This window comes from Pteropus vampyrus, unplaced genomic scaffold, assembly GCF_000151845.1.
Source record: "Pteropus vampyrus isolate Shadow unplaced genomic scaffold, Pvam_2.0 Scaffold3, whole genome shotgun sequence".
Classification (NCBI taxonomy): Eukaryota; Metazoa; Chordata; class Mammalia; order Chiroptera; family Pteropodidae; genus Pteropus; species Pteropus vampyrus.
The window spans coordinates 17,399,884-17,511,857 of NW_011888784.1; the positions used below are offsets into that span (position 1 = coordinate 17,399,884).

Here is a 111,974-nt window from a genome sequence, read left to right on the forward strand (position 1 = left end):
CCCCCACCCTCATGACTTCATATAATCCTAATTACCTTCCATAGGCCCCATCTCTAAATATAAATACCATAACATTAAGGATTAAGGCTTCAACATATGAATTTTGTGGGGACCCAATTCCATCCATAGTATCCTTTTTCATATCTCCTTAGCCACCCCTGGCCCAGTCATTAGCAAGGAGAATAGGATTCTTGTGATTGGCTTAGATGGAATAGCTGAGGTGAAAAGAATTTGGGAGAGTAAACCACAAAGTCTGTAGTAAAGTAGGTACACTTCACAAATGTGGAAACTGAATCTGAGAGATGTTAATTGACCAGCCAAAGTCATGCATATAAGTGGGGGAGCCAAGATTTAAACACAATTGATTCTAAAGCCCTTGTTCCTGTACTACATGACTCTAGTGTCTCTTGTTTACTTTTCTAATTTGCAGTTGATCTGTCTTTCCTAGTTTTAGGCTGTATTCTCTTTTGAGAGCCAATACCTTGCCTTGGCCCTTGCAGCCTGAGTGGGCATCCCAAGATCCTGAGCTCCATGTCCCATGTTGGGCTCCTGACATGGAGGGCCAGGCCAAAACATAAGTAATTCACCACTGTTTTTTGGGCTACTAAGGCCTTTAAAAAAAAAGTCCTTACTTTTAAAGGGCCTTTTAAGTACTTCTTACTTAACTTCTTTGGTGGAATGCCACTCTTCCACTTTTCTGAAATCTCCACTCCTGTCAAATCCAGCTGCTTGCAGAACGCCAAACATACTTTCCATTATGAGATCTCCTTGCACTGTTCATACTATTCAACCTGACTGGAGGCCTCTGAATGGATTGTGTGATCCTCCCAGTGGCAAAACAGAACCTTTGAAGTAAGATACTGTGATACCATGATTTATAATAAGAAATGTACATTTGGTCTTTATTCCAGTTTCTGTTTCACAGAGCTCTTAAAACTCTTGGAATTTTTTAAGTGATAAGAGCACTGGGAACATTTTTTTTGTTATAGTGTTGGGTCTTTTATCCTTGGTTCCTGAAATAGCTTCAGAGCCATAAAGGTGAAAAGAACATCTTGTTATTCATAACAAGGCCCTTTCAACCACACCTGAGTTTATGTTACTGAGGTGACATTTAGAAAGCCCCTAAGGATGGGGACTGGTTTCCATGGCAACCAACCATAATTAGAGAGCTAGATCTTTCAGGACCCTCCCCCCTAAACCTCCAGGAAGGGGAGAGAGGCTGGAAGTTGAATCAATTACCAATGGCCAATGATTTAACCAATCATGTCTAGGTAATGAAGTCTCCATAAAACCCCAAAAGGATGGAATTTAGAGAGATTCCGGGTTGCTTAATATGTACCAGTTCTGGACAGTGGTGTTCCCAGAGAGGGCATGGAAACTTTCCCCATACTTTGCTTTATGCATTTCTTTCATCTGGCTATTCCTGAGTTATATATCCTTTTATAATAAACTGGTGATCTAGTAAGTAAACTGTTTTCCTGAGTTCTGTGACCTGCTCTGGCAAATTAGTTGAATCTGAGGAGGGAGTTGTGGGAACCTCAAATTTATAGGTGGTCAGTCAGAAGCACAGGTGACAACTGGACTTGCAATTGGCATAGGAAGTGTATGTGTGTGTATGGGGAGGGGGCAGTTTCGTGGGACTGAGTCTTAGGCACGAGATGGAGCTGCTCCTGCCTGGATGCCGATCAGTAAACTTAGATAACTTTCTGGTCCCTGTAAATGCTCCACTTGACCAGAATCACAGTACATCCATCCAGCCAATTCCCAACTGCTAAGACTCTGCAATGATTTCCTTGTTCCAAATGAGGTGAGATATGCAATCTTAGTCAATCAGGTTAAGCCAAAAACATTTTCTTTATTTCCTGGTTGACCAGCTGGCCTTATGAGGAAATCTCAACTTCTTAGCCAGTCATACTGTTTTTCTGTGTTGCCTTTTCTGACATTCTATAAAACTCGCCTGTTGCCCAAACTGCCCTTGGGAAGTGCTTCACTCTTCATGGGGCACTGTACTCCCCACTCATGGATTGTTTTCTCGTGAATAAATGACATCAAATTCATCACTAAATTGTTTTATTTTCGTTATTTGACAGCTCTTAACCTGTAGGTTCTGATGGTATCTCCACATAGAGAGTATCAGAATTGGGTAAAAGTGTAGGACACCCAGCCAGTGCCTCAGAATTGCTTGGTATGAGGAAGAACCACACATCTGGTAGGAGAAATGAGATAGTATTGTCACAGAGCACTGAGAGTAGAGGAAACACACAAGGAGGAGTGTGGTTTTTTACTTTACAGGTACGTGTGGTGGGTTCGAGCCCTCTCTGTTATTTCCTGGTGGGTTTGAGCCCTCTCTGTTATTTCCTGGTTCAAGCCCTCTCTGTTATTTCTTTGCTTAAACCCTCTGAACCCCAGTTTCCTTCTCTGTAGACTGTGCATGCTAACACCTATTTTGTTAGGGTTGTTCTGTGAACCATATGTGAAAAGGCCTGACAAGTAATAAGTACTTCCTCAGTGGAAAGTGCTTCAGGTCCCACTTCCTTCATAAATTTTTTTTTTTCACTTTTCCAACCTGAAATGGTTACTCTTTCTCTGAACTGTCATTGAAATCATTAACACAATTGGTTTGATTATTAACTAGGCACAATGTTGTGATGACTCTTCTGTTGCTTTCTTAGACTATTTAAAACACACAACTAACTTTCTAATTAAGTTGTAAGCAACTTGCACTCTGCATATGTAGCTCAGTGTCTTGCCCATATATTTGGAAAGAATATCTAGTGCAGAACTTCCTCTTCTTCAGGCATGGTTAACACTACTTTAATATGCTAAATAAATAACAGTCATTCTTAACTATGAGGCTCACAATATGAATACATGTAAAAGACTATATCTCCCCTGCATATCGAAGGACTGCAGAGGTTATTGTGAATAAGAACACAGACACTTCCTTATTGCTATTCTGATGTGTATGTGGCTAGTACTGACTCTGAGATTCCCAGTAACTGTAATGAAAGCTTGCTTAGCCCCTCCAGGTGGTCCTGGGCCTCAGTTCCCATTTTAAGCCCCTCTTGCCCCAATTTATAAAGATGGCTTCTGCCTTACTTCCTGTTGCAAAAGTTCTTTTCCTCATATCCTCCCAAGTATTCCATACCCAAAATGACATAATTTTGTTGTCCTAAGCAGGACTCTGTTGAGAATGAAAGGGAATGCTATTTATACTTATATCAAGACAACCGGGATCACACAGTATTGTTCCAGGCTAACTATTGATACTTCTCCTGGTACCAGAGCTTTGCCTTGCATTTGTCTGTCCTCTCCTTGAGGACTAAGAGCCTGTCTGTGAATCCTAGGCTGGTTGGTGAGTGGAGGTCACCACCAAGCAACAAATCTCCTGGATACTGATTCCCTTACCTGAGGACACTGTCCTTTGCCCTCCTGGCTGAACTTCTGTTGTCAGCTGAGAGAGACTGCTACCCTCTTCTGAGGGGAGTGAGTCTGGCCAAGTCCCAAGACTAGTGCCTATTTTACTCTGAGAATATAGTCCAGCTTCCTGAGGTAAGGCAAGCGCTGTTGTTATGCCAATTATCTGGTTAAAGTACAAGCAGTCCTCAAAAAAGAGAACATGGATACAGGGTGCTTTGCACTTACAGGACTTTGCCAATTTCATTTGTGTTGTAATCTATAGTACTCCCAGCCCTCAGCAAAGTAGGTCATTGGGTCAGAATGCTTTTCAGAGTTCCAGTAAACCACATTGTCACCTTGGCTGTGACCCCAAACAGCTTTCTTCTCACCTTAGCTTTTCTCTTGGGGAGTCTCTTGATCCCTCTGCCAAGTCATGGACAAGGGCTCCTCCAACTCCTAGTCCGAGGCACCACTTGATGCTAAAATACTTCCCAAGACATCTCTGTCTATCATTACAATTTCTCCTTTCATTAAAAGCACTTTCCCTACAAGGCCATGTCAAAAATGCATATTGACTTGAAGGGAAAGAATACCAATAATGACACCTAGGATGCCATTGCTTCGAGTTATCAGAATACTGGTACTCCAAAAGGCAGAACTTTTAAGGTGGGTGCGGGAGTGTGTGTGTCCATAGACATCATTTTCTAAAGGGCTATCAATATAATTTCATCTCCTTAAAGGTATTTGTGTAAAGTATGAGGACAAGATTAGACGTATCCAGTTAAAAAGCATTCCTTGAAGTGAGTTCAATTCCCTTTTCCTGGTCTGTATCTCTCTTTGGTGATCTCTCTAATTCTGGAAATCCAGGTAAATTCAGTTCGACAAGCATTTATTGAGGCCAACTCTGTAAGTGGCATTGTACTAGGCACTGATGATACTAAGAAGAATACGACATAATCCTGGCCTTCAAGAAACTCAAAACCTGGTGGGCACTCAAGAAAGAACTATGTATTCCACAGAACTTGTTATCTGCCCCCATTTAGTCAAAATTTCAGCCCCACACTTTGTTTTTATTTTATTTAAAAATTACACACACACACACACACACACACACACACACACACACACACACAGTATTAGAAAAGCGGAAGAATCACACAAAAAGTGTGACCCACCCCCCAAGTATACCTACCGTAAAAGAATAAATTATACATGTGTCTTCAAGGAAAATGTCTCAATAGCTTGTAAGTACATTCTAATTCTCTGTGTCTTTTAAAGATTATTTGGTCATTGAGTCTCTGTAATAAAGTAGCTTAAATACAACTAGATTCACAGTTGTAGTAAATCCCAATGCATAATTCCCTCTCACCTCTTTCAGGAGCCAGTGAAAAGACAAAGAGAGTAGTATAAAGTATCACCGCTGTCTTCAGAAAGCTGAAAAGCTGCCACCTTCATGAGAGATGCACTCATTCTGCTTTTCTTCAAAGGGGCACATGAGTCTGGATAAGCACCAATGGGCACATTTAGAAGAAACATAAGCAAAAGCTTTCAAATTACTAAGTTTCCTAAATATGGAATGAGCTGCCTTGACAGGTAGTGAATTCTTCACTGGCTTTAAACAAAGCCAAAGCTAGACAACCTCTTCAAAGGGGTGCTATAAAGATGGAGATACCTGTGTACTTCTTAAATGGCATAAGGTCTACATGCAATGAAGGGGAGCGCCCTGAAAGATGCTGGGACAGTCTGACCCCAACTGAATCTTTTAAAGATCTCCTTTTTTGCTGTCCTCTAACATATTGAGTATGGAATATTTATTGAATTAACTTCTTTCTCTTGGGAGTGGAGGGAACTTGATAAAACAGATTGTTACTTGTGCAGTTACCCAGGTTTGGAAACTCTCAAGGAGGTACTTAACCCTAAGACTGATAATTGGGTCTGCAAGTTTTGCCAATTTAGAAACTCACATCTGTTTGAGGAGTAACTCACTTTAGGCTGAAACGCTGTTGCTTTAAAAAAGAGACAGAATCTGGGACATTATTCAAGCATTTAGAACAAAGTTTAAACCCAAACTGGTACAACTTTGCAAATGAAAACAAAGTAAAATTGAAAACAACCTGGTGTGAGGAAGTATGGAAAAGAGCCATAGGTATATTTAGATGTTTATGAAGATGTATTTTTAATAATGTTACTTGTAATGTGCTATTGATGACAATTTAGACGCCAATTTGAAATCAATTGGACATTTTCTTCGCAAGTGCTTTAAACAGGATTGTATCATTAATTCCAAAAACTGTTTGGATACTGTGTAGCTTCTCAAGCATTTACTTGGCTCATTGTCTGGAAAACTAGTATTCTCCGACCCAGAACTCTGAGTTATAAGAAATATTTCTCATATATGAGACGTTGCAACCCATTCCTGTATCATTTAGAGTCTGTTTATCTATTTAACAACTGTTCTTGTATATATCCCAAAAAAATTTTGCAATAATAGTTTACATTTACTAAACCCATATTCTGTGTGAGGTTTTGTTCTTTACATGTATTAACTCAAGAAAATCTGCTTTAGAGGTGAAAACTTAAGAAGAACAGACCTTTTTTCTTATATAAACAATCCTGTGTCAATGATATGCATAGCAGAAATGATCTTTTGTTTTGTTTTGTCTTTATTTGTGTGTGTGTTTCTCAAGAGGATTGAGAAACACTTTACTTGAGCCTAATCCCAGAAGTTTAAGAAAAGAGAATGTATCTATTCTAAGACTCTTAAGATCCATTGTATCAGAATCTCTGGGGGCAGGGCCCAGGAGGCTAAATTTTTAAACAGCGCCACTGGTGATCTTAGGGATATTTAAGTTTGAAAACCACTGCTGCTATCCCTCTTGAATCACCGAAAGTACTGGTGGCCCATCTTTCCTTTTGCTTTCTCCTTTTGAAGCCCTGCCCCTTTGGGGTTATTCTTCTTGTTCGGTTTCTCCTTTTTTCTCTGCCACTGATTCTTCTACTCTGTTGCAGGTAAAACGGAAAATCTGCATCATGCTGAGAAATGAAAGCATATTGAAGCCCTCTTCTTGTATTTTTTTTTATAAAGCCATAGATTAAGGAAGAGGTAGAACTGAGAACACATACTTTAGGTGGAGACAATTTTGGTTAATATGGTCAAGTCCAATGAAAGAAAAAGAATGTTTAACAATCACTATGGCACATATATATATGTCTTCGAGATTTCAATCTAGAGCTTCCTGTTATGTCTTGCACATTTCATCGCTAGCCATGACTTACAAAACCAAATGTTGGAAGTCTCTTGGTTTTTCAGATTTCTCACCTCTCATAAAATATGCTTATTTATCGATCCAGTAGTATAATATTTTTGAAATAGTAATATATGTTTATGGTGAAAAAATAAAATAATATAAAAAGATACACAATGAAAACTAAGTGTCCCTCCCATAGTAGCCCCAACCAATGACACACCACAGTGGCCAATTTATCCAGAGATACTCTACGCATACCAAGCATATAAATGTATATATAATCCCCATTTTGTACACAAGTGGGAGCATACTTATACAACATTGTACACCTTCATTTATTCATTGAACAATAGATCTTATAGATTGCCACAAATTAATACTTCATTCTTGATAACAGCATAACTAATACATTAGAATATAATGTAGTTGTAGTTCCCCAATTCCACTTCATGAGTCAAAAGATGTCTTGCCAGGATACTGAGATCTCTTTGATTACTGTAATCACTCTGTTTCCAGGCTTTCTGAACTACACTTCCTTCAAGGTATGCTCCAATATAACTGCAATGAAATAGCTGAGGATTGTTTAACCCCACTCTATTATTTGAGTTCATCCTAGGTAGAACTTAGGTTCAGTCAATAATATTGAACAGTTCACAAGTAAAAGGAAGACTAAAGGGATACAGAGGAGGAGAAACTGCTAAATCATACACCAGTATTTGCTAAGCAGTGTTTTTTAACTGCAGGTTGTGACACATGGATAGATTGTGCAGTCAATTCAGTGGATTTAAAAATCTAGCATACGTTAGAAAGAAAAGAAAGTAGACTTGAAAATATGTACAGCACATATAGAAAAGATAAGCATTGTTTTATGAAACATGTATTTCAGTTTTACATTTACATGTATGTGTGTACTGATTTCTGATAAGAAATCTATCCCTAACTGAAGTCACGGCAAAAACAAGTTTAAAAGACATTGTCCCCAAGTGTATTCTTTGGAAAAATAAGTCCTTTAAATCTTAAGAAAATGTAGAAGGTTTACGGCGTTAAAAGATAATTGAAACATATTGAAATGTTGAATAGTTTACCTGAGCAGAAATCGATTGGAACAGGGAAGCACCAGAAGTGGTTAAGAATGCTCAGCAAACAGCATCCAGGGGAAAAACTTACATAGAGAAAGTGTGCAAGCAAAGAAAGGAAATTATTTAATTGGCAATAGCATAAAGCCTAGGTAGCTGTTTGTAATTGGTTTTGATTTCTTAACTTTGAGGCATTTACAACCTTAGATTTGGTTTGCTTAGTAGGCCCCCACAGCATTTGAGCCCCGTCTCATGGCTCCTTGCTTAATTAATTTAACAACGGTCAAATAAGTTCAGCAAAGTCTGAAAACCAGTTTGCCTTTTGTAGATTCAAAACTCATATTAGTATGTTAAAAGTCCTATAAAGTCTTGCAGCAAAGAAATCTGTTTAACTGAAAATTTTCCTAAGATTGGCGTTCTTGATTTTAAAGTAATGATGAAATATTTTTCCTCCAATTTTTCCTCCCTTCCTCCTTTCTCGATTTATTTTCCAAGTTTTTTGAGGGTCTGCTATTTGCCAAGCATTGTATCAACTGCTGAGGAGATGATGGTGAACAAATAAATATATATCCTGTTCCCAGCAATCACCTGCTTGGACAAAACGGTGATTCCTAACTCTGATCTCAGCCCAAGAGCATTTTGAAAAGTCAGTCTTTTACTTGATCACTATCAATAGTACCTAAAACATTTCTTCATTTCACAGAAACATCTACTGTGCTCAAAAAATAAATATGTGACTCATATTTACATTAGAAAATAGATAATGTCAGCTTCCTGTTTGGGATGCTTCCACAAATAACACCCCCCTTCTCCCTTGGAGAAGAATCATGATATCGATTAGTGCTGCCCGCCTATAACAATAGCTGGCCAAGGTCTATGCTAAATTCATGCTCTGAATAAGTCCTTTCTGGTGGAATTCTTTTCAGGCAAGAATCACTTCTGAGCTGCCGATAGACTGCTTTAAAATTGAGTTAAATGAAAGTGGTTGCTGAGGCTAATGCAATTATTCCTTAAAAGGGTGGAATACCCAAGATAAGCCTAAATATCAAATACATTGAGAATATGGATACAAAATTAAATGTCCCATAAGCCTTTAATGGTGTATTCGGCAAGTTGTCTTAAAAATACACATGTGTGGGTACACGCGTGCATGTGTGCTCACACACACATACACACACCTAAACAAACAAAACATGCTGGCTTTTCATTTAATAACATCCAGGCATACTTTTGGAGTGCCTGCTACATACATGGCAGTTGTTGTAAAACTTGTTTTTCCTTTTTTTAAAATTTCTATTTGTTAAGTGACCTTAAAAAAATATACTCTTCAGATGATGGAAGATAATAGTTGCATTGTACTTCGTACTGGTCAGATCACATCTGGAACACTGTGTTCAATTCTAAGCACTGCATTTTTAGAGGAACACAGACAAATGAAAGTATTTTCAGAGAAGTGAGGGGAAATGGAGAGGGAACTTAAAATCATATAAAACAAAAACTGCAAAAGAGGATGTATATTTTTAGACCAGAGAAGAGTAGATTATAAGGGCACACAATAGCTAGTGAGCTTCTTCAAATACGTAAAAGGAGGTATCATTCTTATTATGTATTGCTCTGGAAAGCAAAACGCAGACAAAAGGTTGAAGGTGTGAGGGGGCATGATTCAGCTCAACCCAATGTGTAGATAGATTATCTTTGCTTTGGTATCTGATCATCAAAGGTAACCAAACAGAGGCTAGGCTACCACTTGGCTAGAATATTGTAGCTTTTACTTATATTTTGCGTATTAGAGTTTAAGTCCTCTTTTGCCCTTTGGTCAATGTGAAACCCAGAACTTGATGAAAAATTAAGCCACATTGTACAATTCTACAATCCATTTAAAATCTTTAGCTAGTATAGTTTAATATAGAACCGAAGTCTTCTTTGGAATGATGTTCCTCACAGCTCTAAACTGACTGCAAAGTTGTACCTGATCTCATTCATATTTCTGATGTATATTTCCAAGCATAAGTAGTATAAAATATCCCATGTTATATTCTCAAGGACATAATTTTAGGATATGAATAGCTTGCAGAGCCAGAAAGGTAGCCTTTCAGCTTTCTGAAAATTGAAATTTTAAGTTTTCCTTAAAATAGATTGAGCTCAACTTGCCCTGCAATTTTCTGGAAGAAAACCTGTTATCAATTTTCAGAGAATCATCCCAGGAAGTGCTCTCTGACATTCAGAAGTAGGATGAAAATCATATCCTGTGTGTACATGTCATGTCCTGGATATGGGTAGGATACCTCCATAAAGGATCACTTGTGGATGCATTGCTCTGAGTGAGGGATTGGGGCATGGGTGACAGGAACAGAGCCAATGAATGCATGGAGAGGGAAGAGGGAAATATATGATAGGAGGGCTGAGTTCCCCAGAAGGAGAGAGGAGGAACTGGCAATGCCACTGCAAGCAGTGGTTACTGCAGTCAGCGGAGTGGTTGAGATCATGCACAGATGCATGCAAGGAGACTGCGAAGAATAAGAGTCTCCTTTCCTTTCTGGAAGGGCACTTTCGTAGATGAAAGGAGAATTATATACTCTCAGATTTCAATCCATTGCTGTGGAAGAATAGAGAAGTCTGTAGGTACGGATGATGATAAAAAACATTACTTTATATTTCAATACTGTATTTTTCAAAGTTCTCCACATTTTGTGGGACCAAATATAACAATGTAAAAACTTTAAAATGTTCTTGAAATTTTTGGATCTCAAACTTGGCTGTCAAATTCAAGGTATCAAATGTTTTTGTAAGGCCAGTGAATTTAGTGGTATCAGTGATGATCTCTCATTTTACTTTTGTAGTAACTAATACAAAGATCACGTCCCATAATTTACATTCTGGCCTACTGTGTAGTTTGGAAGGTTAGAGTTAGTTTCGTGGTGCATAATATTGCTCAGATGGAAATTTGATCAAGAAATTGATGTGATTGCTCAAAAATACATGAATGGTAGGCCCATGATGCATTTTATAAGTCTATTCTGGTTTATTCTAATAAGCCTTATGTTCATATCATTTTAGAACATGTGCCAGTGACTCTTCAAACTAAAGCAGAAATATTGAATAATATTTTCAAATTAATATTCTTTATACCTTGTGAGCTTTCTCAAAAAATGCCAATTCTATTGTTTCTCAAATATAATATTAAGAATTTGATTCTGACCTATTTAAAAAGTATTTATAGATGAGAAGGTCAAAATATAAGTTATAGCATTGTAAAGAGTCATGGCAAAAGAAGGCACATAGCATATAATAGAAAAAACTATGGAGTCAGAGCATGACTGTCAGAGTTTAAATTCTGATGCGACCACTTGCTACATTGGACTTTGTGGGTGAATTAATTAATTTCTCTGTGACTTGGTCTCCTCAGTTATGAAGTGGATATAATAATAGGGCACACTTCTTAGAATTCTTCTGAATTTTCAGTGAACTAATACATGTAGAATACCTTTGGTAAATATCCTGTAAGTGCCAGCTATCATTATTCAAGGATTTCTACTTGGAGTTCTAATAATTAAGCACATGTTTGTTTGTTTGTTTGTTTGTTTGTTTGTTTGTTTTAACATTAGCATGTATTTTGAAATATCAGGAAATAATTTTAGATCCTAAACCTTTTTAGAAATTATACTTCTTACTGTTTCTGAATTTCAAACCAATAGGCAAATGTAAAAATAATAATGTTTGGTTACTAAAATGAAAGAATTTCATTAAAAAAATTAGAGAATTTACTCAAATGTAGATTAAGGGACTTGATGGAGATGTGAAAGAGGAAGAGTATATCAGGGATTCTGTCTTCTGATAATATCTAAAGCATTGCTGGAACATGTAAACCATAATCTGCAAACAAAAGCAAATAAATACCCAAAGCCAACTCTAGATCACAGATACTGTTAACACTTTTGTGCCCTTCGGTGTTTTTTTTTTTTTATATAAACACAGCTTTAAATGCGACTTCAGTTAAAGTCCAGGGTGAGTTTAAATGAGTAAGATGAGTCATCTTACCTTCTGGAAAATGTATTCATTTGCTTTTCCGTGCCAGCAACCTTAAGGCAGTATCTATACATAGGCAAGGTAGAATGATTAACTGGGGAAAGCAAACCATATAATTCAAACCAAATGACCCCCTTTGGTCTGAACTACCCAAATAACTATGACTAAATTGGTTGCTCTTTTTTTTAAATTTTGTTTGCTTCCTTTTGGAAACTATGGGATCGGTAGGAAAGTGGATGGAGAAAGAACTAAATTATCCAAACAATTGTCTTAATTTTCTACCCAGGCGCTGTCAGTATTGACCCTTAAAATAGGTAATAGGAAGTGCTGTGAAAGTGTTTTTCCCGAAAATAAGAACCCTAGCTCCTGTCATTTTATTGCTATAGCATAACTTCTATTTAAATTTTATGTTTTTAAATATTGCCATTATTCATGTTTACTTTAAGTTGATCTCAGACAAAACCTATATTTGCAGTGTCAGCAGAAAGAAAGGCTAGCACATGAATTTCTAAATGCTTGTCTAGGAGGAGAAAATGGGCTCAGACATGTGATGTGAGAGAGGACCTGATTTTCTAATGTCCATGACTTGGATTTAGTCTAAAATGTAAACCAAACAATCACCAATTGATATGAAACTGATTAAGTGAGTTCTAACAATGTAGAAATGAAGTAGCTGGCACAAAATCAAATACTAGTTTCCATTATCTAAAAATATTAGAAACCTCTTAAAAGTATTTGTCACTATAGTTGATATGAACTAAACTACCTGTATCTGATATTGGCAGAGCACTACACCTAACAATTGCAGAGTTGTTCTCTTTAATTGCATCATTCAAATTTTCAAATTTCTTTTCAAGTTAATGTTGACTCAAAGATGTTGACTCATTAGAAAACATCTAATAAAAAAATACACATGTTATTTGACTACAGCAGAACTAAGGTAGAAATCACAAACAGAATATCTTCGTGTATTAGGCTACTCTGGCTGCTACAACAAAATATCACAGACTAGACGGATTAAACAACAGAAATGTATTTTCTCCAAGTTCTGGAGGCTGGAAGTTTAAGATTAAGGTGCCAGTAGCACCTTTGGTTTCTGTTGAGTATTTTATTCCTGGTTTGCAGAGAGCCATCTTTCTCCTCTGTTCTCATGTGGTCTTTCCTCACTGGGTGCATGAGGAGAGCAAGAGTGAGGGAGCAAAAAAAAGAGAGATCTCTGGTGTCTCTTCTTATAAGGACATTAATCTTATTGGATCAGGGCCTCACTCTTGGTACCTTATTTAACCTTAATTACTTCCTTAGAGCCCCCATCTTCAAATATAGTTATACTGGGGGTTAGAGCTTCAACATATGAACTTTGGGTGGACATAAACATTTAGTTCCTAATATTTGGAAAACCTCAAATGTTTACAAGTTAGACAACAAAGTTCCAAGTAATCCATGGGACAAATAAAAAAATGACAGGGGAAATTGAAAAATATTTCAAACTGAATGACAATGAAAGTACAAGATATTCATTTGGGGGCAGGAGGCAATAAGGCAGTACTCAGAATAATTTTTAGCTTTAAATTCTTATATTAAATAGGAAAAAAGTCTAAGATAGACAATGTAAGAATTCACCTTAAAAAGCTTTAAAAGAGAAGAGCAAAGTAAATCCCAAAATTGTAGAAGGCAGAACATAAAACTAAGAGCAGAAATCAATGTAATAGGAAACACTGAATAATAGAGAAAATTAATAGATGTAAAAGCTGATTTTTCATTATTCACTAATTATACTAAAAACATTAGCATTAATTAGTCAAATCTAAGAAAAAATAAATAATACAGATTACCAATAACAGGAATGATAAAAGTTATCACCACAGATCCTACAGAAATTAAAATAAGAAGATATTATTAAAACATATTCTAATAATTTGAAAAATCAGATGAAATGGAAGTTTCTAGAAAAATGTAACTTATCAAAATTGGCAAAGATGAAACAATATCTGAATAGCCCTATTAAATAAATTGATTATTAAATCAAAAACCTTTCCATAAAGAAAACCCCAGTTTCAATGCTGAATCTCCAAATATTTGAGAAAGAAATAAGACCAATCTTACATAAAGTCTTTCAGAAATAGGGAAGGAAAGAACAGTTACCAATTTGTTTTATTATATTATTTAATAATATATTATAAAATATGTTATAAAAATAAAATTGTATACTGACATCCTCATGAACAAAGATGCAAAAATTCTTAATAAAATATTAGTAAATCAAATCCAACAATATATAAAAAGGATAATATATCACAATTAAGTAACATTTTACCCTGGAATGCAAACTGGGGTAACATTTGAAAATCAATCAGTATAATTCATCATATAAACTAAACAGAAAACAATAGAAATGTTATTTCAGTAGATACAGAAAAAATATTAGGCAAATTTCAATGTCCATTCATTATTCAGTTAACATCTGAATCATGAACATAATCAGTAAATACTGAATGTTTTCCTAAAGTTTAAGACTAACCGAAGGACTCCTTTTTTGATTACTTTTATTCAATTTTGTAATGGAGGTCTTAGTCATTGCAGTAAGGAAAGGAAAATAAAGCATATAAATCAGAAAAGAGTAATGCTATCTCTATTTGCAGATGATGTGATTACTTATTTATAAAATGCTAGAAAACCATGGCTGGAAATAATAAACTTTTAAGGTACAAGGTTAATATACAAAATTCAATTATATTTTTATATGCTAGTAACAAATAATTGGACATTGGGAAAAGATTTAGTTTATAATACAAAACATAAATACCTAGAATAACTTTAACAAAAGATGTGCAATAACTCATCACTAAAAAAATAGAGAATATTGCTGAGAGAAGTTAAAGACCTAAATAAAGGATGAAATACAGTATGTTTTTGGATTACAACACTAAATATTGTTAAAATTTAAAATCTCCTCACATAGACCTATAAGTGCAACACAATCCCAATCATCATTATAGTGGGATTATTTTTGTAGAAATTGTTGAGCTGAATCTAAAGATTATTTTAAAATGTGACCTAGGGTAGCCAAAGTAATTTTTAAATGTTGTTAATTCAAGAAATATTTATTGATGGGTGCTATGGAACAAAGTAATTCTAAAACAATAAAAACCAACTTGGAGTACTTAAATGATCTGATTTTAAAACTTAATATAAAGCTATAGTAATCAAGATAGTACAGTATTGGCATAAGGATAGACATAAATCAGAATAAAGAATCTAGAAATAGACCATAAGATATATGGTAAATTGATTTTCTACAAAGGTGTTAATTATTCAAATTTATTGATATGAAATAGTTCATTTTCTCATTATGTTTTTGATGTCTCTAGCATCTTTTTGTTCTCTTTTTCATGCCTGTATTTGTACCTTCAAACTTTTTTGTTGTTTAATCTTGCTAAGGGTTAATTTTATTAAAAAAAATTTTAAAATAAACATTTTGCTTTGTTAAATTATCTCTATTGTATATTTGTTTTCTCTTTCTTTGATTTCTGATCTTATCTGCATTGTTTCTTTCCTGTTTTCTTTACATTTAATTTGCTAATTTTCTTTTAGCTTCTTTAGGTTGATGCATAAATAATTAAATTTGGCATTTTTTCCTTAAATATTAACTGAAGTCTAAAAATTTCCCTCTAAGCACTACTTAGCTGAGTCCCACAACTTTGAAATATATATTTTCGTCAGCATCCAGTTCAGAATTTTTCTAACTTCATTCTGGTTTCTTAATTGGCCAAGAGTTATTTAGAATTACGATGCTTAATTTTCATGCATTTGTGGATTTTCTAGTTATCTTTCTGTTATTTATTTCTAGTTTAAATTCTTTGTAGTCAGAGAACAATCTCCATAATTGTAATTTTTGTTGGTTAGTCTTGATGTATGAGCTAACATGTGGTTGATTTGAATATTTGTACCATGTGCATTTGAAAATAATGTGTATTCTACAGTTAAGTGTACTATATTTTATATAACAATTGGGCTAATTTTATTAATTGTGTTATTTAAATATCAAATATCCTTATTGACTATCTTTTTCTGCTTGTTTTATCAATTATTAAAAAGATTTATCCTTTTTTGTTTTAATTCTTCACTTTTAGCTTGATATATTATTAGAAAACTTTATTTTTATTTTATTTCTAAATTAAATTAATTTTGATTTCATTTTAATGAACACTCAATATAAAATTTACCCTCTTAACACATTTTTAAGTATACAATGCATTATTATTGACTATAGGTACAATGTTGTACAGAGATATCAAGAGCATATTTATCTTACTTGACTGAAACTTTGTGCCCATGGATTAACAACTCCCCATTTCTTTCTCCTCTCAGCCCCTGGCAACCACCATTCCACTTTTTGATTCTACAAATTTGACAGTTTCAGATACTTCATGTAAGTGGAATCATGCAGTATTTGTCTTTCTGTGATTGGCCTATTTCACTTAGCATAATGTCCTCAAGATTCATCCATGTTGTTGCATATTGTATAATTTCTTTCTTTTTAAAGCTGAACCACATTCCATTGTATGTACATACCACATTTTCTTTACCCACTCATCTGTTAATGGACATTTAGATTGTTTTCATTTCTTGGCTATTGTGAATAGTGCTGTAATAAAATAGTGCTGTAATAAAATTAGAGTGCTAATATTTCTTCAAGATGCTGATTTGAATTCTTTTGAATAATTTTCCAGGGTAATATGTTTGATCACATGGTAGTTCTAAATTTTTGAGGAACTTCCATATTGTTTTTTATAGTAGCTGCACCATTTTGCATTCCCACCAACAATGTACAAGGGTTCCAATTTCTCCACGTCACTGCCAACACTTGTGTTTTGTTTTCCTGATAATAACCACTTGGACAAGTGTGAGGTGTTATCTCATTGTGGTTCTAATTTGCATTTTCCTGGTGATTTATGATGTTGGGTAACTTTTCATATGCCTGTTGATCATTTGTATTTTTTTGGAGAAATGTCTATTCAAGTCCTTAGCTTATTTTATTAGTTATTTTCTATTTGATTATAGGAGTTCCTTATATACTTTTGAAATTAAGCCTTTTTCAGATAAATGGTTTGAAAATATTTTCTCACATTCTGTATGTTGCTTTTTCATTCTACTGATTGTTTCCTTTGCTGTGGAGGTTTGCAGCTGAAACTCTTTGAACATTTCAAAATAAATCTCCTTTTTCTGACTGAATCTCTGAGTGGCTATGCCTTTGTAATGATTTCTCTTCCTCTGTATTATACATTTCTCTCTTATTACCATCTCTTCCCTACTCTGCTTCACAATTCTGGGGAAAGATTACACAGGAAATATTAGTGAACTAGGCTTGTGTCTTGATGGGTTAGATGGTTCAGAACCATGGAGAGCAGCCCATATGGTTCAAATTTATAACAGTCGTGATCTGATTATGGCAGGTATTTGTTGGATCTATTTTAAATCCTATATGTTAGAGCAGAGCTTAATATATAAAAAGTAGTCAATAAATATTTGTTGAATTAAATGAAATGGCATAAATTCTTTGTAGTGGAATCAGGCCATGCAGGTCTATGAACACTTCCTCAGCTCTTGCTATGTGTCACCAAATTGCTTTTCGAAAATGGGACATTAATTTACACAGACACCAAGTAAAACTTCTTTGATTTTTATCTTTATATACTTCACTCATTTATCTTTTTTATGGTAGTTGACATATGATATTATATTAGTTTCAGGTGTACAAAATAGTGATTCAACATTAACGTTCCTTACAATATATATGATTACCACAATAATTCTAATAACTATCTGTCACCATACAGAGTTATAATAATATTGACTATTTCCCCTATGCTGTACATTACATCCAAATGACTTTTTTTTTTTTTTCATAAGAGGCAGTTTGTACCTCTTATTCTCTGCCTTCTGGCAACCATCAATTTGTTCTCTGTATCTATAAGTCTGTTTCTGTTTTTTTTTTTTTTCTACATTTAAGTGAACAAAATGACATTCAAGGGTCTTTTTCTGTCTGACTCACTTCATTTTGTATAATACCATTTAGGTTCATCCATGTTGTCACAAATAACAAAATTTCACTTTTTTGATGACTGAGTAATATTTAATTGTATATATATCATCTCTTCTTTATCCATTCATCTATCAGTGGACACCCAGGTTGCTTCCATATCTTGGTTATTGTCAATAGTGCTACAATGAACATGGGGTGCATATATCTTTTTGAATTAATGTTTTCATTTTCTTTGGATTAATATCCAGAAGTAAAATTGCTGGTTGTATGGTAGTTCTATTTTTAATTTTTTGAGAAAACTTTATACTGTTTTCCACTTCACTTGTTTATCTTATGTGGGTAATAAGATGAGTGCTTACCTATTCACTAAAACCTTAAAATTTAAGTGGGGGAACAGATGTGAAAACAATTATATTACAATGAGATTGATTCTATATTAAGTAAGGTATGCTATGAGACTTGTAGAGGAAAATCCTATAACTAGACTTGAAGGTCAGAGAATTTTATCTCATAAGAAAGTAAAATTTGAGCTGAATATTGAAATAATAAGAATTAATTAGCAAAAAAAGGATAATGCAGAAGTAGTGGTGGAATTAAAAGAAAGTTTTATATAAATTTCATTGCCTATCCTTACCATAATACTTTTTATAGTACATGACATTAGAGCAACAATGAACACTTAAAACAACTAATCCTTTTACCTTTAACAGAGAGAATAATTTATTACATCATGTAGAATTGAAGTTTGTACATCTATTAAGTATGGTGCAAAATGAGTAAAGAGAGAAGTAAGTGTGTGTGTATGTGTATGTGTATAAGAAAGAGAAGGAGAAGAAGAAGAAGGGGAAGGAGAAAGAGAAAGAAAGTCTTGGGAAAAAGACTAGACTCTGTAAGAGAAAAGAGGCTGAGATGAAAAGAACAATAAGAGTCCTGACTGAGGAAGGAACTTTGGTTTAACATTTCTATTTCTGTTTGCATCAAGCCCAGTTGTACTTTAATTTCTGCCCTTGGATTTTATGAGAAGTCTATATAGTAACATTTTGCTTTCCCCTGTATTATACCTGAGTTATTTGAGGGGGTCTCAATTTTTCTGTAACTAAAGCCTTAAGGAAAATGTGTTATAATTAAAGGGAGTTAATAGAGAGAATTAAGAAAATTTAAGTGGTTCAAATACGGTTTTCATATAAATGGAATCATATGTAGTTCTTTGTGACTAGCTTCTATCACTTAGCATGTTTTCAAAGTTCATTCATGTTGTAGCATGGATCAGTACTTCATTTTTTGTTATTGCCAAATAATATTCTATTGCATGGCTATATCGCATTTATTTATTCCTTCATCAATTGATGAACATCTGCATTGTTTCTACTTTTTTTTAACTGTTCAAGGTTTAAAGGTTTATTTGATGTTTTAGCTGGTATGACACTTGGATAGTTGGCTTTATTATTTATATGTAGACATTTCTTTTTACATTATATGCCAATGTACCCTACTCTGATACATATAGTAAACAAAATAAGATCCTTTAGAATAGTAATGCACAGGACATGCGATGTTGGATTTATACATTGGATCCCAGGATGATTTGTTTTTTTTAAATGTTGTGACAGAAAACTAATTTGATTTTTGTTTCATGCAGATAATCAACTATTAAAGCACAATTTATTGCATAATCTGTCCTTCTACATTGCTTTGTTTATGTTTCAAGTTGGTCTATCCTGCAAATCTCTGTTCTATTCCATTAGTTCCGTTTGTCTACCTCTGTCTTTTAATAACTGTATTATAACTTTAATATGTCTTGCTTGTTTGTAGATAAATCCCTGTACCTTTTAAACCATTTTCAAAATTATTTTAACTATTCTTAGAACTTTGCTCTTAAATCTGGATTTTAGGATTAGTTTATCAAATTCTGTAAAATCTCTGTGGGTATTTTAATTGGAATTGCATTGAATCTCTAGATTATGCAATTCCGATTGGAACTGAGATCTTCATGGTGCCTCTGTCACTTTCAGTTGAGGTTTTTTGCATGTCTATGTCCAGCTGATAAAATCCAAGTCAAATAATGATGACTTAGCTATAAGAGAAGTTGAAATTTTGAGTTCTACCTTCTACTTTTGGGAGGGCAATTAAAGAGAAGACAGTCACACAAATTCGATGAAGGCACACTATATATTTCTTATTGTATCATTTCTTAATAAGTATACAGTAGTCCCCTCTTACCCACGGTTTTACTTTCTATGGTTTCTGTTACCTGTGGTCAACTGTGGTCCAGAAATATTAAATAGAAAATTTTAGCAATAAACAATAAGTTTTAAGTTGTACCCGTTCTGAGTAGTTTGATAAAATCTCATGCTGTCCCACTCTGTCTTGTCTTAGAAGTGAATCATCCCTCTGTCCAGTGTTAGTCACTTAGGAGCCCGCTAGGTTATCAGAGCAACTGTGGAGGTGTTGCAGTGCTAGTTCAAGTAACCCTTGTAGTAGCCTAAATCTGTGTCACAACACCTGTCATTCACCTCACTTCATCTCATCATATAAGCATTGTATCATCTCATATCATCACAAGAAGAAGGGTGAGTACAGTACAGTATGATTTTGAGAGAGACCACATTCACATAACTTTAGTATAATGTTATAATTGTTCTATTTTATTACTAGTTACTGTTATTAATTTATTACAGTGACTAATTTATAAATTGAACTTTATGTGTACAGGAAACAAAAACATAGTATATACATAGTATATAAACAAAAATATAGCATACATATAGGGTTTGGTACTATCCATGGTTTAAGGCATCCACTGGGGGATCTTGGAACATATCCCCCACCGATAATGAGGGGCTACTATAGTTTTGTTTCTTCCTTTTGAAATTCTATAAATTTTCTTTTTTTTTTCCTATAGCTGCTTTTGGAAGAGCCAGAAAAGTATTAAATAGAAACGGTGATAATGGACATCCTCGACTCATTCTGATTTTAAAGGGAATAATACTTACATTCCACTATTAGGCATAATACTGTGGATTTTTGCTACATAATCTTTATCTGGTTAAGAGTTTCCTTTTATTTATTTTTTTGAGGTATAATTAATATAACAATATTTTTGTTTCAAATGTATAAATAATAATTCAATATTTGTATATATTGTGAAATGATCACCACAATAAATCCACTTAATATTTGAAAGTTGTTAAGAGAATAGATCTTAAAAGTTCTCATCACACACAAAAAATTGCAACTCTGTATGGTAATGATGTTAACTAGACTCTGTCTATTTTTAATTGGGTTATTTGTCCTTTTTATCATTGAGTTGTAATAGTTCTTTACATTATATTAGCTTTTTTTTTTTTCCTTGTATAACTACATTTTTGGTACCCAAATCCAGTTTTTGGCAGTATTTACATTATCAGATTTTTATGAGATTATATTAGATATGTGATTTGCAAAAATTTTCTCCAATTCTGTGGGTTGTCTTTTCACTTACTTAATGGTGCCCTTTGAAGCAGTTTCAAAAATTTGATTATGTCCACTTTATCTCTTTTTGTTGTTGTCATACCTGAGAAACCATTGCCTAATTCCAGGTCATGAAGATTTACCTTTATGTTTCCTTCTAAGAGTTTTATAGTTTTAGCTTTTACATTTAAGTTTTTGACTAATTTTGAGTTAATTTTTATATATGGTGTGAAGTAGGGGCCCAACTTTATTTTTTTACATGTAGATATCCAGTTGACCCAATATCATTTGTTGAAAAGACTATTTTTTCCTCCTCTAATTGTCTTGCTACACTTTCAAAAATCAATTGCCCTTAAATGTAAGAGTTTATTTCTGAACTTTCAATTCTATTCCATTAATCTGTATGTCTGTTATTATGCCAGTACCACTCTGTCTTGGTTATTGTAAGTTTGTAGTAAGTTTGTAGGTAGCGTGAGTCATTCAACTTTGTTCTTTTTAAAGATAGTTTTGGCCATTCTAGGTCCCTTGAATTTTGACATGTATTTTAGGATCAGCTTGTCCATTTCTACAAAGAAGCCAGCTGGGATTTTGATATCAATTTGGAAAGTATTGCCATCCTAATTACATTAAGTCTTCTTATCCACGAACATGAGATGTCATTCCATGTGTTCTTTAAGTTCTTTTAAACTGCATATATTTTTTAACTTGCATAGGAAGTTAGCTTAAAAAAAATGTATATAGCTTTTGAGGACTGCTATATATTTTAGCAGCTATTCCTTTTATTTTTATATAGAGAAATAATTTTTAATGTGTTAGAATTAAAAAGTACTCATTAAAACGTCTATTGCCTTAAATAATATCTGAAAAAGGAGAGATAAATAAATAAAAATAAATTTTAGTTAATATGTAAACTGAGGAAGTATAATGAAAAGTGCTTGAGACTGGAAGTCAAGAAACTGGGAATCTTTTACTAGCTGTGTGCCTAACTAGGCATATAACCTTTGGAAAATTATGTTACCTCTCTGTTTCCTCAGATATAAAATGATATTGTAATTTTTCCTAAATAGAAAATCATGTGTCTATGCTACCAACCTACAACATGGCATGTAACTGTGTATTTATTTTTAGACTAAATCTTGAAGATTAAAACATTTATAAAGTTGTTTGGAGTTGGGATGTTCAATATTTCCACCACTACCCCACCCCCCATATCTTTATTTTACATATTCGAATCCAGTTTTTGGAAGTAGTATATGTAATTTAAAACTAAGCAGTAATATTATCCCCAACCTTAGGAACATAAAGGAGAAAAATATTTATAAAAGATTTTTACTTGCTGCAGATTAAATTAGAAGATTTATATGGAGCTTAAATACCTTAGAATGCAAAATTATGGTTATGATTCATCCTTAAAATAATTGAGAAATGGATGCTATCTCTTGTAGTCAGAATTTTAATGTTAATAAGTTATTTTAAAACATTCAGGAGGAAGCTAAGCCAAGTTGGGCCTGGTTAGTACTTGGATGGGAGACCACCTAGGAAGACCAGGTGCTGTAGGCATAAAAAATAAAAAAATAAGAGATTGCAAGCTGACGAGGTCCTTGCAATCTGTAAGGTCAACCAAGGGTTGCCTTGCCTAAAACAAAAAAAACAAAAAAACAAAACAAAAAATTCAGTACAGTAAATAAAATTAAAAGTGCAGGGCAATACATGGATTATATGTTTAAATCTTTATATTTTTCGTGTTTTAAAGTAATGTAACATAAAATCTTTCAGCTTAAGAAACGTTTAATGTGAAAATTTTCTGAGCATTTATTGAACTCTAATGTTCTGATATATAGGTAGTTATCTCCTATATGAGAACTATGTACTCAGGAATTAGAACTGCTTTATTCGTTTTTAAAGCCAGTACTCAATAGCACCATCTACTGTTAACATAGTGAACTTTAATAATAGTAGGAAGAGTAGACTTTCAGATTGCAATGAATATAAGAAATCTTTTAGTCCCAGCTTTCTAAGCTTACAGATAAAAAATGTGAGGCTCAGAAAAGGTAAGTAACTTGTAAAAATTCACAGATTTCTTGCTAAAGTGATATATATTATTGCAAAGTAAAATTTCTGTAGGCACTTTCAAAGCAAGAAAATGTATGGAAAAGCAATTTATCCTAGTGATCAAATCTCTAGGGTTAAACACTGAGCTGGTTCTGTTTCTGGCTCCAGTGCCGTGTCTTTGGGCAAGTTATTAACTGCTCTGCGCTTCAGTTTCTACATTTGAAAATTGGCGACACATGCTTTTCAGGGTTTGCGTGAGAAGCAAAAGTAGTAGACAATCTATGTAAAGCATCATGCTTGCTCCATGGTGATCAATAATGGTGACATAATTTTTATTCACAAGTGGTGGAACTGCTTTTGAATCCAGGCCTCTCTGACTTCAGTGTTTATGTTCTTTAAATTTAACCACACCAGCCATCAGAAGAGACTGGCCATATTATACATACAAAATAAAACAATCCATGAATGTTTGATAACACAATATATCAAAATGTAAGCCCATTGACATAGCATAAGTTTTACGGGAGTCTTTGACTTGGGAGAGAAAAGGAAGCTGGGTCTCATCTTCAGTACTTGGAAAAGAGGTCCTTAGCTGCTTTTGTTATTTTGATATCTTGTCCAGCAAGCATCCTCTCTTGGATCCTATCCTATCCTCTTGGCTTTGAGGGTAGGCACATGGCTAAGGCCTGGTGGATCATAGCCCTTCATTTTTCCTGAACACCATGAATGGTTCAGAAGACATGTGATACAAAACAAAACAAAACAAAACAAAACCAGTGTCCAGAGGAGTCGTAGAAATGAGAGGTGTGATATCTTAGACTCCATGCAAATACTTTCTGCAAGGATCTCATTCTTAATAAAGTATGTTGGAGACCCTTGACTGTCATCCCATATTGACTCTCCTCCTTTTCACTTAGCAACAGAATCCAAGGACCTACATTTTCCAGTCTCATGTGGAGATAAGTGTGACCAATATACTCACTGGGGCTAGTAGGATGTGAGTAAAATTGTTGAACTCTATTTCTACCATTTGATCTTAAACCATTAGTCACATGCTTCTCAATTCTCTTTTCTCCATTCTCACAGGCTAGAAAACAAATGTGGCAATGATTCATCTTTAACCTTTAGGTGAGAACAACACCTTGGAAAATGAACGCCTTAGACTAGGATAGACTAGGAAATATATTTTTACAATGAAGTCACTCACTGGAATACACTGAGTGGATGTGGTATTAGAGTTTAAAGTAAATGCAAACTTCCATTTACTTAGAGGAAGACAAAAATTCATTTAGGATCAGCCTTAAAAAGAAATGAAGTACTGATTCATGCTATAACATAGAGGAAACTTGAACATGTTATGCTAAGCGAAAGCGTTCAGACGCAGTCACATATTGTATGATTCCATTTATATGAAATGCCCAGAATTGATAAATCTATAGAGATAGTAAAGCAGTGCCTGTCAGGGGCTGGTGGTGTTATAGGGGGAGGGAGTGACTGCTAATGGACACTAGGCTTCTTTTGGTGGAGATGAAAATGTTCAGAAATTAGATAGTAGTAATGGTTGCACGGCTAGCTGAATATACTAAAACTCACTGAATTGTATACTTTAAAGAAGTGAATTTAATAGTATGTGAATTATAGCTCAAAAAGTCCATTTAGGCTAAACTGCCCTTGAAAGTCCTTAAAGAGTCTAATAGAGCTAGTTTTACTTTTAGTGTAATAAATATATTGCATTTTTAACATTTATTTTGAGTTGAGTACTAAAGTAGTATGCTTGCATTTAGGAGCCTTGTTACAAAAAACTTCGGTCATACTCAGTTGCATGAGATTCTCAAAATACGAAGTGCAGGGATTGAAATCAGAGGTATTCAAAAGGGAATATACATACCCCTGGAAGTACCAAAAAAATTTCCAGGTGGCGCATAGGTTCAGATAATTTTAAAGAAATGAATTTCCAGGTCCTCAACTTGTAAGTATTATACTTTCTAAACTGATCCGTGGCTAAAGCTGCCATGTCATTATATCCTACTGTCATTTCCTACTTCCCATTTCTCAATTTACAAAAGGCATACCTCTCATCTGTTAAGAATTCTTAACCATGGTAAAAACTTCATGGTGCTCAACAATCCAACAATTTCACATACTGATGCTGGGAAAACCTCCTTTACATTAAGGTGCGTAAACCACGATAGAGTGTTGCATTTTTCCCTGTCTTATACTTTTGGTATATAACTCAGAAGGAATTCAAACAATTGAGTGACACTATAGTAAAATTCATTTCATTCACTTCCATGTACTTAGAGGAACAATTTATAAAAATGAAAACTAGGAATAAAAGCCAGTTCAGCACTCCATACGCATATAATTACTGGTTTCCTTTACCTCCATCACTATGAAGTGAACACCATAGCAGAGGGTAAAAAGGAAGCGGCTGCGGAGAAAACGACTCGGACGTTTGCAGGTACACCCCTTCTGTATGATCAACAAAAATGCAGTAGCGTCAGTTTCCCTTTACTCGTGTTAATTGCAGGACTCACAAGAGTCCACATTTCTGTTTACTGGTTAAGTCCACATTCTTGGCAGTCCGTTACTAAAAGCATGGTTGTGTTTAAACGAAATATATGACCTGTTTAGGCCAGCTCCAGGGAACCCTCCAAGCACCGGGACTAGAGGGTGGGGGCTGCACACTGTCACCAGTGAGCAGTGCTCCTCAGCGCTCCACCGGGAGCGTCAGAAGGGCAGGACGAGGAGAGAGGGCTGGAAGCAGCGCAACAGCCACATCATTTGCCCACTGTTTCCAGGGACAGCCTTTGGGGCTCCAGACACGCCGCTTGGCGTGGAAGGAGAGTAGGCGTCTTCGCCACTGTGACAACACGGATCTCGAGCGCCGGCCGGCCGGTAACCCTTGCGCCTCGCTTGGGCCTTGCCGAATACCTGCGTGAGAACCAGGTCTAAAGTCGCGCGACTCCCCCGCATGGCCCCGCCCAACACACTCGTAGCCACACCCCAGCCCCGCCCAGTGATGGGGCCACCCATTGCACTACTTCCGGCGCTAGCCTTCCAAACGGCCTCCGTCGCTCTTCATTTCCTTCTCCTTGGCTCTCTTCTTCCGCCCCTATCGCGTTCTTTAACACCGTCACGTGAGGGGCGAGCGCGGGTGCTGTCGGGACTGGTACTGCCGGTGGGTCAGGGTTCGGTCTCAATATGGCGGTTCCGGTCGGGCAGTGACCAAGAATTTGCCGTCCGGAGGATTATCTGCTGATTGTCGGCGTTTCCACCTATAAGGGTGGAATGTGAGGACGTCGGGGAGAGCGCCTAGGAGCGGCGGTGACGGGGAGGGGTCGGTGGTGTGTGTCCCGTGAGCCGAGGCTGCGGCGTCTGTTCCTTCTCTTGGTCTCGAGGCTTCAGTGCGGGGCCCCGCCCGGCCGGGCCAGGCCGGCGGGCGGCGGCAGTAGCTGCTGCAGCCGCTGGATCAGCCTCTGAGAGTGGGCCGGAGGGCGGGCGCCGCCGTTGCCTCTCCCGCGGCGATGGCCCAGTGTGTACAATCAGTGCAAGAGCTAATCCCGGACTCTTTCGTCCCCTGTGTGGCCGCGCTGTGCAGCGACGAAGCTGAGCGGCTCACTCGTCTAAATCACCTTAGCTTCGCCGAGTTGCTTAAGCCCTTCTCTCGCCTCACTTCCGAGGGTATGTAGACTTCTCCCTTTTTCACTGAGCTCCCGCAAAGTAAGTTGGGGGCGGGCAAGGAAGAGAAGGGCTATGTTTACATCGCGGAGCCGGTGGAGTGGCATCTGGGGCTGGGGCTCCGCGGCGTCTTCGGTGGCGGCTGGAGGAGGGGCCGTGAGTGAGGTTGTCAAGACAGTGCTGCCCTAATCTCCAGTTTCTCTAGGTACTCTCTATCCCCGAACAAGCCGGACTGTTAGGTAATTACTGTAAAGAAAAACGTGAGCCCCAGAGAAAGGCATAGAAAGTGTTCTCAACAGCATAAGAAGGACATTAGAAAGTTGCACGACAGATAACGGTAGGAAGATGCTGCTTCTTAGCCCCAAGACGAATCATCTTCCTCTGGTGTTAAACTGGGCCTTCAGAGTTGTTTTGAAGATTACATGCTTCTAGCAATCTCTCTTTCTAAGCTTCTGTTTAGTTAGTTTACTTTTTTCCTTGAAAATTTAAACATTAGGTATATAATAATTAATCTCAAGAAAATAAAAAGTATTATAAAAATAATAAAACTTGCAACATCCTTTGCCTAATGGACAAGTTGTCGTTAATTTAATCTAGCTAGAGCTGTCTAGATTAATCGGAATGGAAAAGCCCTTAAATTTGGTTTTTCAGATAAAAGATAAATGAACAGAATCGTCTTTTATGGAGAGCTATCTGTTTTCTCTAGCTTTAGATTCTTTATTAGGGAAAAATAAGTGTAATAAAACCCCAAAAATGATTTAACCGAAGTCTTTATTGGTACTTTGCAAACAGAACATAGCAAAGTATAGCTAAAGTTTTTTCAGGTCTGTATAAAATGCAGCATTTATTAAAAAGCTTTGTCAAATGAAAGACTATGTTTATTTGGTTATGATTACTTCTCCACAAAAAAAAAAGTGATGTGCCATAAATGTATGTATTTATATGCTACAGGTGTGTATTCTTCTAGAGACTAGCTCCATTATAAGTTCACTTTAGCATTTAAAGGAGAGGGAGCTGTCCAAAAAAAACACGAAGTTTGGGAAGTCTTGGATTTTCTTCAGCTTGTACCATCACCAGCTCCTCCAGTGTTGTACTGTGTCGACAAGAACAGCAAAGTGCCCTACATTCTTAAAATCTTTAAACAAAAACAAAACACATGAGAGCCAGTTTGACTTTGATGTGTGTACTGTTTTGCTTTGTTAGTAATAATGCTAATACTTGATACCAGCTTTATGTAGCTTTCTCTTTTAGTCCTTATTGAAGCCTGTGAGGTAGTTACCGTTATCACCATTTTAAATTTGAAGACGTTGAGGCAAAGAGATGTTAACTCGTCCACAGTCTTAAATGTGGGAAAGATTTAAAAACAGGCAATGCAACTCAAAACAAGGTATTTTTAACCAAGTCATCTCCTGGCAATGTTTAGAATTACTTGTTCACACTAGAGAGCAGCACTGTCCAATGGAAATATAATGTGAGTTACATATATAATTTTAAATTAGTAGTCACTGTAAAAAAAAATAAACAGGTGAAATTAGTTTCATTAATATATCTTATTTAACCCAGTATTTCCAAAATTTTACCATTTCAATATGTAATCAATATGAAAAATCTTAATGAGATATTTTACATTTTTTTGTTGCTATCTGAAATTTGGTGTGCATTTACACTTATATTACATCTCACTGTGGACTATACATATTTCATGTGCTCAAAAGCTTCATGTGGCTGGTGCCTCCTGTATTGGATGGTGCAGTGAATAGAAGCTCAAATCAGTTTTCTTCTGATTTCCTTTTGCACATTGCGAAAGATTTAGAGGAGGAGTATAATGAGTTGGTGGAAAGGAAGGAGGGTCAGTGTTTCCTGATGAGGGGGATGAGGTTAGAATATTATGGACAAGAGGTATAAATTATGAATTATGAGTAGTTGAGGAACAGTGAGGAAACTGTTCCTATCAGTACAGAAGAATAAGGGAAGATCATAGATAAGAGAGGATCTTGAATTCTAGGAAAGGGATTTTGCCTTTCATTTCGAATGGTAACTATGACAGTATTAGATTCTTGAGCAAGGGTATGAAATATTGTGAGAGATAAGAGTTGATGTAAATTTTAAAATTTAAGATGATTAGAACATGAACTATGGGTGGTGGCGTTAGAAATCTGGCAAAAAGGACTTAATTTTTCATGTGGTTTAACTTTTTGCTGGTAAGTTTGGGGCTCTTTACCATCCAAAAAAGGCTGCTTTTTTGTCTTAAACATGGGGATTCCTTGAATTATGCTGAGACTTAAAGAGTTTATATTCATTATTTTAACACAAATTTTGTGATCCTAACACTAATTGAGAAATTTACAGTGGCTGTCTATTTAAAAAAAAAAAAAAGTGGTAGTGTTACTTATTCAAACCTTACTGTTTTTGCCATTTTAGTGATAGTTCTTTGATAATTCTAAGCTGTTCTAACATACTATTTAGACATTTATGAGATTTAAGAAAATTTCAAACGCTAACTTTTGAAAGTACTTAGCTTTCATTTTTGAAAATATTTTAAAATTCATTGTAAAATAGTTTAAGGTATTAAAAAGATAAGAATAGAATATAATTTTAATTTAAATCTTGAATATTTTCTGAACCATCCTAAGTGGCAAATTAGACTAGAGAATGACTTTTGAAGGATATTTAATGCCTCTAGTTTTATGTTTCTTTAAAAAGTTAGAAGTATTTCATCAGTCTTAACTACCATGTTGGTGTAACTAGGTAACTAACCTCTATGTTTTTCAAGTACCAAACTTTGAGTAAAATCTAAGTCAGCTTTTCAGAATTAGATTGTTTTTGTCATTTTTGTACAAGTTTCAATTTATTCAGCAATAGAGGTTTTCTTTATATGGTAGAGTAAGAACATGAAAGATATTTCAATTTTCAAAATATATTCCCTAGAACACCAGATGTGTTATATGCTCCCTAAAGATGAAGTTTGTGATCAAATAAGTTTGCTTTAGTATAGCATGTGTTTGGGAGAATAACTGTCAATTAGCACATTAAAGGGAAGACCTGTTATAAAGAGACTTTAAAAACTTAATTCAGTATTTCCCAAATTTATTTGAACATGGCATCAATTTTTTAGAAACAATTCTTATCCTGAGGGAATGGTAATCCATGGAGCAGCACATATTAGGAAATATTACTGCATAATAACAGTATTCGAGAAATATAAGGTAACATAAATAAAAGTAAGATAATGTAGTGTCAAATATTACTTTGAAATTGAGATGTTATATGACATAAGGTCACCTTTTGTGCTGTTATAATCTGAACAAAGCTTTAATATAATCATTTAGTTCTGAAGCTTTTGAATTTTGTGTGTGATTTAAGAGCATTTCTCTTAATCATTCTCAGCTCTTATCTTCCTCCTTATTAGATTGGTTTTGCGATTCTCCAGTGTATAATTATTGTTGTGTAACAAATAACCCCAATGCTTAGCACCTTAAAACAAAAGCTTTTATTATCTCCGTTTTTCAGGAATCCAGGAGTGACTTAGCTAGATACTTCTGGCTCAGGGTCTCTCTTGAGGTTGCAGTGGAGCTACAGTCATCTGGGGCTGGAGGATTCTCTTCCAAGCTTACTCATATGGTTGTTGGCAAGTCTCACTTACTCACTGGAATGTTGGCTGGAGACCTGGGTTCTGTGCCATGTGGGCCTTTCTATAGGCTCCCTAAATAGCCATCCCTATGGCATAGCAGTTAGCTTCTCCCAGACTGAGTGATCACAGAGAGAACCCAGGATAGAAGCTGTACTCTTTTATAACCTTATCTCAGAAGTGATATACCATTGCTTTTGTTTTGTTCTGTTGATCACATATATTAACTCTGGGATATGGGAGGGGACTACACAAGGGTGTGTATAACAGGAAATATCAGGATCATTGGGGGCCATTTCAGAGGCTGGCTGCCACACCTATTAACTAATTTCTGGATTTATTAGTCGGATTACTTAATAACTGATAACTCCATTCTGAATATAGGGCAAAACTAGAGTATTCTTTTTGTGTTAACACTTATGAATACTAAAGATAATTAGCCAATTTAAAATCTTAAGAGGTTTAATATGTACATGGCTACTTATGTTATTCAACAAGTATGGACCAACTTTAAGAAGAATACTTGTATGTTTCTAAAAGGATCAAAAATGCACCATAGTATTCATGGTTTTGGTTTCTCTGTTTAATAGACCAGCTGGAAAGTTTAATTAGGTAGAGAGTCCTGTGTGTGTTTATTTAAATTAGAAAACATAAACAATTACAGAAGAATGCAGAGAATACATCCAGCTCCCTTCTACCCAGAACCAACAAATATGAACCTTGTCTTTTTTGCTTTGTATCTTTTCCTTTCAAACATCAAACATAGATGCATTTGAAAGCATCTATGAAAGATGAAAGACCTTTTTACCGTTCCTTAGTCTCATTTCCTTCCCTTCTTCATTATAATGGGATGTACATGTATTTTATCTGTACTTTCTGTACATATATTTGTAATGTAAGTACAAATATTCATTCCATATATAGTATTTAAAAAATATTTTTGTTTTTTGTTTTTTAATTAAAAATTTAGAAATCAACAGAACACACAGGAAGTTTAGGAAGACAGTTTTTACAGATGTAACTTTATTTAAAATATAGGCAGTCCTGAACTTAAAACTTTGGTATAAAGCATTTTCCAGTAGGAATAAGTGTCATTTCTTTTTTAAATTGTACCCAAAGTCAGTTTTCCAGAATTGACTCTATTTGTATATGATGAAATAGTGTATATTATACCTGCTGCCTCCCATCACATCCTGAGCACGTAACTGTATAGTCAGGCATGGTGGCGTTCAGTGCTTTACACTTATTATCTCATCTAACAATATCTCACCTAAATCTTTAACCCTGCGAATTAGGTATTAGTTACATGTTATGGATGAGGAAATCGAAGAACAGAAAAGTTAAGTTATTTAGGATAACCCAGTTAATAAGTGGTGACTTGGGATTTAAAATAAAGTCTAACTCCAAAAGTTGAATCCGTAATCAATATAGTGGGCTGCTTCTAATATTATTATAGAAACTAATCATTTTATCTGATTATATTTATATGAAGAAATATGCTCAAATTTCCTACTGTGCACAGCGGATACTGTCTTCTTGCTATAATCTCCTAAGAACCTATTCCTGGGACTGAAGCTCTGAACCACTGGTTATAAATCCCAGAGACAGGCAAGACCTATTGCAGGTTAGAGGCAAGAGGTATTGGGGCTGGAGAAGGGATTTGAGCATTGATTTTTTAAAACAGATTTTTGTTTTTTAGAGCAGTTTTAGGTTAACAGAAAAATTGAGTAGAAACTATGGAAAGTTTCCATACACCTTCTGTTCTAACACTCATATAGTCTCCCCCACTATCAACATCTTCACCAGAGTGGGCATTGATTTTTATGATAGTGGAATAGGGGCTGAGAATGCAAACAGCACAGTAGAGGAAGTAGAGGAATCCCAATTGTAGCATTTAATTCCCTTTTCTTCCCCTTTTACTGTTTTCAGTGTTGATACCACAGACTTCACACTGCCCTGAACCAGCCTTAGGGTGAAGTGAAAATTAGAGATCTGGTATGGATGGTGGTTGGCTGCTGGCAACTCCAAATGGGGAAAGAAAGGACCTACTGTAGCTATGTTGTGAGCAGTAACATTGAGGGAGAAGGTTACTGTCTGGCTAGCCTTTTTGGTTATAAAGGAATGTTGTAAGTCAGTTGTACTTATGGAAGATTCTTCCACTTGGAATTTCTGGTTTCTGATTTGAGCATCCTTTTTGTTTGTAAACCAGTAACCCAATTTTTTATTATTGTTGGGTTGTTATGCATTGTATGGAATTAATTTCAAGTTTTTTCTTTTTCTTTTTTAAAGTTCATATGAGAGATCCTAACAATCAGCTCCACATCATTAAAAATTTGAAGATAGCAGTAAGCAACATTATCACCCAACCACCTCAGCCTGGAGCCATTCGGAAGCTTTTGAATGATGTTGTTTCTGGCAGTCAGCCTGCAGAAGGATCAGTAGCTAATGTGATTACGGCAGGAGATTATGATCTCAACATCAGTGGTATGTAACAAGGTTTATTATTATTTTTTAAATTATTTTTTCTTTTTTAGAAAAAGTAATTCTGTGACTTGGAAATCATTCAACAAACACTTAAGTGCTTAGAGCCTGGAAATTGAATGTTTGAAATAAACAGTCTTTACCTTTAGGGAGGTGACAATCAAGTGAGTAGGCAGCCATTTAGACTATGAGTTACATGATTTTATTTTTTCATAATGAAAACATTTTTGTAGTTCTAATTGTAAAGCTAATACAAACTCGGTGAGGACAAGAACTTTATTTTATTCCCAGTACCTAAAGTAATACCTAGAACATGGGTATAATAAATATTTCCTCAGTGAAAGAACTATTCTTTTGTGACATAAATAATACTCAAATAAATAGAATCAAGTTTATTGTATTTTTTATCTTGCTTAGTGTTAAGTAGAGAGAGTGTTTATAATGTATGAATAAATCTTCCGAGTGCTTCTAAATCTGACTTGAATGGTAAATATTTTCATAATAAGATTGGAAGGTGAAATGATATAATATGTAAAATGAGTTAGCAGTGTTTGGTGTGACTTTCTGTATGAAAAAGACTTAGTAGAGGGACATGGGTTCAACTTTTAGAAGGATAAGATTGAAAGTACATAATCTAATTCAAGATATTTTAGCAATTAATAAAATCTTTTTAGGTCACTACAATTTATAATCTAATATTTTAACACCTCTAAAATGCGTACTTAGAGATTTTCCTCTAGATACAAAGAGAACTTAAGTGGTATGTTTTAGGTTATAAAGTTAATTGGTTGCAACTCGTATAGTTAGAAATATTTGGAGAATTATTTTATTTAAATGTTCATAATTTTTCTTTTTATGTTAATTCCAGCAAGATAAGTTAACTTGACAATTTTAAAGTTAGAATTTTTACAAATCAAAAGAATATGAATTCAGGGTACATAAATTGAGCAGTTTTTAAGATGAGGCAAAATTTGGATTTTTGGGAGAAAGTGGTGAAATTCGAACTGTTATTTTCCTGTCATCAATGGGAAATTAATGTTGAATTGTGAAGGATAGTGAATCAAATGCCAGAGTGTCCCTAGTTTTTATACTACTATAGCCATTAAGGATAACTCAAGTCACTTATTCACACTCAGTTTCATTCTTTGGAAACCAGAGAATTGGGCTAGATTCTTTCTCAAGGCCTCTCCTAGCCTTTAATCCCGTGATTCTATTTTATAGAGTCTTTCACATTTTTGTTATTCATGTAACAAATATTAATTGATTTCCTACCATATGCTTTGCATTGAGACATAGAGATGAATAAGACATGTTGTATGAGTTCATAATTGGTGGAGAGACAAACATGTAAATCAGTAATTATAATACATTCGAATTTACAATACCTTTTAAATCACAATACATTGTAATAGAGATATGCATGCCATATCCGATATGCCAAAGTGCTGATGGTACACAGAGAGGGATTTACTATCATATTTAAAAAATAAAAAAAATTTTATACTGCAGATATCTTTCTAACCTCCAAAGCTCATAACACCTTGTATTTTTAAAACATTAATTTAGCAAAATGATTTATACACATAGACATAATGCTAAAAAGCTTACTATAAGGAAAAAACAACAGTGATCTGCTCCCTGTACTCCAACCCACAAGTTCTTTTAGCGGTTTTTATTTTGTGTTTCTAAGTAATATTTTCATATGGCTATCTATAGTTTGATCAGTTTAAAATTAATATATTGATTTCTCATTATAATTGATGAAGATTTAGCTTAATTATTTCCCTTCCTCCTTTTCCCATCTCTCTAATGTAGTTTTCAAATTTTTGGTTAATATTCATTATTCACTATATTATGATTAAATATTATTCACTTCATTGCTGCACCAAATATTGGGATTTCATTCTATTCTTATAAAGCATTTTTTTTTAGAACTTAGTAATTGCCTTTTAAAAAGTAACTTGAGCAGAGTTCTTTGTATCTCTCACTAGTCTCTCAAACTTCAGTACGTAGCCTCTTAGTAAGATTTTCTACATGGCAGAGTACAGTGGAAAATCTCAGTCTTTCACCTTCTGTAAAAGGAAAAACCCAGCTCTTCCCTACTATATCTTTCTTTCCTGTGAGTCTCCTTTACTACTCACACAAAACATTTCCCTTCTGGTCACCAAATAATTTGAGTTTTTTTTTCCCCACACCACCAAGCAATTCTTGGACATCATCAGAGTGTTCAAGAATCCAATGCAATTCTAACACTACCTGGAGATAGTATTAGAAACCTTAGGTTATGGGTTCAGTCCTACAAGATGCTCCCTCCCGACACCCCACAAAAACTTCACTTGCTAGTCACAAGCCCAGGTTATCACTTGTGCTTCTGACCAAGTGGCTATAGATTGGAGGTTCCAACGACTGCCTTCTTGGGTCTGATTAATTTGCTAGAATGGCTCATAGAACTCAGAGAAACATTTTACTTACTAGATCACTAGTTTATTATAAAAGAATATAACTCAAGAACAGCCAGATGGAAGGGATGCGTAGGGGATATGGGCAGAGGATGCAGAGCTTCCATGCCCTCTTTGAGCATGTCACCTACTCTTAGCACCTCCACATGTTCACTAACTTGGAAGCTCACTGAACCTTACATTTCTGGGATTCTTTATTTTTTTAAATTTTATTTATTTTTAAAATTTCAAGTATACAGTATATTGGTTAGACATCTATATAGTTCATAAAACAATCCCCCCAATTGCACCCTCCTTCTCCTGACCCTCTACCTAGCCAACATATTAATGCTAACTGCATTCTCTATGCTGTATTCACCATCCCCATGACCATCCATCAGCTACTAATTTGTACTTCTTTAGCCCTTCACCCCATTCTCCCAGCCCCCCAAATTCCCCTCTCTTCTGTCCAACACCAAATTGTCCACTATATTTGTGAGGCTGTTTTTGATTAGTTTGTTCTTTTTATTCCTTAGGTTCCACATATAAGTGAAATCATATAGTGTTTATCTTTCTCTGTTTGACTTAAATACCTTCTAGGTCCATCAAAGCAATATCTTTTTCCATCCTCTTCCTTTTCTTATATAGGGGTCTTGTTTTCTTGTCCTTTGCGGCCACTTTATCTTTTGGTTGGAGCACTTCATTCTTTTCCATTTAAGGAAATATAATTGATAGGAATGTAGTTGTTAACATTCTTTATTCCTGTTTTTGATACATGTTTTTTTTCTCCTTAAAGTAGTCTCTCCAACATTTACTGTAATACTGGCTTGGTGGTGACAAATTCCTTTAGCTTATTTTTGTCTGGGAAGCTCTTTATCTGTCCTTCAACTCTAAATGATGTAGCTTTGCTGGATAAAGTGTTCTTGGTTGTAGATCCTGGGTCTTCATCCTGTCGACTATTTTGTGCTAAGCCCTTCTGTCCTGCATAGTTTCTTTTGAGAAATCAGCCGCCTTGTAGGTGATTGTTTTTCTCTTGCTGTGTTTAATCTATCTTTATATTTAAACTTTGGCATTTTAATTATGCTGTGTCTTGGTGTGGGCCTCTTTGGATCCCTGATTTTTGGAATTCTCTGAGCTTCCTGGGGTTTTATGTCCATTTCCTTCACCAGGTTAGGGAAGTTTTCCATCATTTTTTCTTCAAACAGCTGTTCAACATCTTGATTTTCTTCAGTTACGCTGATCAGACGAATATTTGGACCCTTAATACTGTCCTATGTTTCTCCTTAAATTATTTTTATAGTCTTGGCATCTTCTCTCTTGCCATTCCAATTGTGTCTTTGGCTTTCCCGTCCTCGAGATAGGGCATTTGATCCTTTATTCACTTTGTTTATTCCTTTGTTTATTCCATTTAATTCACTTCTCATCTCAGATGTATTCTTCATGTGGTTCTCTTTTATAATTTCCATTTCCATTTTTATGTTTTTTATATCTTTGTTGAAGTTTTCACTGAATTTATCTACCTTTCCCAAAAGTTCATTGGGCATCTTTATAACCAGTGTTTTGAACTCCGCATTTGTTAGATTACTTGACTCCATTATATCTGGATTTCTGTTCTATTTTCTTATATGGTTTCTGCTTCTTTGTCTTCCCATTTTGGCTGCCTTTCTGTGTCTGTTTCTATGTACTAAGCAAAGCTCCTAAGTCTCCCAGTCTTATTAGTGTGGATTTGTGTAGTAGGTGTCCAGTGGCACAGTCCTGAGAGGAGTTTAGCCCAAGCCTGTTCCCCCTGGGATCACCTGTTAAGATTCAGCAAGTAATCCGCAGGTGTTGTGCTTATAGTTGCCTCAAAAGGCTGCACCAGAAACCGAGGCCAGCTGCCTCTGGTGTCAGTCTAGGCACTGCTCAGCAGTGGGTACCTGACTTGCTGAGGATACACCTGGATGTGGCTTGGGCGGGGCCGCAAGTTTGGGGAGGCGGGGTTTCAGGGAATCCTCTGGGTGGAGTGACCTCTGTTATCGTACAACTATGGTAGTGCTGTGTCTACGTACTGGGAAGGGGGAAGGCTCAATGGGGAACAGGATACAGCTGGCATTTCTGTACAGAGAGAGTCTGGCCTCGGCCCTCACTCCGACAATGTCTCCCTGGAAGTCCCTGGTGTCCCCTGTGCACAGCCAAATCGGCACTGGTGCTAAGAGTGAGCAGGTCCGTCACCATGAAAATCTGCACGCGGTCGCGGCCCCTTGAAGAGGCTTCTGCCGCTGCTGCAGCCTCCATCTCACTCAGCTGCTTGAGACCGGACAGCCCCACATCCTCTCCCCATCCTACCTTCTGCCATTGCAAGGTGATTTCCTGGACTTCTTCTCCCTAGTTGTATGGCTTGTTCATCTAGATCCCAGGTGATTTTTCCTTAATACCATCCCAACTTTGATTTGGTCGCCAGAGGGATGAACAGAGCTTCTATCATCTACACTATTTTTTTCCTCTCTCCACATTTTTGGGATTTTATGGAGGCTTCGTCACGTAGGCATGATCAATCACTAACTCCATTTTTAACCCTTCTCCTTTCTCAAAAGAATCAGGGCCGGGGCTGAAAATTATGTGTCTAATGAACTTGATTTGGTCTTTCTGGTGACCACACCTCATCCAGGAGCCATCTAGGAGCCCACCCAGAGTCACCTCATTGAAACAAAAGACACTCTTATTACCAAAGGAATTACAAGGGTTTCAGGAGCTCTATGCCAGGAACTAGGGTGCAAAGACCAGTATATATTTTTTATTCTCTCACACAGACTTAATTTATCAGATAAGCCATTTATCAAGATCTCCTTGAAGTCTTCTCTTTCTACTCCATGTATTTTTAATGGGGAATGATATCCTTCAGTGCGGGGAGGATATGATTCTTGGGGGCAAAAAAACCATAACTATTACAATGGTTTGTGGCTCTCTAAAGGACTATGGTACATAAATAGATACACAATTGTATCTATTGGTATTATTTAAAAGTTTTATAATACCAATTGTATCAATTGGTATTATTTTAAAGTTTTTTTTTTTTGGCGGGGGAAGGACCAAATAGGAAAGAAAAAGGCTCATGGGGGAGATAATGAAATAAAAGTTGCAAAACACTGTTCTATTCCATCTTGGACTGATTACTCTCCAAGGAGTGCTATACAGAGGTCTGGGGATTTCCTTTCCTTCACTTCTGTAGTCTCTGATTCATATCTTTTTTGTATATTTTCTTGATTTGGTGGAGGACATCTCCAGTAGCTTCCTTAGAAAGGTTGCTTAGAAGGTGAAATTTTTGACAATATGAATGTCTGAAAATATTCTTATATATTTGATTGGTAGCTTGACTGTATGTATCATTAGAAATAATATCTCAGAATTGTTTGACTTTCTTGTAGTTTCTAGTATTGTTGTAACACTATGATATATATCCCACTTATTCCCTCCAGCCTTTGGAAGTTTTTAGATTTTTATCCCTGTTATTTTTAAATTTCATGTTGGGCCGCATTTATCTCACTTTTCATTCAGTGTATTGAGTAGCACCTTTTAGTCATGCATACTCTTTTGTTCTGAGAAATTTTTTGTATTTTTTTCTTTGTTAACGTCTTCCCTATCTTTTCTGCCTTTTTTTTTTTTCCTGGAACTACTGTTAGTTGGATGTGGAACTTACTGAGTTGCTCTGTTAATGTTATCTTCTAATATTGTCCATTTCCGTCTCTTGTGTCTTTTGTTTTACTTTCTAGGAGATATCCTTGAGTTTTTTCTACCCTTCTGTTTGAAATGTTAATGTTCAGTGTCCTGTTTGTTTTTTTTAACTTTCCTTGTTCTCTTGATTTTCTTTTTTGTATCATATAGTTCTTATTTCATGTTGTGGTATCTTTGCTCCGAGGATATTAATTGTTGTCTTTAAGTTTTTGTCTATCTTGTGATTTTTTGCTCATTTGTATTATTTTTTAGTTTATTTTGGTTCCTTTTTCAAATTGGAATTTACTTTAAATGCCTGATGAGCCTTTGGTATTATTTTCTACTTCAAACTGAGGCATTAAAGCCCTGACTGGGCATTACAGAACTTTTCAGCTAATGGACTTCTTTATTGGGTAGTGAGGCTGTGAATAGTCTTGAAGGTTGCCCAGCTTTTATGACTTACAGTTCTTTTATATGGGGCCATTTAGTTTCTCCAGAGAAAGTTTCTCAAATCTGGTATCTGGCTGTTTATATACTGGGGGTGGTCTTATTATTTTTTAAAACAGTCTGTTAAAGTGCTTTGGTAGATAGTTTGTAGGAACAATGTGGTCATGATTTGGTTGTGAGAAGTTATTATATCTAGTCTAGGTACATTACTTATATTCTCAGATCCCTGCCAACATCTTCACATAAGGAAGGATTGAGTACTATTTGTCTTTAAAAGCAGGTGGAGGCACTACTATAACTGAATTCTTTAGGCAGATTTTAAAAATCTCAAGTGATTCGGATAAACTGCATACCAGAAGAAAACAGTTTCTTCAGCTTCTTTCTCTGCTTCTTTAAGGCATTTTCCTTTAGCTCTATTGTTATGTTGTTCTTGAAGACTGGGAATGTGGTATGCTGAAGCATTGAATTCATTTTAATAAAATTCTCTTATAATACTCTGGAGATTTAAGAGTGATTTTGTCCATTTTAAATAAGATATTCTTTATATGTCTAGAAATATGCCTCTAATTTTTGCCATTAATGTGAGTCAGCATACTTTTTACCCATTCTATTTAAGAAATAGGTGTTAGATATTTACCTCATAAGCCTAGCTTAACAGTGTCATGTTTTCATTAGATCGGTCAATTAAAGCTAGTGTTTCTTGGTACAGTAATTGTAAAAACACTTTGATGGAATTAAAAGAATCCTCATTATACACAGGTATTTTCTATGGTAGTCTCAGTTTTCCAGATTGTGCTCACTCTACTCCTTGGCTATTATTTTTTTTTTCTACTTAGCTACTACTGTTTTGTATTTGTCCCAATTAGTATGTCTGTCTAATTTTTCTAAAACAGACGTTATCTGTCCTATTATCTATTTATTATACTTACTCTTGACTTACAATATTATCTGCTAAATTGAGGCATTGTTTTTGAATAGTATAATTTGGGTTGCATCGGTTTTTATAAGAAAGAAGAACATGTTTTTCCCCTTTTAAGTGTGTAGTACACTTTTTCTGGTTGCTTTCATACTAATTGCTGTTACTCTCTAAAATACCATGATACTTTGGAGAGTAGTCATGTGTAAATATTTTTTAGAGGATTGTTTAAATCTTTAATATTTTTTCCTAAATTTTTACTTAAGAGCTTTAAAAAAGTGACAATTATTTAAAATATGGCTAGTGCAGGATATAGGAACTTAGTGTTATTTTTCCAATATCTTGAAATATTTTGCTATTTTTCATCATCATCTGAGTTACCCTTTTACCAATTATCAGTTACTCTGAACTATAAGAAAGTGGAAGAATGATGAAATTGCCTAGAAAGATGATACAGTAGTAAAATAAGTCATCACTATTATATAATTCTTGTTTTAAATTTTGTGTTACCCAAAATGTATTGCATCTTGTTTCAGAATGGTATAAAACAAGTCTGGAGACCCTATCATTGTGTCGTCTTTGTTTTCATTTTTTTTTCTTTCACTGAATACAGTTGTAAATTGAGAACTTTTTATTTTTAGTCTGTTTTGGCAAAGAAAAGAAAATTTGACAATGGAAGATAAAAATTTTTCACAATTATTAGACAAATCAGGAGATGAATGTTGTAAGACAGCAGCATTCTAGACTAGCACTGTTCAGTAGAAATATGTGAGCCACTGATATAATTCTCAGTGTTCTGTAGCTACAATAAAAATGTAAAAAAAGGTGAAATTAATTTTAATAATACATATTATTTAATCTAGTGTATATGAAAGAGGGTGGCAGATGGAGCATTATGTCCTTTTCTAGCTCTTAGCTTCCTTCCTTACCCTTCCTTACCAAGTCAAGTACATTCTGCATAGAGAAACTGGTAGGATATGTGGTTGCTCTTTCAATTCCAAAGAAAGATGGAAAGGGGTATGGGCAAAATACTGACTTTATCCTGAAATAAGTATGAGAATTTCTGAAGAGAATTGTCACTAAATGTTCATGTCTTTTGTTAATATAAAACATTTAAAAACTATTATTTTTTTCCACTTGGTGCAAAAATGTCATTTGAATAAATAAAAAACAGAAAGATACCCTTGATTTATCAATATGGAAGATAATGAAGGAGGACTTGTTAGCTCCTTAAGGAAACACGAGGCCGAAGGAAAAACTTACCTTATCAACCTGAATATGACCTACCTGAAGGATAAAATCCACTTCTGCCATACATATTTAAAAATTTTTCCTTTGTTTCCCGGTGTCTTCTTGCACCAGTATTTAGAAAGATTTATTTCAATTTAAGCACTTGTATGCGTTTTTTTTTTCTATTTATTTAATTTTTAATTATACAGACATTTGTGTAGTCCCAAAGTCAAAATAAAACAAGGTGAATTCGGTGAGGCCTGGCTTTTATCCATGCCCTGTCCTCTTTCTCATTTCTTCTCTTGTCTTCCTTAGATGTAATAGAACTTACTAGACTTGTCCTTCTATTATTTCCTTGACAATATGAACAGATACATGATGTATGGCTCTTTATATTTTCTTACACAAAAATGCCTTTCTACTGTGTTGCCTTTTTTTCACTTAATATATGCCAGAGAGCACTTTATAGTAATATATAGAGATTTTCTCTTTTCTCTTACAGCTGCGTAGTACATCCACTTAATGGATATCCCCTCTTGATGGACTTGTGGGTTTTCTAGTCTTTTATTACAGATAGTGTTGTAATGGATAGCTATTTTAGAAGATCTCATTTGTTTATTTGTAACTCCCCAGCTCACCGTGAAGCAAAACCCTTTTCATATGTCTACAGTTTATCTGTTATTTGTTAAATTTAAGCAACAAATAGAAAAATAATCAAAATAAAGTCATTTCCTCATATCTGTGATGATTCCTTCATATTTAACTGAAATTTTCATTATCTGTTATTTTTCTTATCATTAGTACTAAATGAAAATGTACATTAATTTTCTAGACAGAGACTAATTTTGACTGATTTTGGGGGAAGATATATTTATTGGTTTGTGAGAAAATTCTTTTCATATGATAGGTAACAGACTAGTCTGTGTCTTTCATTCTCTAATTTTTTCCACTTTTCATATAGATTATAATATTTATGGGAGTATTTTTTCTCTTCTATAGCAATGAACATGGAATTGTTACAGTAATAGCCTCCTAAACAAATATGGGTTATTCTCATAAAGCATTTGTTGGAATTTTTTTTGTGTCTATGGCACCAGGTTAAATATGCTATTTAGTCAAGATGTATAGCTTTTTTCTTCAACTTTCCAAGTCCTTTAATATAAAGTAAACAGAAAATATACTTGCTGTGTTTTCAGTGACTAAGATGAAAACAAAAAGTATATAAAATTTGGTAATCAGTATAAGTAGCTAGGAATAGAGTATTCTTTTAGTAAAACTATAATTTAGATAATCTGCTTAAACCTAGTGAAATGACTAAATTTAAGTTCAGATTTTAAAGATAGAATTGTGATGTAAAATGCTTAGCATGGAGCAAGAGAGATTTGACATTTTAAGAATCACATATGCATGTATACGAAAAGTAAAAATACACATCTTTGTATTTGATTATAAGGTAAGTATGCTTTGAAATTCCAATTAAAGAGTTTTTTTTTTACTGTCATACTCAAGTAATCAAATTGTAAAGTAGAGTTTGTCATTCTCACCACTATTGACATTATGCGGAATAACTCTTTGTGGTGGGGAACTCTGGCGTGTTCTTTTCATTGTAGGATATTTTGTATCATTCCTAACTTCTTTCCGTAGATGCCAGTAGCATCCCCCTTTTTATCCCTAGTTGTAACAGCCTTAAGTATCTCCAGACATTGCCGAATGTTTCCTAGGGTCAAAATCACTCTCAGTTCAGAACCAGTGTTCTGAAATGATATTTATGAAAAGGAGCGCCTTATGACAACATGACTAGTGGCAGGGGCACAAAACTTTAGTTCTAAAATCTTTTTACTCACATAGATAGTATTTATAGTTAAGTAAGCATTAATAGTTAAGTAAGTTGTGGGATTATTGTGTAGGTTTGAGAATAAGTCAGTTTCATCTTTGCAAATATATATACTCCCATGTACATTGAATATATTTGTGTATATGGCTTAATATACACATATCATACATATATGTTAAAGCACAGGTGAAAATGCTTGTTATATATCTTTAAGCATAAGTGAGAAATGTTTGCTTATTGCTAGATATTGCTATATTTTATGCTTTTTAGGAGTATGGCCTTGAAATTTTGTCTGTTATAAACTGTATTGTGGGATTTTAACTCTTTTATATGTGGTTAATTTTAGCTACTACTCCATGGTTTGAATCTTATAGAGAGACCTTTCTCCAGTCGATGCCAGCATCTGATCATGAATTTCTGAACCACTATTTAGCATGTATCCTTTGACTTTTGTGTTCTCTTAAAATTAAATGTTTTGGAAGTCGTTAATTTCAGAAATAGTTGTATGAAGGCAAAATTGTTGCAGGGATATAGAGAATGGAGAAACTTTATTGATGATGCTTTAAGTTTTCGTTATTGTTTCGTTAAATGGCATCCTAGATACAGGACTGGTATAATAAATTAATTTTTGATTACAAAATAAGAATATTGAGGGCTTGCTTATTGTTTTCCTTTATCCCCCAACTCTAATATTAATTTCATGCTTAGTAAGTTTTTAAGCCATTTTAGAAAGAGAAAGGTATACTGTCAGTGTTAACTGCTTTTGATGATTGCCTCAAAATCAATTACTTTTGCAAAAGCTGATGTTTAAAAACAGTTTACCATGTTTCTTAGTAACCTGTTTTATAGCTGTTAACCTCTTTTTTAGTTTTTTTAATGAGATTGAAGAGAAAAGTTAAGAGATAGGATAGATTATGAAACTGCAGTGAAATGGAATGGAGAGAAGATGCAGCATTAATGTTTGTTATGTTGATAGTTGTACAGTTTTGGTATTGTCTATTTTCGTGGATTTCCTTATTGATATATAAATTGCCTAAAAACAACAGTGCAAAGTATTTTAAGATTTAGAACCTTGAATTACTTAGAAATGTTGGAGAAATTATTTTGTGCTTGCTGTGAAAACCTCTGAAATCAGATTTTTTTTTTTTTTAGCTCAGAATATCTTTCTAAAGTTTATTTTATTAGCATAATATTTATCACTGAGCGATAAGTGATAATTACCTTAATAATACGGTTTACAAGGTATGTTGGTAGCATCGTCTGGTGAAGCTGAACCTGTGGAACAGTTTTCAAAGTTGTCACAAGAACAACATCGAATTCAGCACAACAATGACTATTCCTACCCCAAGTGGTTTATACCAAATACACTTAAATATTATGTACTTTTACATGATGTAAGTGCAGGAGATGAACAGAGGTAAGCTTTATATTTTTAATTAACAATTTTTTTCTGTTAAATGATTTAACTTTAATTTGGACATGGTTTATTTAAATTTTAGATATGCTTTTCATCTAAGAAAGTAAAAATATATTAATAAAACATTTAACTATATCTTTTAATCCAGAATTATATTTAACAGCTAAGTCTCTTTGTGTTAGATTTCATTTGCTTACCTAAACTTTTCTTTCAACATATATCTCCGTTAGTACAATCTTTGTACAGAAATGCTTGTCATTTTACACCTATAGGTCTAAGGTGTTAATTCTTACTTTATATAAAATTATTTCTTAGTTTTTCTCTTTTCTATCCCAGTTTTCCTCTAACATTTCACTTCCTGGCTGTTGCTTATAGGCGCTTCATTTTTCACTCTTCACTCTCTTGTCACTTTATATTTTTAGGCTCGATGTTTTTCACAGTCTCAGAAACATCTAAACATTTCTTTCTTATGTTCCCTTTAATATTCATTATTAGCGATTTGCTGTAGTCCTTTTACCTTTGGGATAAGTGAATAACTTATCTTTAAAAATAAATTCTTAAAAAATTAGAACATTAAAAGCAATTTTACTTATGGCTTTGGAGTTTATTTTGACTTTTGGTTCAAGATGTGGTTCAGATTAATCTCTTGTTTCAAAGAATTATTTAGGATATGCAGTTAAATAATTATTTCTCACCCTTGTTCTGAGCACCACAAACCATCATCTTTTTAATAAATTTCCTCTATAAAACCAAATAATTATTCTGAGAATTACTAATATTTAGAATTTTTTGAAATCATAAACAGTCTGTAGCCTGAAATCATAAACAGTCTATAGTAAAGTATACTATATAAATAGAAATAGTTTGAACTAGCTATTAAAATTAGTTTCTATCAGTTGAATATGGTATATGTCTTTCATATTGAATGATTGTAACTAAGATGTTTAAGAAGTAATTCACATATTAGATCAGTGGCTTTTATGTTTAGCAGTATCATTGGTAAAGCGAACAGAAGTTTAGTTTATTGTACTTGAGTGTGTATACATACACATATATTTGTACTTATACAAATTTATAACTATATCACTTATCTAGCCTTAATTTTATAGTGAGTAATATGATTTAATTGTTTGCTTGGATTGTTATTTATATAGTATTAGCATCTGCATTTGAATATGAGATTTTTCAGCGTTTTATTTGCACCAGATAGCTGATTGATTTTTTAAAAATACCTTTTCAAACTAGATTAGCTCTAAGTACCAAAATTTTACTTTACATCAGAGTGTACTGTTTGCTTCTTAGGCTGTTTTATCATTTGCATTATCTCCCGCCAGCTATCAAGTTTAGTTAACTTAAAATATAGAAATCAAAATACTTTTTGTTAATCTGAAATATAGCTCATAGATATAGCTATCCATGAATATCTATAAATTTTGCAAGAAAAAAGGATGGATTTTACGTAATAAATACCTTGGTTGCTCTTATTTATTGAGTTTTCTTTCTTCTTTTCTTCCTCTGTACTGGGTTCCTATGGAGACAGCCAGGGGAAGGGTAAACTGTGGTAGTAGAGGATGTTTTGTAAGTTTTTTGGCGCTATACTTTTCTGTGTTAGCGCATGTTTTTCAGTAAATGTCTTAGAGAAAACAGAATTTCCTAAAATTAGTTCTCATAGTTGAAAGAATTACTGATCTATAAGTTTGCAGCTGTTCTTTGGAAATTCATAATACACATTAGCACATGGAAAGCTGAGAAGTGATTTACTGTAAATAAACTGTTTGGCTTTGTTTACTGTAATTCCCCAAACTAGTTTGACCACCAGAATTCTCTCTTTGAAAAAGAGAGCAGGATTAGCTTGCAGAATTTTCCCATGAAACACAATTTAAGTAACTCTGCTTTATAATGATATCTTAGCTAGCTAACTTTCAGTTAAGATCATGGTCTTAATTTTCATTTTTAAATATATTCTATTTCTAATTTTCTACTCTGCCTTGGGAGATTATTTTTGCATTTTTTGATATTTTAATATCCTTTATCGCCTAAGACGTGCTACCCATTTACTACAAACTTTTTTCCCCTTATTTTAGAGCTGAATCCATTTATGAAGAAATGAAGCAGAAATATGGAACTCAGGGTTGCTATTTACTTAAAATTAATTCTCGAACATCTAATCGAGCATCAGATGAACAGATACCAGATCCTTGGAGTCAGTATCTCCAGAAAAATAGTATTCAAAACCAGGTATATGTAAAAAACAATGAAGCAAATCACAGAAGCTATAATTCAGTTTTATGGCATAATGGTATCACTGTAGAATTTTTTATGTCTTGGTTTACCTAGTAGAATTATTAATATTAATTTTGGAATCTGGCTAGTTTTTGTCTGTCACCATGGGAGCTCTTGAATCAGTGGTTCAGAAATTCTTTTTAACTAATAATAATCTCTTATGTGTACTCATTTCCGGAATATAATATCTGTGTTAATTGATCTTTTTCTTAAAAAATGAAAAGTGAATTATACATTAAGAATTGATTGTCTAGACATGTAGAGAATGGAATTTTTGACTTGTACATTTAATTCATTATGAATGCTTACAGTCAGTTCTTTATTATCCACATGCTCTAGGGTTGCCTTCCTTCATTTTCAACATGCTGTTCTTATGGCCACCTTTTGGAACTCATACTTTTTAGGTGGATGGGCTTTTTTCTCTAACTTTACTCTGATTTCCTTTTTTTCTGAATTTGCAGGAAGTGTTGGGTCTTCCTAATCTCCTTTCTTAACCTAGAGTTCTAGACTAATGTTAACTGTTATCTGTTGGCTGAAGCATAAGTGGGTGTATGGTTTCACACTATCAAACTTATATGCCACTTGGTAGTACTCAAATGACAAGTTTTATGATTAGTTCAGATAATCAAGAGTTGACTGTTTTTTGTTTAGAAGTAGGATTTCTTAAGTAAATGGAAAATATATTTTGTATAATTAAACTATATACTTTTTATGTGATTTTAAAAAAATATCAATTTTAAATTTTATGTAACTTTTCTCATATAACTATGATTTAATCATCTGTTTATTTGCCTTATTTTTCTTATATATGTAATTTTTGATCCAGATATAGTGCTATACTGATACTTTACTCACTTAAATATTGAGGTGATTGCTGACCTTCTTTAAGATAATGCTGGGAAATTGAGAAAAAAATAACCAGTTGAATGTGAAGGGGCTGTATTTTTTGAAATGGTTTTTTCAGGGCCACACTCAGGATAGGAACAGTATCGAAATATTCAGTAGAGCCAAGCATATAAGGTTGGGAAAGGCAACATAAGTCAGATTGTTCAGTTTGAGAACTTTTAACAGATAACCAGAGATATCAGCAGTTCTGTAGCTTAGAACCCTAGAAGTCCAGAATTGGAGGATAGTTTAAAGGTTATAAAATCTAACCTTGTTCTAATGCTTTAATTTCCTTTAAACCTACGATTGCTGTCATCTAGTGACAGTACACACTATCTTCTCAGGTGACCTTTCCCATGTCTGAACAGTTTGAAGTTCAACCAAAATTTTCTCCTTTTGCTTTTACTCAATCCTGCAAGAACCATATCAGTTTTCTGTTAAGATAACTTTCAAAATATAGGGAGATGACTCTTATGTCCCATTTTATGTGTTTCAGGCTAAATATACCCAGTTTTTAAAAATCTTTTTTAAATGATAGTTTCAGAATGGTGGTTTCAGACTGTTTCTTGTCTAGAGCACTTTCCTCTTCCTAAGTTCTAGTTTATATATTTCCCTCAAAGTGTGGCACTTACAATAATACCTAATATTTAGTGGTCTCCTGGAGTAGTCTGGGTATTTTTAGTTTGTTTTCTTTGTTGACTGAGGAACTGGCACCTTTGTATAAAATAAATATTTTGATATATTCAGAATGCACTTCAACCTAGTTAACACCAGGTTCATGACCAGGAGATTTCATACTATTTACCCCTGGCTTGACTCTAGTAGTTTCACTCTCTTGTCATTATTCTTTATGTAGACACATATAGAGGAATTCGTATAGACATATACTTACCACCTATAAACAGGTAAACTGAGATAGAGATAACTGTAATTCAGAATAATTAGGATACTAGATCGAATGTGACAGGGAATTTAAGAATATAGTATGTGTAGACTAGAGTGCTAGGAAAAGATAACATGGGAAAAGTTAAGAATTTGGAGGATTGGAAGAAAAGAGTCTTGTGGTAGCAAATAAATGAGACAATTAGCAGAGCAATCGTAGTTATTAATGGATTTAGTGGTATCAAACATGATTAACTATAACTGCTAATGCTTTTTATTTTGTTTTGATAGGAATCATATGAAGATGGCCCTTGTACTATAACTTCAAATAAGAATTATGACAGTAACTTGCTTTCATTGGATGGATTAGATAACGAAGTCAAAGGTCTTGATATACTTTCTCTAAGTTTCTCTTTTGATTGAAAATATGCACTGTTGTCAAAGCATGCTAATCTTTATAGATAAAAGATGGGGGAAATTTTCATAAAAAAGGATAATAGGCAAGTTAGCTTTTCAATTCTGAAGATTTTATTGAATTGAGGTTTTTTTGACATTTAAAATTTGTTTTATATATCAGATTTATTTTAGAAAATTTTGTAGAAAGCAGAAGATATGTATAGCATGAACTATTTCTAAAATTCACATGATTTTAAGAGTCTTATTTTTGTATTTTAAATTTTAGTTTTGATGGTAGCTTTAACTTTTTTTGTTGTAATTTTTTTTATTGCTTAGTTGTACTATTTGAAAGTAGTTCTATATATTATTTAAAAATTATATTTTTCTTCATTTATTTAAATGAATTTAGAATTTCTGTTATGTTTAACAAGTATTAATCCAAGTCCTGTAATTTAAAGGGGAAAAGATTAATGTTACTGTATCTTAGACTTCTAAGAAATATAGAAAAATGATTCCAACATCCTTTTTTTTTTTTTTTTAGCAATATGTTAGTAATATTACAATTTTCTGTTGCATTCCGAGAGTAAAAGATAGATCTATTTTTCAGTAGATGGCCTACCAAATAACTTTAGAGCTCACCCACTTCAATTGGACCCATCCAGTGACACTTCTAACAGCATTGATGGCCCAGATCATGTAAAATCTACTTCATCATTACACGAAACAAAGAAAGCAAATATTGGAATTATTCATGGTGCATGTTTAACCCTTACTGATCATGATAGAATTCGACAGTTTATACAAGAGTTCACGTTTCGGGGCCTTTTGCCACATATAGAGAAAACAATTCGGCAATTAAATGATCAGGTAATATTTTATTTTTTGGATTAGTATTTCTAAAATTTTAGTAAGTAGTGAACTTGAGAGTATAGTAGTATAAGTTGTTTAAAAATATTTAAAGTATTTGAAGTTCTTTTTTTTATAGATAGACCAATATCAGGATTTACTAACATTACCGTCAGTAATGAATTCTGTTAAATCTTATTCATTTCACTAGGGATTTTGCCATCATTGGACAATTTTCTTTAAATCAGTGTTGTTAAAATGAACATTTTCTCACTCTTCAAGCTTTTTACTTATTTATAATATTTTCTTCTGTGTGTAAAATAAAAATATTAAATTCTCATATTCGTCCATATATTTTATCTTTTCTCTTAGCTAATATCAAGAAAAGGTTTGAGTCGATCTCTATTTTCTGCAACTAAAAAATGGTTTAGTGGCAGTAAAGTTCCAGAAAAGAGCATAAATGAGCTGAAAAATACATCTGGATTGCTGTGAGTGAAATATTATTGTTTTTGTTTTTTCTGTCTTTAACTCTGACTAGTGTCCTCCAAAAAAATGACTGTTTCTTCACTTTCTGAGTTTAATATTGGTCAAAACTCAGGTAGATAAGAACAGTGATGAAGGTAAATTTTATTAATCGAAAAAATTTTTAAGTAATTGGATATCTAAAAATTAAGATAACTGGGAAAAGTTACTTTACTGTGGATCTGTTTCCTTATTTGTAAAGAAATGGAATTAAAGTCGGTATTCATTAATAACTTTATTGAATTATCGAGGTCTTGTGATTCTAAGGCATAGCCTATATTTAGAAAATTTTTAATATAAAATCCTGTTTTAAGGGAAAATGAAATTAACCCATTTTGGATTTTAATTTTTTCCCCGGTTGTATATAAAAGTGGAATTAACGTGGAATTAACCATTTATTTCATAATTTGACCATGGAGAAAGTGCTTGCCTGTGTTAAGTTCTCATTATAGAGCTATAAATTATATAAATGTAGATATGACCATCTGTTTCCAGATATCTTTGAGACTTGACATTCTCTCCTTGGAGGTAGAATTCTTATAAAACAAGATTAGTTTTCCTCATGTTCTGGACAGTTGAGCAGCTGTTAACACATTTTTATAATGTTTAATGGTTTAGGGGTCATAAGTTATAAATTACTTTCTTAACTTATTTTGTATTTATAGATATCCACCAGAAGCACCAGAGCTTCAAATCAGGAAAATGGCTGACTTATGTTTTTTGGTGCAGCATTATGATCTGGCTTACAGTTGCTATCATACTGCAAAGAAGGATTTTCTTAATGATCAAGCAATGCTATATGCAGCTGGTGCCTTGGTTGGTATTCTATAGTATTATAATTTCTTATTTTTGCTATCATAAATAATGATTTCTCTTTATGAAATGGCAAACAAAATATGTAGGGATAAAGAGCATACAATGCTTTATAATTTTTGAAATAATTTATTCTGAATTGATGGATTTTCCACAAAATGGTCCATTTAAACATGGTAATTAATACATGAGGAGTGATTTTTTAGTTTTGATTAGTACCTTAACCTTAATTTCAGTTATATTCAAAGTATAGTTTTTTTTTAGAAAATGCTGTTAGACTTCTTGAAAAAAGTCTTTAAATTGCTTGAAATGTTTTTTTTCTGATGTAGGACTATATACTGGTTAAGACCATGTACTTTGGTGTAAGACAGACTGTAATGGAAGTTATTGAATGTTTCTAAGCCTCACTTTTCTTGTCTGAACATGTGAATCCTAATGGCATAGGATTAGATGAGGTATAAGGTTAGCACACTGCCTTGTACACAATAAGCTGTCAGTAATCACTGGCTGCTAGTTTTTATAAATATATATAAATCTAGGGGTTTCAGAAAGAATTTTTTATACTTGTTGCCTTATAGTATAACCTTATAGTATTTTTGAAAAGTTGTCATAAATAAATGTATTATCTGCTTTCCCTGCTTAATAAAAGAGTAAAACTATCACTGGTATTTTCTCCTTAATCTTCTTAAAAATATGTAAACTCATAAACAAAAGTGTGAAGAACAAAAATGTGTAAGAACTCTAATACTTCATTGGGTAATTATGTAGACACTTGTTTAATTGCCTCATTTTGCATTTTTTTCAATCCTATGTATGTGTAAAACTAAAACCGATAACTTAAAAATGTAAAGCTAAAATAGCTGTTCAAGTGTTTGAAAAATTATATGACTTGTTCTTGTCTAGATGTTCTCTGGTCTTTTATTATAGTCATCTAGTATAAGTTAATGTGATCTCACAATACCTAGTGTTATTTCAATAATACCTTCTAACATAGGTATAAATATAAAATTATTAAATTTTACATAATATACCTGCAAAGTGAATGTTTGTATATAGGTAAAATTTTATAATAAAAGTATGGCGAAAAATTTAATGATTTTTATGGTGCTTAAGCTATTTTATTTTCATCTATAGTATGATAAATACTGCATTTCAACCATTTAGGTGACGATATTAGTAGCAGTTATATGAGAAAGTAGTTTAGCATTGGCAAATAAGGGCATATCTGCTATAACATGTATGTACTTGAAAATCTTTGTAGTCTGTAAAAGTTGCCCTAAAAATAATAGGGCTTAGAGAAAAGTAGAGTTGGAACAGCCCTTTTAAAACCTGTGTATCTTTGTAACCACAGCATGTACACGTGCGCATAGACACACACACACACACACACACACACACACACACACACACTCACTCACTCACTCACTCACTCACTCACTCACTCACTCTACCTTGGGAGGTAACCTATATAATCTAATTAGGCTGAGGTCACCCCATCAGGGCTAGAGGTTACCTTAGGGAATAAAAAACCCCTCAAAACCAATATGTAAATCTTGGCTGAGAGTAGGAATGGGGAGGAGGAACTCCTACTCTGGAACATGGAAGGGAGTTCAGCCTGCCTTGAGCCAAGAGTTGTGCAGGGCTGGCACTATACTTCTCTGTAGAGAGAGCCCGTGAGCACCAAAGTGTAGGCATTTTTCATCTGTATTTCCTTAAAATACAGATGAAAAAAGTTTTGCCTGGGCAACAGCTTGAGCTCAAGGCTTTATCCTTTGCTGTTGAAGGTTATAATTTTGTATTTGCTATTTTCGATCTGCTGCCTAAGAAACATTGTTTATGTATGAATATAAATTTTATTTGTACGATACTACTCCCTATTTACCATTAACATATTAGCTAATCGATAAGGTCATAATGTGTTGTAGTAGAACAGACTGTACTGCCTGCCTTTTTTAGATAAAGATTATAGGAAATATTTGGTTATGGTAACTACAAAGTTCAAATGTATACATCATGGCAAAAAGCAATAATAGGAATTCTTGAGGAAATATAGGTTTTTTATAGTTTAATTTGTCATAACTAAGTGATGGTTGAGGTGATCGTGCCATTTCTTGATGAATAGATTTCTTTATAAAATATATTAATCCACTATTATAGAATATAAGAAATGATTTAATGGTTGATTATTGAAGATTGTGCAGTAACTTGGGTTGATCATTCTGAATGTTTTTACTGTATTTGTAAAAATGATGTCAATTTTGTTTAAATGTATATTGACAATATTTCTTATAGAAATAAAATGGAAAATAACTTAGAATTTGGGACATTTTTTCTACAGGATTTTTTCTTAGTACACTTATTTATATATACAAGTTAATATATAGTTCATATATGGTAAATGTATTTTTATATAGTATTGTATACAATATATTTAATATATATTTGACATTTGGAAGAGAAAGGTCCATTTTCTAGCAATGACTCACAATGTTGTTTACTTTTAAATTGTTATAATATATATTTGACATTTTTTAACAATATAGAACTGTGTATACATTGTGTGTGTTAAAATATAAATTGGTTAAGAAAACATGTTTCAGAGCTGTAGAATATTTCATCACATGGATATGACATATTTCCATTAGGTTTATTCATTAAATTTTGGAGCAGACACTGCTGGCTGCTGGGAATACAGAGATATTCTGTAACAGATATGGTTCATATTGTCTTGGAACTCATATTCTGTCAGGTTAAAGGCTTTCATCATGTCCTAGTTTTTAGATAATTATTTCTATATATTTGTTTAAAAAAATGTTGCAGAGAAATACATTTATTCATTCTAAAAGTTTTTTCCTCTGAATTTCTGAAGATTCCATTTATTTCTAGTTAATTTTTTATTAAAACTTGGTCTATATGAGAGCATAAGCGTGAACATAGTAGGACATTTTACCAAGAAAGCCAAAACTTATAATTTAATTTCTAAATCTTTTAGCACCATTGTATATTATTTGAATTATTAGCTAAAGTCATAGATACTGACAAGAGAATGAGTTTTGAAAATGAAATAAAATACCTAGAAAATTGACAGTAATATAGGTCTGAGGAATGGTTTTTGTGCCTTCTGTAGGATGCCGGATATAAACGAGAATGTGAAAATTCTCGTATAGGGCAAGCTGTTGTGAGCTCTGTTTTCATATTTTGATGCCAGCAGTTGGAAAGAGATGTATTTTATTTTGTCTCTCTCTGTGGTCCTATCATTGATCTGTTTTCTACTTACTGAGGAATAGAGAAGAACAGGGAGGGAGTAGTAGCAGAAATCTTAAGCTTGGCTCGCTTGGTAGTTGTATATATACTAACTCAGAGTGTTTACTACTAGGTCTTCTTGAAAAGTTCATTTAAATACTAAATGACAGACTTTGGAATTTGACTAGAGAATTTAAAAACTGAAAGCATGTAAATATATTTTTCAAGTCTGCATTAGGCTATGAAATTTATACATGTGCATGTATTAAAAACAAATTTTATTCCAATTTTTAGGCTTCCTGAATGCTAAACTACAAGAGTATTTCCTCTTTTGAAATAGTATAAATAATGTCTTTTCCTTTAGGAAATGGCAGCAGTATCAGCTTTTCTTCAGCCAGGAGCACCTAGGCCATACCCTGCACATTACATGGATACAGCAATCCAGACATACAGGGATATCTGCAAGTAGGTGACTAGAATATTTGTGTTTTATCCACTTAGAGGTAAATTTGGCATTTATATTGTTATTGGATATAAATGTGTTTTTGTTTTTTTTTACATTGAACTTAACTCCTAAATCAAATAATAAAACACGTGTTTTATTACATTCTTTCCTATTTTGTTTGGATTTGTGGTTAGGAATTTGTTATATGTAATGTTGAGGTCACATGTTATATTGAGGGTGATTCGTATTGTGTTAACATCTGACCTTAACCACTGTTTAGCCAGGTATTAGCTATTTTGAACATTCCTTGTTAAATGCGCATAACACAAACAATTAAATAATCATCCAGGGAAGAAAATGAGACCTTTTTTTTACACACAGTGAGTTCTCTTGGAACTCTATAGAAGTTAGAACTCATTACCTGTAATGAGACTATGAATGATCCAGAAGTAGTCAGAGGAAGTTTCATGGGATGTTTGAGGAATAGGCCTTGAAAGAAAGGTGTTTGGGGTTTGAGAGCCATGAAGACATTTCAGAAATTGTGATTGGCAGGAATAATGTTTCGATGCATTATTACTAAAGAAAGGGAATAATAGAACCCTGGCTTGGTTAGGGTGATTGTGAAATGCATTGGGTGGTCAGTTTGGAAAGGTGGTTTGAGCCTTAATCAATGTGGGGAGCCTTAACTCTCATTATTACTGTTTTTAAGCTGTAGTTAAGAGTCATGTAGCAGTAAATGGGGAGTTACTGAATACTTGAGTAGAGCCTTGACATAATAAAAGTGATTTTTCAGAAATATTAATCTGACTTTTCTATGTATCATGGGTAGGTTGGAGGATGGGTTGCAATTGTCTTTTATAATGTTGAAGTATAAGTAGTATTAGTCATAGTGATATGTTTCCAACACAACACTAATAATAATAATTAACATTTATTGAGGGCTCAGCATTTGCCAATATGCCAAAGTAATTTACATGCTCATTTACTCTTAAGCCTGTGAAATGGTGGGCACTATTATTCTTATTTTACAGACGAGGAGACTGAAACTTAGAGTTTAACTTGTCCAAGGGCATGCAGCTAGTAAATGGTAGAGCCTGTATCAAATCCTACCTATTATGTCTTATGTAATCTGAGAATATATTTGGAGATTCTGGCAGGTGATACAGTCTCCTGTGAAAGGGGAACCATTGAAGAGTCTGAAAAGGAGAGATTCAAAAGGTAGAGGATCTAGGAGAGAGATATCAAGGAAGCCAGAGAAGTAAAAGAGTTTTAAGAAGTTGGAACATTCTTTCTGGACAAGATTTTTCTTGTCTGCATGAAACACAGAGCTTTTGGAGAGATGCACATGGAATAATGCAAAAAAAAAAAAAAAAAAAAAAGGGATAATGTCTAGTAACCTGGATAGCCAAAAAAGCCTTGGCAATTCAGTGTAGTCCTTTTGTCCACAGCAGAGTATATGCTTTTTCTAAATACACTTAACTGTCATGCATTTTACTTTATAATCTTCATTCTAAGTTACCATAATTGGTAAGATTTATCATCAATTTAATGGATATTTTAGGATAATTAGAAATACTACATTAATTATACATATCAATTTTAAACAGCTCGTGTCTCAGAAATATTAAAATGTAAATAAATTTTCTTAAAATATAGAAGATACAATATTACTTTTGCAAATGCCCTCTTCTTCGAATGCCAAGCTCCACTTTTTAACTGATGAGATTCTATTTATCTTTAAAATATTTTCTTAAATTTCTTTTCTTTTATGAAACTATCTCTTCCCTCCTTTGTCTCCCCAGATCATAATAAAAATCAATCATAACCTGTTTATTAACTTTTTATATCAGTTTCATCTTTTAGATAGGGATTTTCATAGAAATATTTGAGTCCTCAGCATTTCCATTGGCTGACACAGATGATTTTTTAAAATGTTGCTTAAATTAACAACAAATTAATAAAGTCCTGGACTTGGTAGGTTTGTGCCTTAATTACTGACCACCTAGGGAAATAGGTGAAGAATCAAACATAAATAAATAAAACAATGATGTTAAGATTTAAGGAAATTTATAGTTTACTTAAGGAAACTCTTTAAGGACTGAGCATATTTGTGCATGTGTGAGTAGGAGTTAGTCTTTTATCTTCATTAAATCATTCTTAGATAGTCATAAATACTAACCCTCTAAGAAAAACCATGATTTTATAGGAAGTATGTGGCAGATCTGTAATTCTTTTTGTAATTTTTAAAAGTGGTAAATTGTAACTTAAAAATATCTCTGTTTAGAATTACCTTCAAGTTAGTATTTTTTGGTTGTAATTTTAAGGTCAAGTGGTAGTTTGATAAAAGAGTTAGAAAGCAAAAAGAGAAAGATATTGCTGCTGTTTCCCAACAAAAGGGTTCACTCTTATAATTTTACAGTAAGAGATTGTTTTCATTTAATTTTCTTATTTTTAAGAATGAATAAAAATAAGAATTAGATTACTGATGGTAGCAATCCCCCAAGAAAAATCAACCTATTGTGTTCTCGCAAAGAATTTTTACTTAGGAATTAGGTAACATTGGTCCCATGCTCTCTCTAATTGAAACTTCTCAATGGTAATACAAGAAAGAAAATGCTTAAATATTCCTAAAAATAGCCAGTGGAATGAAACACAGATAACCAGAGTTTGCAATGAGGAAGGAGAAAGAAATACAAGTAAAATGTTTATATTCTTTTCTATTCAGAATTTTATTTAAATAGCTGCTGGTTCAGAGATACTTGTTAGGTTCTAGCATTTTGCATACAGAAAATGTGATTTTGCATTGTATTCTTACTACAAAATAATATGTTAAAAAGTTTTGATGGGTAATGAGAATTTTTAGGGTTTTTTTTAACCTTTTTGGTAAGTAGAAAACAAGGACATAGATTTCTTTTTTCTCAGAAATTAGACTTGGAAACTTTTATTGAACTATGATGTATTAAGATATTATTGTGGTGCTAATTACATTTTTCATCTTTTTTTTTTTTTTAAAGGAATATGGTATTGGCTGAAAGATGTGTATTGCTTAGTGCTGAAATCTTAAAAAGCCAAAGCAAATATTCAGAGGCTGCAGCTCTCCTAATACGGTTGACCAGTGAGGTACTGAAACTGTGTAGTATTTAATCAGTATTATTTCATAATTTTTAAAAAGTGTTTCTTTTTTCTTGAGAGGGTGTGCAAAACATGAAATTCAAGGGGAATCTTTCTTTGGGAATTTATAACATGACTACTTTAGTTATTGAATTAATTTTAAATGCAATATTTTATAAACTGATTTTACTTAAGAGTTTAGGTCCACATTATTATTAACCATAAACATGTATTGTACATCTTCTATGAATTAGCTTCTGACCTATGCATAACAATATTTAAAGTAACATGAGCGTGCATCATTCCTAATAGAAAATTGATGCTTAAAAAGAGTAATCACTCAGGATTTTTAAATCTTATTTCACTAGTATGAACTTAAAAAAAATCATCTTAATTATTATAATATAGATATTATGATTATTTCGAAGGGAGAAAAAGGAATCCATTTATAGTTGCTGTTTAAGGTTTATGACACATTAAGTTGCTTTGACTCCAGGCTTCGAAAGAATGGTAGTAATTCTTTTATAAGTATGGTTAAAGATGCATTTTTTTGGATGAATGCTTAAGAACAAAAGAATAAAATCAAACACCTTTGTTTTGCCCTTTAAATGTTAATGTACACTACAGGTTTAGTCCTTGGACTGATTGCTGTACTTTTTACTCTACATGTTTTTTGGGTGATCTGTTTACATGATTTTCTCAAATCTGTGTCCAGCTCTGACTCTTTGAGCTTTAGATTTGTACAGCCAACTGCCTTTTAGACTTACCTACTTGGGTGTTTCCAGTGCACCTTTAAGTTGACATTTCAATAACTAGATTCATAAACTTTCTTACCTTATAGATTATGATCTTAAATTATGTCACAATTAGCTAGCTCCTTATTTGCTCCAGGCAGAAATTGCTTTAGATGCTCCTATATTTTCTTGTCAGTAACATAATTTGGCGGGGTGTTGGTCCGGGTGGTTTACGTCTTAAACATGTTTTCTCTTTATATCTCCAAATATTATACTTGTCTCTCTCTTTTTCTTTAATCCCTCTTCCTACTGTTTTGGTTCATGTGCTTAATGTCCTTTTCCTGGACTGTGTGAGGCCCTTTTTCTTCATCTAATTCACTAGTCTTGGTATCGTTCATATTCTTCAGATAGTTGTTAGCAATACCACAAGTTTTCCTAAGTGTCTCTGTCCTGCCCTCTCATATAATGCTTTACGACCTGACTTATTATATTATATTGGAAGTTATATTTAAGTTGTTAGCTTTCAAGGTTAGGGGACTGTGTTGCCTTTTATATTTTTATCCCTAGTGCCTAACACTGGGCTTGGCACATGGTATATGATTTACAAATGTTTCTTGCACTGAACCATTAAATATTCTAAAAAGATTTCTGTAAGATAAAACTAACGAGGTTAAGAGATAATATTAAAAATGTTTAATAATTGATATTGCAGGAACACTTACCAATACGAACAGTTGCTGGACATAAACTATTTGGTAGAGCTGAATATAGGCTCTTGAGTGTGTTGATGTTCTGCATTATAATAAATAATCTTAACTTGGGTTTGAATATGTTGCTCTGTTTTTCTACCTAGGGTTTATCAGTGAATGTTAAAGGAATTCATGGCCTAGAGCGTGAATAAAATTTCTTTAGAGCAAATTCTTCTATCTGTATTGTAACCTTGTTATTTTGTCATTGTTCTCTTTTCCTTTCCAACTCTTTGTTTTCACCTTTTTCAAACCTGGATATTTTATTTTGTCATGAAAGTCTAGGAAATTTATCCTTGTCATTTACTGCTTTGGGGTGATGTGTGGAGGGAAGTGGTGATATGTTTCCCCAGAAATTGTGATTCTCAGTGGCCTTTCTGCTATATCTTTCAGATATTTCTTTGAGCTAACTTGAAAATAAAGACTGCTAGGTATACTATATATATTTATGTTAAATTTGGACTAATTTGCACTTATCGTATATGGATAGTGAACTGAGTTACACACTTTTGATATTCATGAATTGTATTTCTTAGATTTTTGCTGATACCATTATAGCAAAAGACAGCTGTGAGGCTTGAGTGAAAAGAGTTGTGCTTTGACTTTATTTTTTGGACTGCAGATTTATGGGCAAGTGAATCTTATACTTGTTTTATTATGCCCTGGCATTCTCAGCATGGAAGAGCAAACCATGATAAATGATAAAACATGCCACATTCACCAGCATGTAGGATAGTATATCTGAATTTGGTGCTTAAGACATGATGCTTTTCCTCTACTTGTGTTTGTGTTTCTGTGTTGAATGTTTAGTCTGTGCTTATAGCCCTTTTTCTTTGTTACTGCATTTCAGTACAATAAATCTGCTTCTCAGGGATAGTAATAACAATTTTGAAAAGTTTCTCCAGCTTAGGACGGACTGTTCCTGTGGTAAATTGATCAGCTTTATAGCACCTTTTCTGTTAACCTTACAGTTATGCAAAGAAAAAAATCTTAGAGCCATCCTTGAGATTTGATTTGGTTAAGTTTGTGCAGCTGGTGCCTTTATCAATTGTGTTTTTATGGAAGGGTTTATTGAAGCCTTAGCTTAGACTGTTTTTTCTCTCTATATTTATCCTCATATTTTACGCTTTTGTTAAAATTATCTCTTGGTTGTGGGCAAAGTTAATAGGCTAGAGTTCCTGTTAAAGTGGTATCACATGTTATTTTCTTAGTTCCTTATGGCATCTACCTGTATAGATGTGTATATATGTTCATATCAGAGATATGAACTGCTAGTAAAATAAAATTTTATTCTTCACCTCATTCTGAGTCTCTGCTTTCTAAATAAAACTATCACTGTGAAATTCTTTCATTTTTCTTCCATCAACCCTGATGGCAGTTATTCTTTTCGGGGCTATTTTTTTGTTGCAAAACAATGTTTTTTCCTACTTTAGATGTGGCTATAAGAGACAGGGACTAACAAAGAACAAAACTGCAGTGAGATAAAAATGTAGGGTATTCAGATCTGCAAATTGATTCTTTCTGCAAATTGACAGCTTTACTGTATGCAAGAATAAATTTTGCTTCAGCTAAATTAATATATGCCATGGACTTCCAGGTCTTCTGAATTGGTCAGCCCTTGAGTGTTAAATTTGAGAATGCTGAGGATTTACTGTGCTGGTTCTTAACTAGATTGTATATTAGAATCATTTACATACCATCAAAGATATGTAGGGCATATTTCTTATCTTGATCAGAATGTCCAGGGTGGCTGCCCATCCAAGTCTTACAATTTCATGAAGCGTCATTGGCAGTTAAATACATATATATATATGTATTTATGCTGTGTGTGTGTGTGTGTGTGTGTGTGTGTGTGTGTGTGTGTGTGTGTGCGTGTGTGCGTGCGTGCGCGCGCATGGGCATGGGCATGCTAGGATAAACTTAAAAATTTATAGGAGTTAAAGAAAATGCGAAACTATTGAGAAGCCTAAATAAAATAACAAAATAGAAGAAATAATTAGAGAAAATTACCTGTTCCGTATATTAAAATGTATTATAAGGCTATAGAGATTAAAACTGTTTACATTGATAAGAATAGACAATAATGGAATAAATGAGAATTTAAATACTACATATGATTAGGTGTCATTTAGTGGGAGTATTATGTTATTCAGTGAATGGTATTGTGACATCTAACTAGCAGTTTGGATTCCTTTCCTATTCATTACATGATATCATTACAGCTGAATTGAGTTATATTGCGAAAAATACCCCCCACCCCCCCAAAAAAACTGGGAGAAAGTACAGGAGAGCATTTAAAAAAATCTAGGAATAACATCGTTTCTTAGCTTGATGCAGTATCTTGAAGCCATAAAGGCGAAGGTAGTATGTTTGACTACTAAAGAATGGACCCTTTCATGTCAAAACTGGGAAATACTATTTGCAAATGTATGACAAAGGCCTGATATTAAGTGTACAAAGGGCTCTTACAAAGCAGATAATCACAAAAATCCATTCACAAAAGAGTATAAACAGGCAATTCAGAGAAAAAGTACAAAGACCTTTAAATGTATGAAAAGATTAACAGCCTTACTATTAAAGAAATATATGTTGAGAAACAAAGTGTTGTCTTTATTTTATTAAAGGGGTAAACATTTAAAAAATGACTTTTCACTAAGTAGAGTGGAAAATACACACTATGTTGATGAGAATATATATTGATCCTACTTTTTTTTGTAGCAGTTTGGCTATCTTAGAATTTGAAGTATGTGCATAGCTTTCATTAACTCAGTTCTACTTCCAGAAATTTGTCTAATAAAAATATTTGTATAATTACTCAAATGTTTTTAGAAAGATGTTTGTCAAAGCATTTTTTGTAGTTACTGAAATGCGAAGCAATGTTAAATCAATCAGTTGGACACTTAGTAAAATATAGTACATTTATATAATGGAATACAATATAGCTTCAAAAGAAATGAAAGATGTAGATGTCTTGGAAAGATGTCTATGATATTAAATTTAAAAAGTTAGATAAAGAATACTCTGTATAATACCACTTATGCATAAAAAAGTATGTGTAGTTTTAACAACCTATGTGTTTAACATATAAGCCTATATATGATATATGAGAGAAATGACACACTAACACCAAGTGAGTAATAATAGTTACCCCTGTCAAATCTGATGAGGGATGGGATGGGAAAGATGTTCACTTTTTTCCTTCAAACATTTATTCTTTAAGAAAAAAAGAGTCTGTTAATTTTTTTTAAAAGAAAGTGTATTCCTAAATCAGAAATAAGCTCTCTAGCTTCTTTTAGAGAAATAATTCTATTCTGATGCAAATCCTTGGTTAAGAACTGCTTGTTAATTGTATATTCCTGATTTTTGCACTTACTAGCTTTTGGATTTTATTTACTAGAAAAATTATCTGATTAGTTTTTGAGGGGGTTGAAACAGATATCTATTTACTGAATGCTTTTAGAGTGTTTCCTCAGGTTTGTTTCAGCTCTAATATAATTTTATGATTGTTAAAGAGATAGTTATAATGATCTATGAACACTTTTTGCTATAATTATAATTTGTTGAAATTATTGCATTTAAAGTCAATGTTTTCTGTTTTCAACTTTCCTTGGGGAAAATAATGGCAGCAGAACACATGGAAGGGCATGGTAAGTTCAGCTTGAGAATAGCTGAAAACCTAGAGAAAGTTTGATGAAAATGTTGTTGATACTTGATCAGCAACCTTCAGTACTTTCTCAGTTATTTTTAAAGTAATGATGACTCTTTCAGTTGAAAAAGTTGTCCTAATAGGTGAAGATATGAATGCATTATGTATTTTTCATAGACACTATTGTAAGATTCAGTTGAAGTGGAAACTAATTCAAGTTGTACCATTTACTAATGTACTAAGAGCAGGTGATAATCTTTGAAGGGGAAGCCTTCTGAACTTGTTAATAAAACGTATTTTGGCCTTCTTGAATTATAGCAAAAATTGAGAATTCATTTTTAATACAGTAAAAATTGATAGAGGATAAAGTATTAGATTAGATTATTCCTTAATCTACACACATTCTGTTTTTCCTTTTTTCTTCAATGGATAGAAATATGCTCTTGGATGGATGGAAATACGGACATCTAATTTCCAGAAGAAATTTGATTGATGTGAATCTATTTTTTTCTTTGCTCTGTTTTCCGGTTTACCTTTAATTAGTATACCTGTATTAAATTCCCAGTTTATATACTTTTTTGCCATTTGAAAAAGGATTACATTTCTCCAGAGACTTTTTACGTGGTGCATATAATAACTAGACATTTAGCTTTATGAAAAGCAAAAAAAAGTATTTCATGGTGGAGAAGTTTTTGAAGGATTTTTAAAAAATGTGTGCTTATTGGAAGAATCATCAAGATTAGATTACCCCTTGATCTCTGCCCTCAGATACTTTTAAGTTAAACATCGAATATGCTATATATTATTTTAAGAAAATTAATTTGTTTCACCAATTATCTTTTTACTTTTAACTTTGTGAAACTAACCTTTTCTTTTAAACATTCAATAGGATTCTGATCTTCGAAGTGCACTTCTTTTGGAACAGGCGGCACATTGCTTCATAAACATGAAGAGTCCCATGGTTAGAAAATACGCGTTTCATATGATCCTGGCAGGCCATCGCTTTAGTAAAGCAGGGCAGGTGAGTGCATTTTCTTTAAAAAGAAAATTATTTATTTATTTTAATTTTTATTAGAATTGTTTGTTAATTTTTTATGATTTAATATTAATCTTAAAAATGGATAGAAGTTTTGTTTCAAGGTAATGTGTTATATTGGTAAGGATATGAATTTGGATTTAGATAAATCTGGGTTTAAGTCTTGATCTTTTGTTCACTATTTAACTTTGGTAAACTTCTCTGAGCCTCATTTAAAAAAAAATTTTTTTTTTAAATAAAATTTGGAATTTTGTCTCAATTTTTGTAATGTTAAACCAAACCATATATATGAAGGGCCAAATATTCTTAACAAGGATTGAACTCTCCCTACCTCGGCTCTGGTCTTCTGTTGTTTCTCAGAGTACTTTGTAATGGCATTTACTAAATATTAAATGAGTAGAAATCTTCTGTCTCTTGTCCCTGGAAGCAGTTGAGTTGGAGGGACTTTATTAATTTAGAGAGACATCTCCATCCCCAGTTGTCCCTTTAAGCATTAGTTGGAGGGAGCTTTGCTGGAGGCATAGACTGATAACCGTAGTGAGATGGTGGTTTGTTATAAATAGATAGAAGTGTGGATTCAGTAATCATCTCTCTATTTCAGGGAATCTACGGGTTGCTGAGCATATACCCATAAAATCAACATGCTCTTGTCTCTTAAGGAGCTTTCTATCTAGTAGGGGAATATGAGGATTTTTTTTTAATGTGTTACTATGAATTTTTATGAACTTACTTAAATTTTTCAAAGTTTGTGTTAACCAAAACATGCCAGTGGTTTTAATTGTATGTTACTTTAAAGGTACAAAGAAATGAAGGTGTTCAAAAATTATTCTCAGCATAATACCTTGTAGGTCCATCCATGGTATTACAAATGGTAAGATTTCATGAAATAAGTCAGAGAAAGACGAATTTCATGTGATTTCACTTGACTATGGAATCCAAAAAACAAAATAAACAAACAAGCAAAACAGAAACAGACTCATAAATACAGAGAATAAACTGATGGTTGCCAGATGGGACAGAGGTTGGGGGGCTGTGTGAAAAAAGTGAAGGGATTAAGAAGTACAAATTGATAGTTACAGAATAGACATGGGGATTTAAAGTACAGCATAGGGAATATAGCCAGTAATATTGTAATAACTATATATGGTATCAGGTGGGTACTAGACTTATCAGGAGTATTACTTTGTAAATTATATAAATGTCTAATGACTATGCTGCACACCTGAAACTAATATAATATTGAATGTCAACTGTAATTGGAAAAAATTTTAAAAATTACTCTCAACTTCTTGTGAAAATACCATGATTTTTAAGAATCAACATTTGAAGATTGAGTTCCTCCCTATATTTTTAGTAACTGGCAAGTTAGAAAATACGTGAACTAGCAATATGTAAAATATAAAACTAAAAATAGTTATAAAATTAAATGTTTTATTATAATAATTGATACACTCCATGAATTAGAAGTTCTCAGGCTCTAAAGTGCAAAATAATTAAAAACCGTAACTGTCATTTTTAATGGCCTTTCTTCCATAGTAAATACAAGTGCATCTGAGATATGTTATTCCATTGTTTATCTTTGCATAAAGTGTTCTATTCCAAAATTTACAAAACATATTAAACATATAGTTTCCTTTGCTTAGAAGGAAAATTATATACCCCATTAAGAATGGTCTCTTATCACTTATTTTAAAAAAGTCATCCTTTTTCTACATCTTTTGCGAATGGTTTCATTTGTGAGAATGATGATGTCATTGGAACTGGAAACAGCTGCTTTTGTATTTACCTTCTGAAATTACAGGGCATATTGCTTCTAGCAAATGCACAGAAAATTAAAAATGCTACACTTGTAAAAAAAAAAAAAAGGCTACACTTGTGGTAGGATGAGATACATTTGTTATCTGGCCTAGTAATCATTTCTAATTGTAGTTATGCATGGAGTTAATAATTCCAAGGTAGTTAGTTGGTTTTGCTATTTCGTGACCACTCTTTTATATACCCCAAACCCAGAAAGTTCCATTCTCGGACAATGTGTAGAAACCTGAAAGTATGACTTGGAATGCAGATCTACTGGAAAAGCAAATATATGTGTTACTAAAATTGGTCAAGAACAGTATCTTCCTTGGAAGACAGGGTACATAGAGCACACACACTTGAGGCCAAGTTGTTTCTTAGGAGCACCAGATTTTCATGACATTTCCATTATAAACAGGTGTGTATGTTGGCTAGCATGAGTGAGGACGACAGAGTAATGCCATTTCTCTCAGTCCTCTCTGAGAGTTCATGCTGAATTGCTTATCTTGTCCCCCGAAATTTTTTATAGTTTAATTATTTTTTCATTAAGAATATCAGCAAGTAAAAGGCATTTAAAAAGTAGAACTGGTATTATAAAGATTAAAATCAGTAAAAATAAAATTTAAGAAAGTGCTAGGAAGGGTGTATGTGTTTGTGTTCAGAATGTCCTGGACAGTCTTTCTTATTTTAAAAGGTAGATTTTAAATTTTGTTACCTTTTAAATCTCATTAGATGCTTTCCACAAAATCCTTAAAAATGCACTTGAACTGAACACTTAGACATATTCAATTATTTTTCTGTATCTCTCAGATTTTAAGACTCAGTATCTGTCTTCCTTTACTAAATGCAAAATGGAGATTAGTGTTGTTTTTTTCAAGAAACATCACTTAAAAATTATTTCGAAACAGTCTCAAACTTAAAGAAAAGTTACAAATACAGTTCAGGAACTTTTGTTTACCTGAGCTATTTGAGAATTAAGTTGTCTACCTGGTGCCTTATTACCCCCAACTACATTAAGACATTTTTCCTATCTCCTAGAAACAAGAACTTTTCTCCTGTATAACCAATAATACAACAATCAAAATCAAGAACTTAGTTCCAAGACAGTACTACTATCTAATCCTCAGACCCCATTTGGGTTTTGATAGTTGCCCCATAAATGTCCTCATAGCAGAAAGATCCTGTTCAGAAAGATCCTTTGACGTTTGAAGATTACAGGCCAATTATTTTGTAGAGTGTTGCTCAGTGTAGGATTCTGTGATGTTTTCTCATGATGAGATTCAAATTGGGTATCTGTGTAGGAATATCATAAAAGAGAGACTATGTTCTTCTTATGGTGTGCTGTCAAGGGGCACATGATTTTGATTTACTTTCATTTTCTCTTTATCAAGAAAATGTTTCTTTTATTAAAAAAACACAATTCTGTCTATACATGGTACAAAATTTGTAATCTACCCTGGGGAGGGGAATGGGTACAAGAGAACATTCTAAAGCAAAAGGTTTAGTGGAGAAAGGCCTCCTTGTTGGCATCAAATCCCATTTTTAGGGTGGAAGTTGAGTTCACTGGGTAGCAGTGATAATGTGATTAGCATGAAATATCTACTCATGAGTGTGGCAGGATGCAGCAGTTGGCAAAAGAAAAACCAAACTATCACTACCAAACAAACAAACCACTAGTTTAAAAATGCACATTGGTATATAAATATATATATACATGAATACACCATATACTCACACATGCAGTTTTAGCGCACACAGGGTATTTCCATTCTGCCCAATGCAGTGGTGTAGAAAGAGAGATGACCATAACAAAATTGAGACTTCATAAGGTAGCCCTCACTTACAGGCTAAAAACCAAGCCTCTAACTAATCTACAACTCCATATGCTACTACTGCTTTGGAAATTCCCAGATGGCTTTTCATGAAGTAATTATTATTCCTGACATTTTAGACTTCCTGCTCTTGGACAAAGCAGCTGCTTGCCTGCTTCAGGATTTCTTGGTTTTAGTAATAATTGCAGAGAGGTATTCCTAAGTGTTAATTTCATTTTCCTTATCATTCCAGTCTTGGAAGAACCAGTTACCAGTTACTTGATTGTGTGTGTATTTAGTTTTTTTGTCTAAGAGAAATTTGGATAGTAATACTTTGTTTTGTTTATTTTCTTACAGAAAAAACATGCTTTACGCTGCTATTGTCAAGCCATGCAAGTTTATAAAGGAAAAGGCTGGTCTCTCGCAGAAGATCACATTAACTTCACTATTGGGCGCCAGTCCTATACTCTTAGGCAACTGGACAATGCTGTGTCAGCTTTTAGGCATATTTTAATCAATGAAAGTAAACAATCTGCAGCTCAACAAGGGTCCTTCCTTAGAGAATATCTTTATGTTTACAAGGTGAATACTTATTTTCAAGAGTAAACGATAACATATTTAAGTCATTTTCAACAAAAGGCATATTCAGTGCTATCTAGTAGGAGTCTAATAAAATGGTTTTAGTAGAATATATATAATTATCTGTCATAATAAAGTGTGGCAGGCTAGGCTTTTTGGTCAGAGAGCTGAGTTGCGTTGCCCTTCCACAGTTATTTAAAAGAGATTTTAACTATTCTGGTAAAGATTTGATTTGTAGCTGTTCTTGGAATCTTAAAAAAAAAGAAAGAAAGATGCCACAGGCTTTCTGGCCTATTCACTGTGTTGGTTTGTTTGCTTGTGTGTGTGTGTGTGTTTTTTTTTTTTTTTGAGTCATAATTGATTTTACAATAGATTATGTCCTCTTACCATTCTTTGGAAAAGTATGTTCGAAAGATGAGGTATAGATCTGTGGCAAATTATTATAGTGTAACCCAGAAAAATTAAAGGAAGGAAAAATATTTCCCTGAGACAGATGGATAGGAAATATAAAGCATTGTTTTATGGGAAAATTGGAAGTTGTAATTTTTTTTGTCAAGGCCTATGAATAGTGAATATTGTATTTATGCCATGCAGAAAATAATTACCCTTTTATACTTGATTAATTTGAAATTACAGGGTTAGAATTTTGGTAGATAGGATGCTGTAATGAGTCACAGGAAGTAAAATGCACACCAAAATCATGTTTGGAAGTTTAATGTCCAAAGAAAGCTAACTAACTAAATAACCTTAGGAAGATTCTTGTGGGCCAGAATAAGTGATATCTAAAGTTCTTCCTAGTTGTAAATTTTATGACTGATGTGTTAAATAAAACTAATATTTCTTTATCTTAATATCTTTGCTTAACATGTTTTTAATACCTTATGTATTAAAAAATGAGGAAGCAAATATGAAGAAAATGGAGTTTTCTCTAATTCTTTTTTTTCTTTTGTATTTCTTCTAGAATGTAAGTCAGTTATCACCAGATGGTCCATTACCTCAGCTTCCGTTACCATATATTAACAGTTCAGCCACACGGGTTTTCTTTGGCCACGACAGACGACCTGCAGATGGTTAGTAAAGTTTTTTTTTTTTTTTTTTTGGTCTTGTTACCTAGTGACTTTTTTTTTTAAGTTAGTTTTCTTTCTCAATCTAAAAAATTATGTGTACTTGTTAAAGAATATTTGAAAATAAATAATTCTGTACCATATCGCCTGTCTTCCTACCACCTAAAGTTAACCACAACTTCAGTATTTTACCTTTCAGTCTTAAAAAACAATAGCAGCAAACTAGCTGTAATTGTAATGGCTTTTCTCATATAATATAAAGAATGCTCATATTATTATATAATCTTTATAAATATTTTTAATGGCTTTAAGATATTCCTTTCAGTACATGCATATAAAGTATTTTAACATTTGCTTGTTATATAGACTATTTCCATCTTTTTGCTTATATAAAAATCATGTTGTAATAGACATCTTTGTGTGTAAAACTTGTTTTCTTAACTTTTTATTATTGAAGTTTTCAAATAAATACACACAAGTAGAGAGCAATTACCAGTATTCTGCTGTTCTTGTTATAAGGCTTTTTAAAATATAGGACTTTTCCTCAGGGATTGAGCCTTAGAATGGCAGTACTGGGCCAAAAATATAAATCTGTTAAGGCTCTTGATGCATGTTAAAGTAAACTATGTAATTATAAGTATTTTTATATTTGAGCTTAATATGTTTCTTCTTGAGATCTAATTTAGTATTTTATTTAAAAAGTATTTATCAGGATTTTTATATCAGCATTGTTTTTAATAGCAAAATATGAAATAATAGCAGAGTATGAATTGACAGATTTTGGTATATTAATATAATGGAGTCATGCTATAGGACATAAGTGAACTAATTCTACATGTTTCAACATGGATAATACCCACCATATAACGTTGAGTGAAAAAAGTTATAGAATGATAGATCAGATATAATTTCATTTATATATTTCAAACATACAGAGCAATTCTATGCATTGTTTATATATACACTCACATATGGTAAAGTTAAAAAAAAAAAAAAAAAGGATAAGAATGCTATACTTCAACGTTGGAGTAGCTCCGGGAAGTAAGAGATGAAGAATCAGGGAGGATTCCACAGATGAAGACATCAATTCTATCTATAATATTTATTTTAGAGAAAATATTTGGGATTATATGACAAAAGTTGACTTTTGTTAAATTTTGATATACAATAAAGCATTATTCTCCATACTTTATTCATATGTTTGAAGTATTTCCTATACAATTATTTGTGGAAGACTAGGGAAAATGTATCCTTTCAGCGTCAGGAGGAAAAGACGATGAGTATTATAAGCAAAGTTCCAGTTAGGCTAAAGTTAATAAGAGGATATTTTTCTCTCAGATAATTGGAAATAGGTAAGTGTTGAGCGTGTATAATTCTTTGGATGACTTAGATTTTTATTTAAAATACGTTTCATTTGAGGGTCAGTATTAAAGAACATGTGCATTTAATTTTATGCCCCCCCTCCCCTCTTTAGGTGAAAAGCAAGCAGCTACTCATATAAGTCTTGATCAAGAATATGATTTTGAATCGTCTCAGCAGTGGGAAGAACTTGAGGAAGAAGTTGTGGCCTTGGTTAACAAAGGAGTAATTCCATCCAATTTCCATCCCACACAATACTGTTTGAACAGTTATTCAGATAACTCGAGATTTCCTCTTGCAGTGGTAGAAGGTGATATACTTGAATTTTTATACATTTTTTTTGTTTATTTTACTTACAGCAGATTCAAGATAATTTTCTGTATGCCAAAAATCACTGGAAGCTTGGGGTACAAAAATAAATTAAGAACTCATAATTTAATGAGCTGCATTTATAGAACCAAGCAGTGGTGGCTCTAATACAGATAGATGCAATATGCAGTTGGTAATCGGAACAGAGAATGCCAGCCATTCTTAGTACAGAGAAATTGGGGAAATCTTCTAGAGAAGGTAGTTTTGAAACTGATCTTGACTAAATGGACATTTACAAGTTGGTTAAGGACAGTCTAGGCAGAAATTCAGAGCTATGAAAGCAAGGTCTGTTCATAAAATTGAAGCATAGGGTGTAGTATAGGGGTTCATTGACGTTATTCATTTAGGCATTTTTTTTATAGAACCAATAACAGTGGAAGTGGCTTTTAGAAACCCTTTGAAGGTTCCACTTTTGTTGACTGATTTGTCATTGCTCTGGAAGTTTCAACCTAAAGATTTCAGTGGAAAGGATAATGAAGAAGTTAAAGAACTAGTAAGTTATTAAAAGGTATTTGTAATAAGCATGTTTTCGTAATAGCCTAACAGTTGCTATAATAATATTTCAACTTCTCTGTTCAGTGAGCTATACTTACTCTTTCTTAAGCTATGTTCCCTAGTTATAAAAACTATGTTATATGCTTATTGTTGAAAATTGAGAATACAGAAGAATATAAGGAATAAAAGTAAAACTATCTTCTCAGTATTTAGAAATAACCACTTTAGCACTTTGCTGTATTTCCAGTCATTTCCCTTTGTATTTTTTGCTCATATATGGGATTGTCTTATATTGTATATGGTGTTTTTTCCATTCTTTGTTGATTTAAATGCATATTTTGGTTATTAAAATATCTTAATATTTTGTTTTGCATAATATTCTATCATATGGATGATTTATAAGCTGTTTTGTCTCATTGGTAGTTATGGAAGTTTTCATTTGTTTACTGTCATATTCATTGGTGAAAATTTGGGTGCATAGTTTTTTATCCTGATTATTTCTGTAGAAAAGATTCCTAGGGCTAAATATTTTAATACTTTATTGGTTTCTCAAAAGATCATACCAGCGAGCTTCTCACCAGTAACACATGGGGTCAGGTATCTCATCTTTGCGACATTCGGCATTCTTATTCATTAAAAAATCTTTGATTTGATAGTTTAAAAAAGTACCATCTTACTATTTTACTTTTTATCTCATTGATTTCTAGTGAAGTTGAAGTTCCTATATTTGTATCTCTGTTTGTTAATTTTCTGTTCATACTCTTTATGTTTATAATAAGCTCTTTATATATTTAAGATGTTATTTTTGAAGCAGGAATGACTTGAACAAAGAATTTTTGTTACCCAGCTGATTGTAACAGAAATAATTTGGACAAATACATTTTTTTTTTACCTAGTTACTTGTTAGTTTATTTACCAATATCTATTATGTAAATTTTACTTATTTTTAAAATTTTATTTATTTATTTTTATGGTGACATTGAAATTTTACTTCTGTATATTGCCTTGCTTATGTGCTTTAATAATATGATAAGAATTATTTTGGAACTGGGAAATATCCCAACATTTTAGAGCTGATTTATGAAGGGAGAATTTCAAAGAAGATGTCTTTTGTACTAACTTTCTTTTGAAGTATTTTGATTTTTTAAAGATCACCTTTTAAAATCTTGCTGGTTAAATTAATTGAAGACATTTTGTGATTATTTATGCTCATTATGAATAGTTTGAAAGATTGTGATTTCCTGGGTTCTATTTTGGCTTGAATTTTAGCAAACCTCAATCATTTTTCTTTTTTTGTTTTGCTTTTTTTTCCTTAAATTTTTATTTTTTCAGTTATAGTTGACATACAAAATTATATTCATTTTAGGTGTACAACAGTGATTAGACATTTATAGAACTTACAAAGTGATCACCCTGATAAATCTAGTACCCACCTGACACCATACATAGTTGTTATAATACTGCTGACTGCATTCCCCATGCTATACTCTACATTCCCATAACTATTTTGTAACTACCAATTTGTACTTCTTAATTTCCTCTCCCTTTGACCCTAGTCCGGCAACCATCAAAATGTTCTCCATCTGTGAACTTGTTTCTGTTTTGTTTGTTCATTTATCTTGTTCTCTAGAATCCACATATAAGTAAAATCATATGACATTTATTGTTCTCTGTCTGACTTGCTCTACGCAGCACAATACTTCTGGGTTGATCCATTTTGTTGCAGATGGCAAGATTTCATTTTTTATGGCTAAGTAATATTCTATTTGTGTTGAGTGTGTGTATACACACCACTTCTTCTTTATCCTTTCATTCACTGATGGACACCCAGGTTGCCTCCATGTCTTGGCTATTGGAAATAATGCTGCAGTGAACATATGGATGTTCATGTCCCTTCAAAGTAATATTTTGGGTTTCTTTGGATAAATACTCAGAAGTGGGATTTCTGGGTCCTTCTTTGTCTCTAGTTAGAGCCTTTATTTTAAAGTCTATTTTGTCTGGTATAAGTATTGCTATCCCAACTTTTTGTTTGTTTCCATTTTCATAAAGTATCTTTTTCCATCCCTTTACTTTCAGTCTGTGTGTGTGTCTTTCAGTCTAAAAGTGAGTCCCTTGTAGGCAGCATATGTTAAAGGTTTTGTTTTCTTATCTGTTCAGCCATCTGTGTCTTTCGTTTGGAGCATTTAATCCATTTACATTTAAAATAATTGTTACTAGATATGTAGTTGTTGCCATTTTATTGTCCAGATTTTTTATTTTTTTCTTAAAAAAGTCTCTTTAACATTTCTTGTACTACTGGTTTGGTGGTGATGAACTTCTTTAGCTTTTTCTTGTCTGGGAAGTTCTTTATCTGTCTTTCAGTTCTAAATGGTAGCTTTACTGGGTAGAGTAATCTTGGTTGTAGGTCCTTGTTTTTCATCACTTTGAATATTTAATGCTAGTCCCTCTGGCCTGCAGAGTTTTGGTTTGAGAAATCAGCTGACAGTCTTATGGGAGCTCCACTGTGGGTAACTTACCTGCTTTTCTCTTACTGCTTTTAAGATTCTGTCTTTATCTTTAACCTTTGGCCTTTTAATTATAATGTATTTTGGTGTGGGCCTGTTTGAGTTCATCGTGTTTGGGACTCTGCACTTCCTGGGCTTGTATATTTATTTCTTTCACCAGGTTAGGGAAGTTTTCTATCATTATTTCTTCAGATAAGTTTTCATTTCCTGCTCTCTTTCTTCTCCTTCTGGTACCCCTGTGATGTGAATGTTGGTACACCTGATGTTGCAAAGGCCCCTTAAACTATTCTCATTTTTTTGGATTCTTTCTTCTTGTTGCTATTCTGTTTCGGTGTTTTCTATTTTCCAAATCTCTGATTTGGTCCTCTGCTTCATCTATTCTACTGTTGATTCCCTCTAATGGATGCGTTTCAGTTATTGTATTCTTTACTTCTGACTGGTTCTTGTTTATGTTTTCTTTCTCCATTTTTATGTTTCCTGTCTCATTGTTGAAGTTCTCACTGAGATCATCAAGCATCCTTATAACCAGTATTTTGCACTCTGCATCTGGTAGATGGTCTTTCTCCATTTTGTTTAGTTATTTTTCTGGAGCTTTGTTTTTTCCTTTCATTTGGGACGTATTTCTTTGTCTCCTTATTTTGACTGCCTCTTGTGTTTGTTTTCTATATATTAGGTAGAGCTATTATGTCTCTTGGTCTTAGTAGAGTGACCTTATTTAGTAATTATCCTTTGGGGCCCAGTGGCACCATCCCCCTGATCACCTGAGCTAGGTGCTCCATATGTGTCCCTTATAAAGGTTTTTCGTGCCTTCTTGTAGTTGAGCCTTGGTTGCTGTTTGCACATCATTTGGAAGGATTGACCCTCACGCTGATTGTTTGTGCGGATTGGCTGGTGACTGCAGTGGAGGAGCTGTTGTGCAGGGGCTGACCCTACAGATCACGATTTGCTTTAGTAGGATTTTCTTTAGCAAGGCTCTAGAGCCTGCCCAGTCTACTTTTTGAGCGTGTTGTTTGTGGACATATTTGCGTGGTGCTCTGGTGTGTTCTGAAGCTGGCCACCAGGTTTATTGGTTCTGGGGCCTCTTAGAAGGGACTCTGTTGCAGGCCAAGGTCAGCTGCTGAGTGTGCCTGCCAGGGGTCACTTGGTATAAACTAAAAAGTTTTTTGCAGATGGTTGCCACTTGTGCTGGGCTTGGAGGTACTAGGGAGAGGCTAAGCTGCCATCCGAGGCAGGCTGCTCATAGTGCTGGGCTTAGGGCTGCTTAGCAGGAGGTATGGAGCACACTGAGGCCAGATGCAACTTGTCTGGGTTTCATGAACCTTTGAGAGGTTTTAGGAAAGTCTACAGCATGAGCCAAGATAGGTCTTTTATATGGAAAAGCCACCGGAAGTGGCTTGTGGGCCTGTAAATTGGGTGGGATCTTAGAGAATCACCAGGGCGGGGCTAATGGTGTTAGCCGGGTTGATAGAGGAGACTCACATAAGGTGGTGGCCTGTGTCTACACACTGGTTGAGGGGAGGGCTCAACAAAGGAACTGCGGCTTCTGCCAAAACTTCTTTCTGGGAGAAAGCTTGCCCTCCAGCCCTTACCTTTAAGCCAGATAATTCATTTCCCCTGTGTCTGTCCTGGGCATTTTGCCCCAGAGCTGGACCTCATAGCAAGTGAGTCCATCAGCAAGCAAGTCCATGCATGGGACCTTTAAGAGGAACGTCTGGGACTCCAGAGGCCCTTCCTCTCACTCAGTCACAATCTCCTTTGTTTTTCACATCCGGGAGTTGTGGGGGCTTCTCTTCCTGGCACTGGAACCCTGAGCTGGGAAGCCTGGTGTGGGGCTGAGAACCCTTGCTCCTCAGGAGGGACCTTCACAGCTGAATATCCCTCCTAATTCTCAACTGCCACCAGCTTGTTTCACACATCTCTGTCCCTCCTACCAGTCTCAGTGTGATTTCTTCTGTATATCTTTAGACTTCTGTTCAGCTAGATTTCAGGCAATTTTCTTTGAAGGTTCTGTTAGGTTGTAATTTTGATGTGGTCGTGAGAAGAGGCAAACACAGGATTTACCTACTTGGCCATCTTGACTGGATTCACGTTTTTCTAATATCTTATGGATACCTGAAGTACAAATTAGAAGAGTATAAACTTTACTCTTGGAAAAGTTTTTTTTTTTATTATCACCTTTTTAGGTATATTAGTCTGTTCAATAATTAGATTTTAATGGAGGTATATTAAAGTTAAATGAAAATTTTTATTGTGTACAGTGAAGTTATACTTCTTCCTATAAATTTGGAACTCTTTAGATTTCTTTATGAGCTTTGATCAGTGAGACTAAGATGCTGAATGGGAATATAGGGAAATGTAGTCTTTATTTTTTTTGGTAATCTCATGGTAGAAGTAAAACAGTGTTTGTGAGGATCAGGTTTACTCCAAGAGTAAGCCAGTTAATTCTGCTTTGTTATATGACTAGTGACTATAGTCTCTTAAAGATGTCACTAATTTGGAGTAGATGGGCCTTTTTTGCTCTCTCTACTGCTCTTATTGTCCACCAATCCTTTATACATTCTACAAACTTCCATAACTTTTTCTGTATGTAATTAGCCAATTCGGAAAAGATGAAAAAATTTGCTCTAATTGCAGAGTTAAATTAAATGGTTATTTTGGCCATTGTTGATAATGAGCAGCTGAACTTTATCTCTTGAGGTTTTATCCTTTTGGTGGCTGCAGCTTTGAGTAGATCTCTTATCCTCACCACTTGAGTTGGACTGAATAAAATGGAAAAAAAGTCAGGTACCTACTACTGTATGGCTTTACTACAGTTGTAAAAATAAAAACACTTTGCATACTTTGCAACACTTTGCTTAGCACATATAAAGAACTTAGTAAATGCTAACTATAATTATTCTTAAGTATCGGTATATAGGAAATGTTAATAATATGATACTTTATTTATTAGAATGTATATTTTACAAAATAAATTATTTTTTAGGTAACAAGTGAACCTGAAATGATTGGAACTGAAGTTATTTCAGAATTCCTAATTAATAGTGAAGAATCTAAAGTGGTAATTGTTTGATTATTTTTCTGTCTTAAGCCTTTCTAAAAGTAAGATGAAAACATTTTAAAAATTAGTTTATTCAGTTTGTTTTATATTCTAGTTTTCTTAAAAACTAAAATATTAAAAATTAAGATACTGGAATTGCATAGAAGGAAATTGGTAGAAAAAGTAGGTTTGCTGTCATCTTTGGTTTGTTAATTTCCTAAGAAGCCTGATGAAAAGTTTCTGCTTTTTTCTTATGGTCAGTATGATATTTGACCTGAATATCTTGATTTTTATTAAAAGTGTCGATGAGGATTCAGGCTTTTAATTGTTGAATTTAGAGATTTTCTTTTGAAGAAACTGCTTTCCAACAAGACATATTAATTGATAATTTAAGTTTAGGTTATGAGTTTATATTTCTGCAACATTACAGAGTTTAGGAATTGTACTATTTAACATATTATGAAAACAGATAATAAGAGTGACTTAAATATCTCCACAGGCAAGACTAAAGCTCTTTCCCCATCACATAGGGGAGCTGCATATTCTGGGAGTTGTTTATAATCTTGGCACTATTCAGGGCTCCGTGACAGTAGATGGCATTGGTGCTCTTCCTGGATGTCACACAGGTAAAACTATAGCATTGTTAAATAGTTACAAAAATAATACTTAGTTCAGTCTCCGTAGAATAAAATGAATGAAAAAGAGGTATTTTTAAAATAAGTTTAATGAAGTTTTAATAAAGACATTTAGTCAGATGGAAAAATGAAAAATTTGAATTATTTTAAACTCTGCCATTGCTTCAAAAATAAACAGCTTTATTCCCTTCTAATGTATTATCTTTTGAAAATTTTTAGGTTCTACTCTACATATTTTTCTTTTGCATTATTGATCCAAGTTTAGTAAAGTCTAACCAAATATATTCTAACCATTGATTCAAATGTCTGCTGCAAGTATAAAAACCATCTTAGTTTTTATTTTCTGAATTTCTAATTTCCAAATATTATCTTTTTTTATAAAACATAATACAAATTAAAGACCAGTGTTTTCACATTATTGGATACTAAACACCTTAAAGTCTGTTATCTGTCCTGTAAAGAGAGTTGGATTTTATTAAGTTGATATTTTTGGTACCCCAGATGATATGTTTTATACATTTTAGAAGAGTAAAACTAAAAGATACATGTTTAACATAGTTTACTTTTTTTTTTAAAAAAAATTTAGAGAACCCTTCTAGATCTAATATTTTTTATTGTTATATACAGTTACTCGAGTTTAAGTTGACAAAATGTCAGGGAGTTTGCTATGAAATCCCTTGGTTTCAGCTTTTCATTTCAGTAGATAAGTTTTATTTAAAAAAAAAAAAATAATAGTCATTGGCAGACTTGAATTTAGTATTTATAAAAGCTGATTATTTTGGGAAGTATTTTTGGAACTCTTGGAAAATTTGTTGGCACATTTAGCCTTCAGTTAAATATTTCTACTTGTCTGCATTTCAATGATGATTCAATAGTTTTTTTTTTTTTTTTACAATGTAAACAGAAGTAGAATGAATTCATAAGAATTCAAAAATTTTTTAAAAAATTGCACTAAAATTAAATATGGTATTCTTCATTTTAGTGTTACATTTGTAATTCTTAGTTGACAAGCACCTTAAATGTTATTGTTAAGTTGATATTTTTGGTACTCCAGATAATGTTTTGCACATTTTAGAAGAGTAAAACTTAAAACTACAAGATACATGTTGACAAGCAGCAGCCAAGGTTCATTAATAAATAATCTCACTAATTTTTTGCATTTTTTAAGTAAGTTAACTGGGTGTCAAGAACTTTTCGATGCTCCTTTCCTTTCCCACTTGTACATACCTGGGATCTTAATCAGTACAGCAGTTATCATTGTCAATAAAATATATCTAATTGCTTCATTTAAGCTACCAAATATATTCATTAATACAATAATTTATATGTTTTAGGACGTTAGTGAGAGAACACCCTGAATTAACTATTAAAATAAATTACATCTTGTAAGGAGAATTTGCATGATTTAGTGTAGTTCATTACTTCACAAAATGCTAATAGGAATCTGGATCAAATGAAGTATGGGAAATGCTACATTATATGTCTGGTCTGAGAATATCACAGTGACCATCAGCACTTTAAAGGCTCTGAGTAGTCCTCTAGGAAAGATAGTTGTATATCCTAGCATTTTTCACAACTACATACACTGCATGGAAGCTTTTGGGAGAAATCTCATATGAATATTATATGAGTTTAATTTTCTTTGTGTAATCTATTGAGAAGATTTATAATCCAGAAATAATTCAAATTAGTATATATATTTGAATATGAGTAAAAGTGAAAAGTTGATCTGTTCAATATTTTGGAAATTTTTTCCTTTGAAAATAGATCTATTTTCATAGCATGAATCAAAGTGTTGGTCCCAATATAGTTGTTCTTTCAGATCTTTTTGGTTAATTGCCATTATGATTAAATATAGGTTTTAAAAAACTTCTATTTAGTGATACATAGTCTTTCTGCAAAGTAAATGAATCCTAATAAAATGAGAAATTAAGCAGCATAAAATGGGCGTGGTTAAACATGAAAATAAAATGTGCTTAATTCTTTAGTTAACCATACTAATCAGTAATTGTCTAGAATTTTTCTAGAAATAATCTGAAATTTAGGGTATTCATCATATTCAAGCTAAATTGATATCAGTTAACATACCAAGTTATTTTAGAACATCAGTTGTCTTGTTTTTTATTTCAGGAAAACATTCGTTGAGTATGTCAGTCCGAGGGAGACAGGATTTAGAAATTCAAGGTCCTCGACTTAACAACACAAAAGAAGAGAAAACATCTATTAAATATGGTCCTGATCGACGTTTAGATCCCATAATTACCGAGGAAATGCCACTGTTGGAGGTATTTCACTTTTTAAGTTTCATGGACTTAATAATTTATTTGTTAGGTCGGGTGATATTTTGAGTAAATTGATTTTAGACTTTGACGTTATTGATATTACATTGAGCTGTACTTTCAAATTATTAAGCTAGGGTTTAAACAGATCTAATTTCGCAAAGATAATTATGTAACTTGGCATTAAGTCATAGCCAGGTTATAAAACATAACACTCAATATTAATGGAAATTGGGAAAACACTTCCGAAAGAATACTTGTTATTAATCAAATCAGTGGCTTTTTTTTTGGTAAGATAAAAAAGATATAAAATAGGAATTAATACTTATAAAAAACGTAAGCAATTTAGATAAGTATATGAATAAAAAGCAGTTTTCCCTTCACCCTCTTTGTGTCCCACCCCATCCTAGTTTCCTGCCATATGAATTAAAGTCTTTTAACTGCAGAAGATAGAAACTAATGCTAGTTTACATAAGCCAAAAAGAGTAAATATATTATTTAGTTAAAAGAGTAAATATATTATTTAGTTAAAAGATATTGGAGTATCTTGTGGAAACTAAGGTATTACAGAATACTAAGTCTCACAAAAGAATAAGGACTCAGCAGCTCCAAGGAATGTAGCAGCAAATGTTTTTAAGCCTTAGGAAGTATTGCTTTTGATACGACCTTAGTCTAACAACTTCCAGTATTTGTGCCACTTTATATTACAGATTTCAAGTTTCTCGGAGAGAATTCTGGCCTACATTGGATTAGGTACACTGAAGCAGGTTTAGTATATGCAAGAACAGTGGAAAGTGGTCCTTCCTCTTGCATTGCAAATTTCTCTTCTATGGAAACTCCACTGAAGTTACAAGCTTAGCCATTTACCTTCAAAAAGTACCAGTGATACCAAATTGGTGTTTCTTTTCAGACTTTTCATCATATACTTACATCTAGTTTTAGTAGTTATAGATGGAATCATACTGCACATTTGATCCTGTGACTTGTTTTTTGTCTTCAACAACATAATTTAGTTTTTTTCATTCAGTAAAAACTTTTTAAACAGCTAAATATGTTATTCCTTTATTTAGTTACATCGTAATATATTTTAAGCATTTATCTGTTGATAGGTGTGGTTCTAGTTTTCATCATTACTGACAGTTTTTCATTAAACATTGTGTGTATATTTTGTCCATGTTCTACTTTAGATTAGACTTTAGAAATGGAATTGCTGGGCCAAAGTATGTAAATTTAAAATTTTGCAATATACTACAAAATTACTTTCAGCAAGGCTATAATAATTTGCACTTTTCTTCAGAATGGGAGCGCACATTTCCCCACATCTGTGCCATACTGGATATTTTCAGGGTTTTTTTTTTTTTTTTTCTTTTGCAAATTAGATTGGTGAAAAATGACATTGTTTTTATAACATTTCTCTGATAACTGATAAGGTTGGCTAGTCTTCACATTTTTGTCCATATGATTTTCTTCTTTTATATGTTCATATGATTGCCTGTTAATACCCTTATAATTGGGTGTTATTTCCCTTCTCTCATTGTATGATTTTTATGGGTACTATTCCTGTACCTTTGGTGGTGAGGGTAGGTAACATACTCATGAAAGTGATGATGTGTGTGTGTTGAGGGGAGGGTATTGCTGAACTGTATATATTCTGACCAGGTTTTACACTTGCATAATTATGTTGCATTTAAAGAGTTGTGTAGGGCAAATAAAAGGCTTGTAGATTGATTTCAATGCTAGTTTCTGGTTGGTAAAGATTTTGCACATATTTTAGCTTTGATTTGGTGTGTTTTACCATGAAAGACTTCATGTTTTTAACTTACATGAAGTCTTATCTAATAGTCTTTTACTTTGCTGCTTCTAAGTTGTATGATTATGTTCAGAGACTTCCCTAGTCAAAACTTTTAGTTTTATTTCTTGATGTCTCTGGTTTTTTTAAATTCAAGGGAATGTACTCTTCTGAATATCAAGGGATAGAGATCAAACTTTGTTTCTAATTCCAATTACCCGTAATTCAATATTGACTACTCATGCCATCTTTCTAGTTTAGTAATATCCTAAAAGTACCCATAACCTGTTTTATTTTGTTTTGTTTTCTTTTTGGGTGCTATGCCAATTTTATTTGGTACTATTCTCTCCTCCCTTTCTGTGTTAATACCATACTCTTGCTTTAACATTTTTTTTTTTTTTAAATCTGGCAAGCCAAGTCCTCATAATCTTTTATTTTTTTTATTATACTTGTGCTATTGTTATTGTCCAAGTTTGTCAAATTCCCACAATAATGAATTAGATTTTATTAGGATTGTATTGCTATGGATAGGAGTTCTAAGACTAAAAATGTATTGAAACGAGTTGGGATCTAAATGTTACTTTAGGGCTATTCACCATTATAGTTTAGAAGTTACTAACAAACATTTTGCTTGGAATTGAATATATTATTTCAGTGTTCTTCAGTTATTAAGATTATTAAAATGTACAAATGTGCAGTCATTCTCACATTTGTTATGGATAGAGCTTTACCTTTAGGCTTCTGCCTAAGTCTCATCTCTGATTATCTGATCTTGGCATTTTTCTTTACTTATGAAATGAGGAAAGTTGAACTGATGATGTTTCATTTTAAAATTTAACAACAGTCTTTAAATTTACATTGATCTTCTTTTTGATACTGGTAGTTCCTAACTTTTCTTCTTGCATACCACAGTGATTTAAAAAAAAAAAATTAATTGTTATAGATACAGATGCAATTCTCCTTGAAGAGGTTTTTTTTTTTTTTTTGGCAGGGAACCTCATATTCTACATAATACAACTGATGTTTGGTTGATTAAATGAAAATAAAAAAACAATACATCCACAGTCTTAACTATTTTACCTTAATTGAAAACATATAAGTGTACATTTATTCACTATTCTGGGGGTAGTGGATTTGTGTCAGGCCTTTTCTCTGAGTTCTTTGCGTTGGTGTGGTTTTCCTAATAAGAATTAGATTTTGTCATTCATGCACTCAACCACATCTGTAAGTTGTCATTTTAAGTTTCCAGTTTTGGTTGCTTCAGAGTGGGAATTGAAAGATAATTGTCAAGTAGTTTAAGTGCAATATAGGTCTAGATTTTATCGTTGGATAAAAACAATACTTTCAAGTGTAGATGGAAGCAGTTTACATAATAGTTAATTTTTTAAAATAAGTTTTGGAACAAATAGCGACTCGATAAGGAGAAGAAGGCAGGTATAGTAGAAAGCCTGACGCCACTAATGTTCAATTCCATAAACATCACTCACTGTTTTCTGCTAAGATACTAGAGAAATTGGTTAATCCAACAAACGTGATATGATGGAGGTCAGTTAAGAAACCTTTTATTATATTGGAATAAACAATGATAGCTGTTAATACTGGTAAAAAATTTTAGACCATTCCTATTCCTAATATCTTATGTCAGAAATATTTTATAGAATTTGAAGTGTTTAAGGGAATAGTGGAGGAAGTTACCAATCTCTACAGTGTCTGATGAAATAATCACTTATATGTATTTATCAGAGCAGGAGAGGATGAAAATTACTGAAGTGGATTAAGAAGAGATTAAAATTAAAATCTCTTGTGTTTACAACCATTTGTATAGCATGCTGAAAGCAAACAGTGTGCTATGAGCTATATCCACTTACTAGAAATATTTTGTTCTTAAGTCCAATTCAGAAAATGGTGTCATTCCAAAACTTTTTCTTCATTTATTTATTTTGCTTTTTATTAGGAAAAATTTTAATATAGAAAAGCAGAGAGAAAAACAGTCCCTTCAAGTTCCCACTGTCTGCATAGGGTTTATGTTGTATATATGTAGTTTATTCAGTCAGACTAGCGTAATAGGGTTTGATTTGTTGTTTAGTCATTTGCTGTTACAGATGAAATCACAATGAATAACATTACGCATACCATTTTGTATTCACATAGATCTTTAAGATTAATAATAGGTGTTGGTCTTCTTTTCCATTTACATTGAAGCTATCACAAACATCAACTGTTTAGAAGGACTTTTAGCAACTGTGCATGTGAGGCTTTAAAGGCTCAACATAATATATTTAAAGACCCAACATAATATATTTAGTAAAACCTTTACTCCGAAGATAGCATTACGTAGTATTCTACACACAGTGTATCACTGGTCTTATACCATCACCTTTCTCATTTTATCAATGTTGTAGCCTTCTAAATGGTATCCAGGTGTGTCTGTATTTTAGTGTGTCTTTATGATACTCTCACTTGCTACTCATGCAACTGTTTCTGATATAACATCTCAAAATTGAGATTCCTCTACAAATTTTAGATTATTTGACTATTTGGCACTTGCCAATCAGTACACAGTCAGTGTCTTCAATATAACACTATCTAGTTTATTTTTCCTATCTTATTAATCTGTTTTGGATTTCTACATTCTGTATTTTGGATTTCTACATTAATCCCTTGTTTTCTCATATCCATTTTTAAAGCTTCTGATTCAAATTTTAACTGATTCCTTAAGACTGTTGCCATAATGTAGTTCCATTCAAACTTAGATTAAAAAGCACAGGTATTTCTACTGGATTTTCATAACTCCTTTAGGACTGCTAGGCACAACTTTATTAGAACTTTTATCTTCATACTGTTATCTTTATATTTCTCCTTTTTTAGGTACTGTGTAGCTTTGACACTTAAACTTAAGGATCCTTTAAATGCAAATAACTTACTGGGTGATTTTATTAGCCTATGTTTCTACCTCTTTAGTACAGGTCCACAATCCTTTATCTGAAATCCTGAGGCAGATGTGTTTTGGAAATATTTTTTTGTCTTAATTTTTAGAAATTGTGTGTGTACATACATGCATGTTTATATCTAAAGTGTTACTAATTCCTATTGGGTTTGTGGCAGCACCTGGTTATCAGGCACGTTTATATTGCTTGAGTGAACCATATAAATATCACACTAAATGGAAAAGACTAAAAAGCCTCTATTAGTCAAGTCAGCTTTTGCTCCCGTGTGAGTTGCTAAAAGCTTGAGGTTCTTCTGAGCTTTTGGGATTTTAAAATTATGGATCTAGAATCATGAATCTGTATGTTCTTCCCTTTTAAGACCTATGGTGTATCTTTTTATTTTAATGATGTATAAATTAAGTAGTTGAGCTACTTTTCAAATTAACAGTGATAAGGACTTCTTGATTGATAATTATTTAGTTCATATAACCATGTCAAATTACTTGTAACTTTTCTTGTCCATAATCTACACAGTCATGAAAATTTTGCCAATAGCCCTCTTATTATTGACTTTTTACTTTTAATTTATAACTCTGAAATCTGATGAGTAACATTGGTCTCTGTCTTATCCTTATTTCTGAAACAGAGTTGTTAATTACACATAATCAGGAAGATATCAAAGAGAATTAATAAAATACTTGCTAAACCATAAGTAAAGACTGCAGCATCTTAAAGTGTTATTCATTAGGGGTTTAGAATTTTTAACAGACAATATAATAATATTTTTTCCCTCCAATGCAGGTGTTCTTTATACATTTTCCTACAGGGCTTCTCTGTGGAGAAACGCGAAAAGCATATGTAGAATTTGTCAATGTCAGCAAATGTCCTCTTACTGGATTGAAGGTTGTTTCTAAACGTCCAGAGTTCTTTACTTTTGGTGGTAACACGGCCATTCTAACACCACTAAGTCCCTCAGCTTCTGAGAACTGTAGTGCTTACAAGACTGTTGTGACAGATTCTACCTCTATGTGTACAGCACTCACATCATCAGCTTCTTCTGTTGACTTTGGCATTGGCATAGGAAGTCAGCCAGAGGTGATTCCTGTTCCCCTTCCTGACACTGTTCTTCTACCTGGAGCTTCAGTTCAGCTACCAATGTGGTTACGTGGGCCAGATGAAGAAGGTGTTCATGAAATTAATTTTCTGTTTTACTATGAAAGTGTTAAAAAGCAACCTAAAATACGGTGAGTATTATAAAACTTTTTTGATCTATATTTAATATGTGTGCACAAATTCAAATAAACATTTTGATATTTGTTAACATGTTATTGTTAATTAAGAAATTACCACCTTCCAAATTTTGCATATTTATATCTAATATTGTCCCTACTATAAGTTCCAAGGGGCTGGAAGTGGAAAGAAATTAAGCTACATTAATCTTTTTTGTGGCTTTTCTATCTATAAATTCGATACATGATTTTATATAGCTAAGTACTCTGGCCATAATTATCATAATAATGAAATTCACAGGTACCATTTGTATATGAAAACAACCTGCCTACAGTCATCCTGTTTTAAGAAATTTTGTTTTACTTTTCTTTTTCCCTTGTGCCCTCCCCTGCCTCCCACCCCGAGAATGGATAAAAAGAATGTATTTGTTGAACAGATGTTTTCATGGGGATCACTGAAGAAATCAAACCTAAATTGCACTCACAAGGATCTGCGTGGCCTATTCTATTACATAGCAGAATTTTTTGTGATAATGCAGTTGTCATATTTATAAAATTAACTAGGAGTGATTGTGTTACATTTGTTTTATTTAATAGAGTATTTAAATGTCTTGTAAGTCTTACTATGAGGACAAAATGATATGATATTTGTAAGCATAAGTACATTTTAGATCCTCAGTAAGTGTTAATTCTTTTCAAAGAGATGATAGAGTACTCTGGCCAAGGCAATCAGGGAAGACTTTACAGAATGTAGTAATGGTAAATAAGGTTCCAAAGAAAGTAAAGATTTCAGAATTTTGATATTTAGGGGTATAAGTAGGCAAGTGAATAGTAGTGGGTCTTCCAGGGAGAGGCTATATGTATGAGTGAAGATTTATAAGTTAGGAAGTATGAACTGAATGAGTTAGTTTGACCACAGTGTAAAACGTGTAAAGGAAGCAAAGGGAATTAAATCTTGAAATGTAAAGCTATATTGTGGAGGGCCTTGAATGCCAGGTGAAAGTTTGGAGTTTACTTGGTAGGTGTTCAGTTTTTTTGGAACCACTGTAATAAAAGAGGCATAATCAGGACATTACTATGTGATTATTTTCATATGCTATTAGGTGAGTTTAATGAATATGGAAGAAGCTTAGAGTGGGGGAGACTAATAGTTTCTTTCCAAATTGAACTGAAGTTAGACCAACTAGATAATTTTACTTTATTGTATTTTTTTTTGGAGTATAAATGCTCCTGAGAGTAATGAGGTTTTAAAAGGTTTATTTGGAATTAGAAAATCATAACACAGGGAGAATTTTTATTTCTTCAGTCACAGAATATTAAGACACACTGCAGTTATTTGTACCAGCCGATCTTTGAATGTACGAGCCACTGTCTGCAGAAGTAATTCTCTTGAAGATGAGGAGGGCAGAGGAGGCAATATGCTACTCTTTGTGGATGTGGAAAATATCAATACTGTAAGTTGATTTAAAACTAAATTATGTTTTTAATTATATTTAAAGTGTTTCCTTTGTTTTTAGTAATGGATTTTTTTTCCCCTTCACAAGACAGCATGAGCTAGGAATTTGGGAATATTCATACAGAACAGAGTGTGAAAACATCTTATTTCTCCTTTAGTAATGTAATTTTAAATCTCTCTTCAAATAAAAGGATCTGGTAGCAATAGTATGGTACTATTGATGTATAGCCCTATATTCTAGTAATTCAGCCTCAAAAAGATCTCTTAAAGTGTTTTCTAGTCTCACCATTGAGAATCTATCGATATAATTAAATTTATGAAGTTCTCTTAGGATTTCACATTGAGCATTAACTTGATAACCTTTTACTTACACATTCACTTACACATTTCTGATGGACCATTTCCTTTATATAAAACATTTCAGACATTTTACCATTCCTGTTTTATGTATTCTAAATATAAAAATAAATATTCTTGAAGAAGAGAATATTATCTTGTGATTAAAATTGGATCTTAACTTCAGATGATTCAGTTCAGATACTTATTTGAAATTGTACTTATTCCGTAATGTCCTTTACTCTTGTAAATTTGTGAAGTCAAATATTTCTTTTTTAGGATATTTAAGGTCAGTGCACTAATACTTTGATCTTCCAAAAAGTTCAATATTTGTAAGAGTAAGACTATTTTAATAACTTCAAGTTAGCTCTTATTCAGGAGAATAAAATTTGTATACAATTTAAACAACTTTATGTACATTGGCTGTATATTGGAATTCAGTTTTGTGAGTTTTTAATTTGTTTTTATGCCTTAATGGGAATGGGATAGTTTGGAAAGTTCAGAAGGAATAAAAAAGAAAATGATACAGCAAATAATTTTGTATCTATTAAACATTACCAGTAACTCATTAGGATAGATTTTAATAACTGAATACTTTTAGTATTTTAGAATTCGCCACTGGGAGTACATTATAAATATATTTGTTAGACGAAATGTTGACTTCTCTGTTTTAAGAATGTTTAAAGAAGGATCGAAAAAACATTCAGCGTCTGAATGTTTTCACTGGAATACTCTAAGTTAGTGCTCCTAAATCCTGAATGATTATTTTATTTCTTTTTAACAGAGTGAAGCAGGTGTTAAGGAATTCCATATAGTACAAGTATCAAGTAGTAGCAAACACTGGAAGTTACAAAAATCTGTAAATCTCTCTGAAAACAAAGGTTTGTGCCTTTTTCCCATTTCATAGTAAATTCTGACATCTTCATTGCTTGATTTTTTTTTTTCAGAATAGTACCATAACATAAGATTATTGGTACCTTTCTTATAATTAACTTCTTTAAGCATTAAATTGTACTTTCATTAGTTTACATGACTGTAAATCAGATTACCTATTTTAATCCGTTCATTTCTATATTCACATCTTTCTATTTGCATATTTTCCTGTTTTTATTCAGTTGTAAAATTGGTGCCTGAGTATAAGATCACTGTCAGAATTTCAAACAGTACAGAAACTTATAGAGTAGAACATGGAAGTTTCTCTTTGTTTCCTTTGATTGGCTCTTCTGTGTATTTCTTTACCTATGTAACATTCAAACAAAAGAATATACACACTTGTGACATATATTCACAAATTATTTTTTAGAATGTTTCTATCAGTTTATCATCTTGCCAGTAATATGAGAGTATCTAGTGCTTATAAAAATGGAGTGAACCTGGAAAAATAATATTTGCTCTTTCTGGTAAAGAAGTGTATGATCCATATTCAAAAGCTATAAAAATGTTTAAATCCTTACTAATCCTCACGATTATCCTTATTTTGGGGATTTATACAAAGGAATTAATTTAAAATATGGGAAAATCCATATATTCAGAGCAGTTTATTGCAAGATTATACTTGCTAGGGAAAAATTTAGTGTGGCTTTAATGTAAATTAAGCTGCAACCGAGACAATTCTGTGGTTATTAATATATGTTAGCATTTTAGAAGTGTCTGCAATGGTGGGAAAATGCATCATAGCAAAGTATGTACATATAACAATATTGGTATAAATCATGGGCATAAAGAAATACAGAAAGGAAATGAAGAAATAGTAGAGTAGTGGGATTGTAGGCTTCTTAACCCCCAAATTCTTATCTTCAAACTTTTTGTTTATCTTGTAATGTCATACACACACACACACACACACACTCTCACAAACATGAAGTTCAAGAAAATTTAATTTTATCTTTTTTAAGAGCTAAGTGAGATTTATTTCATTGAGATGAAAGCAAAGACATTTTTTTCACCAAACATTATTTATAATTATGAATTATTTTCGAATTTGAGGTGGCCTGAATAATGAATTGCTTTTACCATGTTGTAAGCTGAGAAAGATCTATGAAAATTTCTCTTTTCTTCCTAGATGCCAAACTTGCCAGTAGAGAAAAGGGAAAGTTTTGCTTCAAGGCAATACAGTGTAAGGAAAAAGAAGGTAAATTTATTGTACTTGCACACTTTCTTAATGGGCATTTTATATTTCATGCCAGTGATATAATTAGTTTGTTTTTTCCTGTTTTTTTAGTTGCTGCACAGTCCTCAGAAAAATACACCTTTGCAGATATCATTTTTGGAAATGAACAGGTATGCAAATAAGCACAATAGCATTTGAATGAAAAAGTCACAGTTCTAGAATATCTGACTATTTTGGCAAAACTATTGCTTTAGTAATCCCCAAATTCTTTGGTGGATGAACTCGTCAATTTTGTTGGGTTTTGCAACTTGACTTCAAACCCCAAAACAGACCTAAGATGCTATATGGACTATACCATTTTAATCAGTTAACTTTCTTTCGAGAGTATCAAATAAGTATAATTCTTAGGATTAAAAAAAAGAAACAGGATTATACAAGGGAACCTATTAGGGTAAGTGGTCACAGTGAAACATATAGATGATAATCCTCTGGAATTTGATGTATCAGATGGTTCTGAGGCCCAAATGATAACCTCTTTTGTGACTTTAAATGCATTATTATCTAGGGCAGTGATACTCTAACTTCATTATATGTAAGAATCACCTAGAGCAGGGATCCCCAACCCCTGGTCTGTGGACCAGTACTGGTCCATGGCACGTTAGGAACCGGGCCATGCAGCAGGAGGTGAGCATCAGGTGAGCAAGCAAAGCTTCATCTGTATTTACATTCACTCCTCAGCGCTAGCATCACCACCTCAGCTCCACCACCTCAGATCGTCAGGCATTAGATTCTCATGGGAGTACCAGTTCCTGATGCCAAACAGGTTGGGGACCACTGATACGGTATTGGTTTTCAAACTTCCAAAAAATGTGCTTATGAGTCACCCGGGGATCTTGTTAAAATGTATATTCTGATTCAGTAGAAGTGGGATGAGACCTGATATTACAGTAAACTAGCTGCTCGGTGATAATTGAGGTTATCAATTTGCAGACTCTAATTTTGACCTAGAGAATTTTGTATAAATAAGAACTTTGCCTCTCTATATCTAAAGCTCTGGTTCATTACCTCTTGAGTGGAGTTTGGGAATATGCATTTTTAACCAGCCCTGCAGATAATCTGAAGAGGCAATCTGGGATCTACTTTGAAAAATACTGAACCAAGGGTATAAAATTCCATGTAGTCTTGTGCTGTTATGGTATTATTTCTTCCTTGTGCTCTTCTTGATAATTCTTAACTTCCTTATACTTTTGTATTTCTCTTATTATTTGCTTTTAACTTATCTTTGTGGCTATCTTTTGATCATTTGAGGAATCAACTATTTAGAAGTAACTCAGAACACAAAAGCCCAGTAATTCCAAAACAAGTATGACTTTTGGAGATACTATACTTCCTGAATGGTTGAATTTAGCTTTCAAGACTTAAGTTGTTTATTTTGTTTATTTCGTTTTTAAAATTTAAATCCCTGGAAACATCATCAGAACCCTTAAATTAGATTCAGGTTGTAATTTTTATTGTATTTGTTGCTAAATAATTTTGTGTGGGAGCACTGAAGAAGGCAGAAACAAAAACATTTTCCTTTTGATGAATCTCAATGGTTGAGTTAATAGAACTTAACCAAGCACTACAGATCAGTGAGAAAACCTTGGGGACAATTGTTTACCAGAAAAAGCTCACTCTTTCACATGGGGAAAATGTATATGTTTATTAATATTTAATTATTAACTTGAAGCTTAGTATCTTTATAATACAGCCTGTAATGCAGGGAATCATAAGTGTAGAGATTTTACTGTGAAACATAATATTCCATTAAGAGAAATCCTGTACTTCTGAATCCACTTAAAATTCTTTTCTCATGTTCTCTCTCTTTAAGTATAAAAGCCAAATTAATATCAGTAACACTATTTGCATTCTGTTTTATTGGATGTTGACTGGCGTTCTAAGTATTTGAAATACTTAGAACTAGTACTTGTTATTTTAGTAGTTCAAAATTTTCAGCAATTTATTATTATTTTCTTAGAGCTACCCATTCATCCTCTCTGGATACTTGGAATGTCAAACCTAATATCACGGCAGTGCAGATTATTTTGAGGTAACAGGTTTAAGATTCACGGTAATTTGTACCAGTATTTTAGGTGTCCACATCTTTGTGTGGCCTCCCTGTATTCAATCAAATTGACAAGAAATTATTGAGTAAGACTTTGGAGTATATATAAATTATAGAAATATGAATTTAGCAGGGTATATGTAATGGAAAACAATTATGTAGACACGTGATTTCTTTTAACAGATAATAAGTTCAGCAAGCCCGTGTGCAGACTTCTTTTATCGAAGTTTATCCTCCGAATTAAAGAAACCGCAAGCCCAGCCATCAGTGCATACAGAAAAACAGTCAGTGGAGGATGCTGTGAAGTTAATTCAGAAGTGCAGTGAGGTGGATTTGAATATTGTTGTATTATGGAAGGTATGTGTTATTAAATTCTTTCACCAAGCCCTGCTTAGTGATACTTGATTCTGAAGCTGAAGAACAAACGTAAGTTGCTATTTATATTTTTTCTGCTTAAATTTTCCAGTTTCAATATTAAAGTTGTTTTAGAACTTTTTAAACAGTTCTATAGTGACCTTTTCTGCCTAAGGAAAAAATTCATTCGAATTAGATGACTTTATTCAGTGTTATTGTTACTTTTAAGTGGTAATGAGAATATCGTAGACTTGATAAACTCCATGAAAGCAGGAATTATTATTAAATCTTTGTTATGGGCATTTTCAAACACTTAAAAAGGAAAAATAGCACCAAGAATCTCTCGGTACCCATTACTTAGGCTCCAACAGCCATCAGTTTGTTGCTAGTCACCTTTTATCTATTCCGTTTGCTTATCTCCTTTGTTTTACTTTTACCTTTATATTTTGCCGTAGTATATTTTTTTATGACATTTTCTCTGTAAATGTTTCTATATGTAGTTGTAGCAGATGAGGACTTTCTCATTTAATATAACCCCATAATATCATTATCTTAGCCAAATTAACAATAATTCTTAATAATATCTCATTGTTGCTCTATGTTCATTTTTTCCAGATTAGTTAAAATATCATTAAAAAATTTTTTTTTCCAGAAAATCAGATCCAAGATCCACACATGGCAGATCAGAATGAGATTGTTTAGGCATTAGTCTTCCTTGAAGTTACCTGAACTATAATACAGAAGAAGCTTGTTTTTCATAGTACACTCTTTTGTATCTTATGCATATATTATTATTTTTTAAAATAATTCTGTGAAATTAATGATCTTGCCAAGGAATATCTACCGGAACTATGTGAAAGGGTTTGATTTTGTGTTGTCTGATACAAGGGCTTGCTTAAAGATATGCCCATAGTATATGATCAATACATGTATTTTTAATTGATTCAGGTTTTCTAGAATGTTCTTTTTACTCAATCACACATTTTTAGTAAACTTTTTTGAAACCATGCTGGCATAAGTTTTGTGGGGTTTTTTTGCGTGTTTCAATAAAACTGCTTTTAAGTAAATTGATACTTTCGTTGATTATGGAAGATGTATTCAATATTAAAAATAAATTACATATTATTAGCTTGAAATAAAATGTTCTTGAAGCTTAGAATCAAGAGGATTCTGTTTTCAGACTCAGCAACTTTGCCCTTAATGTAAACCAACCACCATTAAATAAATGTATAATAGACACTTAGCATTTGCGGCTGTCACCCCTACAGATTCCTGCCATGTAAACAGTGTGTATTGTCTCTGAGACAGCATTTTGTAATGTATCCTCTGTACTCTACTCATTGTTAAGTCCACAGTAAACTTGGTTGGGGAGGAGGAAGTGTTATATTTCTTAAAAATGGCCCTGAATAAAAACCCACGACTAGTATTGCTAATCATATGAAGAAGAAAACCAAGATTGTGGTGCTCCTTTGCTAAAACATAGAAGTTTGAATAGATTAACAAATGGGTTATTAAGTTTGGTAGTGGCTAGTATCTATGATAAGTTTATCATTTTCTCATTTGAGAAAGTGGTATGTTTTCTTTAGTGAGAGCTCTAGATAATACAAAAATGACTCACTGAATGGGAAAAAAAACTTGAAAAGTAATTTAAGTTGTGGAGTGGGATGCACAGAAGCATAGGACTCTTCAATAAATGTGATTCAGGAGAAAACTAAGAGCTCAGACAACATTTTTTTTGAAAAAAAGTTGAAAAGAGGGCATAGGATAACTCAACCATTCTTAACCAAATATAAAGGTTTGTTTTAAAAAAAACTTTTGTGCTGGTAGGAGAACACATTAGCGAATTATGCATGGCTATGGGTGATATTTACATGATCCTATGAGACTACTGAAAAAGACATGTGACATATCTCAGGACCAGCTATCAGCCTCTCTTGATTAAAGGTCACACCATCAGGTGTTTAACTCTTGCATTTCTGGATCGTGCATGGATAGATACTGAGCAGATCCTGGGCTGTCGTAGGCCTTAGTTGCAGCACTACTTCAAGTGTGATCTGTGGATGGCAGACTGTCACTAGTAAGGATAAATTACAGAAATTGTAAAGAAACATTTAGAAACTTTTAAAGCATTTTGGCTGAGTAATTTTGTCTGTTGAATCAAATAGTAAAAAAATTGGGCTCGTCAAAAAAAGTTAAGGCTTTGTATTTGCATAATATAATAACAGTATGTCAGAGCCATTTAGAGATTATATATTCTCTTAGACAGAAGCAGTTCATGAGGAAGAAGAATTATATGCTGGAACAAATGTTTTGATAATAGATGAAATCAGTTCACTATATAGGAAAGAAAAGCCTTTTTTCTTAAGCTCATGTACTTATATTTAAGATATCCAAGGGCATGACATGTCAACGTATACCACTTAGGATTGTCCTCACTGATTTAGCTCTACTATATGATAAATATAGGGGTATTTCAGAAGCAAGCATATAAGAAGAATCCTTTTGCCTTTACATTGGCATTCCAGTAAAGAAAAAAGTTTGTGTTATAGTACTGTTCTTTTCAACAAGTTTATTAAGAGTTTAGAGAAAATTACGAAAGATTTCAAGATGTGTCTCTTAGATATCCAAGCCAACTGTGTTATTGAGGCAAAAATAGATTTCAGCAGATACTTTATATATTGAATGAATAAATGTAGAAATGCTGACAAGCTATGAGTGTTGATAATTGATAGATATTAGCCATCATATTTCTACCTTCTATCAAATATTGGTTACTTTTTTTATGGTGACATTGATTAACTGTGTTGGTTACTTTCGAGGTTACTGCCAAGCAGGGTAACATTTTTGTGCTTTATATCTTAGGCTTACGTAGTGGAAGACAGTAAGCAGCTTATTTTGGAAGGTCAACATCATGTTATTCTTCGCACTATAGGAAAAGAAGCCTTTTCATATCCTCAGAAACAGGTAATAACAGAGTTTGGTTAGGGACTTTCTATAAACTTGTGGGATTTTTTTTGTTTGGTTGGTTTTTGTGTTTTTAAAGGGGTCTGTTTTGTGCAGGATTTTATATTGGAATTTGAGTTGGGGATTGGTGGCAGAAGACAGATTAAAATTACAAATGAACACAAATTGCTTTTAAAATTCATTAGCACCTTATAAGAGTATTAAGATGCATTTGTGCTCTTGAAGTTTCCTAAAATATATTCTACATTGTCTCTAGAATTTATAGTTATAAAAAGAATTGATTTGTTTGAAAGGAAGGGAACCGTGTTCTCTGTATTTCTTACTTGTAACAGGCCCACATCATTGCAGAAATCCAGGGGGCATAACCTAAAATGTAAAGGATGGCCCCTGGAATTGTGCAGTAGCTGCTAATAGTGTTAAGTATGTTTTCTTATCTTCTCTAAAATATGATTTAATCTTACCAAAAAGTTCTCATACTACATGTGAACAAAGTTTAAGCATTTAACATTTAATCCGGTAATTTCAATAGTTACTTTGTATTGTATTTATAAATAATGAATCTTAATTTTCAAGCTTTTCTCCGCATTATTTTTGACAACTTTTATTTTGAAATAATTTTCAAACTTACAGAAAAGCTGCAAGAATAATAGAGAGGACTCTCTTATACCTTTCAGTCAGGTTACCAGTGGTTAGCGTTTTACCTTATTTGCTTTATCATTTTTCCTAGTTATGTACATATTGATTTTTTTCCTTGATCATTCTCAAGTAATTAGTCCCAAGTAAAATGCAGACATCCTGCCCCTCAATCCCTAAATACATCACTAAGTATCCCTAAGAACAAAGATAATCTTCCATATTCATAATAATCATGATTAAATTCAGGAAGTTTAACATTGATGCAGTATACAGTCCATATTTAAATGTCATCAAAGTTCTCAATTATATCCCGATAACTGTTTGTTTTTTCCTATCCAAGATGCAGTCCAGGATCATACATCATATTTACTTTTCATGTCTCTTTAGTCTCCTTTAATCTGGAAAGTTTCTGTGCCTTTGTCAGTTATGACATTGACATTTTCGAAGAGCGTGGGCCAGCTATTCTAATGTATAATAATACCTTTTTGGATTTTTCTTATGTTTTCTCATGATTATATTAAGGTTATGCATTTATGGCAGAAATACTAAATAAGTGATGTTATGTCTTGTCATTACATGTCATTCATTACATGATATTAGTTTGTCCCATTATCAGCGATGGATCAGTTGATTAAGGTAGTATCTGCCATGTTTCCCTACAGTAAAGTTACTGTTTTTCCTTTTATAATAAGTAATTTGTGAGAAAATAATTCTAGACTATGTAAATATTTGATTTCTCAAAAAACTTAGGTCCACTAGTTTTAGCTTCCATTGGTGATTCTATAATTTGAATGAAGTTTTTATTTTGATGATTCCTAGTGGTAATTTTCTATTAGGAATAATGAAGATGCCAGATTTAACCCTAACTCTATTTCTTATATTAAGAAAATCATTTTCTCCCTTTGAATAATACAAAAATCCTGAATTTTAGTTGTAAATGTCATTAATTTTTGATAATTTGAAACATCTCAAACAATGGCAAGATTAGCACTTAGAAAATGAAACAATTACTTTGTATAAAATGTAATCTTGTTATATTCTCACTTTATATACTACGTATGGCATATCCTTTTTATTTCTTTATATTTCACCTTTGAGATATTTTATATTCTCTTTATAATTAACTGAGCTTGGGAGATGTAGCAGTTTTCATCATATTGTGAATAATAGATTTGAAGCCTAAAGACTTTCAGATTGATGACCTACTGCAAATTACTTGCATAACTTGATGGACCTTAGCTTACTACTCACTTATAAAACAAAGATAATAGTACTTTACACCTTCCTCTCTTGTGGTAGAACTGTCATCAGAATCAAATGCTTATTGTGAAACGACTGTGTAAATTCTTTAGCACTGAATGTTGCTACTCTTAAGCTGAGAGAGAGGGAAGCTCTTCTAAATATTCTCTCAGTAAATTAGCTTCAGGTTTTTAGTCTCCTTTTATGACCATTATTCATGTATTTTCCTCCTGATAGGTGGTATATAGAAATTTATTCAGTATAATTTAGAAGTCTCAAACAACAGCTTGTTTTCTTTGATGAGTAAAATATATTTAACAATAACACATATTTTGAACTTTTTATTAAAGTGTAACAAATATAGAAGTGAATAGTTCAATGAATTTCACAAATTGAAGAACACTCTAATATATCTAGGATACAGCGCAAGACATAAAATATAACAGCACCCCAGAAGTTCTGCTCCTGCTCTCTTCCAGTTACAAATTTTCCCTCCTTCAGAGTAAACCTCTAGTCATTTTTCTCTAACTTGTATGTACAAAACAAATTTAGCTCTTGATTTTGCAGCTATATAGATTCATGGATCAGCAAATGTTTCCTAAAAACAGCCAGATAGTAAATATTTTAGGCTTTGCTGGTCTGAAGGTCTTTATATAATTACTCATCTGTTGTTAGAGTCCAAAAGCAACAAAAGCAAACATAGATAGACTGTGGCTGTGTTTCAACAAGACGTTCTTACAAAAACAGGAGGCAAGCTGAATTTAGCGCATTGGCTATATAGTTTGTCAGTCCTTTTGTAGATCAGAATCTAATTTGACTAGCAGGAAATAAAAGAATCACAATTTTCCTGGATGGTGAAGGACAATGTAGGAAAAATAACCAATAAAAAAAAGAAATGAGACATTATTTTCTGTTTTATTTAGATCATGATGATATTTATTGAAATGTTTACAGTATACCTGACACTAGCTATATTAAAACTTAAAATGCATGTTGACTTTTAGTTTCATGGTTGAAGCACGATAATCTATCTATAAAATGCAGCAATCTATTTTCAAAATGAAATCTTAAGGCAATTTTAGTTCTTCACCTATTAAAACAGATGTTATACAACTGAATGTCTATAGCTTAAGTACTAAGCATTTTACCAGATAAGAACCACAACAACTTCTGAAATTGTTATTATCGTGAACCTGTTTTTACATGAGGTATAAGTCTTAACGTATTAAATAACTTACCAGGATCACAGAGCTGAAATGTACAGTTGCTGGAATTCAGTTCTAACTCCAGCACATAATAAATAGGGAATGAATAAATGATTCCAGATACTAGGTTTTTTTAATCCTAGATTATATTGCAAATGATTTAAACTGTTTAAATAACAGCATAAATATTATTATTTATGCTTTATTGGTTTTAATTTTTTTTGTTTATATACACTGTACTTTAACAAGGCAATGTTTTTGTTGTCATTTTTTCCTCAGGAACCACCAGAAATGGAACTATTAAAATTTTTCAGGCCAGAGAACACTACAGTTTCGTCAAGACCATCAGTAGAGCAGTTTTCTAATCTCATTAAAACAAGTCTTCACTATCCAGAATCATTTAATCATCCATTTCATCAAAAAAGGTTTGGTTTGTGTGTGTGTGTGTATGTGTTAAAATTATTATACAATATGCACATTTATTTGTTTATTTAAACAATGGCATTAACACAAATATTGAAGAAGAAATTTAGAATACTATTTAGTCTGTAGAATTGTTCTTAAGTAATTTACTCTTTACTGTGATTACTAAATGTTGCTGCTGTGGTTAAAGATGGATGTTGCCTCAGCCACCTCAATTGCCAAAAGTTTTCTTTTGATGAGCAGGTTTATCATTAAGTCAAAAACATGAAAAAAATTATATTATTTTGTGTTTGTTTTAGACTCAGAAATTAACCCTAAGACATGACTAAAATATAGACACATCAAAATTCAAATTCAGACAGCGTTATTTAGTTAAGATTTATTAAATGGTAACCTTCCTGAGGACTGGTGTATTTGTAATTTTTGGTAAATAACTTGATATAAAACTTAAGACTGTAAAAATAAAAAGTCCTAAATCAGATGACACTTCAAAAAGTTGCTGGTTTACAGATATAAGAAAAGATGGAAAGAAGTCTGTTAGAACCAGTCTGCAAGTGATAATTGAAGGTATGAATTTTGGAAACGTCACCCTGAATACGGGTGGGGCTGGAGTGGGATAGACCAGAAGGAGAATGGGGACCTACAGAACAATGACAGCTGAGAGAGGAGCTAAGGAAAAAGGAGTCCATGAAGAGGACTGGTTGAGAAGTAGCACTCAAATAATTAGGAAGAAAAGACCAGTGAGGAGAAAATGGTGTCTCAGAGGTTGAGTGAGAACAGTTCAAGGAAAAAGAAGTTGTTAATAGTTTACAACCCTGCAGAAAAGTCAGATAATAAGTGGACCAAAAAGTTATTCTTTGATTCTGACAATAAAGAGATGATTTTTGAGAAGAATGTTACTCTATAGTGGGGGTAGAAGCGTGACATAGTAGGTTGAGGAGAGAATGGGAGATAAATAGATAGGTAAAGATGCTGGCATAGATCACCCTTTCAAGAAATTAGGCTTTGGGGAATATCCATTCAATACTCTTGTTTTCTTACTAGCTAAGATATGGATGTTTATATGGTCTTGAAAGAAATGATAGCCTACAGGGAGTGCAACAGAATCCTTAGCAGATGGAAAAATATACACACCAAAGATTGACAAGATTAGCTTTGGACTGAAGAAATGTCCAGCTTACTATTGAAATAGGGAGAGAAGAAAGTAGGGAGAAATTTTTAATAAGTTTACACATTATAGAGTGCCTTCATTTTAGAGAGCGTTTATAGGAGCAAGATTAACTAACAAATCAAAGAAATTAGGAAATAAGAGAATAAAGGGTAGAGAATGTTTTAAAAGTGAAGTTTGAGGAGACTACTGAGAATTAAGAGAAGAAGCTGGCTAAGGACGCGCAGAATGAGTGCTAGGAAAATTAAGACCTTTACAGAGACATAACATCAGAATATATTTAAAAAGTAACTTAAATGTGCTAACCATTTTTATACCCTTTCATTGTGAAATGTAACACACAGAAAAGTGCTCAAAAATAAAAATATATGGATGCAGTGATTTATTTTTTTCACAAAACTGACAGTCATTTAATCACCTCTATTTGAGAAATAGAATATTGCTAGCATCTCAGGATCCCTCAGTTTTCTCCCTCCCAATCCACCTCCAATATTAGTGACTACGTTTTTGCTTCCCTTTATATTTTTTTCAACTAAGTATACATCTATATATTTTGATTTTTGTGAGTTTTTGAACTTTATTATGTAAGTGGAATTATAGAGTATATTTTTTATGTCTAGCTTTTATTTAATGTTAGTAATTATCAACCATTGAATGAAACTGTAGAATTTTTATTGTCATATGAATATGTTTAACATATCATAATTAGTTTATTTGCTATTGATGGATTTTTATTATCTTAGTTGAATTATTTTGAATTCTGCTATGAATATTCTTGGATATATATCTTTTGGTACATGTATGCTTGCTTTTTTTTTGTATATTTATCTAGGAGTTTTTCAAAGTAGTTGTACCAATTTGTACATCCGCTAGTTGTGCATGAGAATTCCTTCTCTATATCTTCACTAATTACTGCTGGATTTTTAAAAATTTTAGCTATTTAAGTTATTTTTTAAATAACTTTATGGTCTTAAAATTTTGTGTAGGTCTGAATTTTGCTTGGTACTCATTCTGTGTGCCTTTGACTGACAGATGTACTCATGATCACCTGGGGAAATGTAAGAAATATAGTGCTTTAGTCCTAGTCCCAAAGGTTGCAATTTGATTGGCCCAATGTTGTGGGGTCTGGATATCCAGATTTCCTTAAGCTATATAAGTGATTCTAATGTGCAGCCCAAGTTGAGGGGGCAAAAAAGAAATGTTTTATCACTGTCGAACATACCTTGACTTCACCTACTTTCATGGATAGTTTTGATTCCATGATGTTTGATTTTAACCCACTGTTCTACTTTGTTTCTGTTTATCCAACCCGTCCTACTTCATGTGTTTTCTGAATATTTTAGATTCCATGGTGCTTTTTTTTTTTTTTTTTAACTTTAGTGGTTAAATCATTGGCTGTACTTCAGAGGCTAGATTATTGGAGTTCTCTACATGATTCTCTTGAGGTTTAAAGCATCATATAATCTGGGCAGTGCAGGAAAGTATGTGAAGTAGGACAGGTTTAATCAAATTAAAGTAGAGCAGTGGGTTAAAATAAAGCATCAGAGAATCAAAACTGTGCATGGAGTATGTAAAAATAAAGCGGGTTTGATAAGGATAAAGTGGCAATTTTTTCCACCTTGCCTGCACAATAGAATTACCTGAGGAATTTTTTAAAATCCTGATGCTCAGGCCAATACAGAGTCTCTGGGAATAGGACTCAGGCATCTGTATTTTTCAAATGTCCTCAGATGATACCAGAATGCATCTATATCAGTCATTGTTGCCACAATAATGCTTCATAACAAACCACTCCAGAATTCAGTAGCTTACCAGGTATTTATTTCTACACTCATTGGTTCTATAGGTCAGCTGCAATTTGACTGAAGCTCTTCTTCAGCCACACATATTTTGGGCTCAGTCCAAATGGGCAGCAGCTACGTACCTGGAATATGTTTTTTCTTATGGCATATTTCTGGCATACAAAAAGTGAGCCATGATGTGTAGCATATTTAAGGCTTCTGTTTGCATCAAAGTTATTAATATTCCATTGGCCAAATAGCCTCACATTCACAACCAACAAGGATGATCCACAGTCAGACAATGGGAAAATGATGAGAGTAACTGCTAAACAATAATTACAATTACCACAGTAACCAAGGTTGAGAATTATTGAAATAGAGGGTCACATGATTGGGCACATTCTTTTGTAACTAAAGAGCAGAAGCGTAATTGAGTGAGAGACCTGGAGAGATGGGAGATGATGGTCAGAGAGTGAGTGACTGTTATTTCAGAAGAAGCTATTTCAGGTGACTGAAAAAAAAATGTGATATAGTCATGGAAGTCAGATGGCTGAATCTTTAATAATACTCATGGTTATGAAATGACAAGTCAAGGATTTGAGAGGGAGGTGATTGAGCCATCTACCTAGACAATGAAGTTGTCCAAAAGGATGACAAGATTTGGGATTGAAAGGAAAAAATGCAAACTCATGCTGAAGCTTTTAATAAATGAAGCCAATATGTGATAATATGGATGAGAAGCCAGAAGGGTGTTTTCCTCTAGGTGGTATGCCTTTACTTGACAGATGTATTAGATGAATGGGAGTAGGAGGTGAAGCAGTTTCCTTCATCTTTACTTCAGATATTTCAAAGTACTCATCCCTTTCCCTCCCCCAAAAGTATCTCTATTGTGCTGAGTTACTGTCACTGGTTCTAGTTTGTCAGTATGGGTTCAGGAAAACAGAACAAAAACCTTGGAGTACTTTATGACAAAGCGGAGGCATTTTTATGAGACAGATAGGAGGGAAAAATCAAGAAGTGGCAATGAGAACTACAGTCATGATAGTTTCAGACCCAAGATGTGGAAGATGTTAGAAGAAAAACAGCATCTGTTACTGAGGGCTATAGAGGAAGCTGTGTACTCAGCCAAATTTCAGATAAAGTAAGATGTATAAATGTGAAGAGAAGAGTTTGGGGATCTAGAGGAGTGTTCTTAATGTAATGTAGAAATGTGGGCAGGAATGGGACAGTAGTATATTTGGTCATGGCAGTGGAACTCAGCAGTAGAGCATGAGAATATGAGAAAGAATAGGTGACCAGAGGTAACAGAGATATGAATCATACTGGGCTTAGCAGCCATAGATTTTCAAAATAAAAAGCCATTTAGATAATGTTTATGGAGCTTTTGAACATTATTCGCAGCACTTAACATATTTGATCTTATCTAATCACCACAGCAACCTAAGAGATGGGTACAATTGTTAATCCCAGTTTACAGTTGAGAAAACTGAGGTACAAAGTTGTTGAGTTGATATTTGAACCATAGCAGTCTGACTCTAGTATCTAGATCTTTAATCATGACAAATTTTGATGGTGGGGGCATAGGTGTCAGCAGTTTGATTTCTAGGCACTATTTGTGGCTCATCAGATTAGTATTTTAGAAAAACTATTACATAAAGCAGTGGTTTTCAAAATGTCCCAGATAAGCAGCATCATCATCTTCTGGGAACTTGTTAAAAATGTGTATCTCAGGCCAGATCCAGAACTACTGAATCAGAAGCTCTGGGAGTAGGGCCCAGCAGTGTTTCTTAACAACAGGTTCTCCAGGTGATTCTGGTGCACACTTAAGCATGAGAAACACAGATCATACATGAGAAATACCCAACATAAAGAACGGATCGCATCGTGGCTCTAAATTAGAGGCTGTTGCAGTAAACCTTGAAGTTTTAAGGAAAATGAAGTTGGATCGAAGTAACCAAGTTCCAGAGATGTGTGGGGGAAATGAATGACAGGAATTTGTCAAGAATAATAGAAAAATTGCTAAGGGGGGAGGGGAAAGGAGGCAGTAGGCCCTATTCCAATTGAAAGTACTTAGGATAATGCCTGAGATTTGCTGGACTGGATGGGGGTACTATTTAGTGACAGAGGAAGAGGTGGAACGAAGATAATGAGTTTGGTTTGGGACCAGGAAACACCCAGATGTTCACATTTCTTTTTTTACTGGAAGCATTTAGATAAGTCCTGGAGAATTTGCCATTTCAGGATCAGATGGGAACAGAATAGGAAAAGTTGCTTTGGGTTTTCTTTGGGTTACAAATTATGCAGTTGGAATTTAACTTTCAATGAAGTGCTTCAGACTGGAAACCTACTCGGTAGTCTTGCTGCCCTCCTCTCCAAATGATAAGTTTGTGGAGGAAGTAAGGGCATAGCACCAGCACAACCTAAGGATATGTTTTTATCTTAGCCTTTGTTGAGGAAAATCTGTTATTTGCAATATTGTTTAGAAAGTATTTCTCAATAAGAGGGTGTAAAATTTCTGAAAGTATGAATATATCGTCTGAGCAGAATTTTAAAGTTATTTTGTGTGAGCTTATAAGGTTACTATTTTTTCTTTTTTACTTTCCCTGTGTTCTTTGTGTTTATAGAGTAAAATATAAATGGGAGTATGTAACCAGATTTCATTTGTGCATAGGTTGTATTCGGTCGTATTATGTTCTTGGTTTAAAATCTACACCAGTCTGTTCATATGTCCTTTTCTGTTACTACCCGTCTTGTCTCGTATGTGTTAATAATTTACTAATTATAAAGTGGTGTGAGAAACTAGGTTGCCTGAACAGATGTGTCTATTTGAAAGGGCTCTTCTCATAACTTATATAGAAATGATTTTCATTTTCTCCAAAACATGATGGCTTTTACGCATGTTTGATAGAGAAGCAAACGATGGTCATTCTAAGCCAAGTTCTCAAAATTAATTATCAAGAAACAAAAAGAAAAGGATTGGTTGTTGGCATTTTCATGATTTATTTTTTTCTCCATTGATCTTTTGCAGTTGAGATTATTTACTTTTGTTTTTCATTTTGGGAAATAATCACCTAGAAATATTTTAAGATTAACTGTTTTTTAAGATTAACTATAATAAGTTGAAATAAAATGGTTTGTGAATGTATACTGATATTTATTCAGGCATTGTATTAATATGTTTTACTTCTTATTTATACAATTTGGCTTAAATAATTTTGGAATTCATTTTTTCTTTAATTTGAATCAGATTGTTTTTAAGGATCATATGCTCTTAGGTCTTCTTAAAGAGTGTTATCTTCTTGAAAGTTGGTTTTAAAAAATACACAGCTAATCTTTTTTGTTTATTTTCTTTCATAGCCTTTGTTTAGTACCAGTCACCCTTTTACTTTCCAATTGTTCTAAGGCTGATGTCGATGTAATAGTTGATCTTCGGCATAAAACAACAAGGTAAAGATTTATTTAGTGCAAGATTATTTTGTAGTTTAAGATTGAGAACAATTTAATATTTTGAAGTTATGCAAAATACATAGAGATAGGTTACTCAGGCATGCCCTGATTTTTTGTTGTTTATTACAGAAGTGTTATAGAAGAATTACGGAGGATTGTCTTAATATTACAGTAGTGACAAAATAGAAAGCAATTTCTAAAAGCAGCAAATTAATTTGGCCAGAGACAAAAATTTTTATGAAAGTTTATTAGTGATAAAGAACTCTAAAATTGAAAACCAGCAAGTTTGTGATAGAAGTTTTATTTTTAGTTTTTTTCCCCCTTGATTATAAATAATACTTAATTTAAAAAAATATATAGGTCTATACTCCCAATTTCTGATACTCCAAGACTTAGACACTTTTTGGAATTCAGAAATTTATGGATTTTCAGAAAAGTAATGTGTACACCCTAAACAGGATCCAGGGCAGCTCTCTGAAATCCAAACACATTTCGTGTATGCTTATGTGTATCATAAATTAACTAATGCCTTATTGGTAGATACTGGGTTGCTTTTTAATTTTTCAATATTATAAACAGTTTCAATATTATATAAGCATTCTTGTATACACATTTTTATGTACGAATAACCAAACATATTCAGGTTTTAAATCAGGTTCCATCTTTTACTAGATGCTGTTTTGAGTGTTAAAGATAATTTACTCTTAGCATTATACTTAGAACATAGTAACTATTGATAAGTGTTAGCTATTACAGCAATAGTAGTAACAGCTGTTGCCATTTTTGTTGTTATTAACAGTTAACTTCATAAAATGATTTCTACAACTAGAATTGCTAGATGAAAGGGATATGTTATTGGGACTTTGGGAAAAAATTTTTGAAGAAAAAACCCTCCAACTTACCTTTTTCCTCCTTCCTTAGTCCAGAAGCATTGGAAATCCATGGATCATTTACGTGGCTTGGACAAACACAATATAAACTTCAGCTTAAAAGCGAGGAGATTCACACTTTGCAGCTGAAAGCATGCTTTGTCCATACGGGTGTTTATAACCTTGGAACGCCTAGGGTATTTGCCAAGTTATCGGACCAAGTTACAGTGTTTGAAACAAGTCAGCAGAACTCCATGCCTGCCTTGATCATCATCAATAATGTGTGACAGCTTGCAAAGTTGCACTGAAATCCACAGGAATCCGTTTTATTTTACAGAATAGGTTTTATAGCAGCTTTTGAAATACCTAACTTGTTCTGGACGTTGGTATTGGATCACTGCAAAATACTTTTGACTTGTCAGTCTGTTGACACGCAAGGCACGTTGGACTAAGAATACTGATATTCTTTTTTTGTATTTCTTTAAACCCGGTAATAATTTACATGCTCATGATACAGAATTCCAACATATCCATGCACCTTATTAAGCCCCATCTTAAAAACCAATGTCTAAGTTTGCTGTTACAACTTACCAGTGATATATGACTATTACGAGATGATTTTGAGGAGGGAAAGGCCTGTTGGCAATACTCTGTTAAGCCATTAGCCTATAAATTCCAGCTTTACTGTGAAGTTCAGTAGAGTATTAAATACAGATTTTCCTGTCTTGCTTCACAATTCTCTAAAATCATTTTTGAACTTTGGTTATAGAGTCATCATACTTAAGTATCTGGTGGTTCTTATGGCTTATACATAACTTTGTAAAAAGACAAAATTTTCTTCTGATGCTTTGAATATAGTTTTGAAAGGAATTTGACTTTTTTCCCCCTCATTCATCTCAGCGTAGAGTGCACTATTTCACAATATGAGATCTTTGTCATTTAAATTATCTATTCTTTATTATGTAACTTTAACAATTGAGTTGATCTGTTTAAAATATAAATCTCAAGTTAATTAAAAATAAGCTTTTCAAAAATGTATTATATTTATAACAAATGTACTGTAAATAGAATAAAGACATGCTATTCACTGTATAGATTTATTAGAAGCTTTCTTTTTATTCTGAGAATCTAATATATTCTTCATTTAACATGAATGCCAACCATATGGCAGGTGCCAGACCAATTTCCTGAGAAAACATTATCCTCTTTGTTTCCAAAAGTGAAGTACAGATTTTGTTCTTACAGTCCCTGGTGGCCTTGTTATACATAATCAAATGAATAATGTCTATAAATGTGTCATGTCTGATGCCCAGTTACAAATTTGGATAATCCTTTTATATACTGGGGGAAAAGAAGATCATATTGAACCTCTTGAACCATATTGTAGACTCTGATGCTGGTAATGGCACATCAGGAAATTTAGCCTTCCTACTGAAGGAAAATGTCTGAAAAGAATGGAAGAAAACATATTACTAAAAACAAAATGTTGTCAATATAATCAGTTATTAGAGGACCAAAATCCAGAAGAAAGTTCAGAGAAACATGACCATCATTTGCACTACTTTTCCTTGGGAGCATTTGCCCACTTAGGAAGAAGCAGCTGAGAGGCAAGCCTTACATTTGACATACTTTGAGACAAGAAGTATAGGTCAGGAGGATTAATCTGAACTGAAACAAGGAAAGGAAAAGCATAGAAAATAGACAAAAACAATAAAAAAATAAAGAGGGTCAGGAACCTACTAGATTCAGTGAGAAAGTCTTAACCTGCTTATTTGTAGTCTTAGAAAAAGGAGAAGAGAGAATAAGGGAAATTCAGTATTTAAAGAGAATCTTATAATTTTCCAAGATGGCCATCAAGTTAGAGATTCAAGTAGATCAGTAAATCCCAAACAACAAATAGAAACATATCCAGACATAACATAGTGCTGAAATTAAAGACAAAGGAGGAAACAATCTTGAATACAGAAGACAAAACTTGAATGGTAACAATAATTCAACAAATAGCTGTCTTCTCACCAAAAATAACTGGAGCCAGAAGATAGTGGGATGTCTTCAAAGGGTCGAAAGAAACTACAGGCAAAACCGAAATTCTGAACTTAGCATGAATACCTTTCAAGAACGGAAGTGAAAGTAAGATATTTTCAGACAAATAAAACCAGAGAGTTTACTTCCAGGTGGCCCTAGAATAATGGTGTTTGCCTAAAGCGAAATCTTTCCATTCATTCTCCAATTAAGTATACAAAACAAGAAGAGCACGTGAAACCACACCTAACTTTTAGCATCACTAGACAGCATACTACTAACCTTGACTGTAAGAAAATTTAGCAACTGTATACCACCTAGCTATCTCCAGTTTCTACTGCAAACCTTTGTGGTGAGTGAAGTGGAAGACAGGAGTCCAGAAAGACTGTGGATAGAAGTTAAGAGAACAGAGGTTTAAGAGTGAGTTGAAATTAAACAAAAAGTAGATCCTAACTGTAAAAGTATTAAACGAGACCAGTAGATCAGAGCCCTGATGACAGGCAAGGCATCTGAGGCTTTGCCATGGGGCCTTGTAGGAGCAGCAAGAAATAGGGACCATTCATCACGCAGCTAAGGAAATGCCTCCTAACAGAAATTACCTTTTAAATCAGCTACTTAGAAGACTGTTGAGTATTTTGAGTTTCGTGCAACCCAAATAACTTTCAGTCTCACCTGAAACTTCCATTAAAGATTTGTACCCTTAGGCCTCATTTCCAGAAGACAACATTAGAATGCAAATGCATTTTACCCAATTACCCTAGTAGCATACTTGAATCCATCCTTAAAATGTTTGGTTTGTTAGACAGTTAAGAGAAAAGCTTTAAATGGAATGGGACACAGGAACAGTGCCTAGCAGGGAGGTAAGAAGTGCTGGTGGGATGAGCAGGAATGAGTGACAGGGCTCTAGAGGAGGAAATGATAGGATGCTGAAGGAAAACTTCGCCCATTTTCATAATTTTTCTCAGAGTTAACCCTGTTCAGTGATATTCCACTGCATGTTCCCAGCATTATTAGGCTGTAGTTTTTCTCCTCATTAGAAAGTTTGTATGTCTTATCATATACTCATTCCCTCAGCCCGTGTTTATGTTTCGATTATTAAGCTGTGATAGAAGAGTCAGCTTTACTAACTTCCACAGTTTTCCTCAGTTCCTTACCTACTCGAATTAATTATGCTGCACTTGGTGGCAGGAATGGACACTTCTGAGAAGTGGATGCTTGTGCAAGGCAAAAACAAGTGTTCTTTTTTGCATGTGAATGGTTTGTCTTAGTTCAGTAAACTTTCCACCAAGATGTAGTATGTAAAACAATCTGAAATCTTTGGAAGAATATTAGTATCTGTCGATTAGAATGTTTGGTTTCATAATCCAATTAAAAGATGGGCAGAGGACCTGAACAGATACTTCTCCCAAAAAGACATACAAATGGCCAAAAGATATATGAAAAGATGCCCAACTTTGCTAGCTATTAGGTAAATGCAAATCAAAACCACAATGAGATACCTCCTCACACCGATAAGAATGTTATCAACAAGACAAGTAATAAGTTTTGGAGAGGTTGTGGGGAAAAAGGTACTCCCATATACTGCTGATGGGAATATAAATTGGTAGTCACTATGGAAAACAATGGAGGCTCCTCAAAAGATTAAAAATAGAATTACCATATGACCCAGCAATCCCTCTTCTGGATATCTACCTAAAAAATTTGAAAACATTTATTCGTAAGGATACACGCACCCCAATGTGCATTGCAGCATTATTCACGGTGGCCGAGACATGGAAACAACTGAAGTGTCCTTTGATAGGTGATTGGTTCAAGAAGATGTGGTACAAATATACAAAGGAATATTACTCAGCTGTAAGAAAAGATGAAATATTGCCATTTGCAACAATATGGATAGATCTTGAGATAATCATGCTAAACGAAATAAGACAGAAAAAGCTGAAAACTGTATGATTTTACTCATGTGAGATAAGAAAGTGAAAGTAACAAATGAACAAAACAGACAAAAACTCGTAGACACAGACAACTGTTTAGTGGTTACCAAAGGGAAAGGAGGCAGAGAGGGAGGTAGAAAAGGTTAAAGGGGGTCAAACACGATGACAGAGATTTGACTTCGAGTGAGATGATGTATTATAGGATTGTACATGTGGAGCCTATATAATTTTGTTAAGCAATGTCATCCCCATTTTTTAAAAGCCTGGCTTCAAAATAACTTCTAACTAGAAAAGGGGCATTAGGCTGCAAGAGGGACAATAGGGAATTTTGATGCAAAGCCCTGATGCAGATAGAGGAGGGCAAGGAGGGTGTTTGGAATGGAGATCTCTGTAATTGTAGGACAGGATGTGGGGTGGGTGGGAATGGCTTCTGGGGAGCCAGGCTCAACCAAGTCTGGAGCAGGTGGGGCCCCAGCCCTTGTGCCATTGGCAGCTGCCATGATTTGTTCTAGTAACCGTCCAAGGGAACAGCTACACAGGAGTGAGGAGAGAGAATTCCTGGTTTTGCTCGTTCAAAGAGACTCAAGATTCAAAACCTTGGGCCCAGAGCAACTCTTGAGAGCACGTTTGCTCGTCTGCGTGTTTCCTTGCAATGCTGCTTGCACTTCTATATCTTTTGTGGGTGTCTGGCTTCTCCACTCCTGCCCTGTGCTTCAGTGTGTGTGGGGCAAGGTTGGGAGGAAGGTTACATCTAAGGACACATTTCCCTCTTGGAAGCTGAGGGCCTTGGGCTTACAAAAAAAGCCAGAGGAAGAAAGTGAGTGAGAGAGGCAGCATCACACTACACTGGTGCCCTGGAGCGTGTTCACGCCACACAGGAGAACCTATTGTTAAATCTTCAGGAATTCTGTGAACCAATTGTTAAACACGGTTACTAAAGAAAAACTAAGTTGTACAAACTTACAACTGAATACATGATATTAAAAATAAAGATAATAAATACTCAAAATTCATTACTTCCTAAATATTTTACTATTACTTACATTCCCACAGTTATTTATATCTATTGTGTCTGTCAACAAAAAGAACCTGAATCACTGAAGATATTAGAAAGATTTTTATTTATGGATCTTGCTGAGGACTGTGTAGCCTTAGAGCAGAGCTTCAGGAAGCCTTTTTCAAAAGTGTGAGATGGGGGTGCTTATACAGGCAGAGAAGTAAGCCCAAAGTACAGCTGGTCCATTAGTTTCAATTAGGGTACATACAGTCCGATGATGAACAGTTTTGCATCAAATGGAAGGAATGTACATAAAAGTTAAGGTTGAGTTGCTGTGCCCTGGCGTCAGGAAGTTTTAATTAGGGTCTGGAAACAAATTACTTTGAAACTCTTTGAGGTGATTTTTATCAGGAT

At 33.5% G+C, this 111,974-nt stretch overlaps 1 protein-coding gene across 3 annotated transcripts; it reads left to right on the forward strand.

The window, feature by feature from the left end:
- The first annotated feature begins 26,466 nt into the window (after nt 1-26,466).
- TRAPPC8 (trafficking protein particle complex 8) lies at nt 26,467-107,699 on the forward strand. 3 transcript variants are annotated; one of them, XM_011361910.2, is made up of 29 exons: nt 26,467-26,978; nt 32,893-33,087; nt 43,986-44,075; nt 44,882-45,056; nt 47,141-47,294; nt 49,398-49,491; nt 50,113-50,369; nt 50,721-50,836; nt 51,536-51,686; nt 55,291-55,391; nt 58,386-58,491; nt 64,498-64,629; nt 68,607-68,831; nt 69,790-69,898; nt 71,367-71,561; nt 71,983-72,113; nt 77,603-77,677; nt 78,156-78,282; nt 80,422-80,576; nt 86,088-86,530; nt 87,822-87,969; nt 89,092-89,188; nt 90,370-90,438; nt 90,529-90,587; nt 92,705-92,878; nt 95,738-95,839; nt 99,199-99,344; nt 105,649-105,738; nt 106,660-107,699. In XM_011361910.2, the coding sequence occupies exons 1-29, from the start codon at nt 26,822-26,824 to the stop codon at nt 106,892-106,894; spliced, it is 4,308 nt and encodes a 1,435-aa protein (XP_011360212.1). In that variant the 5' UTR covers nt 26,467-26,821; the 3' UTR covers nt 106,895-107,699. The 3 variants fall into 3 exon arrangements, with proteins under 3 accessions (XP_011360212.1, XP_011360203.1, XP_011360221.1); XM_011361901.2 differs by having other exon boundaries at nt 26,483-26,978; nt 50,110-50,369; XM_011361919.2 differs by having other exon boundaries at nt 26,483-26,978; nt 50,110-50,369; nt 90,370-90,423.
- Nucleotides 107,700-111,974: the final 4,275 nt, after the last annotated feature.

What these genes read in the sequence shown, in the direction of transcription:
- TRAPPC8 (XM_011361901.2), top strand. Translation starts at nt 26,822, where the DNA reads ATGGCCCAGTGTGTACAATCAGTGCAAGAGCTAATCCCGGACTCTTTC. An exon ending in ATTAGATAACGAAGTCAAAG is followed by an intron (nt 49,492 to 50,109) that starts GTCTTGATATAC and finishes TCTATTTTTCAG; the next exon opens with TAGATGGCCTACCAAATAAC. An exon ending in ACATACAGGGATATCTGCAA is followed by an intron (nt 55,392 to 58,385) that starts GTAGGTGACTAG and finishes TTTTTTTTAAAG; the next exon opens with GAATATGGTATTGGCTGAAA.